The sequence below is a fragment of the Antennarius striatus genome, chromosome 6, assembly GCF_040054535.1.
Source record: "Antennarius striatus isolate MH-2024 chromosome 6, ASM4005453v1, whole genome shotgun sequence".
Taxonomy (NCBI): Eukaryota; Metazoa; Chordata; class Actinopteri; order Lophiiformes; family Antennariidae; genus Antennarius; species Antennarius striatus.
In genome coordinates, this window is record NC_090781.1 from 14,436,982 (window position 1) to 14,543,560 (window position 106,579).

The following is a 106,579-nucleotide window of genomic DNA, read 5'->3' on the forward strand; positions in this document are numbered from 1 at the left end:
ATAAAACATGCAAGTTAGTCACTGAACAAAATTGAATAATAAAAATGATAATGACCTCTACCTGGAACAACAACTGATTTCATGATAAAAAATTAATTACATTTATATTTTATTGTATTTTCTGCCAAAATTCTCATTACTGCAACGCGTCCAGGTCTGTTTGAATGTACTTTATGTTGTTATTTTCATAATTTAAAATACAAAGAAGCCGAAAAAAATTCATGGATGCTGTAGTAGATGATTTTAAGTGAGTGAAAAACAAATCATTAAATATTCATATTTAATAATGTTGAAGACATAGAGGAGAAATTAAGTGTCCATGATCCACATTCTCATCCTCCACAACATATTTGAAGGACTGTTTACACATGTCAAGAGAACGTTAAATAAAATTATATTTTGTATAAAGCAACACATAGGGCAGTGCTTTCAACATGGCTACCAGGTGAAAAGATCTTTTTTACTCTCAAGTTAAAAGTTTTCTCCTGCCTGACTGCTTACACAACAGTTGTACTTATCATTATGGAAACAGCATCAGCATTTTTTCTTTATTTAAGAAAACATTTTTACTAACATTTTAAATAGGTGATATTAATGATTATTTCTGTGCATGAAGTAAAATTTTACTTAGTCATCATGGCTTCTCTGTTGTGAGCTAAAAGTGCTAATTTTCCTCGTCCTCCGCAACACATTTCTCTCCTACCTCAGCACTTGAAGGCCAGTTGCGGTGGAGAGAACTTCTTTTTCGGTAATGAGAAGTTTCCTAGTAGAAGGTGTTGTTGCATGTATCATTACCGCAACAGGTGTGCATTTAGCATTATTTTAATGAATAAAAAAAGTAGCTCGTTTTTAAACACATGTACACGATATACATGTTAACTTCTTTAAAGTTATCCAAATCATTTTGAAAATATGTCACTTTTCAATAAAATAGGAAAACTATTAGGTTGCAGTCTGTAAAAGGTGTTGCGGTAATGAGAGAAAAAGGTCAAAATCATATAAAAAAAATATATATATATATATTTTATTATAGCATAATTTCAAGTAGTTGTGCATGACTGTTAAAAATCAACTTTTAAAATTTTGAAAAATAATTGGCTTTGTTTATGGTATTGATGTTTTCAGTCCATTGCGGTAATGAGATTTTTAAGGACATGTTTTAGAAAATATGTTCAAAAAGGTCTTAAATTGTTAGAAAATATTTTTAATTAACAATCACTGGGCTTGCGCTAGCCATTCGCCACTTCGCCATAGGCGAAGTAAATTCCAGATTGTCTACAAGGTTTTTAGACTGTGTAGCCACAGTGGCGTTCTTATTTTGATGGAAAAAAGGCTACAACCTTTTTGCTCGCTAGCGCCGCTACTTCCACTAGTGAGCACCGCTAGCGCCACTACTTCCGCTAGCGAGCGACGCTAGCGCCGCTATTTCCGCATGCCGACGGAATTTAGCCGAAGCATGCCGACGGAAATAGCCAAAGTGACCTGAACGCTCCCGATCATTAAATATGCACTCGGGTCATGACCTCCTCTCGTCCAATGAAAAACAAAAATATTGTTTTTTTACAAGCTAAACCCGCGAATTGGTGTAAGACAAGGCGAGGACGATCGATCAGAAGAATCCAGTGTTTTATAGTAGTTTGTGTTGAAGTCCTCATTAATAAACAAATGGCGAATGCTGAGAGGGGGGAGGAGTGGTGACAGACCGATCAGAAGGTAAATGAAAGATATTATCAATACTTGTTTGTTTTCTAGCACTTTTGATCCCTATTACCGGCAGGAATAACCAGCGATGCATGTAAATATGTATTCACCTCGCTTGCTATTTTTCATGCCTTTTTAAGTTGAAATGAAAAATCATGTTATTGAATTTAAAAAATAAATAAATAAACTATGGCATACCAATGGTGTTGGTGTCTTCTAGTCTAAGTAAAACTTACAAGTAAACATTGAGTAATATTTTGTATGACTGTATCTTCACATAGTGAATGCAAGTTTTCAATTGTTGAATCTCACATTCATACCTGCATAAAGTAGGACAGAAATAAAGATAGTTCAGCTTGAACTGTTGACTTTAGTGTATTTTTGTAGGTAAACTGAACAGAAGAAAACAACCCCATTTTCTAAAAAATTTCCCGGGGGAGGCCCACCAGACCCCCCCCCCCACGAAGAGCGTCGGTCATCCGCGTGCTGTGCCACTGTCTTGGACACAGAGTGTGGCTTTTTGTGGCTTGCTCAATTCTTTTACACTGAGCCACAGTGGCTTCGTCATACTAGCTCCTAGTGCAAGCCCAGAATCATAAATACTTAAGACTTTGTTTTTGATGCCTTAAAAAGAAATATGTTGCAGATATTTTTAAAAATTCCACTCTTGAAATCTTTGAAACCCAAATTTCGTGAGAACGACCCAATTCCTCTACCATTTATTAACACAAATTGCATAAGTGATTCCAGAATTTGCTTGAAATGAAACACACCTTGCAGAAACACAGCCATGAACTAGGGAAGAGGCATCACAATCAGAGATGTCAGGGCACCTTGTTGCACGCCTTGCACTCCCTCATTAATAACCGTCTGATGCAAGCTGTGATCGCCTCGACTGCTCCACAGCTCCCAATAGTAAATGGCACACCTGGAAAAGTAGGTTGCAATGTAATGAAAAGTTATTATGATGTCTTTATGGACCACATAATGAAGACCAAACACAGGAGAATCCTCTTTCAGAGAGAGGCACAAAAGCGAGCGTCTATCAACTATACTGCATCCTTCCCCTTCCCTCCAAAACGATGAAGCAGAGCCAACTCTTAATACTTGTGGATAATATTCAAATGAAGATAATTGTAATTGAATTATTGTTGATTTTTCTGTTCACCACATTGTGATGTCATTATCTCATTCCTACATGACTGAACTGACCTTCTGCCTGTGGTCGTCTCATGAATCAAAAAAGATTCCACAAATTTATTACTTTCTGACTCCAGTGTCTTGCAGACTTCTGTGAATCACTGAGCAGCAAAATCTGATGAACTTTAAGATGCCTGTGTGCAGACCAACTTTATTTGATATACACAAGAGACCTATGTTCTCTCAGAATCATAAATCCTTGACAGTAGACGAGAGACATCCCAAAACACAGTTATTGCTGTAACAAGGGCAAGCAAGATATCATATAAGACTTTGGACTGTACTTTCCTCTCCTCATAAAGATATCTGAAATTTCCATATTTTGGAATATCTTGATATTTGATTTTGCAAAAAAGAAAAAAACAAATAAGTAGAAAATAATACATACCTGATTTGAGATATATAAAATATAGTTCAAGATTCCGTGAACAGTTTTGGTATTTTCGTTGACTAAGTCTCTGATCTGTGCATCCAGGGACAAAGTGTTAAGACAAGAGAGAACAAAGGCCTACTTATCAGAATTGATCTATCTAATCTGGGCTTTTATGTACAGGATAGGTTTAAACCCATATTTTTTTCACACTGTTTTTCAAATTCATCTATTGTTATGCTTCTGTATGTGTAAGTGTGTGTTAGTGAGAGTAGTGAGAGCCGTTTCATAAATACAAGTAATTTTCTGCAGTCTGATTGTAAAGCAGGTCTATTTTAATTCTTATTTATTAATGTCAATGTTGTGTCTTACATTTACAGAGAAGACTATTTGATTTTACAGGGCTAACAATCTGCGAAAACACAGCAAAGAATGGCTTATATTACAAGAAAGGAAATGGCTCATTATGTTTCTCATCTGTCTTCCTTCAGTACTTATTCATCATTTAATTTTTTTTTCTGCATCTAATCACTAAGTTACTAATTGTTGAATCTGGTATCATGCTGGTGCGTTATTTGAGAATAAGGGCCAAATGAGGTGAAGCAAAGACAAGGTGGCATAAATGATGAATGCAAGACGACTCCGACTGGATCTGGACATCTTTCCCTCAACCCTCAGAGCATTCTATGCCACTCCATTAATAATCTAAATGACAACTTAAATAGAAATAAGGGAGGCAGTTTGTGAGACTGGATAGGGGAGACAGAGTGCACAAGGACAGGAAGCAGTCTGTACATTCTGACTTAACAAGACATCACATAATCACATAAAAGATTGATAATTAATATTTGTATCTACACGAAGTAGGCTTCACCCACTGCTTCCTCTTTCATATTCTTTGTTATTGTGATTGGAGTTTGATGGTGATAATAAAGGTAACATTGTTGTTTACAACTGGTTTAAGAGTGAAAACCATTATGTGTCGTGGATTGGAAAGTTCCTTGTTGGTGCCACCTCTTTGCTGGACACCAACAAGAAGATGGTGAAATTAATACTTGGACATTTGTTAGTGATTTGATAATAAGATTGTCAACAAACACCAATTCCATGGAAGACAACATACATGATGCTACACGTAACATAACTCATACTGTAGTCGGTGTATTTGCATGCATGCCGTCCCCCTTTAGGGAAAGAGCTTTGCTTGCAGCTGGAAATAGATTTTAACAGGGTTTTCTATCAATCTGTGAGGTTTGTTAGAAGGAAAGTACATGAAGAAGCAATGTGACTGCTTTAACACAGAATTAATCCAACCACACTGAATTAAATTAACTACAACTCCTAAAAACTAATGGTTTGTTATGCACTGTATGGAATGGTGATAACCTCAAAAGTGTCCTGCTATCGAAAATGAAGTCAGTGAAGGAAAGACCATTAACAGTGCTTCAGACAATATTTTATGCTGATAGTACAGGTACAGTTTTTTTTTTTTCATTTGGGGCACTAAATATGTGCTCTGAATAATAATAAAAAAAATTATACAGCAGTCTTTGTTCAATTGAATATCCTGGTTGTAACATTAATTATCATTAATATTCTCTAAAACGTTAACATATATCAGAGTACTTTTTTTAATGTTTAAATGTAAAAAAGTCTGGACCTGGTGGAAGAGATTCATGCTGAGTAAACGTGAACTCTCACATCCAAAATTCCATACATAACAGTTAGTATTACTGCACTGGACTTCTTTAACAATGACAGCTATCTCATGCTTTATGATACAGTTCAATGAAGGTGACTGTTAGGTCCACGTTATGCTTCATGTGTGAAGTGGCTCTATCCTCACTACATTGCTTTCACACAAATGATCATAATCTGTTCACGGGTCATGTCTCTTGTCCACATCCACGTAGTCTGACTCCCTCTTTTTCTCTTCAACAGCAGTGTATCTTAGGACAAGGTGATCTCATGGGCAGCATATAAATAGCATGCCATTTACAGGTCATTTTTTTCATTTCCCGCAATATAAGCTTTCTGCATGGCATTAATGTCGCCCACATTTGAAATGTACATCAAATGTTTAACTTGTGCTATATACTTTTTTGAAGCTGAAGTTTACATATCAGAACTATTGCTGATTGTGTCGTCTGGGTTTAAAATTGGCATGATGTAAGTTAACAATAGTGTGTATATTGAGATATGGATGTATGCCAAATTAGTCAAAAATGCACCTTGGTGAACGTCCAGCCTTTGTTTGTCTGTCTGTGACTCTCATGTACAGACGTTTTCTTGAGACCACATCATGTAATGTTAGACTGGCTAGGACTGTGGAGACGGGAGCTGGGGGATGATTTTGGGTGTGGGCTAATGTTTCTATCTCCACAGAATTTTAGATGCCATTTAAGTTTTTTGATTTATTTTTTTATTGCAAAACAATAGCAGTTGTGCTGTCATGCCTTCCACCTTGTTCATTATGTTTGGACCTTTTTGTATTTAAAATATTATTTACATGACCATTAATTCAGGGAGTACTGTGTATACTATTTAACAAAACAACGTATTTCCTTTGGAAAGGATTTTTTCAAAGCAATGAGAACCCTTTCCTCAGATTGTGAGCTTAATGCTAGGGCCACACACTCAGCAGTTACTGTACTTACACATGACAGCTACCTTAGTGAACCACTGCAACGCACACACATGTGGTGCTGTAACAGACATTGTTGCTGATGTGACGCTAACTGCCAGGCCTAATTTTCTAGAGCCTTTCATACCTTGACAAATAGACATAGATGCGCAGTGGAAGGTGTTGTTGCTGGCATGATGCAAGTATGACTGCCGACAGATCCATCCACTCCACTTAGAAACAGCATGTCACATGCTGAATCCTTAGATCAACTGGGTGCTGCATATGAGGTTTTGTCACACACACACACACACACACACACACACACACACACACACACACACACACACACACACACACACACACACACACACACACACACACACACACACACACACACACACACACACACACACACACACACACACACCACACTGCATGAGTAGGTGGTGTGACCCTGGCATAAGAATATTGTTGCTATTTAGAAACTAGTCACAGTTTGAGTCGTGAGCATTCACAAGGCAGTTTCAAATAGCAACACTCTTTGGTAACTCATTTGCTCTGATGGTTGGTAAAAATATTCAACTTATGCAACAAGAACAAATACCAAATAAAACAAACATAACCACTAGTCTTTGCTCTATCATTTCTGTAGTGATCTACTGTATTTGAATAAATTGGAACATAGGAAGTTTACTTAGGGCAATTTGTAGAGGTGGTTTGGATTGTAGTTGTAATTGGATGTTTTCAAAAGTCTTTTTTTAACAACAAATCACAGCAACACTTTTCTGCTCACTTTTCAGCAGATACATGATAGGACATGACACCATAAATAAACAACATCACATTTACTAATTATAGAGCGTTTTGAAATGGCATTAAGTGTTTGGGTTTTTTTTTTTACTACATTCAGTTTGTACCATAAATATATAAATTTACACGCTTCTGTGTTTTTAAACTAATTACCACAGAGCCAACAAAAACTGCTGAACCTGAAACTACACCCTGCACTGTATGGTCACCAGAGACAGTAAAAACCATTATACCATTATATTATTTTCCATTAAATAGTACTTAGAGGTTATTCTCTCTGATCCTTCTTTTATTGATCCAAAATTCTAAATATCATTTAGTGAGACTGACAGGATGATTACGGTGGACTGCAGTAAAGTCCTGCTCTTCCTGGCTGTATGTGATACCCAAAGGGATATCCTCTCACCAATTTATATTTTCTCTCTCTGCTTGTAGGCACAGCTTTAATGAAGAAGCAGACCTGCTAACATTTCTGTAGAAGGGACCCTCTTCAATAAGTATGGGGTCACAATGGAAACCATTTCTGCTACTGTCTGTCATCAGTGGCCTTTCGGGTAAGTTTTCATCTATAATAGTACAATTTAGCTGTACAAAAAAAAAACGTTTGTAAGCAGTAATATTTACAGAAATTGTTCACAATGCTATGGAAGCATAGCAGTTGTAAATGTGACACATCTTTCATTTATGAATGTGTGAGGGGTTTAGTTTTATCTTTTCATTTTAGGATTCACATCTTTAAAATGATTAATTCTGCACTGGAATTTGACAAGAAGTGACAATGTCATGGCTCATTGAAGATTCCTAGTTTGTTCGACAGTCGAGTTTATATTTGAAGGGCTTTCTTCAAATTTTCTTAAGGACTATGTTGGCTGACCATAACTGCACAAAAAATGATAAAGTCGCATCACTTCTCAACTGTCCCATGTCCTTGAAATAATTTGTATCGCAGATGATAATAAATGCTGAGTGTTTTTCAAAGTAATTAAAAAAAGAATACTGTTTTGTGAACCTCACTGCCAGCCACATATCTGCCTGTTTTCTTAGTGCCTCAGTGATCCAGTGAGCCAAACCTCATTATGCCAGAATTTAGTTCCCCTGAGATGAGTCTTCCTAGTAGTATATCTTTTTTTGTGATCAGCAGTAAGTGCATACATTTAAGATTCAGATCTAGTGGCTCTTTGGATTGACTAGAATATGTTTGCCAGTGTAATGGCTTCTGTCCTCTTAATGGTGAGCAGGGTTCATGCACTTTGTGGCTCTTAAGCTTCATTTGTGGGAGTCAAACACAGCATTGACTTCTTTCGTCTTCATCTGCTTGTTAATCTTGAATATTAAATATGAACTAGTGCTTTTAAACTTTTGGTCCTTGACTCTGAAGACCAGACTGCAGTCTGTACAATTGTGTGAATTTTCTCTCCAAACCTGGTCGTATTTCTGTCCTCAATATTCACATGTAAATTAAAATCCCAGCATTAAAATTAAAGTCATTATTAAAAAAACGAGTACATAAGGAACAATGTTGTTTGAACAATAATAATATTCAAATTAGATAAGCATTACATGAAAACCTTTTTTTAAAGCTGTCTATCATTCTTTCTTCAAGAATTTGTTTATTTTGTAAATTTGTAGACAGGTTAATTTGTTACATCCCGCAAAGCGGTGATGTATTGTCAGTATTCGTGTGTTCGTCCGTCCGTCCATCTACCAAATATCTTCAGAACCGTTGCAGATAGAAAGATGAAAGAAGAAACACATTATTGTGGTGGCAATGGGGATGAAAATGAGATGATGACCTTGACCTTGAGAAAACTAGGTCAAGATCAAATTTAAACTTTTGTAGTCATTGCAGGTTTTTTGAAGGCAGTCACGTGATACCATAAGCACATTCTATTGGCTGACGGCATCTGGAAGTGCGCTACGTTCTGTGAGTCTCGGACTCCCGTGAGACGCAGTCTATCAGAGTGTGGGAAAAGGTAATACAGATAGAAGGTGGTTTAATATCAGTATGGGGAGGGTTCATAAACATTTAAATCGCCGTAAATACTAAGATAAATAGTTTATTGCTCTGTCGCTGAATTCGTTAACCGCGTGTGGTTCCTGGAGCGCGAGGAACAACGGCACACCGTATACCTTTATACCGTATACCTTTTTAGGTACACATCTCTGAAACCTGATGAGATATAATCACAAAACAAAAAGCAACATTTTCAGGAAGCCAGAGGCACCAAAATGTGTAGATCACGGAAAAAGGTTGAATTGAGGGGTGTAGTGGGATTTTGCAGTCTATGACTGCCTTGTTTCAGTTGAGTCAGTTCTGTCCAGCTAAAGATTTGGTTCCATGGTACCTCATCCAGAGGATTTCTTCAGTTCCAAATTGAAGAAATCCTCTGGATGAGAGGTGAAATGTCTTCAGAAAACCTTAATTAAGTCCAATTTATTCTTTTTTGCTCTCCTTGATTTACCTTGACCTATATGACTGTGAACATGCAGAGACACATCAAGAGCAGTGACTTCCTGATTTCCTAATTCATGTGGATGTAAATTATCATACTCTAGACTGCTGCTCTGCTGCTATATGAGATGTTGGTTCTGAGAAAATATAACGTGGCTCTTTCTTAAAGGGCTTTAGGGCTTTACCATGGGATTTATTTCCTGTTTCTATATCACACTCATGGGGAGAGATATGTGAGCATGTAATTTTTTTGAAAATTATTCTTCTTTTCAGTAGTGAGAGAGTGAAAAGGGTGTGTAGCACTTTAAGACAAACTTTAATGAGCTCAAGAAATAATTTCCCAAGTACAAGTTAGAACACCATGCCTTTTTTTAACTGTTGCTGTACAGTTCATGGTTTACATGATAATATGGAAATTATTAACTGCAAGTCATTAACCTTTCTGCAATGATTAATTTGAATATTAATTATGCTATGTTACAAAATTGGAGTGTAGTCACGACGTCAGATTAGCAAAAAAGCATGATCAAGAAAATCTTGTTTCATATGGTGGCCTTGTTTGTGTGCTGCCAGGCAAGTACAGGTATACAAAATATAAACAAATGTAGATTTTGACTGCAGCGACTCAATATGGGTAACCCGCACTTCATGTAGATTAGCCTTTTATTTAAACCTCCATGCAAGACATGCACACAGGTTAAACTTGTGTATGAAGTAATCAATCTTCCATAAGCGATGATCAGGAACACCTGATTTTTTTCCATTAAAATATCGAAATATTCTGTGTGTGTGTATGTGTGTGTGTGTGTGTGTGTGTGTGTGTGTGTGTGTGTGTGTGTGTGTGTGTGTGTGTGTGTGTCTGTGTGTGTGTGTTATAATACAATACATAACTATTCTGATGCAATGGTGTTATTATTTCAGAAAAAAAACTATTGCTTTGTCAGATTTTTCTGTTCATGAACCAGACCACATTATGGCACTATCAGTCATGATCATTATATTCCCTGCACATACTGCTACATCTCATTTCCATGTCTCTGCTCTTCCTTACTCTATTGGTTCTTGTATTTTCTTCAAAACAATAAGCCAGAAGATATAACACAGGTCAGTGTTTGGTGTAATGTAGTCCTTTAAAACCATTGATGTGTTTTTCCTTTTGTTTAGTGGCTTTGTTCTTTGACAGCAGGAGAGATTTCTCAACTCATATCTGTTTCCTTGTTTTGCAGGAAAAATCTCAGAACTTTTATCCATGTTCTAGAAATAAATGCATTTCCTCTCGTGAACCATCCACACATCTACACAAAAAAGTTTTGGCTTTTACATTACAGAAATAGGGTCTGTTAAATTACGGTGACTTTTTGGCTTAGAGTGACAAAACCATCATAATAAATGTGACAGCAAAAACAGTAAAGAAACACTTAATACTTTAAGAGTCAAAATGTTGAATGTCTGTATTTCCTGTTTTTGAGGAAGATTTGTTGGTTTTACCCAACAATTATCCCGCTGATGTTAACAAAGTAAATCTGTAAAGGCAGTCGTTTTCCACTTCAGGGAAAACCACGCTCAGACATGAGTGTGCTTGAGAGAAATGCACAGAAATGTGTCATATTTTAGTAAGAGTGCTGCTCTTGAAACTGGTTTTCAATAAGATCAGCTCAAGCTACCTGTCCCAGGGGTGTAATGCGTTCTTTAGATATTATCATACTTTTGACATGATGACTTGTTTTAATGTCCTCTGATATTCTGAAAGCTCTGGCTTTGAAGGGAAGTGTTCACATTTTGTTGTCTTTATCTCTTTACCTCAATATACAGCCTAGTCATTTTTCATGCCATACTGTAGATATTGTATTTAAATAGCACAGTTATATTTCTGTCATGTCTAAAAGTAGCTGAACAGGCAACAAGTATGATGTGTGGGCCATTTTTACCTCTCCTCAGTTTGACACTCATAGAAGTCCAATGTTATTTGCAAAGGAAAGTGTGGAACAGTAATTCAACTCTTCCTGTGCAAACTCTAAGGTCTCTCGATAGTAGATAGCAGGAAATATAGATGCATAATGCTGTATAAGTGATACATGAAGTAATTTTCACCAAGGGCAAACGAGTCATGCATTAGAAATGTGGTTGTGTCAGAGTAAATGAATGACTATTTGCTGGCACAACATAGAGTTGGAGCATGCAATGAATATATTTCTGTGTGAAAAATAAGCATTAAAATATTGAGTTTCCTTTACTGTGAGTCCCAAGTCATGGAGGTCAACTCTCATATGGTTAATAATTCTGCAAATTGAAGATAACATTAGTTATTATATGAGGCATTTTTGCTAAATCCAATTAACACAACCGGGCATTTGTTTGAATGAGTCTAGTCATTTAATTCAACCCATCCAGATCGGCCTGCTATATATCCACCTGCCGACATACTATGTGATGCCTTAATCTGCTCTGATCAGAGCTGAGAGAGACTAGTAAGACTGGGCTTTTTGCACACAATATTTGCTACACAGACTCTGATTGACTATATTCAGCAAGGATTCTATGGATTCTTCTGGTACATTGGGCATTTAGAAAGCTATGCTAATGGTCGGCAAACCTTTTGACGGGTAGACCACACGGAGCTCTGAAATTTGAAAGGTGGGGCAACTGTGGAGCAGATGGATTTATTTGTGCTAATGCAAATGGCATATAAAAACCATTATGTAAAAGGATTTGGCCTATAGCAGACATCCAAGCATACGTATACAAGGTGTATTGTAAATATTACAATTACAGTTACATTCATTTCTTAAAATTACACAGTTTAAACAGGTTTGGCGGGCCAGATTATAAAGCCAAACAGGTCACAGTTGCCCATGTCTGATCTAGGCAGTGTCAAGAAGAGAAATTTGACATTGAAAATTTGTCTGTCTTTTCAAGCTCCACAAACTGCTGTCTGCAGCAGTCACTTCTTTGCCAGTCTGCTTTCATACCTTGCTGTGAGCAGGCTGGACCACTTTCAATTGGAATTGTAGACAAGAGGCTTTTATTTCCCAGTTGATGGATGCTTTGTTTAAGACAATTGTTCATTATAAAATGAACAGACACATGTCCTTGCCTGTATTGATCTCCTTTGGCGTGCTTAGGTCTATGGTCACTTTTGTAATGCAGCATAGGTGGTCATGAAGGGCACCTGCCTCTGGACACCACTTTGATAAAATGGCTGCATCGGTGTCTTGTGAAGACGGGGATTGACTGCAAAGAGAAGAAAGGGGGGGGTTGAGCAAGGGGTGGTGGTTCTGTGGAACATCATTTGGTGTAGACAGGCAAGAAGGGTTCTTATTGCTGGTGGTTGGTGCAAATAACCTATTAGCATAAAGCACACACCCGTGACAGGGACGCTCCTGAAATAAAGAACATGCTTTGCAGTAGAATCAGACCGCCGCACAACATCTACTGTACAGAACCCTCAGTGCAAAACATACATCAGTAAACAATAACTACTGTATGGGGTATCTATTTTGTTTGTGTGGATACACTGTTTATCATGAATCAGACTGACATATAGCATGTCACTCCTGAACATTTAACCGAACAATGTTGATTAAGACAATGCTTGGCTTAGATAGAAATGAGCATGACCACATACAACCCCGTATGAAGGAAATCTTGCAATTGTTGTGTGGTTTTGCTGTGACTCCAGCAAAGCTAAAAATAACTCATAATACAAATGCAGTCTACATACTGCACTAAGGTTCAGGAAAAAGGATGGGCTTTCACTAAGCAGTCTGCTGTAATAGGAGGTGAGATGAGGTTGCATATGATGTATGGATTGTTCTATCTGTAATGATATTCTGTTGAGTAAATGGTCTCCAGCATAATCAGCTTTAGTCAACATCATCTCCTTGTGAAGGTCTTCATTAATCATACAGGCTATGGCTAATCATGTCCATCTACTTGAGCCCCCATGAGCGTTTCGCCTATACTTGCTCTGTGTTATTCAAATTAATTTTTCACACCAGAGTCCAGGGGCTCACACAGTATGCCTGTTTGAGTTGAGCCACGCTGATACAGTCCCACACAATTTTGAACACCATCTTGCTGAGTGTATTGCATGGTTATTTGTGATTTTGACTGAATAAAGATTGAGGACATTGTGAGGGTATGGCTTCAGCTCTTTTCTTTTGTGAGCAGCAAAAGAGACATTATTGAGATTTTTTTCTTTGCTTTTGATGAAAAAGTAAAACTGAGAAGTGGTTTTGGTCTTTTGCATGTTGTATTCAAAGTAGACATCACATAGGATGTAGTTGTCAAGCGGCATTTCTTCCATCTATAAGTGAAGAAGGTCAGTGTTCAGTTCCATCAATGAAGATGGAGGACCAAAACTATGAGTAATTATTCAGTGTTTGCTGGTGGGTGCTTTGGTTGCTGGCATTTATTGTATTTATTTACGTCTAACTTTTTTCCTGCTTAGAACGTATGCTAACAATCAAAGTTGATGTATTTATGTCTGTTACATTGTGTCAAATCCATGTAAGCCTTGTCATTGGGTTACGATTTCCATTGAAGTCATACTTCTGATAAGACAAAGTAATGGCCTTAGTTCTTTGTATAAGTATGAAATGCTGATTTAATCCTTGGGTGATTTTATCACAAAGGTGATGTTAGATGAACCACTCTGTGAAAAGCTTCGCTTTTGACCACAATAAGTGTCTCTGTCTTTCCCAGAATGTGAGAGATAGGGATCAGCAGTGCAGATGTTCAAGGGTCATTGCATTTATCAGGTGAAGGTGACAGTTTACAAGAGTTAGTTCATGTTGACTTCAGTAGTCAAGGAAAAAAAACATGTTTTATGAAAGGATGTACTGTATTTGCCAAGTTTTAGCCTCAGACTGCAATGTTATTTTCATGGAAAAATTAATTAGGCTATTCATTTGCATTTCATAGACCAGTGTTCAAAATACAAAGGTTGTTATTGACACATTTTTTGTTTAACCTATTATATGACAGTTCTGAAGATGGATGTGTAAGCATTGCTTATGAAAACAAGATCAAAGCAATGTCAAATCTTTCACACAAAGGGGAAATTACAAGATATTTCCATTTAATTTATTCTTTTTAAATTGGAGGATTGAAGAGTCCTCCATGAGTTATATTATGTGTTTTCAACCTCATACTTTTCATTTTCAATGTTTGACAAAGCCATACTCTCATGGAATTTATTTTCTCTGCTAATTTAAAATTTAATGCACAAATTAATGACTAAATGAGTAATGTCAAAATATTTTAAAATTTCTTTCAACCTTGAGTCATCCCCGGCATTAAGATTTGTTAATGACTTTCCAGCAAATTACGTTTGGAACATCTTGCTACGTCACTTCCTCTTCTTCATCTTCTTCTCCTGTCGGTCTTTCGCTTCGGGGGTCGCCAAAGCAAATCAGCTGCCTCCATCTAACCCTGTCTTCTGCATCCTTTGCTACGTCACTTCCAATCCAGCAGTGGTGGACGGTCAGGGCCAGCAACGCCTTCTCTGCTGGTCTAACATTATCAAAAATCATGATAATATTATAATAAAATTTTGGGTTATAATATTTATAACCCAAAATTTATATATTTTAATGTACTTTCCTCAAATAAATCTATTCAAATATATATAAATATATAATTATACATTGGGATATGACATTGGCCAACACTGGGTGAGTGTTCAGCTAGCTTGTGTTGCCAGGACCTTCAAAATCTAGATTGCATGTCTCTCTGCACTGAGTCAACCAGAACATATAGTTAATAGACAGATGCAATAGCCAATCAGATCACGAGTTGGCCTTTTAGGACCTGCTAGCTAGCCCACGCTGTCCTGACATGTATGAGTCCTGTGATTGGATACTTACTCTGAGAAGGCGGGGCTGTGCAGACGCTATGCAGATGCACATTTGAAGAGAAGTTCTAGTGAGACAAAGGCAGACCTGTTCTAGCTAATTTTTTCTAGCTAACCTGTTCTAGCTAACTTGAAGTAGCTAACCTGTTCTAGCTAACGGAGTGTTCTTGAGGAAAGAAAGGAGAATGGCTTTTTTGTTTAAATAAGCTGTTTAAACAGCTGTTTCGGTGAGTACAAGCATTTAATTCATCTAAGTTTCCATATATAATGTTCTTGTAATTGAATTTCATTTATATCAAATCAATTATAACAAAATAAAAGGAAAAATCTACTAAAAATGAGAGAAGTTATAAACACTTCAGTCCTGAACGCTATGATGGTGGTAGCAGTGGGAGCTGCTTACAGTATAATGCTATGTATTTATTCACGTTTGACCAAGGAGAATATCAGTGAAGGCCTAGGTGTGAAATGCACTGCCCACCACTGCACTCCAGTATATTACCTTCGACCTCTACCACCCGTACCCCGTCCTGATCAAGGAATACAAAAACAGTCATACAAACATTATTTTATTACAAACTTACAGATGTGTTTAGTTACTAATCAGCCTGTCCTTTCAATTTGTCATTGTGCAAGAACTTTCACTTTAACATAATCATTCGCATAGGTCCCAAGCAAAGATGATGACGTTTATTACACATTACTAACAGGTATTGGGATTATAAGACATGTTAGCATCATCAATTCAAAAGGATAAATGAGATTTTAGACTAGACATCAGTTATAACCTTGGACAAATGAACTCTGTCAAAAGATGACAGTGTGGCTGTCATCTTTTGACAGAATCAACTTCTTCCAGAACATGTGTCCTTGTCATTGTTGCCTTCTTCTCTAAACCACACTGCAACTGTCATAGCACAGATGACACTCAGAGATGATTTGTTACACCATATCACACATCTGATAAAGGGCCAGCTTGCTGCTGGCAGTTTTGTCTAAATCTTCATGGGTTGAATGGCAAGTGCAGGATGTTTGAATTTTTTTTTTGCATTGTCAAAAGACAAATGTAATGGATTAAGTGATGTTTTTTCCTCATCTGTAACGTTAATTTAATGTCTGTTTTCAGAAATTGTCTAATACTAAGCCAAAGTTACAAGGGAGGAACAAAACTGACTAAATGGAATCACTGAAGAGGTTCATGGCAGACAGTTGATTGGCATTATATTGCCTTGGATGTCTTCATATAGTCAAGGCAAAATTAATAAATGAATCATTAAAGTAGACAAACGTGTTGGTAATGTAAGAAGTGCATGCTGTCAAATCAATTAAATGTAATTCAAAAAAGAACAATAGTCTGAATTAGAAAGTACTTATAAATAATGCTGTTTGAAAAAGTTCCATTTAACAACATCCTCAAATATATCCATATTTTATGATTACAATTTTGACTTGTCCAACTTCCATATAAAATATTGAGCTCTGCATTTAGAAATCGAACACGGGCATCAGCAGTAGGCAGGTGGTTTACATTTTAATTTGTTGGTTCTCAGCAAGATTACTTTAACTGACAACAAACTGACTTCTAATTACATTGCTTATCAATTTTCAAACTCACGATACCTTTAATCTCAAATACTGTTCCATATCCTGTTTCTCCCAAGAAGATGTAATGCAGTAATTTGTAGATAGCAATATTTTGGAGCTGTCAAGGCCCCTAGGGTGGATAATTATTTCTCATTTTTGTTCAGTTCCTCCACAGCAGTTTATCATGCAGTGCAAAACACTCCTGCTCTTTGGCAAAGCTCTAATTATGCTCTTGTTGAGCTTTAAGCTTCACGTCTTTTGCATTTTCTTTTGGTATTATGAACAAATCTAAATGGTCACATATCATCAGCAACATCGAATATTTCATTTAGCTATATTGCACTGTTTTGTATGTATTTGTATGTGGAACTTATTTTATATGTTATTACTGTTATAGTAAATAAAAGAAACATCTGCATATTACCATATAGAGGGTTGATTTCTGAAAAAACAAATTGACGTAATGACTTGTGATAGCATGAAAGTGGGTTTGGTGAGGTGGGCAAACCATGAATTCTCATCTAACAGCAAGAATTTGCTTAGATGAAGAGATAATAGACTAACAGAACATACACATAACTAGTGATGTGACGCTGGGGATCGAAGCTCCGAAGTGTGTGCCGAGTAGGGGAGGGGCATTACCGCGAAGTGCGTATCGAGGTTTGCTTCATCTAAGAGAGGAGCTGAAAAGGATGACATCTTGAGCATCGCCGGGCAGTGAGGCTTTGGGCGTTACGTTCCGTATCAACGCGTCCATCACAGGAAAGCCTCGCTACGCGGCTGATACCACATGACTGATTCGGCTCGTGACACGTGCATTAACACCGATATAAAGCTCACACTCCATTCAATATTGTGGTTGTTTGGTGGAGAGTAGTGGTTAGTGTGGAGACAGTTAGGAATTTGGATAGAGTCAGACATATTTTGGAGAGAGGCATAGATAGTGTGGTGAGGGTTGGTTTAGGAGAGAATCAGGAAATGGAACCTGCCACAGTGGAGAAATTATTGTTTTTAAAAAAAAAAAATTATATATACAGTACTTATATATATTATAGGTATAAATAAATATATAAGTGTGTATATATACAGTATATCTATATATATATATGATATACATACATACATACATATATACATACATACATACATACATACATACATACATACATACATACATACATACATACATACATACATACATACATATATACAGTGTATATATATATATACATGTATATATATAAATGTACATATACTAATTTGATCCCCAAATAAAAACCAACAATGTCACTGTAGCATAATCACTGGCCATACCTCAATGTGAACAGAAGCACAATCATTGTTCCTACACCAACCACCCTCCCCTCACTGTACATGCTTATATTCTTTTTTCTCATGTCCAAATAATCATTTTCCATACTGCCAGTGTGTGTGTATGTAACTATATTACAATCACTAAAATATACATGTTTTGCATACTTCTTTATTTTGCTGACAGTTTTCACAGGCTTTCTGCAAAATGCCATACACTTCAAAGTCATGCCACCTGATATTTTACCATAGATAGATAGATAGATAGATAGATACTTTATTAATCCCGGAGGAAATTGTACATATCCACTGCTCAGGCATTACATCACGAATAAATACTCGATTAAACACTTGGAGAAAAAGAAACACTGAGATCACAGGACATGCCACAAGACATACACTACATTAACAGACACATGCAGCACTAACAGGACTTATATACAAAACTATAACTAAAATATAAACAGTATAAAATTAAAATATAGACAGTATAAAATTAAAAAATAAACAGTATAAAATTAAAATATAAACAGTATAGAATAAACCATCCAGCAGATGCCGTACTAGAGCAAATGAAGCCTCATGAAGCTTCAAACCAGCGTGAACCGATTGGGATGAAAAGCTTCAATGCTTCATGGGGCTTCATCTTCCCATCACTACAAATAACTAACAAAGAATAACTAAACTAAATGGCAGTTACTCATCACAGACAACATGGAACATGGAGAGAGATAGAGTGAGACCTGAGATGAGAGATGAGATAAAGAGCTGAGAGATGAGATGGAGATTTTTTTCCTGGATGGCAAACAAAAGACTTATATAGGTTGTGTTTGGGGTGGGGCATGCAATTGGAAGGTAATTGTGGTAATTGGCACTGGGTGGAGTGACAGCAGGGTAAGGGGAAGTTCCTTGATGGACAGCTCAAGGCAGGCACTGGAGCTGGATTGGTTGATTCGGGTCTAGGGAAAACAAAACACAAAGGACACAGACACACCATAGCCATCTCTTCCACAAACACCCACATGCACATTCATACTTACATACAGTACATACAAATATATATGTAGGCATACTGTATGTAACAGCAACGTTTCGTGAGTCTCGGACTTCCGCAAGACACAAAAGTACTTTAAACAGTTGATGAGTGTGGGAAAAGATAATAATAAGGTGGTTCAATATCAGTATGGGGAGGGTTCATAAATGTTCAAATTACCGTGAATAATAAAATAAGTACTTTGTCGCTATATCGCAGAATTTGTTATTCCTTGTGATTCGTGGAAAGCATTAACTGCGAGTAACGTAAATGGAATATTTTCTGACACCAGAAAAGCTGATATCAATCCAATTGCTTCGAGCAGTCACATTGGCACCTCTACCAACACCCCTCCCCCCACTTGCTTCATTTCTGAGCTGGACCTTTTGATCAACTGCCAGCTATCATACCAAAGGCTTGCTAGATTGCACAAAAAATGTGTGTAACTGCTTGGTGATATTTGTTGAACTTTATTTTGTTCTGCATTGGAAATTACCTTCCTCAGTTTAAGAAATAGCTCCAAATGTAAAATAAAAGACAAAAATACCAAAGAGACGTATGTAGCTTCACTTCTCAAGCGAAATAATATGACACATGTGCTAGTATGAGTTCAACGGCAGTGTAAGGAAAAAATGTATATCAGGTGCGAAGGCGGGAACCTTTACTGGGCGAACATAATTGGAACAAGGATCAGCTGCTCCTAGACCTCGTTGTCTCTTTGAAGCTCTTTCTCCTCTGCTATGTTCACCACTTTATACAAAGTGAGACATTGATGCTATGATGTCTACAATATACAGGCTATGGTGCTTGTGAGAACTGCATGTTTTCACCAGAGACATTGTAATTAAAAACATTGAGCATTGATATGGAAATAGAACACAGACACAGTAAATTATTTACAGAGAGGTCTTCTTTGGTCTTCTTCTTCTTTTCCTTTCAGCTTTTCCCTTCAGGGGTCGCCACAGCGAATCAATTTCCTCCATCTAGCCCTGTCCTTTGAATCCTCTTCTCTCACACCAACTACCTTCATGTCTTCCCTCATTACATCCATAAACCTCCTCTTTGGTCTACCTCTAGGCCTCCTGCCTGGCAATTCAAAACTCAGCATCCTTCTACCAATATATTCACTATCTCTTCATCTTCCTCACCACCAGTCATCCTACACACCACCATCCTATGCTGTTTGGCTACACTCTCACCTACCACTACTTTGCAGTCACTGATCTCCTTCAGATTACACCGTCTACACAAGATGTAGTCTACCTGTGTGCTCCTACCTCCACTCTTATAGATGACCCTATGTTCCTGCCTCTTCTGGAAGAAAGTATTCACTATAGCCATTACCATCCTTTTTGCAAAGTCAACCACGAACTGTCCTTCTGCGTTCCTCTACTGGATACCTAACCTGCCCATGACCTCCTCATCACCTCTGTTTCCTGCACCAACATGTCTCTTGAAGTCTGCACCAATAACAACTCTCTAACGTATAGGTATGCTCTGCATCACTTCATCAAAGTCCAACCAGACTTTCTCTTTCTCCTCCAGCTCACATCCTACCTGTGGAGCATAGCCACTAACAACATTGAACATCACGTCTACTATTTCTAACTTCAGAGTCATCACTCTATCTGACACTCTTTTTACCTCCAGGACATTCCTAATATCTCCTTAAAGATAACTCCTACTCAATTTCTCTTCCTATCTATACCATGATAGAACAACTTGAACCCTGCTCCAAAACGTCTAGTCTTGCTACCTTTCCACCTGGTCTCCTGGACACACAGTATGTCTACCTTCCTCCTCTGCATCATGCCAACCAACTCTCTACCTTTTCCTGTCATAGTTACAACATTCAACATGCCTACTCTCAGTCTTATACTGTTGGCATTACTCTTCTCTCTCTTACTACGAGCACACTTTCCTCCCCTCCGTCTTCGAACAACAGTAGTCCAATTTCCACCGGCACCCTGTAGGTCAACAGCACCGATGGCGGTCGTTGTTAACCCGGGCCTCGACCGATCTGGTATGGAAGTCATAGGTTTGATCCACATGTTTGATTTGGCAAAAGTTTTATGCTGGATGCCCTTCCTGACGCAACTCTCTGTATTTATCTGGGCTTGGGACTGTCACAATAAGACACTGGCTTGTGTACTCTTGTGGCTACATTGTCTTAGTTATTTTTATGTATTTATTCAGTTCATTTTTCTTCTTTCCAGACATGTTATTACAACATATTTCACTTTCATCAGTCTTGAAACATCATCAGCAACATCCAAAAAGAAAAAAAAAGGGATAACGGGTAGAAGTCATTGGCTTGTAGGATTCCCGTCCCCTAAATTATCAACAAAACATCTCTCTGATTAGACTATGTAATCAACAAACTCAGACATTAAAAGTCTTCAACCAGCTCATACATTGAATTTTGACAGATGTTCATACCCTTATTCACTTCCAGATATTAGCCTTTTACCCTACAGTATAACCATGTTTACATTCTTCCTAGGAACACAAGGTTTGTTAACATCATGGATAGTCAAAACAAGAAGTTGACCTTGCCAGTGTTCTCCACAAGAATATAATGATCGTATTAACCTCTTTCAGCAGACAGTGTTTATACAAGAATTAACCAGTTTGTTGCAGACACTTTAACAGTTTCACATGGTATTAATGGTATTAAATTGTCAAAAGATATCAACAAGCTGTTTAAAGTCTCAAGTTAATGTTATCCCATGTTATTACAAATACATGTTGTTGTTTTTTTGTTTGTTTGTTGTTTTGTTTGTTTTTTTGTTCATTAATCCATGTTTCTGACATCAATGATGTTGATTTTTTCGACTGTTCCATGAAATACTTGACGTGTCCAAAATTGTAGCGCTCCCAATATTGAAGTGACTCTGTTGTACTGATCTTTGGTGTAGTAACAATTCTTGTCTGTCTTTATTGCTCATATTTAACCAACTCCTCTGCACTCCTAATCACCATTGTTTTCATCTGGTCCAGAGAAAGCCCCTTTTTTTTGATGAAGATCCTGCAGTTGTTTGTCCAGGTGTTGTCGATCAGCCCATTCTTTTTCAGTTGTCGAGCTTTTTCAGCGATATCAGCATTTTTTTTAGTGAGATTCTCGTTAATGTAGATATTTTTTCCTTTCAGTTTGAAGCCTTGTTTCAGAAGAGCTATCTTGTGTTTACGATTTTTGAATTTTATCAGCACTGCAGGTGGTCTCCTACCTCCAGATGGTAATGGGTAACATGTCTCAATCTGGTCCGGATCTATAGTTATCTCCAGGTCTCTCAGTTGAGAACTCACCTGTCGCTCCAGAGAGTCGATGTCAGCGCTAGCCATAGCATTTCTGTAATTCCTCGGCTTGATTTTGATTCCAGTGATGATCACATCATTTATACGAATGCTTTGTTCCAAATCATCCATTCTTTGTTGTCCCTGTTCCAAGACAACAATTTTTAGGTCGTTTTCATCCATGTCTTTATGCATTTTATTCATTTTGTCCTTCATTTCTTCCAAGGCATCTAGCACCGGTTTTAGCTTTTCTTCCAACTTTTTATCAAAGTCACTCCCTAACTTGTCAAAGTTGCTCTTTAACTCACTCTTTAATTCTTTCATAGAGACCATCTGGTCTTTAGTATCATCCGATTTTCCTTTTGGTTTCGTCATTTTGCAGAGAATAAGTGAGAGTCAGTCTGGGTATGAGTTAGAGAGATAGCAACAACAGGAGACAGAAGAAAGACGTCTGCTCCCATTGAGAGCCGGAAGTCTTATAGCCGGTCCCCATGTCCACATTATCATTTATTATAAATTATCAATGCAGGATATGTTTAAATGAGTGCACAGCTATATCCTTTACCTCACCATAAATAAAAGTAAACCCAGGCAAATACATTTCAAGCCTTTATGTTAGATTGAACAACACACAAACCTCAGAATAAAAAATGAAGTGCAAAAAGAGCTGAATAATCCATTTTCTCAGAAATTAAAGACGCCCCTGCCTAAAGAACTGAAGGCCTACACTTTAAGTAAAAAAACATTAACATCTTCAGAAAGCATAAATAAAAACTGGCTCTTTCAGGGGAAAAATGCAAACAGATGTTTCTTCATGAGAGAAAGGGGCATGTGGCCTGCCAGTTATTTACTTGTGCACAAGGTTACTTGTGCACAAGGTGTGCACAGAGCACACCTTGACTGGTTTGGAAAGCTCCCACTGTTTGGCATAGCCCCCCTCTTTTCCCACCATGACAAGGTGGTGGAAAAAGAGAAGGTGGTGGTCTCTGTGATCTGTGGTGACAGAGACCACCCGCTTCAGATCTGTGTCCTTCTTTGTTAGCAACTTATTGCTGCATACATGTCCCCTCCTCTTGTGTGTGTTAGTAGTGTTACACCCAGCAAAGAGCTCCTTGTTGTGAAGGAACCTGACACACACAAAAGCTGGACATTACCAGTAACATCTGTAGACTTATCAATGGCCACAGATATGCATAGTGCTCTCTGAATAGCTGCATCATCCGGGAGAATCCCTAGGCGTTCCCAGGCCAGCCGAGAGACATAGTCTGTCCAGTGTGTCCTGGGTTGTCCCCGGGGCCTCCTCCCAGCAGGACGTGCCCGGAACACCTCACCAGGGTGGCGTCCAGGAGGCATCCTAACCAGATGCCCGAGCCACCTCATCGGGCTTCTCTCAATGTGGAGGAGCAGCGGCTCGACTCTGAGTCCCTCCTGGATGACCGAACTTCTCACCCTATCTCTAAGGGAGAGCCCGGACACCCTGCGGAGGAAACTCATTTTGGCCGCTTTTTAAGTTGCCCCAAGATCCACTATGCCTTTATTGAACATTCGTTTACATTTTTCTCCGTTATTTTGCCCTCAGCTCAGACTTCAGGAGGTAATTCTGTGCAAAAGCTCTGTGCTTTGTTTCTTAGTGGTGCTTCACGTTATTAATTAATTAATTAATGCTACGTGTTTAGACCACATGAGGCAAAATGGTTTTGAACTGCCTGACGGAGGAATAAACATAAATTTCTCTGTCCACTGATTGTTAACCAGCAGTTTTCCTCATTAACCTCCCTTCGTTTGGAGCTATGTTGTCTTCACCGTCTCCCTTCCTCTGTGCTCCTGTAGCGGTAAACTCACAGTGGTAGCAGCAGCGAGCTGTCTCAATTCCAGGTGCGCTGACAAAGCAGGTAAACAAACGATCTGATTGGCTGAACTTAGTGGCGCTGCTACTGTGGAGTAACAGCAAACCATCAGAAAAAATGCGCCAAGAATATCTACTCTAGTGAATTTATCACTGAGTGGTCACAGGTGATTTGGTGACCCCTGGTCTAGAAGCTCCTTCTCCTGAGGCCTCCAGCTGGCCAAGACCAGCCTCTCCAGCGCCTTCATCAGGTGGGATGTGAGGGCAACTGGTCGGTAGTCGTTCAACTCCGATGGGACCAAGCATGATGTCTTCCACAACACCGCGACTCTCTCCTGGCTCAGGCTCAGGTTGTAGAGGTGTGTGATGACTGGAGACAGTTGGGGGGCACAGGTCTTCAGGATCCTGGGGCTAATATCATCAGGTCCGGCAGCCTTCCTCTGGTGGAGTCTCTCCAGCTGTCTCCTGACCTGGCCCGTAGTCACTGTCATGTGGGGAAGGGTTCTGGTGGAGGAGGGTGTTGGTTCCGTGAAGGAGGTGGTGGTGGTGGGGAGGTGATGGCCAGGACTGCCCACCAACAGGGGGGAGAGAGGAGTGATGGAAGTGGAGGGGGAGCATGGGGTTCGGGATGTGAAGGGGAGTCACACGGTTGTGAACTGAACCTGTTGAAGAAAATATTCAGCTCGTTGGCTCTATCTAGACCTCCTGATGGTTGTCTTTGTCTCCCTGAGCTCCCTGTGAACTTCCCGACCACACGTCCCTCATGTTGTTCTGCTGGAGTTTGGCCTCCAGCTTCCTCCTGTACATCTCCTCACACTCCCTCAGTTTGTCTCGGACCTCGTGCTGCTATAGATATATTACATCAGAAATACTATGACTATTTTTAATGGCAGTTGTACTTTCTGCAGACTGTCAGAATTGTCTTCAAAGCCCCCTCCACCTACTTCATTAAGAGATATTTTTAAAACACAGCACCTCCACATCTGGCTGTCTCCATGAGGTTCTGTGTTTCTTTTCAGCGAGTTCTGCTTTGTAGAGTGCTAGTTTGTTTACAGGGTATTTCTCATATAATTGAAAACTGACAGAAGCTCTTCCATTTTACAGATAAGATGATATAAAAGAAGAAAATAACATTTTAGCATAAGGGGTACAGTTTAATAATGTAAGATTTTTGGTTTGGACACAAGTACAATCATGTTACTTTCATCTAGGTGAGAATCAGGCAGCCAGAGATGATGGCTGAATGGCTAAATTGCACAGGTAAAAGCAGATGAGAATCTGGTGAAAAATGAAAGAGAATAAACTGGTATGTAAACTCTACGACTAAAGGGAAACAAGTTTACAGGTTGGTGGATGATGACAGGTGATGAAAGGTTTTTGAATGCATAGATGAGCAGAAAGATAGCTTATCTAAAATGTGGAGAATTTGATTGGAATCAGCAAAAATAGTTGGATAAAACATCAAATACATCATAACAAAATCTCTTTTTGTTTCAAATACTTGTGTCGACCAACTTTTCTGAATGCCGTGATACTATTGTATGCATCTCACTCTTTCCACCTTTTTTTCTAGACGTTGCAAGAGCTGTAGCAGCACGGCCTATATCATATGCGGCAGTGTTAAGAATGAGACCAGACAGCTCGTCAGTGCTCAACTCACGCAGCAGACTTCAACAATACCATGGTGGTGGGCTGACCACATCCGACTGGCCTGCTTTCTACAGTCATCCCTTGTCAGCCCTGAGTCTGCTTAGCTCTCAAGAGGACTACAGGAGCCAAGGTAAAACTAATGGTGCAGTCAAACCAACAGTTTGTTTGGGCTTGTCTGAAGCAAAATGGAAGAGTTTTGCTTTCTGGTGTGTTTCATTTGAGTATATTCACAGTAAAACTTATGCTACAAGTTTTAAACCTGCAAAGCTAGGGAAGAAGATGAGTCAATGAGCTGCTCACCACCGCCCTACTCGTGGAATTGACTGAAAATAACATAAATTATGTACTTAAATTTGTAAAAAATAAAGAAAATCAGTTCCAAATAAAACCTTCATTAAACAACACAAGAATGTTACTTTGGCACTTCACAGTTGCACAAAGTACACAATTAGCGTATCATGAACACAGAAGAAGAAGAAAATGTATTGTCATTATACAATTTTACAATCATAGAATGAAATTGCGAGGTCATGATGTTGGGGGTAAACAGTCTCCTATGTGTTCTCCTTGAAGCTTGTTCCTCAGGTTGATTTTCACCATTAAAATAGCACAAAAAAAAATTCCTAAAACCAAGAGGACATGAGAATGCTAGCATTGTCTACAAAGAGACTAGTCTTCTTCGCAGTCTCCTGCGCCGGTGAACACTTCCTCTATTTGAACACCTCAACAACATGGCATCTTTTCATTTTAATTCTGCCTTGTACGATGTCACTTCCTCTCTGATGGGACTGGCAAATTGCTCTACCACTAAAGGTGAACTCTACAGTTGTATCTGTCTGTCAACTTCAGTACTCAAGAAAATGGATGGATATAGTAACTTCTCCCAAGTTCACATATACATCTAAGTGTTTGTGTGTATCTTATCACAGTAGAACAACAATGAGATTAAACACCATTGTAGTTTAACTTTGGCAAGTAATCTATCGATCATTTGTCTTCTTCAAGACAAAATGATCACATTTTTCTAATTTACAGCCCCTTATTCATGTTGAATACAGTTGAGAACCAAGGTACACCTTGGATGCTCTGCCAGTGTATCGCAGGGCTACATATATACAGTACAGTACATACAACCACTCATGCTCACACTCACACCTACATACTTGTACAATATGGAGTGACTAGTTCATCTAAGGTATATGTTTTGGTGGGAGGAAGCCGGAAACCCCAGAGAGAACCCACGCAGACAGGGGGGAGAACTTACAAACTCCACACAGAAATTAACCTTCTTGCTGTGAGTCAACAGCACTACCCACTGCAGCACGGTGCTGCCCATCTGTGAATCATATGTGTCCTGATCTAGGTAGAACACTCTAATTAGGATCGACTGTTGTCAATCGCACCACTAAATGATAAGAGCTAACTATGTATCTTCAAATTGATAAGAGATGAGTGGATAAGAGATAAAAGCCAGCATTTCTCTGATGATGACAGAGATAACCAGACAGACTGAGATGACTGGGATGTGTACTGAAATATTTGACACTGTTCAGCATGTAAAACTTTGGGTTTTTTGGTCGGCTGTTGAACTGGTAGAGGGTCTCGTTAACATTTGGTCTCAACAATAAAGAAACACTCAGCTGGGATACCGACAATACTGTGAAGATTAGTACAGTATTGTTGGTAGTTGCTGCTGTTGGGAAAAAAAGTGATGCATTTGTCTTCAACCGAGGAAACAGATGTGACGTTGTTCGTATTCTGTCTGTATTCACTGACAGATCTTAGTCATAGATCTTTTGGCCTCGGTTGACCAAATGAACTGATTGAATAGACAAAACACAGATTGAATATACAATTGCACTCACAATTGGTGTAAATGCATTATACTGTAACTGACCACCATGTCTAGTGACGTGTAAAGATTTGTTAAGATTGGGTCTGGAAATTAATCTTACCTATCCATCAACAGCACATGGTTGGCAGTGACTGGGGTTGTGCCCTTTGAGAAATTGAAGAGGGTTCATGGCAATATTCAGCTGTCTGTGTGTTCCTGTCAGTATAGGAGCTATAGATATGATGGATATCTTTGTCAAAAGGGAAGATTTAATATCTCAAAGACAGCATGGAAGCTCCCTCTCATAAATCTACATTGGTCACTTCCTGACTTAGAGCATGAATAATCCTAGAGGCTCAAATGAGTGCTCAATTAATCTGAAAAATGAAATATGTGCTTGATTTTCAAAAGGTTTACAAGCACCAAAGTATTGAGTTAATAAGTTTAAAAAGCAGGATAAAATGGGTACAAACATCTCTCTATCTCTGCATATCCTCTTTGGTGTTTTTTCTCTGTTTCTTTATTCTAGTGCTTTCTTTAGTGGATGGAATGGATACGAAAAAATAATGCGCCTCTCATGTCTTAAAAAGGATATTGCTTTTTTGGCTCAGTGACTGAAAAAATGGTCATGACACTGAGAGCTAGGTGATTTTCTGATTTTCTATGCCATGAACACAGTTTCAACACGTCATTTAACTTTTTGAATTAATTTTTACCTGCAAAATCACAGCCGTTTAAACATCCCTGCAGTTACGTTATATACAATTTATAGATTCAGAACACTTTGATCTGTAAGTAAAATCTACAGGACAGTTAGGAAAGTGAATGGCTTACCCTTTGTCCCAGTGAATTTAAATGTTTCAGTCTATATTGTGCCGCTGGCCAATCGGAAGTGATGGTTGATACATCACTGTCTCTGTGTCCCTGTGTCCCTCCTCTGGTTGAGCTATTCAGAAAGAGCAGAGAGCTTAACAGCTGACAAGATGAGACCTGCACTATTGCTCAAATGTTACTGTTGAGAAATGCAGAGATGTGAGCATGGTTTTTTGTGTTTGTAAAATGACCTACATGACACAATCTGCCCTTTTCTTCGTCATTGTCCACCTTACTCAGCTATTACTGCTCTTGTCTGGTTGACCCAGGTAGAAAAGGTTATCTTTGTTCGATTTGTTCAAACAACAAGGGATAAATACTGTATGTAATGTTTCATGACTCTTTGTACTCTAACATACTCATATACTGCACATCAACAGGTCTTGTATTTTCACTCGTTTCTTGTTGAACTGAAACTGACAACCAGAAAAACAGAACAAACTAAGGTTAGAAATGTGAGCTTGGAACTAAGAGGCTGTGTGTTAATTTCCCTTAGGCTCTTAACCCCATTTTCTCCAGTGGGAAGGCTCACAGGACAGATAAGACAAGTTTTAGTGGGCAGCTTCCGGGTGTGAATGAGTGTAACTATGAAAAGGATAGGGATACTTCCATGAATAAGGATGATAGAGATTGCAACATTTGAGATAGTATTCATTTTCCTGTTCACTATGATCCACAAGATAAACACTGGCAAACACAACATGTTGCAGTAAATTGTCAGAAATCTGCAATTAATTCTACTTTTAACCACTAGAAAAACTGAAAGCCCAAAATTGATTTGCTTTGTCTGTGCAGGCAGGTTTGCAACTTAATATTGATTCATTTTCTCCCACCGATTTGGGTTTTCATTCAAAACTGTTTTATTTCCCTGGAGAGCAGTAAATTACTTGCAAAGGTTTTGTGAGATTACACATGCCTTCCTTTTTAGTCAATGGGTCATTCCTAAAGAGAAAAAAGGGAAGCACTCAAGACTTGTGACTTGCGTTGTTGAAATATTTATGTTGCAAATCTAATGCAATATAAAAGCTCAATACAATGATGTGCTCTGTGACAAACAGCATGAACATAAACCTACTGTAAAAAAATAAAATGAAAGCAACTTCTGTATTGTAATGCCACATGTCAACACAAAAAGCACAACACAAGCACTTTTTGTTTACTAGGTTTGCAGTCCTAATTATTGCACAGAGAGACAAATCCTCTGTACATTTGTATTTTGTAATCTGGTGCAGTACAATGGTGCAGTAAGCTTTTCCAATAAATACATCACTTCTGTTCTCACAAAAGGGCAGATCAAGGAGTAGAGTAGTCTGAAGGAAGAGAAGAGAACTGCTACAGGGACTGTCACAGAGACAGTACTACATCAGCAAGCACATCCATATGTTTATTATTTAGTTAGTTTAATTTTTTGGGACATGTTAATATAACAAACTTCACACCTTCATCACATCTACAACATCAACAACATCTGAAAAAAAAAGAGCTGCCGGGTGGAAACCATTAGGCTTGTAAAAGTCTGGTATCCAAAAGATGCGTATTTAATTTTTGACTACAGATTAACCTATTGTTTGATTTAGTGCAATTAGTATTTACAGCAAATGACTGGTAAAACTGAAAGAGGCAAACCTATCAACCTCACACCTGTTTAATAATGAATTAATGATGATGCCTGTGCAGCAGTAAAAATAGTTGAAAAGTGAGAGGAAAAAGTCATTTTGTCTGGTGTAGTTTGGAAGTGTACTAGTTATGTAGATGTATTATACAATCTTTTAATGGCATAGGGTGAACACTGGCATAGTGTGCAGCACTGCTACCTCACAGCAAGGAGAGCTTGGGTTCAAATCCTGCTGAGCTTACTCCATGTCACCATGGGTTCTCTCTGGGTTCTCCTGCTTTGTTTTTGAAGCATGGACTACAGAAAAGAAATAAGTTAAATGTTGATAAGTCTCATCTATCATGGTGATGGATGTTAAAAATGAGTGATGGTCTAGGTGGGATATTTTCAATAATCCTTGTCTTTGTGTCTGTTCATTTTACAGAAAACAAAGAGTTTGGCCCTGTTTTTCTGCATGAACCAGACAGTATAATTTTTCCCTTGGATTCGGATGAAAAGAAAGTGGTGATGCACTGTGAAGCACGTGGGAATCCACCACCTACATACAGGTGTGACATACAGGTTTTTTTTCATTCTTTCATTCATAAATTTTTCCTACCCGCTTCATTCACTTGTACGGGTCACAGGGAGGTGGAGCCTATCCCAGCTGGCATAGGGTGTGAGTCCGGGTGCAACACCAGTGCACCACAGAGCTACACAGAGACATACAAACATGCACACACACACACTCATTCCTATGGATTATTTGGAACGGTCAATTTACCCGAAGCACATGTTCTGTCTCCTAAATGCAGCTGTACTTGCTATTTGCACTACCTTAAAGATTAATTTGTAGTTCATCACAAGGTTTAATAAAATTGTCCTTCTCTTCTTGTGTTTTTCAGGTGGTACATCAATCAGACAGAAGTAGATGCAGAGACAGACTACCGCTACAGTTTTATCGAGGGGAACTTAATCATTACCAATGCAAGTGAAATGACAGACTATGGGAAGTACCAGTGTAAAGCAGAGAACAGCTTTGGAACCGTCCTAAGTCGAGAAGCTTTTTTACAGTTTGCATGTGAGTACTTCTTATTTTTTCAATCAAAACATATTCTAAGCCTAATAATCTGTAGGGTCCATCCAGTATTAGGAACCTCTGTGTTTGAAAGATGTGCATTTCAATCTGTAAGACCTGAAGGAATGAAAATCATTGGTCTCATATGAAACAAATAATTATCCTCAAGCTCTTTGCTTCTGTGAGTTAGCATCAACAGTTTATTGAGAATGCTTTGGTCTCACTGGCTCCATCTGAGTCACCCTGCTAACAGGGTGTATGCCTTGAAATGTCATGTCTCACCGGTAAATAAGAAAAAAGCACATTTCTTCCTCCAGTAATCTCCTGGAATAACTCCAAAACATCATTACAGTCTAAGGCAGTGCACATGGAGGGTCCAAGGGCATTATGCTCAGAGGAAAATGCTGGTTTTCTCTACAGTTTCCTCAGGAGCAATGACCATAATAGCCCTATTGGCATGTCTATGGGGTGATTCCAGGTTTCATTCAGTGAGGTGTTGCAGGAAAGCGTACATGTTCTCATATTATATATTGTCACTGTCTTCTATTGGGACTTGTTACTACAAGAATTACATTTTGTGTGTGTGTGTGTGTGTGTGTGTGTGTGTGTGTGTGTGTGTGTGTGTGTGTGTGTGTGTGTGTGTGTGTGTGTGTGTGTGTGTGTGTGTGTGTGTGTGTGTGTGTGTGTGTGTGTGTGTGTGTGTGTGTGTGTGTGCAGCCTATATTAAACATGAGCTAGACTATATTGGCAGACAGAAATGCCCAGATGGTGAAGCACAGACATTCTTCAAAAGAGAAATGCTGCTCGGTTATTGGGAACAGAAGCTGCATCACATCTTGTACCCTTATCTGGCCTCTCAAGTGTCCAGATTGTTGTCTACACCTGTCTTCACTTGAGTATCAAATCTGAATGTGAAAATGATCTTGCCCAATATTTAGAAAAACAACTAAAAAACACAACTTGCTTGAGAATGAGAAATGTTAATTAGGGCTGTCAGTTTAACACGTAAATTAGATTAATTAATTATGCTGCAAATTAACACATAAAAAATTAACACAATCGTGAGTGACAAGTCAATGCGCAAGCATTTTAACTTTGGCCCATTGAGGGACCCGTAGGCTGCAGTGACACATCACTTCGTAGCTGCGCCACTAGTCAAAAGCAGGGTGATGCTTATGATGGACATGACACAGGAGAGCGAGGTAAGCCCAATCAGACCTTGGGGCAGAAAGTTTACTAATAAAAAGAACAAAGACGGACAATCAACAAAAATGCAGTGTTTATACCTTTTGTAAAAGAGAATTTTCATATCACCGAAGCAGCTCCAGCCTAACGTATCATTAAGGCCCCGTCCACACGATGACAAATTTTTTGAAAACGCAACTTTCCCATTGCGTTTACGCCTTCCGTCCACACGACAACGCAGATATCCGGAACGAAAAAGCAACTTTTTAAAAACGCTGGCCGAGGTGGATTTTTTTTTAAAACGCTGGGTCTGCGTTGTTGTGTGGACGGTGTATCCGCAACTTTTTAAAAACGCTGACATCTTGCCTGCGACGAAAACGTCTGTGACGTCATGTTTATGGGCCCGTGTGTTGTGACAATAAAACACGGAGGATTCCTATTGGATAAAATTTGACTCAATACTGCCACCACAGGGTTTGGCATGCTTATAGCCGTCTTCGAAAACGCACTGGCGCGTTTACATGTGGACGGAAAAAAAAAATCTGTCATCCTTAGGCGGATGACGGATTTTTATCAAAACGCAACTTTTTAAAAACGCATCGAAAACGATTTGCGTCCACACGACAGAGTGATTAAAAAAATGTCCGTCCACACGTAAACGCACCAGTGCATTTTCAAAGACGGCTATAAGCATGCCAAACCATGTGGTGGCAGTATTGAGTCAAATTTTATCCAATAGGAATCCTCCGTGTTTTGATGTCACAACACACGGGCCCATAAATATGATGTCACAGCGATTTTCGTCGCAGGCCAGACGTCAGCGTTTTTAAAAAGTCGCGGATAGTGCCGTCCACACGACAACGCAGACCCAGCGTTTTTAAAAAAAATCCACCTCGGCCAGCGTTTCTAAAAAGTTGCGTTTTCGTTCCGGATATCTGCGTTGTTGTGTGGACGGAAGGCATAAACGCAACAGAAAAGTTGCGTTTTCAAAACATCCGTCATCGTGTGGACGGGGCCTAAGAGGCATTATCAGCCAGTACCCAACTGTTGAATTCATGGTAGGGCGTAATGTTGAAAGATTCAGCACAACCTTTCTCCTTTGGCCAAGGGGGGTATTTGGAGCCCAAGACCAAAATGTATCACTTATTTGTTATTTGTCCCACTTGCACTATTGAGTTACTAACAAATCTCACGCTTCACCAAGTGCTTTTGTAAGCTGTGAAAAGCCTGTAACAAATGTGCATAAGAGTGAATTGTTAATTCTCTGCAGTCAGAATATGCAGAGTATCAAATAATTAAACAGACCCTGAAACAGCTATTTGTCCCATGCATTTACTGTCATAATTGAAATTTATTTAAAAAAAAATGTAAGAATATCAATAAGCATGTGACTGGTGAAAAGTGTGAAACATTTCATTTGTGTTTCCACAGCTTATGCACTACACATATTCAACAGCATTAATGTGTGATAGTCTCAGTCTACATTTCTTAAAATATGACCATTTTGAAGGCAGAACACAGAAATAAAGAGAATAAAGGCACCCTGCAGCTCACATTTGGATGCAGAAGCTTCCCTCTCTCTCAGCATAACAAATGGTGGGTATTTATCACCCAGCATGGAGCTCAACTTTCACTTCTCTTTTCATGTTGCCACATTTTCATGCATGAAGACAGTTGGTGAGTGTTTTCACTAGTCCGGATGCACATGAACAACTCTTTTAATTCTTTTAATTTAATTTTATTCCTTTAATGAAGTAATTATATGCCTTATGTGTTGTTAATGGTTGAAATAAAAGTTAATTGTTTTGTGTTACACAATCGTTTGACTTTGAGTCATTATAGTCAGACTCAGCAGACTTCTTGTAACTCTGTTTTTATATAAGAAACATTATTTCCCCAATTAGAAACTACCGAGCAGAGCATTCAAAATCCATAAATGAATGGGTCAGCCAGAGGTTTATGTTCTGTTCCACTATACCCTCTGGCCCATCGGGTTGTTAAGCCAAGCTGAGGAACTGAACACAGCCGTGTTTCATGCAGGGAATCAGGCAAGAGTTTGAGCAGACCAGCTAGAGTGATATAGGAAAGGTTCAGTCAAGGCCCTCTATACTCTCCTCCCCGCTGGTCATGTACTTTGCTCGTTTCAGGATGCTTTTTTTCTCTGTGTTTTGAAATTCTGAGCTGTTGAACTCACACTTGGGTTGTTTTTCAGCCATGACTTTGAAGGCAGCAGGCAGAAAGAAGGTCTCTGATCTTACTCCCCAAAGAGTTTCCTCTGTCTCTACAGACGTGAGTCTGGCTGAGGCTCAGGTATCGAGATACTTGTAGCAATATGGTAATAATTAAATTAAAGGCGTGTTTCAACTCAAGCATGACAAAATCCACATGAGAGTCCCTCAATGAAATGTTCTACAAATCTAAACTCATCAGTACTTAATGTCCATTAAACAAATTCTTACTGGTCTTGAAACATCTCATTTGCATTGAACAACTGATTCTCGGCATGCTACAGATTTCATCAGTTTATTTCTGGACTTATATTGACATCTGTTGACTCATAATTTTTTGATTATGTTTTAATTACCATACTGTTGTTACATTGTTTAAAAATCATTGATATTGACTGACACTCAATTTTAATTTCATTTTCCAATCTTCAATTCGAGTTTCATTTGAAACCAAGCTTCTGGCTACTACCATAACTCATTGTAAAATCCTTGTCTTATTTGTGAATGACAGAAGCACCAGGACTTGTCAATCTGCTGATATATGTAAAAAAAAACTGATAATAATCATTTTGATTTCTTTCATCATTTATTTTTCTCCTATGCTTCTTCTCTGTTATTCTTGCTTGAATTGTATCAACAACTACTCATTCAAAGTCTCTTAAATTGTGAAAGAATGAAACTGAAATTAGCTGATGCCTCATTAGATTTAAGCAGCATCATTAAAACAGAGTTTCTCAATCTAGCTCTGGGCATAATGCAGTGTAAGGTTGCACCTATGTTCTTTTTTTTAATCAATTGATTGTTATTAATTTATAAATTATTATTATTTACTATTATTACAAATATTGTCTTCTATTCCTGACTACTATACTATAACAAAATAATTACAAATTAACAACACACTGTCAGATGACTGAACAAAATCCTGCACTTTCATATAAAAAGGAATGCTGGGATACTTAAGTTAATTCAATCACTTCATGCAAACCTCAGAATCTCAGAATCAATAGTGCACTAAGTTATTCATTTAAAACTTTAAATAGATATGGCACAGATTTATTACTGGAGTAAAAAAGCAGTTCGAAAAACTATCGGCAAATGGTAATTCTGATATCAGTTTTTGGAAAGGAAAATAAAATGGTTTTGATAAGTCAAAGGGCAGATAGAAATTTATTGTGCTGGATTTCTAGAGAGCAATGTACACCATACACTTATGCTGTTATTGACTGTTTGACATGAACCTTTTTATAGATCACTAAAATGGCTTTTACTGTCGAGTAGACTGCAGTAATTGATTACTAAAGTTCCTCCAATGATGCTAGAGCTACTTCTTCAAATTAGAAGTGTGTTGTTTTCTGCAAGCTTTATTTTATTTGCCTACTTTTCTTGTCTTTACTTTAAGGGCACAAAATGCGCAACTTTCTTAATTTCACACTGTCCTCATCTTTGTGAATATGTCTCATCTCTGAAATCTTTCCATCAATAACACTTGAAGTTGCATCCCTGCTGCTGTACACATTCCTCCTTATTTTGTTATAATTGTTAGTGTGCGTGGCTTCTCTCCGGGTTCTCCGGCTTCCTCCCACCTCCAAAAGCATGTGCTTCAGGTTGATTGGCCGGCCCCAAATTGACCATAGGAGTGAGTGTGTGTGTGAATGATTGTTTGTTTCTATGTGGCTCCGCGGTATACTGGCGTTGTGCCCGGAGTGTCCCCCGCCTCACGTCATGAGACTGCCAGGATAGGCACTGGCTACCCCGCGACCTGCGTTAGCAGATTAAGCGGGTTGGAAGATGAATGAATGAATGAATGTTTGCATGTTAAAGGTCCAAATTATACCAATTTCACAGGGCATGGCAGGGTGTGTAAAATATATGCCACAATTCTCGTTTCCTTGTGATAATGGGTGTTGCTCTGTCTGTCTCTGTCTCTGTCTCTGTCTCTCTCTCTCTCTCTCTCTCTCTCTCTCTCTCTCTCTCTCTCTCTCTCTCTCTCTCTCTCTCTCTCTCTCTAAAACAAGAAGTGATGAACCAAGAGTTTCATAGATTGAAAAAACTAAGGAAAAAGTAAAAGACATGAATGTAGAAGAGATGAATGTGGAGAATGGATAATTGTTTTTTTCTTAATTTTGTCAGGGTTTTTTTTTTTTTTTTTAGTTTGATAAATGTTAAAAGGTTCAATGTTTCTTTGTTCAGAAAACACACAGTACTATTGAAAATCCTTAAATTTACATGAATCTTTTTTTTGATTTTGTGTCACAGTGATTATTTTGTAATTTGACTTTTATGAATAAACGAGATGTTAAAAATCAAGAATCAAAAATCTCTCTTTCTCTTTCTCTCTCTTACTATATCTATGTAGCTATTAGTTACCTATCTATCTGGCTGAATGTTGTCTGATATTGGACAAGTAGGAGCTTTATACAGCATACTAAACGCTTACATCAATGACAGAAAACATCAACGCGATTGCGAAATAGAGGTCATTAATGGCTGAGTGTCATCTTGCAGAGGTGGTCATCTTCCGATTCGACTGTATGGCTACACTGACAAAAATGTCAGGGTAGTGACAGCTGCATGTGAATCAATAGCGAACATGGTGCCAATCAGTGTCTCATCATCTATACTCTGGTGGCAGGTTGTTAGGACAGATATAACAAATGAGCCATGATTATGGGATAGAGTTTGACTCACATAGCAGTTTGAAGTGAACAATATGCACCTACATGGTCAGTCTTAACATAATATTTTCTTTATTGTTTTTCCGGGTTGAATGCCATCAGGAGCTGAATAGCATAGCTCTGTGTAATTTTGGATCTGCCTTGTTTGAAGCACAGGACTTGATTGGCTGGCAGATTAAATTAAAGTCATCATGACTGATGATAAATTTAGGTTAACAGGCTTCCTTCCTGGTTGCAGCACACCACATGCAATTGTTACATCACCTCTATTCTTACTTACATTGTTCAGCTATTTGACTACAATCATTACTCAGCACAGTACTGTGTTTACTTTATTCAAATGAGCAAATCTTTGAGTAAATCATTGTTGATGACTGTCGTGACTGTTGTGCTCTTTTCTTGTAACATCTATACATATTTACACGGCTTAGGAAGATGAGATCACTCATCTGTGGCCCTCCCACAGCAATATTCTATATTTTACCTTTTGGTAGTGTTCACTTATGGAGTTTTTTCTCACTTGTTTCGAGGGTGATGGAGAGTGTCTGAACAGATTGTAAAGACAAAAATTGTCATTAGGAATTTGTAATTGATTCGACCAGTGACCAGTACAACTGAAAATGCAACTGAGATGCTTTGAAAATAAAAAATATCATTAACAAAAAACATATTTTCTGTCACAATTAAGAAGACGCTGTAACTTGGTAATTGATAAATGTGCCTCAAGATTTGAGTAAACTTTTTTTTATACAAGTCACTCTGAGGTGTAATTATCTTATACTTTATCAAAATGATGAGCTGACAATAATAACAATAAAGAGACACTCTGAGTCAGAAGCATGTTGCTTTTGATAAAATGCTCTAGCTAGAAAGAGGTATTTTTTGTTCTCACATAGCTCCAAAGTAATCATTGCTGTGTCTTACTTGCATAGAAACAACCAGGTGACATAAAAAGCGCAACATTTCTAGATTTTTAAAAAAAGTCTCTTTCAATCAATTACTAATTCAATTGTCTCACAAACAAAATCTACTGTATTTTAACCATAATGTTAATCCTAGTTCTAAGTGAACACTACCAATCAACAGTAACATCTGTGGGACAGAAATGATGATTTTTTTTTCCATTGTGTCATCAAATTAAAAAATTGATGCCTCAATGTTTGTTTTTCACATTCATGAGACATGTAGGGAAGTTGAATTTCGCTGCAGAGCTACAATGAGCTTTCTTGCCCTTTATGAAATGTCATATAACTGTGGTATATTTTACTGTTTTGCTGAGTAAGATTGTATTCATTAACTGTTTTAGATCTCAGTGCATTCAGCAGGAAGACCAGAGGTGGCGTTTCTGTGCGTGAAGGCCAAGGTGTGGTACTCATGTGTGCCCCTCCTCCTCATTCACCAGGTCAGTGTCTACAATCATCAGTCACTTAGAAAATGTTTTCTCATTTCTGCGTCAGGTATTGTCAATAAACTAATTCAAAACAGGTACCATGTCTATTATTTTTCTAAATTTCTTTTCTCATATGCAGTCATGCGTGATTTGATGAGTTAAAACATCGCTTGAAAATTAGAAATGAAGTGAAATGTTTCTCTGTTAGTTATTTCACATAGACAGAGCACATGCATCACTCTTCAGTGGCATAGCTTGAATATAACTCTGCGCAGTTCTTTAATGTAAGCTCTTATGTGAGCCATGAATCATCCAAGCTTTCTGTTTGCATCAGCTCTGTTGTATCACTGCACTGCACCCATGGGAATGTTTGCCAAGTGCTCTTCAGCACTTGTTTCCTTCTCTGGATGGCATTTCAAACAATGCAACAGGAAGTAGTGAGTCACTCGTAGAATAGCTGATTAAGAAAATAATGATTAATTAATGATTATCTTTGCTTAATGACTGATGTGTTAAAAGCGCAGTGCAGGTGATACACTTATACATCAATCGAGTTTGCTCCAGGTGTTTTTCAAAAAGGTAAAATCGATGCACAATTATGCTTTCACTAATTTCTGCTATATTCTGTGAAATACAAAAATAAATAAAAAAAGTGACTGAAAAATTCAGATCCAATTGCTGGAGAGGTTTTTGTTGAGGGACAGCAGTACAATGGAAATAGTGATTTTCTGTCATCTAAGATTTGTCACAGTTTTGATGCTGTAAGCTGTTAAATTGACCCAGGTTATGGCCATGATGACAAATTGTAAGACCCATGTCTACTAGAATTGTGATCATATTAGATTGCCTGGCTGGGTCAATACAGAATGTATGATATGCATCATTCAAATGTTGAATGTACAAAGTGGTTTTACATTATATATAATTAGATAATCAACAAACTCTATAGTGTGATGAAGTATAGGGACTAGCGGTCAAGTTTTATTTATTTGCCTTAATGTTTATGTATTTTGAATAAACCTGCCGAAAAGCTGAAAGAATTTCCTTTTGTGAAACAAAAATGGAAAAAAATTAAAAATCCAAAAATTAAAAAGATCAGAAAAAAAAACCTTTGCCACTTAATAGAAAATTGATATTAAAGCTTTTGAAAGTTTTTGTTTTTGTTGCATTTCTATGGTAGAAAATAAGTGTGACCCTGATTAGATACTCAATGAGAAATTCTTCCATGTTTTACAGGTTTAGTGTGCTACTAAACTTAAGAAATGACATTTTATTGTATTGTATGTATGATGCACAAACAGTTTAATAGTCCTAATATTGTCAAAAGGTTAATGTTGCTTGAACAACCCTTGTCACATATAGATTATTACACACATCTCCAACACTAATCTCCCCCATTCGTACTTTGTCTTGATTCCAGTATTTGTGGCGGAGCGACATAAAGTAGAGTGAAATAGCATACAACTTGTCTAAACATCTTAACTAAAAAATTGACTCAAATCTATATTTTATTTCATCCCGCTTCAAAGCGGTGATGTATTGTAATTGACAGTGTTCATGTGTTTGTCCGTCCTTTCGTCCATCCGTTAGTCCACAAAAACACATTACTCGGGCGGTGAAGGGGATGAAAATGAGATCATGACCTTGACCATGAGAAAAGTAGGTCAAGGTCAAATTTCAGTTTCAAGAACCGGATAAGATAGAAAGACGAAGGAGGCCAGTGTAAGACCATAGATCAGAGCACTAGCTTTGATCTATGGTCTTACACTGGTGAAGAATAAGAAGATGAAAGTAAGTTAGGGTCTTCTTCTCCTTTCAGCTTTTCCCTTCAGGGGTCGCCACATCGAATCAGTTTCCTCCATCTAACCCTGTCTTCTACATCCTCTTCTCTAACACCAACTACCTTCATGTCCTCTTTCACTACATCCATAAACCTCCTCTTTGGTCTTCCTCTAGGACTCCTGCCTGGCAGTTCAAAACTCAGTAGGGTAAAATTTTGAAGTCAGGGGTGTCGCGGGATGTTGCAAATGTGAGACCAAATGAACTCTGTTTGTCATTGTTGTCATTTAGGTCAAAATTGGATCCTTTAGAAGTCATCAATGAACTTCTGTAGTCGTTTGGCTAAGCTGAGAGAACAGGCGGCCAATATTTTTGCACATCTTACTTTTCAGTTTTTTATTTGTAAACATAATATAAAATGTTGAATAAATTTGGTTTAACTTTCCACGATTGTGTCTCACATATTGATTTATGAAAAATATTTTCATTTAGTTATCTTTAAGTTTGAAGCTTGAAATGTGGCAAAATGTCAAAAAGTTCTTGTGGGGGGCCAATGCTTTCGCAAGGCGCTGTATTAGTTATGCTATCAAAATAATCATGCTCTGCACACACACACATACACGTGCTATCAAGCTCACTCAAATCAGTCTAGCTTGGATTCTCAATTAACATTAGCAGGTTTTACCTTTCTGATGATATATCCAATTAATTACAACACAAACAACAAACTCATTAGACTGCATTGCAAATCACCCGCTCTTTGTCAGCCTCTTTTATTTTTCTCAACTTTGTATGAACTACCACTCATTCTCTGCTGATAAACAAGCTGCTAATGAGAAAGTCTTGTTGCTGCTCAAAAAAATCCTCAGTATTTATTTGTTATTGCTTCACAGTCATTGAGCAGCGATTAATGGAGACATCTTAAATGTTCTGAATTCTATGTGAAATTACAAATTAAATAATTTACTGACACAGTATATACAGTACATTAATGACAGCACGTGTTAAACCCTAAAATATAGTAACAGTAATAGCAGTTATAACTGAATAAGCCAGATTTAAATAAGCTGCAATAAGCTTTTTTTTTTTTAAATGAGGTTTTGCAGCAGAACCCAAGGAGGAAGAAATTCTCTGTACTTTTTTGTAAACTTAAACCTACAAAACATAAGATCCACTTCCTATACTCTTTTGCAGCAGATGTATTTACCACCTATTATTCTACAAGGATGGACTATTAAGGCTATTGTTGATACAGCATAAAAGAAGACACTGAAAACCAGCAGACAGTATTCTCTGGACTATTGAATTGATGCTTTCAGCACAAAGATACCTACTGTATTTCTGACCTGTTCTCCTTTTGCCTCAATAGAAATTCTCTACAGCTGGGTATTCAATGAGTTCCCCTCCTTTGTTGCTGAGGACAGTCGGCGCTTCATTTCTCAAGACACAGGAAACTTGTACATCTCAAAGGTGCAGCCCTCTGATGTAGGAAGCTACATCTGTCTGGTGAAAAACACAGTGACGAATGAACGAGTCCTGAGCCCTCCAACACCTCTCACACTTAAAACTGATGGTAAGGCTTTGGGACTTATAGTACTTTTCACACATGATAGGTCTTGAAATGTAGGAACGCCCCAGGCAGATAAAATCTATGGGATTTGATTAGATAAACTGTACAGAAAACATTGCCGAGACCTCGCTCTGTTCATTTCAAAGTACTAAACTGTTGTGATTTTTTATTTTCTAGGTTTACTCCAGTACTTTCTTTTTCTTAACGTGTTTCGCACAACTGAATATAAGAAAAAGCAGAATTTTTATGATGAAGTTTAGGATCTAATAGGTTAATAACTAATTCTGCCCTCTTCGCACTTATGTTGAGAGGAGCATTAAGAATGCTACACACACTGTAAATAGATAGTGAGCAATGCTTTAGCATTAGTGTGCGGAGCCTTCTTCACTCACAATTTGCTTGGTAAAACTGGCCATCAGGGAAATCATTTTCCGGCATAAAATTAACTGAATCAATGGCCCTTGCTGTGGAGGCTCTTTAATACTAGCCTCTCTGGAGCCATGCTGTGGAGCTGTTGGCTGGATTCAGGTGTGGATTCCACCTACAGGCTTTTTAAATCTGACTGCACAGAGAAGCGTCCATCACTTCATACAAGTGCCTGTCATTGTGAAGGTTTCAAAGAGCCGTAAAGATTACCTCCCTGGTGAAGTCATAAAAGAGTCTCTGCGTCTCAGAACAAGGTCCATTCCAAATGATTCTACACAAACAAATGTATGTCTTAAGGGGTACATCCTTTCCAGTGAGATTTCCACTGTGTACTGTATTTGCATAACCTTGTACGAAAGGGCCTCGGAGACATATGTGCAGTAATATAATACATAGCACAATATAAGGGTGCTAAATTGGTGTCTGTCTCTCATTACCTAAAATACATGTTTTCATTCTGCTGTGAGCTTTTAAATATGGTTGATCTTATTTTTTGATGAGAGAAATAACCTTTGCAGCATCCATATTGTGATATTTAACTAGGGTATGTGGGCAACGGAATCATACTCCTACCTGCATCACAATACAACACAGCCAGGTCCAATCTCTCTCAACAGCTGCTGGTCTTTTATGCCAAAGAACATCTTGGCTCATCTTGCCCTGTGAATCTCATGATGTTCAGCAGCCGTTAATATTGTTAATTTTGGTGTAAAATACAGAAAATTACACTGGCACACACTTTGACTCACCAGTCAACCAAATATTTCTCTGTTGTCTGCACTCCTAAATCATTAGAAGCTATCAGATCACTTAATACAGCAGTCTGTGCCTTGGTAAAAGCAAATGTTTTTTACAGGGTAGATAGTTCAAGCTGGAAATGTGTACACCTCACCACTTTCGGTTACAGCCATGAGACTCAAAACAAGCATCTGGACTAATACTCCAATGGAAGTAATTGATAATCAATTCACAAACTACCTTGATAATGCTTGGCTAAACATTCACCTGTTGACTGTGTACTGATTTTAACACTCAGAGTATGTGTGAGGTGTTTATTAATAAAATTACATATAAGTGCAAAAATAAATTTGTTTAAATGAAAGCTAGGATTACTACTAAATACTTTCAATATTAAAAGGTTGGACTACATGTACACTTCTGGAGAAGCATAGTGATTTGAAATGGTTTTGCAAAAGAATAATGCATGGCAGCAAATACACTGCCAGGCCAAAAAAAAATTCGCCATCAAAAAAGTCACACCCTCTCATATTGTGTTGGACTGCTTGGAATATGCCTGTTCAGGTCAGGTCTAGGTTCAGCAACAGTGTGTGTTCAAAGAATGAGATCAGCTGATTACCTGATTATACTGAATGACCAGGTTATTCTATCAATGGATTATTTCTTCTCCAAAGGCACGGGCATATTCCAAGATGACAATGTCAGGATTCATTGGGCTAAAATTGTGACGGAGATGTTCAGGGAGCATGAGACATCATTTTCATACGTGGATTCTTTGAAAGAAGAATCTCAATGAGTGCTGGAGATGGCTTTACATAGTGGTCAGACCCCATCATCATAAATGTCAGGGCTGGCAGAATGTGGACCAAAGTGCAGGACACCAAGAGTGAATCTTCCATCCATGATTTAATGACAAACACAAAAAAAATCTCCAGACAGAACAAATCATAAAATTAGGATAGACTAACAGGAATCAAACTTGAGAAAATAAACCAGCAACAGGCTGTGACAAAAACCTGGCTTAAAAAGCCCTATGACAAAAACACCAACTATGTTCAGGTGTGAACCATCAGAACGGGGTATGGATGAGTCTCAGGTGTGGAGCCGTGGCTCCACCCACCAGCCTGGCCTCTCCCTGCCACACACCAGAACTGCCACACCCAACCGTGACAATAAATGCAAGATCTTGATGAAAAATATTAAAAATATTGCATCACTGGATGGAAATAACTCTTGTGATATTGCATTAACTTATCAAAACAATATCACAATTAATGCATGCTGTAATCAAAGCTAAATGCAGTCAAACAAAATATGAGAGGGTTTGACTTTTTTGACGGTGATATTTTTTTTGTCCAGGCAGTGTATCTGTGTGTGATGAAATAAATGAAACTGGAATAACTTGAGACTAAATATAAAGTTCAATATATTATGGCTGGAGACATTATATGGCATAGTGTTCATTTGGAGCAATATATGTTCCATGTGTATCTAATATTAACCTGTAAAGAGCAAAATGCTCATGTAATATTTGCTTTGTCAGATAATAGCAATTAGAGTCCCGCTGAAGGTGATTTCCTTTGTTGCTCTTAATGCTCAACCATTGCATTACGCCAGTAGGATATAAATGGCTACCTCAGCTGAATACGCCCCCTCCCCCACACCAAAAAATAAATAAATAAAGAAATAAAACTTTACTCTTAGCAATGACATACTCTGTAAAAGTTGTTTCTACCTTTTTTGGGATACAAAAGACTTACAGTACATGGTGCTGCCTATGCAGGATTTTGCTCACAGCACCTTGTTTTCCATCTCCCTGTAAATACAGTACTCTAAATAATAGAATTTTATATGTTATTATTATATATTTATATGCTCAGGAGTTGAACCAAATTAGCATCACTGGCTCTAGTAAAGGTGAGTTGAAAGATACAACAGATGGTGTGCATAATGTGCGGTCCCAGCTTTGTATACAGTGTGACTAACTGTTGCCTGTGTATTTTTGAGAGGCCTGCATCTCTGAAATCCTCTGAAAATATTAATTTGCTTTTTATCATAAATCCACAATAGATTATATTCTATATTCCTATTGCCTTTACATCACTGTGCCTGGTTTCTTTGCAATAAAAGATGAGAATGTGGGAAAGGGGTGATTTGTTGATCTTTCAATCTCCTTAGTTCTAATGTTTGATATTTCTCTTTCCAGGTGTCATGGGTGAATATGAGCCCAAAATTGAAGTGCATTTCCCCACATCTGTTCTGGCTGCCAAAGGAGTCACTGTCAGGCTGGAGTGCTTTGCTCTGGGGAAGTAAGTAAACAAGGACATATTGCACAAATATAGGAAGTTGTTTATCACACCGATATCATTTTAATCACCAAGTACAGACTATCGTTGCTCTGTTCCTGGGAGATTTTTAGATTATATTTTGTTTTTTCTCTTCTTTAAATTGCATTATTCCATTACCTGAATGAGTACCAGGCATGTCCTGTCTTCAGGCAGAATGCTAAGTGACTGTAGTGAACCACAGTGTTGTAACTTGGCTGTTAGATGGCAAGTTAGTGCATGGGGAAAGACTGAATATGGAGTTCAGCCCTGGGGACTGATGTGTTCTTATAATTGAGAGCCCTAATGTATCTGTGTTTCCTCCATGCTTTCAGGGTTTATTATGAATGTAGAAAGCCAAGGTTAAGTCTATGAAAGAAGAAAATTTCTAAGAGTAGTCTTCCAGAAGGAAAATGTTAGGGAATTTTTCCTGCTAAATGAGAATAGCTAATTCTCAGAAGAAGAATAAGTTATAGACACGGTGTGATCAGCCATTCCTTTTTAATACATACCGGTATGGGGAGCAGAACACTCAAGAATGATGTTCCCACAGTTGTTACAGCAAATTGTTCTTTTATGCCTGTTTCAAGCCCATCCCAACAACATATTTATATTTTACTGCACACAAATCTTCACTTTCTAGTTTCCCAGACCTCATGACTTCTTGCCCCCCCTGCAATCCAGGAAGTGTCATCACCTGTTAGGGTCAGTGACATGCCCCTTACTGTATTTACTCAGGCCAACCCCAAGTGGCACAATGACTCTGAGAACTTAAATGGAAACATTTCTAAGAGAAAAAAAACACTTTTGCCTCTGAGGCAAAAATCCAAACTACAGATTCTGAAATTATCATAACTGTTGTTTTTTTTTGCTGCAACTTTCATCAAAATGATTTTGTAAAAAAAAAATAGAGGCGAAAACATGGGTCAGTTATATCTAAAAGGATGGCACCTTAATTTGTACACATTAGATCATTCAGATCAAATGTGTACAAATTTGATTTACAATCAAAGATTTAGAATCTTTTCTTCTCCAGAGCAAGGTTGTCATGTTAGTCATATAAAAAAATTGCTATTGTACAATACAATCTTTTATTATTCCTGCTCCAATTTCTTCATAATTATTCAGAATGAATTATTCATTAGGTTCTGATCTTAAAACAATCTCTAATCTACAAATGACTAAAGACCTCATTATTGTTTACCTTGATTTCAATTTATTATGCACATTAAGTCATTTTTTTGTAAATATGCAGACACTGCATCATGAATTCAAACCCTCAGTTCAAGCAAAGCAGGAGTTTGAGATGCTTGTTGTGCTTTTCTCATTGAAGTAATTTGTGCTTGATAGCTTTCAGTCAGACAGTGATCCCAGTGACTTACCCTTTTACGTAGAGATGAATGATTTATCAATGCACTCTATTAAGAAATGTCAGTCTTTATATAGCACTGAAAATGAAGTTAAAATGGGCTTTGTTCTCCTGTTGATCAATATTTATGATGGCACTACTACCCAAGATGGAACAGGAAAGATCTTTGTGTGAATGCCAAAGCACCTTGATGTGATTGTTTACCAATGACAGTGCTTTGTAGGCCATAGCCAAGGAAACATGTAACTTAAAGTTTTATATTCCACCACTATATAATGTTATTTTAAGCATGTCTGGTTCATTTAAGAAAAATCATCACGACAACCATTGCTTAAAATAGTGTTCCGATAATTCAAAGGTTGGTTTGTTGGTTTTGGCTAGAATTCAGTATCATTAACAGTATCATTGAGTATCATTAACACTAATAGGTTTATCACATCTTTAATGCTGACTGGACTTGTAATTCAAACAGTGTGTGTGGCTTAATTTGGCTCAGGAGCCATTATTCTGAATTGCATGGCATTGTTCAATCAATGCAGAGCAAACAAAAATATGATATTGCACAGTATTTCTTCTTAACTCGTCTAACCCACTGCTTTAACTGCCTTCTAGCTGAGCCATAATTTTTGTGTCACTTTTTTTTTTTGTGTATCTGACATAAATAATTATCCCTTACTGGCTCTTTAATGGTCAACTGTAAACAGAAACTACATATTTATAATTTATGTACTACCAATTAATTTTTAAACCACAAACATTCAATTTAAAGGTGTTAGTCGTCTTTTTAAAGCAAATTGGAGTATGAAGTTCACTATAGGTCAAAAAACTGCATATGTATAGTGCATTCCACATCCCACTTCTATTCACTTAAATACAGAGGATGCTTTAACCCAAATTGCTTTAGAGTAGTGTAAATGCTTTCCAGTGATAGCAAAGGAAATAGGACTCTTAAGTAATAGTAGTACTTCCATGACCTTGTTATGACCCCTAGTAAAGTTTTAGCACAGTGACTTGAGTCCGGGATTATCCAAAGGAGCCTCTTAAACTTATTCAACAAGAAACAAAATAATCAATAATCAAGCTACCGTCCAATCTAGATAAAACCAAGCAATTTAGACATCAAAAACAAACATGGCTGACAGGTTGGCCACATAACAATTATATTCTATTATAACCAAGGCAAAACATAATAGACCTAACAGGAAGAATGTTGCAATTGAAGGACTGTCAAACCCATCAGATAAAATTACATACGATCAAACACTAACTACTCTCACGTACATCTCAGGTTGCATACATGTACATGTTAGTATTCACACATGTTAGTATATCACACTTTCAGATATAGTATCTGTCAGCTTTTGCACATGAAATGGTATTTTGTTGGTACATTATATTGCTGTTATTCTCTGCCATAAATGTCAACTTTCCGGCCACCATTCTTTGAGGTTGGAGAAGTTTGGCACCTCTATCGATGCTACCATGCTCCATGCTACCATACAGCACTTATAAGTTCTAAGTATGCCGACTGGATATTCAAAGTAAGCTGCACTTTTACATAGCTACTATTGTGAACGCGCTCATACAATCTAACTTGCCAGGTTGAGTGTGCAAGTGTGCAATCTGAGAGACAGCATTAGTCCGCCCTCAGGCTGACAATAGCTTCACAAGCCAGGAAGTGGAAGAGAGTGAAGGAGCCAGGATTCTTGTCCTCCTTTATTGGCTTTTCCCTCCATCAGTGCATATCACCTACACCAAAAAATGAGAACAGAAAAAAAGAATACTAACCCGTGGTGTAAGCATCTCGTACCCAATAATGGAAGAGTGTAACATGTTGGAAGTTGTATATTGTTAAATTAATACCTTCCACAAACTGCTGTGGCAAAAAAAATCATGAGGTTTGGCGATGAATTGAACTTTTTGCACACTTTGATAAAATCCACAGGATCACTGTTTTAAATTTCAGGGGTTTCCATCAATAGTGTCACACATGACTGACATGTGTGACACTTCAGCCCATCTTTAATCCTGTGAACATGTGCAAGTCTGCTGCTCATTATTTAGACTGCTAAGACAAATTCTGCCATGGACTCACCTTCATGTTTTAGACTCTCAAGTCTATAGATTTACCATTTCCTCCAGCTAGTTGAGAGTTTAGTTAGGGTAAAGGTCTATCTTAAAATTGTCCATCAGTCACAAGTAAGGAAGGTTTTTGTTGCAACTAAACACTGTATTCATGATTACTCATTCAGTTGTCTTGTGTTTGGCTATGAGTTGTTTTTACTCCCCAGAGATATTAAAATGGCCATGTACTGTCAAATGCTTTCTTGTTAAACCAATGATATTTGATTTTACCCCAGGAATCCTGTTTTGTTCTTAGGAACAACCATAGTACAGTAGATTGGAAGGTACTATGTGTAGGTAACTCAACTTACTGTAAAATTTCACACCTTTGTGAAATGCAGATGAGCAATTCTGTGCTGAATTATTATGATTTGTCTGTGAGTTATTTTCCTACATTATTGACCAAATTTATGAATGACTAAACCGAAATAGTGACTAATGCATTGCACTGGAAGTGACAGGTGTCAGTATGTTGATGAATATGTCATTGTGCAACATCGTCTGCATTATATTAAGATTTCATATATTTCCACTTCCTAATACCCTCTGAATAATAAATATTGCAACCAAAACTACTTTACATTTTTATGTGTTTAGAAGAGACAGACAAAGAAAAAAGCTGAGGATTTCAGATTTTCACCTTGGCTAAGTGATTGATTGGTTGACTGGAGGTTTACATGATTCACATTTCCATCGTTCAGACACCTGTCAAATCTGGTTGTTATACAAGAGCAACGGGATCACTGAACATATAGGAAGATTGTGTCCCTATTGTGTCTCTGTATGTGCATGTGCATGTTGTCTGTCATCAGTATCTATAGGACATCCATGAGTAAATGGATGACATTATTTGAACACTGAGCAGCTGAGTCTGGTTTTTTTTTAACATTGACGATATCCATCTAGTGGAATTATACTGGCGTGGTTTGATACAACAATACACTATCACTAGCTATACACTGGCAATGTGTCCGTAGTGTTTCCCTGCCTCATGCCTGTCAGTCACGGGGATTGCTCCAGCAACCCCCGTGACCGGCAGAAGCGGAGGAAGCAGTTGACTGAATGAATAAATGGATGAATGAATTAGGTAGGTCCAAATTCTAGGGACAGGATTTCATGTTCGGTGAGTCATATTATGAGAGTTCTGTCATGGGACTATTGCTTCAAAGTGCATTAACATAATGGGGAAAGGGGTAGCAGTAGTTCAGTCTACTGGGTCTTGGGCTGGGGACCGGAGGGTGACTGATTCAAATCCCATGTGGAACAAAAGGTTCGGCATGTGCACTGGCAGTGTAGAAATGCCAGTTCACCTCAGTTCACTTGTACCCTTACAAGTGTGTCATTGGGGTGCAACAAGATGGGGTTGCACCACTCTACCTCTCATTATATGTATCTGCATGCTTACAGGCCCCTTCTGTGTGTGTTTGTTTCAGGGCCTGTACACATATAGTATACTGTATATATGTCTAAAAATATAGAGTGAGTGGGAAAATTATTTCTCCAAGGGGATTATTAAAGTAATTTTTTTCTTCTTCTCACTCTCCTCGGAGATGAACGAGAAATCAGCCTGCACACAGCCAACAAAAAAATACTGGACAAATACTATGTAAAAGTGAACAAGAAAAGCCTGTGTGACAGAGTGCCCACTACCTGGGCCAACAGGATAATGGGAAATGGACCTGACCCACAGTGGAGTCTTCTATATAAACCTCCCCTCAAGAAAAAAAAGCCGACCTCCAGTGGAGACTTTTACATGGTGCCATCGGTTCCAAAGCTTTTATCTCTGTTTTTAACCCTGCTGTGTCCAACCAGTGTCCCTTCTGTCTCCTTCGGGAGACAGTCTTTTCATGCTTTAGTGAGTGTACGAGATTTGCAGTGCTCTTCACTCTTTAACGAATGTTTTTAATCTTCTTCTTCTTCTTCTTCTGTGTTTTAAGTCCTGTACTTTGAATATGAATGGAGTATATTCAACATGGAGAGCCTCTGTTTTTAGTTTGATAAATGTTAGTTTTCTTCATTAAGGAATGTTTTTTCCTTTTTGTGTGAATCACTTTTGGATTTTGTGTCAACATGATTTTCTTGTAATTTGGCTTTTATGAATAAGTGTATTTTTTAAAAATCAAAAAAATATTCTTATTCTTATTCTTATTCTTATTCTTATTCTTATTCTTATTCTTATTCTTATTCTGTTGTGGTGGTTGAGAATGGTGAGCTGACAGGTGAACAGGGTGAGATTGGAGAGGTAGTGAGTGAACTGGGTGAGATTATGGAGGTGGTAGGTAAACTGTGTGAGAAAGGTACACTGGGTGAGACTAAGGTGGTGACAGGTGCAGTGGGTGAGGATAGGAGGGAGACTGGGGATAAAAATGAGAATGTTCATACAGGAAACCAGACAGGTACTGAAGCTGTCACAGACGACCATGCGTCTGAATGGATTCCTGCTCCTACTAGGTGGCGCGGTAAGCGGAAGAATGTTTTAACTGTTTCTGCCGTATGTAAAGCTGGTCGGATTGAGGTCACACCGAGTGTTCAAGACAGTAGTGACAGTGATGATTGTATGTCTGATTGCAGTGAACTATCTCACACTCCAGTCAATGCCAGTCAACAGCATGCTTTGTACCCAGAAAAAATGTTTAAATTGCTTTTACAACAAACTAAAGGCATGAAAGGTCTGAATCTACAACAGTTTTTTCCTGACAAATTACTTTTGATCACTCGGCAAAACAACTTATTGAAAACAGTCACATCAGAACTCAGTGACCAAGAGATATACCGACTCAAAAAGCAAACAAATAAAGTCCATAACCAATTGAGTTTTTAATTTTGATCAGGCAGACTGTTTTATTATATTTCCTATTTAGTTATTTTAAGGTTCTTTTCACTTTTCCCTCATCATGAATTCTTTTAGAGTGTGGCTGTTAAACATAAATGGAGCCAGATAAGAAAGGAAAAGGGCACTGGTTTTTGACACAGCAAGGAGGAAAACTATTGATGTTCTGTTTTTACAAGAAACACACAGCGATAAGAGCAATGAGGTGGACTGGATGAAGGAGTGGGAAGGCCAGGCGGTCCTGAGCCATAACACCACGCTGAGTGGTTGAGTGGGCTTCCTGTTCTCTAGAACTTTTAACCCAACATCTCTGGAAATCGAGCAGGTGGAGGCAAAGACTCTCCGGGAGGGAGAGAAGCCTCCTCCTGGACTATAGTACAGGGACTGTGCCTGAAAATAAAGATCCTTTCCCTGAGGTCCACATCAGTCCCCTGTTTGGAGAGCTAGAGGGTCCCCTCCTCGGAGATGAACGAGAAATCAGCCTGCACACAGCCAACAAAAAAAATACTGTACAAATACTGTGTAAAAGAGCGCCCACTGCCTGGGCCAACAAGATGACGGAAAATGGACCTGACCCACAGTGGAGACTTCTATACAAACCTCCCCTCAAGAAAAAAACAGCCGACCTCCAGTGGAGAATTTTACACGATGCCATCGGTTCCAATGCTTTTAAATGTGTTTTTAACCCTGCTGTGTCCAACCAGTGTCCCTTCTGTCCCCCTCAGGAGACAGTCTTTTCATGCTTTTAGTGAGTGTGCGAGATTTGCAGTGCTCTTCACTCTTTAAACGAATGTTTTTAATCTGTTCTTCTTCTGTGTTTTAAGTCCTGTACTTTGAATATGAATGGAGCATATTCAACATGGAGACAAGAGCCTCTGTTTTTAGTTTGATAAATGTTAGTTTTCTTCATTCAGGAATTTTTTTGATGTGAATTCCTTTTTGTGTGAATCTCTTTTGGATTTTGTGTCAACATGATTTTCTTGTAATTTGGTATACAGGTATACATTATTGGTTTGGAACACCGGATGAATTGAAAAAAATGATTGGCAGATTCTGAACTTTCTTCTTGGCCAAGAAAAGATGGCAATTTATTTAAGCAGGAGGAAGAAGGGTGAAAGTTTTTCAGACTGCAGTGCAGAAGCCATATTAAGAAGAATGTGTCAAGCAATAATCAGAATCGATTATAACTATTTCAGAGCTATGAATGATTTAGAAACTTTTACGAACTTATGGTGTGTCAAAGGTGTCTTATGTTCCATGTTGAGTGAGGAAGGTGTGTTCAGTCAGCAGTTGGTTTAATTTACAAATACAGTGGTACCTCTACTTACGAAATTAATTGGTTCTGGAAGAAATTTCATAAGTAGAAAATTTCGTAAGTAGAGACGCGTTTTCCATGCAAATGCCCTAATCCGTTCCAAGCCCCCCAAAATAAATGTTTTATAAAGCATAAAAATGCATCAAAACATGTAACAAATCCATGTTACAATTAGATTATTACACAATAAATAAGAGTTGTGCATAACATGAAAAACAAAGAATAGAGTAAAGAATAAAAATGATGGTCATTACCTTTTAACTGCTGTCCCCATTGTTTTTTGCCCTCTTTGGTTCATGTGCTCTTGCCTCACCATATCAAACAACAGAGTGAATTCCAGTCCTCCTTTTAAACTTCTCCAACCACCCACGCAATGTCTTAAACTCCTTAAAAGTCCTTTTGTTTTAATAACGTGGCGATTGTAGATGCATTACGGCCATACTCTTTGGCAAGATCAACCAAACGCATACCTTTGTCATGCTTTTGTATTATCTCTTGCTTTGTTTGTATGGACAAAAAAACTATTTTCTTCATCTTTTCTTTTCCTCTTTTCTCCATCACTTTCTTAGGGTCCTTAGTGAATACTCACAAAGTTAATATATTTACGTAAAACTATCAGAACACGTAATGGGTCGAGGGCCTAATGACGAGGACGCTGCATAGACACCTAAGCAGCGTCCTTAGCTAATGAGGGACCGCCTCATTGGCTAAGAGTAGGTCCCTAAGAGGAGGTCCCTCTGCAGCAGGGGAAGAAGCTAAAAAACATGGGCGTGTTTGTGAATGAGCACCTTACAAAGAAAAACGGTAGCATTGGTTATGTAGTGCGACAGCTGAAAAAAGCTAAAAAAATCAAAGCGACCTGGACGCAGAATTGTAAAGTTTTCATCCGAACAAATGGAGCGAGACCAGGAGAAGAAAGGGCAGTGATGGTAAAAGAGATAAATGAACTGGATTTATACAAATGATGAGCAACACTGAACTACATGGTGTGGGATGTGCAGTCTCTGCATTGGTCTTATTATTTTTGGCGAGTTTGGATCATGGACTATGCTTTTGTAACTGGGACACATGGAATAGCCAGTCAGACGGATCTGAAATTAATGGATTACGCAACCAGCGGACTGACAGCTCCCAACACGTGAGTCTGTGTAGATTTGTCGTCAAACTTTGCAAATATTGTTATGGCTTGTAGTAACTTAAGTTTACCCTGTGCGGACATAAACTCTCTATCTTTCAACCCGTTTGAGCTGAACACGGACAATAATGGTATTTATGACATGTATTTCAATCCCGATGTCAATCAGCCTAATTTAAATTCATTAAATCTGTCATGCTATTATTACTCTGAACTGCAAGTGAACACATTGTATAAAACCCTTATGGAAACCAACCTATCTAAAAATATTTTTTCTACTTTCCACTTCAACATTCGTAGCATGACAAAAAATCACGAAAAAACTTTCTTGTCCACCTTAAATTTTCCTTTTTCAGCCCTGGCTTTCTCAGAGACTTGGATGACTGATGATGTACTTAATTTATACCCCCTGCCTAATTACGAAGCATTTCACTCCTGTAGAAATAACAGAAGAGGAGGGGGTGTGTCATTATATGTTTTGAACTCCTATATTGCTATATCAAGAGAAGAGCTCACTGCTGACTTTGACACCACCAACACAGAGTCTATATTCATTGAAATTCCACCATGTCAGCAATTTAATGGCAATATTATTTTGATTGTTTGCATTTATAGACCACCAGATTCAGACATCAACACATTTATTGACACACTCTATTCCACTCTTGAAATAATAACCAAAGAAGGTAAATTATGTTTTTTACTTGTTGATTATACTATCAATTTACTCAAATGTGATCTCACACCAACAGTCGATTTTCTAAATGTACTTTCTTCTTTTAATTTCTTTCCTCTAATTACTAAACCATCCCGAATCACCTCCTCATCTGCTACTCTTATTGATAACATTTTGTTCAACTCTTTTGATTTTGAGGTCAGCTCAGGCCTCCTGATGTGTGATGTCTCTGACCACCTAACTGTCTTCCAATTTATCCAATCCCACTCTCCTATGTCTAACAAGATGAATGAGCTACTAAAATACCGTAAATTCTCCAGAAATAACTTTGATAATTTCAAATTAGCCAGTAGCTCTATCATATGGGATGAGGTTCTTACGTTGCAAGAGGTGCATAAAGCATATGAATTATTTCTAAAGGCCTTTAATAAGGCCTTGGATGCATCATTTCCCTTGGTGTCCACTAAATCTGGACACAAATCGTCTAGAGGGAAGCCATGGATAACTGATGAATTAATAAAGCCCTCTCGGAAGAAAAATAAACTTTATAAGAGATCCATTCTTAAACCCTCTCCTTTGAATACTGAAACTTATAAAAATTGTAAGAAACAATTTTCAGCCTTAGTAAAAAAAAGTAAAGAAAACATACTATTCTAATCAATTTACTCAAGCTTCCAATAACATCAAAACAACATGGAACCTCATCAATCACCTACTGAATTGTACTAAATCCTCATCAGCTGCACCCATTGAAATGAATGGCAAGAAGGGGGTCCTTACTAACCCCAGTGAAATAGCTAATGGCTTTAATGATTTCTTTATATCAGTTGGCCCTGAATTAGCATCTAACTTTAAAGACTCAAACGTAGATCCCTGTTCCATGATTAAAGGCCAATATCCTTCACTCCATAATTTTGACCCACCAATAATGCAAGAGGTCCGGGATATCACCATGTCACTAAAAAACACAGCTCATGGTCATGACGGCATCAAGAGTGTCCTTCTTTTGACTATTGACTACGTTATCAAACCCCTCACTCATATCCTCTCTCTGTCTCTCAAAACTGGAAATGTCCCCCAGGACTTAAAAATCGCAAAAGTCATACCCATTTTCAAGACAGACAACTCCAAGGAATTCAGCAATTACAGGCCAATATCTATTCTACCATCCATATCCAAAATCTTGGAAAAGCTAATCTATTCTAGATTATCAAATCATCTAGCAGTTAACAATATTCTATATCAACACCAATATGGTTTTCGCAAAAAACATTCCACTGAACACGCCCTTATACAACTCATTAATTATATCTCATCAGCTCTTGATAATAAAACATTTGCCCTAGGAGTGTTCTTGGATCTGAGTAAGGCATTTGATACGGTCAGTCATGACATATTGATCGCAAAAATAAATAGATATGGAGTGGAGGATATTGCCCTGAAATGGTTCAGAAACTATCTCACAAATCGAGAACAATATGTCCATCTAGCTTGTTTTTCCTCCGAGAAATTATCAATATCGTTTGGTGTTCCCCAAAGAACAATCCTGGGTCCTTTATTATTCTTAATTTATATCAACTATATGGCCATGACATGCATTAAACTCCTCCCAATATTATTTGCAGATGATACCAACCTTGTAACTTCACACAAAGATTTCAATATTTTAATTCAAACCGTTAATCAAGAATTATCTTCCGTCGCAAAATGGTTTCATTTGAACAAACTCACCCTCAATGTGAAAAAATGTAATTTCATGATCTTCTGTAATACAAACAAACATTATCCCATAGATTTAGCCAAAATAATTATCAATAATGCTGAAATAGAATTAGTTCACGTACTAAATCTTTAGAAGTTATTATAGATAGCAATCTCAAATGGTCTGATCATATTGACCTTGTCTCAAGAAGGTCTGCAAAAATGCTCGGCATATTGAGGAAGGTCTGTCCCTTAATTCACTTCACAGCTCACTTAACTTTATATTACAGTTTTTTGTTTCCATTCATCAATTACTGCAACATTGTCTGGGCAGCTACATATCCTACATACCTAAGAAAACTATGTGTCATACAAAAAAAATACCTTAGATTGATTTCCCACTCTAACAGATATGCACCCTCGGCACCCCTATTCAACAAATTCCAAGTACTATCCATTGAAAAAATATTTATCAAACATGCTTATTCACACACAAATTTATATGTAGGAATCAAGAACTTCCAGTCACCCTACAGAATGTATTCACCCCCACTACACATGTCCATACATATCAAACTAGACACAGCAACAACAGTCTACTTGTGCCATATACCCGAACTTCAAAACACCAATTCAACATCACTTTTATAGGTCCTAAGCTCTGGAGTGAATTAAGTCCAACACTGCGATCAATATCTATATCCTCCTTCTCTGTTTTCAAAAATTGTCTGATAAAATACCTTCTGTCTTCCTGATCCTTGCATTTGTGCTTCTGACAGATTTGTAAATCCATTTTTTGTACTGATTGTGCGTGATTTGTCTTTGCTGCCTTCTTCTTTTTGGAATTAACACGTAATTTTTTATTGTTTTCTTCAGTTGATTGTTTAGCCTGCATGTCTTGAATTTGATACAGGCAGGTGTGGAACTCTGTACAAGCTTAATAAGGCTTCGTTCCCACCTTCCACAGTTTTTGTACTCGTACTGAACATGTGCTAAACAAAAACTTTTTTTTTAAAAAAGCTAAAAACTGCTCGTGTTGCATCGGTCACTACCTCCATTTCGCAGATTTTTGGTAGGCATTGTGATACCGTATACGCCTTCTATTGGTCAAAGTCAAAGTCAGCTTTATTGTCAAATTTATCATATATGCACGACATACAGCATAGATGAAATTGCTGTCCTCTTTGACCCACGGTTAACAGACAATACAACAGGCAGTACAACACAGACAGTACAATACAGGTAGTACAACACAGGCGAGACAACACAGGCAGGACAACACAGGCAGTACAACACAGACAGTACATCAGACAGTACAGCACGAAGTATTAGACGAAACACAAGGGATGGTAAACATCTCTATACAGCATTCGGAAGTGCGCTATGTTCCGTGAGTCTCGGACTTACGTGAGACACAAAAGTGCTTTTAACAGTCAATAAGAGTGTGGAAAAAGGTACTATAGATAGAAGGTGGTTTAATATCAGTATGGGGAGGGTTCATAAACATTTAAATCACCGTAAATAATAAGATAAATAGTTTGTCATTCTATCGCAGATTTCATTAATCGCGTGTGGTTCCTGGAACGCATTACCCGCAAGGAACAAGACCGCACTATATTTGTTTTTGAAATGTGAGTTCTTGTTTGTGTGAATCTCTTGTGGATTGTGTCAATGTGATTATCTTGTAATTTGGCTTTTGTGAATAAACATGATTTTAAAAATCAATCTTCTTCTTCTACTTTATCTTATTCTTGATGATGGCTTTGTTTGTAAATCATTTGAGTTTGATGTTTTTTGTATAAAAAATGTTAAATCATTTAAGCTGGCTGTTTTTTGTATAAAAATGTTTATTACTGTGTTATTATTGCAGTGTATTAAAACAGAGCAGCTCACAGTCTATATAGTGCGCACACCACTCATTCCCTATGTGGGCTGTGTTGTTAATTCTTCTCTTGTCACAGTCCAGTGCCAACCATCACTTGGAGAAAGATAAATGGCAACATCCCCAAAAAGGCAAGACTCAGAAAGTCCCAGGCCGTGCTGGAAATCCCTAACATTCAGCTAGAGGACTCTGGAACTTATGAATGCAAAGCTGAGAATCCCAGAGGAGGCACTGCTTTCAAAGGACACCTACAGGTCTACAGTGAGTCTGAGCATGCTTTCATTCTCTGTTCATTTGTTAATCTTTTATTCACAGCCAGCAGACATACTGCATATACTGTAAGTACTGTGGTGCATTGTATTCCAGGTGAGTCTCTAAATACAGTCTTAAAAACACAGATCATTTTCCTATTTCCTATTTCCTGTTAAACTTTCCTAAGCTACTTTATTCATTTTTAGTGGGATTTTCATAATCTTTGATATTTCATTGTTAGATGTTCAAATGAAACAAATAATAAAAAATAATATAAATAATAAATTTGACATAAATTGAAAGCTTAGGACAAATCTTGGTCTATGTGAATTTCTTGGGAAATTCAAGAATAGAGTTAGGGTGTTTAACAAGTATGTGTGTGTCCTTTGAGTTTGAGTCTGTTAAACTAGTGTCTTAAATCTATAAAATATTGTTGTTTGCTCTTTTTCTTTCAAAGATTTGAAGTAACATTAATCTAAATTGTCTCAGCCTTGGCAGCAGCAGTGCCATGGCCAGAGGCATAGAAATGCTGTTTGCAAGCTGCCCGTTTGTTTGTGAATTTGTCCCATTCTTGTCAGTGTGACTTCTGAGAAAAGCCTGCAGGAAGTTTCGTTACATGACACATCATCCACTTAGAGAACAGGATTATTTAATAAGCATTTATAAATCAAAGGCCAAAGCCAAGACATGACTTTGGCCATTCTTTTGGAATTTATATTCCCATTGTGATTCATGAATTCATGGGAAATGTACATAAGACAGCAGGGGCTGAGGCATTGAAATGTATTTTCAAAACTACCAACATTTATCCATATACCATCAATAAAGTAATTATCTCCTGAGCCCTTCAGTACAACAAATAAAATATCGTATACATTTGAGTTGAGGACCACTCACCTGTGTTCATAGATTAATAATGCATTATAATTTAACTGATATGCCTGTGTAGGTTTTCAGTCATCTAGGTCGAAAGAGCAAAAATGAATTCACTGGACTTGCTTTTGTTTGGTTGAAGACATGTCACCTCTCATCATAGAGGCTTCTTCAGAAAACAAACAAGCAACCAAAACTACCATGACAATAATTCTCATTAAAAGTAATCACCATTCAAAAGGGGGTTATTGTCCTGCCCACCCTCATGAGAGCTGTTATGGTGAGCTGCACCCAGGAGTGAATGGTGGTTGTGGTTTCTTGGGATGGAGGTCAATACTGGTTTGTAGGTCACTGATATATAGGGTCTTTGTCCTCCTCCTACATTCAGAGATAGTTTTTCCAGTTTGACATAAATGGCTTCTTTAACTCCTTTCTCAAACCATCTGTCTTTCCTGGTAAAACCTGGACATGATTGTCCTGAAAAGATTTGTAAGGGTATGATGTACCATGTCATAACACTCATTAATGTAGATAAAAGATTCTAAAGATGAAGTAAATGCTATGTGGACATGTTGTCAGAGAACATGCCAGGGTAAGTATTTCTGCTGAAATTTGTGAATATAAAGCTTTAGCCATAACATTTATTGGCCCACAGTCCTAATAAGCTTTTTTTAAAATGTAAACTGTTTGGAACATGTAAGTTTGTACATGACAGTATTTACAAAACTTGGCTGAAATTAAAGCTTTTTTCTGAAGTACTTGTTGCCATTACTGTCCTGTCCCGTAGTGTTCTATTATTGGTCAGATATATATCTACCAGTAATAAAAAACAATTCCCTGGAATTGACTTCATTTGACTTCATGATAATGACCGCTTTTCAAACGTATTGTCCCACTGTGACCATGTTATTTCTGAGCTAGTGCTATGATTAAATTGTGTATTGTAGTGTATATTTTCAGGTATATACTAATGTGTATATATGTTTGCATGTATATATACTAAGGGAGAAAAAGTGTTCTGACTAAATTACTGATATGTTTTCCCTTATATAACACTGATAGAATGATCCAACCCCAGTAAATGTGCACATATTACAGTTTTGTCCACTTAAGAGCTGAAAAAACTGCTCAAACAGACCCATATTTTGAGTGGTGTCAGAATTTTTGGAGCATGTACAGCTGAACAAAAACATTGAGTGTGGCCTTGCAAACACTTAAAAATTTAAAAACTAAAGAAATGTGAACAGCTTTAATGGTTAAAAAAAGAAAAGGAAAGAAAATTAGCATAGTGGTTAAAAGCCCAAAAGGAAAGCCTGCTACATGGAAAGGAAGAATGGATAAAGAAAAAAACATTTTCAGACCCCTGTGAACCAAATCAGTAAAAATCTCCTTTATATTATAATCAAACATCTTGTAACACTCATACAGGATGTTTGATTATAGCATGGAATTGTATCAAATGCATACAATATATTGTTAGCACAACATTGTAAAGTAGATTGTCATGACTTAAACAACTATGATTCTAACTATGATTAACTTTGCAGTTGAATCAAATTACTATGATTAACTGCATTTTAATATTTCTGTTAACACTGCACTTAAAAACCTCCTCTGTTAAATGAGAAGCAATGAAAGTCAAATTTGAATATTTTTGTAAAGTGGGAAACAGCTGTAAAATTTGAAAAAAATGTATTAAGGCAAGTTGAAAAAAATTGGTAAGTGCACTCCACATCCCCACTGTCTTAAATTCACGTTCCTTAAATGAGGGTTTTAATCATCTAGTTTTGCATGCCTCACATAATACCGCCAACCAAAATTATGTGCCTTTCAAGGATGTATTGCTTATGCTAAAGTCTTTTCTATCTTTAAGCCCTCCCTCAGTGGGTCAGAATGATTAATGACACTCAGATGGATAGTGGAGAAAAATTCCAATGGGAGTGCAAGGCCATGGGGAGGCCCCGGCCCACCTATCGCTGGCTCCGTAATGGTTTGCCCTTGACAACTGAGGTACCTGCCTTCCTACATATTACCACTACCTTCTGCATCATGACACATCTGAATTTATATGAAGCCACACATCATCTATATATAGTGTTATCATATGCCAGTATCTTATTTCATATATGATGATACTTAATATATTTTCTTTACAGGGTCGACTTGAAGTAGTACATGGAGAAGTAACCATTCACAAAGTGCAGCCAGTGGACTCAGGAATGTACCAGTGTGTTGCAGAAAATAAGTATGGGGTCATCTACTCCAATGCTGAACTCAAGATTTTAGGTAGTTTCATGTTTGCATTCTATTTTACATGCCATGAAGCATGGCTTTAAAAAGGATTGTCTCAATGTAATAATCCAAGTTTTCCTATAAGCCATGCATATTCTTTGACAAAAAGAAATAAAATGCTTATATTGCCATCAGAGTAAGGTACCAGAGGGAAGGAGATTGACATGCAAGAGGTGAACAGTGTACTGTGAGATGTTCTGATTGCCAATCAATGGTCTCTGATTTAACCCAGACAGAGGACGGCATGAATAAAAGAAGGACTCTTATGGTTATATTCAATGAGGTGTCTGTATGCATTGAGTTTAAGAGAGTTTGAAACAGTTAGGCATTATTCTGAGGAAAATGAAAAGCAATGACTTGTAGGTATAGATTTATACTAATGGGAGCAAACACAAGAAGAGACACATCAGTGGTTTCTCTGATGGAGTTTAATGACTCCATTAGGGTCTTATCTCAGCTCCATCGTTTGTCATCAATGCACAGCCTACATCACAATCCCCACTCCTCATAAACCTTCACTTTGGGTATGACTTTCATCCAGTATTTATTAGATGCTGGTTCCTATTACCGTTTGGTAATAAATGATCAATAATTAAACTTGTGCAGTTTATAATGACTTCATTATTTTGAATATAATGTTTGTATCTTTAACATATGCTTCACAAGTGCTTGGACATGTGACAGTAAAAGCCAAAGAAAGTGTGGTCTTTATAATTTAGTCTTCAGGCTAAAAAACGTACAGTAAGTCATAGTGAATGGCTGTCCACTGTTCTGTGTTGATGCACTATTTTCTTCTTGTCATCTTCCATACTGGGACACATCTGGTGACACCCATTCCGTTTTCATGTTTCCCCGAGGGACAGTTTGATTTACTGTCTGTGTGGCCATGCCCTTTTTGAAGGGTACACTGTGGCATTTTGAAAACCTTACAGCAAATGAAAAAAGTTTTTTGTGAAAGACTTAGAAAATGTTTTCTGCAGAAATCCGAAGTTGTAGCACTTAATGAGCCTTATCTAAGCTGACGAGGAAGTACTTTTGCCTTCCTCAGAGTCACAGTCACAAAGATATGTGGAAGCTGGTGATGAGTGTTTTTATAACGATACCCGAGGCGTCTCTTCCCAGTGACCTGTGCTCTGTAGAGATTTCCACGAGCAAACACTATCAGGACAGATTACACAGCTAATAACAGCCTGCAGATGAGTGATCACTAGAGGCTACATGGGGCAGTGACTGCCCTCATGCCTGTGATCTTGTCCCAGATTCAGCTCTTCTGGGAGCTTGCGAGTAAAGCAATAAGGGTACTGGGCTGTCACCTGCTGTAGGCTTGCTCTTATTTTGATTAAAACAAATGCATGCAGCAACTGCTCTGTTTTCAGCTGCTGTTCGTGTCTAGAGGAACCTCTACCACTCAGAGTACTACAAAGACACAAGTGTTATTGGGATAGGGGTCAGCCTGTAGCTCCAGATGGGATTGAATTGTCATTGTGTATAATGTCATCCACAAAGCATCACTCAGGATTTGAATAATCACAGCTGACAGTGCGTTGCAGCCTGTAGATAGCCTTGATGTGCATGCCAGTGCCACATTAGCTTGAGACCTGAAGCCTTATTTAGACCATTCTTGCTTAATTTACTCTCTTAAGTAAGGCATAATTGTTCTAATACTAATTATGGATTATTATTATTATTATCTAAGGCAATCAAATTAATATAGGCTAAAACTATTCTCATAAAATAAGTATAAAACCATCCAACATTTTAATCATTAATGTAGTGATAGTTATATAGTAATTATGTTGCACAATAATATGCAAATTTATGTAAGTGTAGCGGATACTGAACTCGTGCAGAATTAAGATTGAGTGTGGTAGGCCTGCATTATGCACTGTATAAAAGTGTATTTACAGGAATGCATGTTCACAAGCATGTTCTGCAATTCTTCATGTGGAGAATCCTATTACTTCGAAGCAAATTAGCATTTTGATCAAGCTGCGTTTTGAGCCATGATGTGTCACTCAAACCCTCTAGCATTTTTTAAATAATGACTCTAAAATGCCACAGACGAAAAGGTACAAAGCATGTTATGTTTTGAACTTAATAGATTTTGGCAACCTTACAATGAATAAAACAATATTTAAAAAGGTTATTTTAGCACTAATGGTGTACAGTGGACCCTCATTTAACATGGGGGTTACATTCCAAAAAGAACCCGTGATAAGTGAAATCCGTGAAGTGGTCCGCTTTATTTTTTTACAGTTATTATACAATACTGAACTACATATACAATGAAATCAAAGACCAAAACCTGTTTTCAGGCCCAAGCATTAAAAAAACAAAACAAAACATAAACGTTTTCAACAAATAACTATGATAGTTTTTAGTGTAAAATAATATTTTTAATAGTCAGTACGAGGTTGGACACTGTGATTCACGCGTTTTTCACCGTTTCTCTTTGCGTTTTCCTCACTCCGCCCCGCTGTAGCGTCTTTTTCTGCTGAAGGCTGTGGTGCAGGTGTCTTTTTCCGAGAGAAGAACAATTACAACCCTTTTTGCATCGTGGTTAAAACTTATTGCTGCTGTCGTCCTTATGTTATTTTCCTCCTCCTTTATGCAACGAACCGAAGATTCTTTTATTCCGTAATAGCGCCCGACAGCCGCATAACTTCTGCCTTCCTTCAGCATGTCCAGAAGTTTCACTTTTTCTGCGATATTTAGTATCTTTCTCTGCCCTTTGAGCTCGTTGTCAGGTGGTTTTGCTGATGCAGAACGTTTCTTTGACATTGTGGGTTTTGTCATGGAGTAAATTCGCAAACTTAAATTTTGTAAGCTGTACAGAGACGAAGTGCCAAGACTGTTCACGTTGGTCAGTGCTTTAGCCAATCAGGATGCAGAACACAACGCACTGTTAAAAAAAAAAGCATTAAAAAACTGCACTAAAAAAATCCGTGAAACAGCGAATCCGTGTAAGTTGAACCGTGTTATAGCGAGGTCCACTGTATACTCCAAATCAAACCTAGAAATAAGATTGTCCATTTGAGTTTGCAAAGAATTTTTGTGCAGCACTATGAAACACTTAGCTTTTGACATGTTCTGTCCTTTACAGAATATGTCTTTTACAATACAGCAAAAAATGTGTTTTATATGCTATAACACTCCCATACCTCATTAAGTGGTACTCCTTTAATTCAGTGTTTGACAAAATCATGGAGCAATTATTTAACTTTTTTTTCAATAAATCTTTCGTCATCTCCCTTGAACAGCATCTGCACCTGTTTTTGTCCACAATCCAATGCGGGTCATTGCCACACTGGGGAAAGATATATCACTCGAATGCAAACCCAGGGCATCACCCAAACCACGGATTATGTGGAAGAGAGGAAACAGAAGGATACAGCCAACTAAAAGGTACAGCAGCTGCTTTAGAGGAATGATGTTTAGCACTCAGGTAAAAACTGCTTTTTCCATACTTGATATCTTGTTTTTAGCTGTCAGTCACATTGCACTGCTTTAGGATATAATGAAAAACACGTGCAACTTTTGAGTGCCACATGGTTGGAGGAGATACTGCAAGGACAGTTAAGTCGCACAGCTGTTTGGTTAAACAACTTGAGGTCATCATATCAGTCTTATCCCAATCTAAAGTATGCAGCATATTGCATTTTTTAAAAGATTGACAAACTATTTACTTTGAAATTCTAATTGAAATTGAAATTGAAATTGACATCTAATCACACTTTTGCCACAAAGCTTTCCTGGTCATTGATTTAATAATAGGTAATTAAATAATCTATAATCTATAATCTCTTTAATAATAATTAAAGAGATGGAGAGATCCCTAAGGAGTATTATGTAAAATTTATATTTTGCCAGTAATTACACAGTGATCCTGTTTGATCTCTTTGCTGGCACTAGTTGTAGTATTCAGTTTAAATAGATATGTGTAAAACGTGCCTTGTATATCACTGAAGTAATGACCTGCAATGAGCTATTTGTTTTGCATCTGAAATGTTGGTTTATTAGAGGCTATGTTTTAGTGTCTGCAATTGAACCAATAAAATATTTTAGACTATTAGGAACAATTTATTTTTTCTATTGTAGTTCAGATAGCCATTGTATGTTTTCTTAAAGTGATTTTGGTTGATTTACTGGAGCCTTGTTTCAGCAATAATGTCAGAGTTGTTTCTGTGCATTATGGAGCAAATATTACCAAAATATTACAAAACAAAAGTTAGCTGCTCTGTGAAATATGTATCAAATTATGAAATGTTAGTCTTTCTCACCACCTCTCAGCAAGTTGTTTTTTCTCATGATTTTATGGAATAAATGTAACTGTTATCTTTTCGTCTGAGGCCCTCAAGGAATTCTGTACATGTCTTGTTGTAACACATCACTGTTTCATTACTGTAACTGAAATTAAGTGTCACCGTTAAAATAAAATACCTCAAAGCTCAGGAGACTCATCCTCACCCCCACCTCTTTCTAAGGGATCCTGACAATTTAGACTGTAGAATTGCATTTGGAATTCAAATGCATCTTGATACATCATCTTTTATGAGAAACGTCTCTCCGTTGCTCCTAGAGGGAGTTGAGCAGGGCAAGGGACCATCAATCAAACTGAGCGACACCGCTGAAATTATCAGTCACTGCTGAGCATCCCAAGTTTGTGAGAGAACAGGACCTTTTTTATCAGCCAAGATTCAGCAGTCTGTTAAACAGTTCAGCAGCAAGGAAAAGCCAGTTGATAATCAGATCCTTGATGTGTCACTTGACAACAGGCAGCAACAAATCTTATTGGCTCTAATAAGTGGATGTGACCACAAATTCAGTTTAACAGTGGTGTTGCAAATGGGCAAAATTTGTCCTTTTCCATTGAAAGAAAAACTGCCGTTTGATAATTTTTGGAATCTCTTTTTGATGAAAGATCTGGTGCTGTTAAACTGATGAATTGGGAAGTTAGTGAGTATGTTGCCCTAAAATTGTGATTAATGGCTCTGCCTTGTCTTGACTTGATAAAGCCTTTGAGGTATTTGTCATAGCCTTGCAATTGCAAATGTATTTCTCAGTGGCATGAGATCTGTAACAGTCCAAACCTATTTTGTGTTATGATTAAGTTGTGTCTAAAGAAAGCTGAGATATATATATATATATATATATATATATATATATATATATATATATATATATATATATATATATATATATATATACACACACACACATACACACAAAATAAATATATAAATATAAAAACTTCCAGGCCTCTGGTAGAAGGCTTGAGGGTGACTTGGATACCACACTAGGATGGTGCGAGGGACATTTATACATATACTGAGAAGGCAATAAATCTCCACCCTCAAAGTAATTTTAACATTCACTATTAAGTGAATCCTTCCAATCACACTCAATAAACATGTACTAATCCAAACCTTTTCTGACAGATTCCTAAATCTTTTCTGACAGATTCCTTGTATGTTTTTTGTCTTTATCAGACACAAATTCAATCGGACTGTGAGACTCTAATTGAATGTCTGCAGTTCTACAGTACTATAGCACATTAATAATAGGATGAAGTGCGTTAAGGTAGTTGATGTACTATTATAGAATAACCTTTGTAAAAGATGTCAGCTGCCTGAAATAGAAAAAAATAAAGAGGAGTCTTTTCAGGTCTTACCTGGGGTTGATTTTCTGTCCTTAACTATAGATGAGTAAAGAGTTTATGGGGAGGAAGGAGTGCAAGGGAGTAATCGAAATTGCCTCACGTTTATCTAACATTGACAGCTTCACTGACTTAATGAAGACTGGTAATTAACATGGATTTCCGCTAATGTTCTGAGCTTTTGTCTCTTAAATAGAAAGTATTAATCCCATTAGTTTGAGAGTGTCTGGTAATTGAAAGCCATGGACCCTATGTCTAAGACTCAAAGAATAATTTGGAATTATTAAAAAATTTGAAATAATTAATATTGCATAATGCACTACAGTGCACACAGACAGATACTGTGAAGTGATCTTTTTTATTTTAACCTCAAGGTAAAACATATATTTACAGATGTTCTAGGTTTGTGGTCTTCTAATGTTCCCTTTGAATTATCTCATCTTAAATTGATTTGCATAGAGCCAACAGAGCCTGTCTTGTCCTTTCTGCCTCAGTGTCCTTGTCAGATGTGAATTTCCTCCCTAATTTGAAAAATGTCTCCTGGCTGCAGATTGCTTATGAATTGTCTATGTGTGGAAAGATTTTGAAACCTTCATGGGTTTCTCTTTGCCAATTTCAGTCACCTTGTCCATGGTAAAAGAGCTCACTGTTGTAAATATACAATGAGTGCCCAACAATTTGAGTGAAATTATTCTTCACTGTACCATGTCATTTCATCCATTTGATTAAGAATTAAAGATATTTTCTAATCAAAAAAATAACTTAATAAATATTTTTCTCTGTCTTTTAGGTCATGCTGAAATTGAATATGATTAAAATATAATATTTTGGGGTTTGTGTGAACATGAGGAGAAAACAATGGTTCACAATAATTCAAACTATTGTATACTGCATGTAATACCTGTTCAGAGGCCATTTGCTCACACCCCTTCCTCCAGGACATGTATATTCCTACATCTTGGTTTTACAGCTTTCGCTTTGAAATGGCAGACCAGTATTTACTGGGTAAATCCAATGGGTGAATTTTATAATGACAGCACAGCTTGTTTAGAGTTAGAGAAACCCTGATACAGATGATAAAAGAGTAATCTACAAATTGTGTTCAATTTTGCTTTGATTAATTTTAGGTTGTACTACAATTACCCCAGTGGTTGAGTTATTGTTTCATTCAAAGAGAGAATTGGATTGAGTGCATGAGTGTACCTAGAATGAAAGTCAGGTAAATGCTGTGTTTGTTCACATCAATATCTCAACGACCTCTTTACAGAAAGTCGTTATCTGTATCTTTCAAAGCATCTTTGTTTTAATGCTGTTGAAGATAGGGCCACTTAGTTGCATCTGCATATCAGAACCAATAACACATTTAAACTTTTGATTGATCTTGGCCTTTTTCCATTCAACAAATCCAAATGCTCTTGAGTCTTGACTTAAATCCTCCAGTCCTTTTATCCTTGTTTGCAAAAGAAACTTGTTTGTCAGATCATTTCCGTCCTTGAATTCAGTGTTCGTAACTTTGTAAATGTCAACATATTTGGATAATTATTTAAATTACATGTTCACAGTTAATTTTAGTTTTTCTAGTAATGTGACCCAATAACAAACATACCTGTTAGAACTTGTAATAAAACTATCACATGAGAATGTATGTCTCATATCACAATTGATTTTTTTTGTCCATTTTAAAGGATTATGTTGTTGCGAAACAACACTCTGAGAATTGTTAACTCCAGTCGAGCGGATGAGGGGAACTATGTTTGTCAGGCAGAGAATCATCTGGGCTCGGCAGAGATGACTGCCATACTGTGGGTAAAAGGTAAGTCATGCCCTGGGGGCCTTTATTTTCTGCCAAATTATCACGAGTCTCCACCAATAAACAGTCCCCAATGTCAACCACCCCCCTTTGCTCAAGTACTAGGAAATTTATTGTGCTTGCTCAACCGTGAACCAAGGGCTCTCACATTCAAGAATCATATTACAAGGACACACTCTAACAGCATGACGGCTTCTGTCTCATAGAGTAGATGCCCTGAACAGAGTGTAGATCAGAGCCAAACAAAATATTTGTCGTAAAAAGGTGAGTATTTGTGCCCAAGTTAGAGTTGGGTTCTAACGATTCCTGTGGCAGTAATGTCACAGACAAATTCAATTTTTTCCCATTAGCTTTGGGTTAGCCTGAGGTGACAGTGTAGCAGCTTTCTGCTTCCAGATGCCATGCGTGTGGAGCTCAACCCAAGGAAAGTGGAAGTGACGGTGGGGGAGAGTGTGGTTCTGAGCTGTAAGGCTACACATGATACATCGTTGGAAGTGGCTTTCCAGTGGTTCTTCAACCAGAAACCAATCAACTTTCAACAAGACGGTGCCCACTTTGAATATATCCAAACAGTAAGGGCAAGAGTAAGAGCAAAATTTATCATATGGTCCTATCAGTAAATTAATCAAACAAATCATCTATTCCTCCATCTGTCTATCCATTCTTCTACCCATCCATCCATTTATGTATCTGTCGTCTGCCTGCTGTCTGTCTATCTGTCTCTCAGTTGCCATCATTGTCTGACAATTGTATGTTTAGTCTCCTTTTTATTTATTTATTAACTTCTTGCTCAAAGATGCTGTTGTTTGGAATTAAAATTAATGTAGTTTCCATTGTCACTTTTTGTCTAATAGTTTTTTTTAGGTACTGCATGCTAAAAAAAATTGTATACCGTACATAGAAAAGGAGGATATTCACTGAATGTCAGATGATTTTGGGAATAAACAAAGATCTACATTGATTCAAAAATTCATGTACAGTGCGCCCTCGTGCATTCGCGCATAAACGCTCGCAACTTCACCTCATCGCATATTTTTGCTAGGCAATTATGTGACACCGTACACGCATTTTATTGGCTGACGGCATCCGGAAGTGCGCTACGTTCTGTTAGTCTCGGACTTACGTGAGACACAAAAGTACTTTAAACATTCGATAAGAGTGTGGGAAAAGGTAACACAGATCGCAGGTGGTTTAATATCAATATATATGAGGAGGGTTCATAAACATTTAAATTACCATAAATAATATGCTAAATAGTTTGTCGCTCTATCACAGAATTCGTTAATCGCCTCTGATTCCTGGTACGCATTAACCGTGAGGAACGAGGGTGCACTGTATATCAAAGTCTGTTGTTCTCCACTGTACCGTTTTCAGACTCATGTTCCCTATGAAAGCTAAAGAGAGTGGAAACAAGGCAGCAGTGGATTAGTATGAGAAAAAGGAAAGAAAATAATGGAGTAATTCAAACTGTAATAAAGAAATACTTTTGTAGATACGTCTGCTGATTTCAAAGTCCTTCTGACATTGAACAGCTTAATTGCATCAATTCTGTCTGTCTTTTTAACTCCATCTGGAACAGGGCAAAATATACATGGTCAAGGACTTTCTGAAGAAAATATTCTTGAAATGTTTCTAGAAAAGATGAAATAAATGCAGTCAAAGTGGATTTATGCCTTGTATGAAATGTTTATGTTTGTGACGCAAGCATAATTTAATCTCTCTATTCTAGCATTCAACAAAATGTAGAATTCTATCCAAACAATTCCACACAAGAGGAATATTGAAAAACAATCATTGATTACACTTTGTTAAATTGAATTTTAAAAAATTCATGCATAATTTTGAAACCTAACAATTAATTTCAAAAATATAAGGCCTTTCTAATTTTTGTTGTTTTTGAAAACTGACTCAATTGTATATATTCTGAGGCAACAGCTTAGATTTCCCTATTCTATAATAATAAAAGATTCATTGTTGTTTAACTATTTATAGAAAACAATTTTAATATAGAATTTAGAGTCTTATTTGCATCATTATCCCTTTATCAACAGTGGATGTTCAAATCTATCTGTCCTCTCCTCCTGCTAATACTCTGCATGCTGTATGCTCTAGAGAAAAAGTATTTGCAATGACAAACCTTTATAGGTATACCAGATTCCTGGATAAACCATGGTTTGCAGTTTTAATCAGTTTTTGTTCTAAACAGCCAGGTGTAGACCTTGAATTATTCCCAGTCTTGCCTAAGGCATTCTAATTTCAGTAGAGGAAAAGTACAAGTAGTTGAAGAATATAGCATTAAACAGATAACTGCATTAAGTAGCAATCTCTCAAGCCTCTTGAGCATCTACTACACGGTGTAAAGAAATCACTTTTTTTTTTGTGTCAAGCACATTTAGGCTTGCTTAACAGCTATCTTTTTCATTTTGTCCCATTTTCAGCAGTCTTCAACAGTGGATTTAATGATCAGGAATATTTTGTTGAAGCATGCTGGAAGGTATGGTTGCCGGGCACAAACCAGTGCTGACACTGTAGTTGCAGAGGCTGAACTTCTTGTTCGAGGTGAGCTTGCATTTCGTTTTTAACCCACTCTTGGAAAGTGTGAATCATTAATATGAAGTCCACGATAATCAACTGTTCTGTTGTGTTATGGAATAGTGTTCTGTGCAGTAATGATCATATTTTCTCTGAGTCCATGAAATTAGGCCCCAATTTGTTAGATATGCATTCGATATGGGAACTTGGATAATTAGATCACACATCAGAAGTTTGCTCCTGGTGGAGACATTTCAACAGTAACTATTTCCACATTATGACCTCCTTTTGACTATCCAAACGCATTTTTTATAATCACTGTAAGTATGGCTGGACAGACGGTCTGTCTGCTTCAACAGTTTTAATATGCTGTTAAGCAGAACTTATCTGGCCTGAAATACCCAGTGATCAGATTCTATGGATGCTGATTGTCATCTAATGTAATTCTAATGTAATCTAATATAGCAATTACCTACCCAGGTCCTGATCTGGTTTTGACCATCTTCTAAGATAAGAGTTGTGTATGTTTAAGGCTCTCGTGCCTTGGAGGTGACATTCAAGGAAATGTTGTACACTTCATTCAGCCAGTACTATGTTGAGGTTTGTTTTGCCTCATTAAGCCCCAGCCTCTTTTTTAGGCTTCTACTCAAAAATGACATACCCAGAATGAACATATCACTACAACTACAAGGTTTATTTGAATAATTTTGTTGTTACAAAAAGGGAACCCTTGTGACATTTGTGCATGTGTGTCATAGAGTAATTTAAGACTGTACATAGTATAAATTAAATATTTCATTTTAGAAAATTCACAAATTTACATTGACTATCTATTTGAAATAATGTAATTGCAGGTTTAAACTGATATCAAAGCACAAAGGACATTTTCTGTTGCTTTGGGTTTGAGAGTTTAACGAGTCAAATATTAATAATGAAGTAGCCCCATAGGTGTTTTTTTATGAATAGTTAAAAGAAAATTGATGACAAGTGATTTTATTTTTGTTTATAAGTTTAGTTTTCATATCAGATTGTGTTTGTAAAATGGCAGTATAACACATTTTACACTTCTCTAAATCATGTGTTGTATCTATAGTGCAAAAGTTGTTCATATTAATATGTTGCAACATTAAATCCCATTGCTTCTTGTACACAGTAATTTACTGAATGTCTTTTTCCAATAGGCTGTAATGCCATGGTATACATAAAATAGGGATTGCTATTCCTATAAGGACATTAAATGCATCTTAATGTCCTGAAAACCAAATGCACCTTGCTGCACAACCTTCTAATGGGCACTTTTTGGGGCTACAGTACATTGGCTTTCAGTGAGCATACCAGCTGCCAGGTTTTCATTTACAGCTGTTCCCCCTTGAGTCTTTAGATGTATGCAACACTTGCAGATTACATTTACTTCTGAAGATTGAGGTAAACATATGTTCGCTGTATTAAAACAGGGAGGTCTGAAACATAGTCATGCTCAGCAGAACTAACAAACTGCCTTCAAAACCCACAGAAAAACAAGCTTCAGTATCCTTTAATCAGTTTGAGATCCTAGGCAGCAGATGTATGTCAGCCTGGATCCTGGTTCAGTTTAGTATGTCATGTTCTTGTCTTTTGTTGGTTGAACATTAACAACTCACAACTGATATTGGCACCATATGTATACAGCTGCACATCTTTCTTGAAAATTGCAGGGATGCACTCATTAGTGGTTTTAATAGTAATTTGACAAAATCAAGACATATACAAGCTTAGAATTCAGCAACAGAGATTTTCTTTTTTTAACCAAAGTTTTGACATTCATTCATTTGTTGCATAACCACTGGAACTCATTTAAACTTTGCTTCCTAACTGTCTTTACATCAGGTCCTCCTGGACCCCCTGGAGTGGTGATAGTGGAAGAGATCACAGATACGACTGCCACTCTGTCATGGACTCGTGGGCTGGACAACCACAGCCCAATAAGAACCTACAATTTACAGGCCCGTAGCCCTTTTTCATTAGGCTGGCAAACTGTCAGAACAGGTAATCAATAAGTAGCAAATTGCAGCTCCTAGATCTGTGGATGTTAAAGTGGGGTCATATGCAAAGGCCTTATTCTGCTGAAAGTCAAGCAGGAAAATAGTAAATCAGTCAAATAAGAGGAGGATTACTGGATTAAAGAGACATAATTTGGTTTTATCTAAAATATCATCCTGAAAGTCAAGCAAGTATCTGACAGTGTTCCTTTAAACCAAACTCTGACCATGACATTGTAAAATTCCTGTTCAAAAAAGATGAAATCCAGTTCTTTCATATTTTAGAGAGTCAATTTTAGTCATTTTATTGACTAAACTTTGCTATTGTTCAAAATGGCACATCGAAGACAAATCTGAGCCTATGTTACATTGAATTTTATGCTATGTCAAACAAGCATTTAGTGGAAAATTAACCTTTTGATCAGAATTATAAGACCTGTAATTTGTTACTGCACTTTCCCTGCTTTAATACAGATTTGTTTTAGTACTATGACATGAAAAAGCTCGCATTATTTAGTGCAAGGATGTAAGAAGGAAGACTTTCGGAGTGTGTTTAATCTATCTTAATATGCCATGTGATAATATTAGCAGAGTTTAAGGTGTGTTAATGATTCATCCCCACAGATATATAAATCATACTTTGTATACACTTCTCTCGCATCACATCTGTTCAAGCACATTTAATTCGATAGCGCACAATTAGGACTACATGATTTATTGTCATTGTTGAAACTGTAAAGATTAGCGCACAGTGGATCAGCCTTTCAGTTCCCACTCCTCCCTAAACACACTTATCGGCTCATGTTTGAAGACCAGCCTGCCTGACAAGGTGGTTTCATCGTTAGCTGCTTTGGAGGATATAAATTGAAGCCTCACTGGTCCCCTGAATGATGCCTTGATCATCACCAATAGACCTCTGGTTCATTTTAACATGGATATGCTTTCAGTCAAATTGTATTTGCTTAAGGATCAATATTAAAGATTGATTTTGGCAGAAACTACATTAGATATGGGACCTATTTTTACATTAATTCATAAAACCTGCTTTTTTTTTAGCTGCACTATGTGATTTATAATAACTTAGCTCTTTAAGTTTTTAAATCACCTTAAATGAAATTGTATAGGTTTCTTTTACTTTCTTGACGGGATTTGAAGACATTGGCACAATGCAGTCTGTTACACAATTTGTAATTCTGTTAGTAAGCTTTTGTTCAGATAACAAAACAGTTGTACTTAAATTTTGTTTCGAGTAAATTTTGTATTGTGACAACATTTTGTACAGACATTAAGTTACAATGACTCTGGGGGCTGAAGTCTTATTGTCTTCAGTCCATTTGAACTGAAGTAATGGTATTTTTATCTTCGTTGACTTTGTGCTCCAACAGCAACAGATCTGAACTGAGACTGTGTCTTTGAGGTTGAAGTGGCATCCCACAGCATTTAAACACTACATTTTGGAGAATGCAAAGTACTTTGACAAGTTCATACAGTTTTGATGTCATCATATGAAGTCATTATATTTAATGACTCCCTGCAAGCTACGTCAACATATGCCTGGTGTTGCTTTTACAACCGTCTTCACATCCTGTGTCTTTCAGTCTGGCCTTTAGCGATGAAAAACACCTGCTCAATTGGTTGAATGACTTCAGGTGACTGGCTAAGCCATTGCAGAACTTCTTCACAAATGTTCAGCCATAAAAAAATCCTGATTGCTTTGTCTGCATGTCAAGCATCATTTTTTTGTATTGTTTGCACAGGAAACTATAAATCCTAAACTCTTGACTAAGTATCGTTCTCAAATCCTTAAAGTTGAATGTTGGCACTCGAAGCAGTGTATATGGAACATATGGAATATTATACAGTGAATGTTTTTTTGCAGACCCAGACCCTGTGACTGGGGACATGGAATCAGCCATGGCTGTGGACCTCAACCCCTGGGTAGAATATGAGTTCAGAGTGGTGGCCAGCAATGCAATTGGAACTGGGGATCCCAGTGCATTTTCCAGAGGTGTCAGAACCAAGGAAGCAGGTGAATGCTCTAATCCAGTGGTCCCCAAACCCCAGGCCGCGGACAGCTACCGGTCCATGGGTCATTTGGTACACAAAGAAAAAATATTATATATTACTTTCATTTTATTTATATCGGAGTCTTAAAGATGTTTTATTTTGAAAAATGACGTCTGTGCGAAATTACACACAGACGAATGCATACGTCTGTCCCGCTTGACAGGTCTCGGTCACGTGACAGGTAATTAACCCACACAATTAAGCGCCCACAACTGCGCCAGTGTTGTGGATTAAAGTCAAGGCAGATTAACCTGAGATCACCCAAAAGTATTGAAAACCCTGCTTCCATTTCCAACCTTCTGTCTTTGTGAAGCAGGATTTTCTGCAGTGACCGTAAAGAAAACCAAACTGCGGAGTAGACCAGACGTCCGGAACACACTTCAAGTGTCATTGTCTCCCGTTACCCCTAGATCAGCAGCCCCCAACCACTAATTCTCATTATTGTAATTTTTATTATTTGATTGACTTGTTCACTCTTTTATTGGAAATGATCAGTATTTCTCCTACGTTGAATGCACTGATTGTAGGTCGCTATATTTCAAAATAAACCTCATCAGTGCAGTCACTTCAATCGAGTTTTTAATTTAATGATATCTTGGAATTGAATGTTGGAATTATTTCTTTTACAGAGATATTGATTATCAATTTATGAAAAAAAGGTTGTTTATTGTCTGTTGATGTCTGCATTTTACATAAAACCACTGCGGATGATTTATTTTTAGACTACAGCTTTCCTGGCGTCATTAACGATTATCGAGCAAATGAAGGCCAGTCCATGAAAAAATGATGAAACTCTTTGATGAAACTCGTCCGTGACGCAAAAAAGGTTGAGGACCGCTGCTCTAATCCATTATTAGTCATGTACTACATTCACATCATATTTTGTCAAAAGGAATCACCCTATCCAGGTACCTCTTAATAAATATAATTTCAGCTTGTTTGCTTACAGGGGCTGATTCTCCCCCTTCGTGAACATATTACCATGCGCCCTCAAGCATTCGTGCATCAACACTCGCGACCTCACCTCATCGCAGATTTTTAGTAGGCAGTCAAGTGATACCGTACGCGCAAGTCTATTGGCTGACGGCATCCGGAAGTGCACTATGTTCTGTGAGTCTCGGACTTACGTGAGACACAAAGGTGCTTTAAACATTAAATCAGAGTGTGGGAAAAGGTAATACAGATAGAAGATGGTTTCATATCAGTATGGGGAGGGTTCATAAACGTTTAAATTACCATAAATAATAAGATAAATAGTTTGTCGTTCTATCGCAAATTTGTTCTATCGCATGTGGTTCCTTGAACACATTACCCGTGAGGAACGAGGGCACGCTGTACTTCCTGTTATAAGTTTTCTTCATTTAAATTTGGTAAGAGGTTGAAGATATGCTGCGTCCATGAATTTTAACAAGTTTAATCTCAACAAACAAACATTTTCCTTAATGCCCTGAAGCTGAGAATCCACGATTTATGGTGGGGTAAAATTGACCGAGACAGGCTTGTTAAAGGCTGCTGCTTCACTAACTGCTAGTTTCTCATCTATAAAATGTAATAATTACAAAGGTCATTGGTCGTGTGGAAGTAGGTAATTAAATCTGTCCTATGTCTTCAGCATAATTAACAATCTAATTACTGTATCTACGCATTATCAACACATTATGGTAATCTGTACTTAAAATTACAGACCAAGTTCAAAATGTCAGCAAAGTATTTAAAATCACATAAATAGAACATGCTCTCACTCCAGTTTGATGAACTGGAAATTTAATAAAAGAAGACATACTAAATGATAAATGATAAATGACTAAATGATTTTTTTAATTTTTTTCTGTTAAAATCTTACTTTATTTTGTTTTTCAAACTTAAATTAAAACTTTATTTCTGTTATGACAATTCATATAAATGTGAAAATATATATAAATAAGCTTTGATGTACTACCACGTTAAATAAGAGTTGGTTGGTTCAGTATTAATGTGTTCTCTTTGTCATAGCTGATATTTAGGGAAGTTGAAATGCTGACTTGTTTCCAGCAGGATGCTAAAGTGTGTTTCCAGTGTTAGGTCAGTGATGAAGTGCTAACCTTTCTGTTTCAAACAGTTCCATCAGTGGCACCAGCCAACGTAAGTGGAGGGAATGGCCGCAGGCATGAACTAGTCATCTCGTGGGAGGTAGGTCTGCTGCCAACTCCTTCCATAGCACAAGCATTAATAACATGCACAAAAACACAAATTTCACTGTGGATTTACAAAAAAATCAGGAGTTAATGGAAGAATTTGTTGACTACTCTCATGTCTTTTTATTATCCTGTCATTTCTGCAAATGTTAATAATAATAATATTAATTGTTAATGTGAGCTTGCAAATATTTAATTATTACATAATTTGTCGATCGTATAAATTCCACGATAAAACAATAATATCAGACTTCATACCAAACAAATGAAAACAAATATATTGGTATTATAAACCAAGCGCACCCGACATAGTCAAAAATCAACATGGTGATGTTGTGTTGGCAAATCATGGACTGCGGTGGGCGGGCATTGTGAAGCAGTAGATGAATGTTAGCAGGCTAGCTGCAGAAAGAAAGATAACTAATCGTGAGATTGGGATAGGAGCTAACATTAAAGGAAAAGGCACCTGTCAAAAGAGCAAGTGGAAAAGAAATTTTAGAGCAGTGATTGTTCTGTTAGCTGACTACATGAACAGAACTGTATGTAATCATTTAAAGATCGTTTTTGTCAGATGCCCGCGGAGCATTTTGGATACTACATTGATTGTCCCATTCCAAATGGAAACCATGTCTGGACAGACTGTTCGTGCTAGCCAGATACTTTCACTCAGAATTCGTTGCTGTTTTCGGTGTCGTTCTTGCTGTTCGGACTTTCTGCTCAAAAACATGAAAATTGTTGGAACAGTTATGACACTCTAAAATTATTGTTCATGTGATTCCTTCTGGCAGATGCCCCGCTATTGGTTGGGTACTTGATTGACAGGTAGTGGGTGGAGTTAAAAGATGTGACAGCATGAGGTTTTCAAGTGAGCTTATTGAAATGTATAGGTGGGGAGATATCACTTACCTGCTGCTGAAAACAGGAACGGAGCAAGAGTCAGTGCTGTAACTGATCTGAAAGAATGGACCCACCAGAACAAGTTACATCTGAAACATCCTTTCTGAAACTATATCCTTTCCATTATTGCTTTTGAAATTCCGCTGTCACCCAGCAGCAAGTTTTACATTTGAATGGAGCCTAATAATCAAATGGAGGCAGCTACTGCATGCTCCAATCATCAAAAACCTATACTTTTAGGTTCTAGGGAATGTAGTACTTGTCAGACATTATTAAGGGGGTAAAGCATGGTTGAGGAAGGATGTCAGTCCTTGCAGCTGGTTATGTGGACGGAAACAGTCTAATGATCGCAAATATCCAGATGACTGAATTATTTTCATCATTTGATATGTGATTCAGTATGACAAGTAGCTGCAGTCTTGCTAAGCATGAGCTGGGGACCTATGTTTACTGTGCTATTCCAAGAACCATCAAAGTGTGAACTAATTAAAGTATAAAAGAAAGTTTTAGCAGCTCAAGTGAGAAAAAGTCAGGAAATTCTCTTAATAATTTGATGACAGGTGTACTGAGGAGTTAGTTTGAGTATTTAAAGCTACAATTTATTACAGGTAGAAAAAGCATATTTTTCTTTTGCCTGTATGGCTTTCCTCCCGTTCCTCTGGCTTCATTTCATAGTTCAAAGGTATGCAGTTCAGGTTAATTGGTGATTCTAGTTTGCCCATAGGTGTCAATGTTGTGGTGAATTTTTTTTTTTTTTTTGTCTCTAAGTGTCAGCACCATGATGAATAGGCAACCTGCTCAGGTTGTACACCACAGCTTGGCCAAAGTCATCTAGGATAAGCTCCAGCCAAAAAAACAAACATCCTCCAAAAGATAATTGGCTAAAGATAATTGGCCCAAAGATGATGAATTGATGGAATTATGAAGATATGGCCAAACTTGTAGTTCAGACATATATCATGGAGCTTCTGCTGCTTGGGGTCCCTTAAAATAAACAAACAAAATCTGTGTTTTGGGAAAATGTGGTTGTGATAGTCATAGTCAGTTGTCACTGGCAATGGCATTTTGTTTATAGCACATTTCAGTACAAGTTAAATAAATGTGCTTCACATGCACTGATAGCGGTGGGATTATCTTCCTTTCCTTGATTAGTAAGCATAGTAATCAACTCAGAGGAGGACACTGTCGTGTCTTGTGAGGGGTTTTCACTTTCACTTTTCACTCTTACATAATGGTCTTTTTTAGGTTTAGAAGGGAAGACCTGGCAGACCCAGGGTCTTGGAGTTTGAGAGCATGACTTGGTCAAATGATAAAATTTGCTGACAAAAGTAATAGAATTGTGGCTGCGCTGCATCAATCAGTCAAATGATTAAGATGTAAATTTTAAGTGTAGTCCCACCACAGGCATAATGATGACAAACCTTGAATTTCCAACTCATTCCAAATACATCCGGGAACGTCATTGTGAATATCTGCTTGTAATCTCAGTGCTGACAATGATTGTACCAAGTGTAATAAACGTCATACACAAGTAAAGAGGATTTTAGTCTGAACTGTTTCCAAGTGGACAGCTTGGCTCTCAGCCAGATTCAGAGCACAGCATGTGCAGAATTACTATGAGCAAAGCTGAGAATTTGCTATTGAAATCAGCCGAAGCATATATTAACAAGGGAAAAGTGAACAGATGTAGAAGCAACTGACAGCTATTCTTGTAGTTATTAAATATGGGAGCCTAACTGCCACTGTGAAGATAACCTTGACATGAGGGGAAGTGCCCCTCAGTGCCATATTATGGGAGATAATGCCCATTCCAGATGGGATGGTGTTTGGTTGCGCACTATTTCTTATTCATAACTCCAGAATGTTGTAAGAGTTGCTGGTGTAACACAATGACAGTCTCCTTAAAAGTAATTACAGAGCCCCATGTTGCATCATGGAATACTTAAAGTTGACTAAATTAGTGTTTGGTCCTTGGTTAGACATAACACCCAAATCATCAAACCATGTACGAATGTGAGTGGTAGCAAAATGGGATACTTATTCCATCCATCCATCTTCTGTCGCTTATCCGTAGTTGGGTCGCGGGGACACCAGCTTCAACAGGGAGCCCCAAACTTCCCTTTCCCCCGGCCACATCCACCAGCTCTGACTGAGGGATCCCAAGGCTTTCCCAGGCCAGTGTTGAGAGTCTGCCCTGAGGTCTCCTCCCAGCTGGACGTGCCAGGAACACCTCCCTAGTGAGGCGCCCCAGGGGCATCTGCACCAGATGCCCAAACCACCTCAGCTGACTCCTTTCCACACGAAGGAGCAATGACTCTATTCTGAGCCCCTCGCGAATACCAGTGTTTCCAACCCAATCTCTAAGGGAGACACCCGCTATCTGCCTGATAGCTGGTCGTTCTTTCGGTCATGGCCCATCGCTCATGACCATAGGTGATAGTAGGAACAAAGATTGAACGGTAGACGGAGAGCTTTGACTGTGAAGTTGTTTAACTACCTTGGTGACTTCGCCCAAAGCTTCAAATTCCCCATCATCCTCCAACTCTGCCTCTGCAACAGAGGACGGGTCAGTTGGGGTAGTTGGATTCAGGAGTTCCTCAAAGTGTTCCTGCCACTGACTGACAGCCTCCTTAGTCAAGGTCAACAGTGTCCCATCCTTGCCATATACAGCTTGGATGGTCCCCTGTTTCCCCCCCTGAGGTGTCGGACAGTCCTCCAGAACAACTTTGGTGCCGTCCGAAAATCCTTTTCCATGGCCTCTCCCAACTCCTCCACAACCTCTGTTTTGCCTCCATCACAGCCGAGGCTGCAGTCCTTTTGGCCTGTTGGTACCCTGCAACTGCTTCAAGAGTCCCCAGGGTCAACATGCCTGGGAAAGCCTCCTTCAGTCGGACAGCTTCCCTGACCGCGGACAGAGTCCTCCTCCAGACCTTTCTAGTTCACCCGCATTACTCGTTTGGGTTTACCAGGTCTATCTAAAGGTTTCCCCTGCCAACGGACCTAAGTCACAACCAGGTGGTGTTCTGTTGGTAGCTCTGCCCCTCTCTTCACCCGAGTGTCCAAAACATACGGTTGAAGGTCAGATGATACAATCACAATATCGATCCTTGACCTCCGACCCAGGGTGCTCTGGTACCACGTACACTTATGAGCATTTTTGTCCCTGAACATCTTCTTTCCAGCGGCTCGGTGGCGCAGTGGTTAGCGCTGCCGCATCGCAACACGGCGGACCCGGGTTCGAGTCTCGCTCTGTGCGGAGTTTGCATGCTCTCCCCGTGTCTGCGTGGGTTCTCTCCGGGTTCTCCGGCTTCCTCCCACCTCCAAAAGCATGCGCTTCAGGTTGATTGGCAGGTCCAAATTGCCCGTAGGAATGAGTGTGTGTGTGCATGGTTGTATGTCTTTGTGTGGCTCCGCGGTGCACTGGCGTCATGCCCGGAGTGTCCCCCGCATCACGCCCTATGCCGCCGCGATAGGCTCCGGCTCCCCGTGACCCGCTGCGGCAGATACAGCGGTGGTAAACTGAAAATGTCTGACTGACATCTTCTTTCCTTTCAGCTTTTCCCTTCAGGGGTCACCACAGCGAATCAGTTGCTTCCATCTAATCCTGTCTTCTGGATCCAACTACCCTCATGTCCTCTATCACTACATCCATAAACCTCCTCTTTGGTCTTCCTCTAGGCCTCCTGCCTGGTAGTTCAAAACTCAGCTTCCTTCTACCAATATATTCACTATCTCTCCTCTAGACATGTCCAAACCATCTCAGTCTGGCCTCTCTGACTTTATTTCCAAAACCTCTAACGTGTGCTGTCCCTCTGATGTACTCATTCCTAATCCTATCCATTCTAGTCACTCCCAAAGAGAACCTCAGCATCTTCATCTCTGCTACCTCCAGCTCTGTCTCTTGTCTTATCCTCAGTGACGCTGTCCCTACACCAAACAACATCGCTGGTCTCACCACAGTTTTGTACACCTTTCCTTTCATTTAGCTGATTCTCTTCTATCACACATCACACCTGACACTTTTCTCCACCTGTACCATCTTGCCTGTATACCCTCTTCACCTCTTTTCCACACTCTCCATTGCTCTGGACTGTTGACCCTAAGTACTTAAAATCCTCCACCTTCTTGATCACTTCTCCCTGTAACCTCACTCTTCCACTTGGGTCCCTCTCATTCACACACATGTACTCTGTCTTACTGCAGCTAACTTTCATTCCTCTCCTTTCCATGACAAACCTCCACCTCTCTAGCTTCTTCTCCACCTGTTCCCTGCTCTCACTACAGATCACAATGTCATCTGCAAACATCATAGTCCATAGAGATTCCTGTCTAACCACGTCTGTCAGTGTGTCCATCACCATAGCAAAAAAGAAGGGGCTCAGAGCTGATCCCTGATGCAGTCCCTATAGCACATCTCACCACTGTCTTATAGTCCTCATACATGTCCTGCACCGCTCTATCATACTTTCCTGCCACTCCAGACTTCCTCATATAATATCACAGTTCCTCTCTGGGCACCCTGTCATAAGCTTTCTCCAGAGCTACAAAAATACAATGCAGCTCCATCTGGCGTTCTCTGTACTTTTCTATCAACATCCTCAAAGCAAATACTGCATCTGTAGTACTCTTTTTTTGGCATGAAACCATACTGCTGCTCTCAAATCCCCACTTCTGCCCTTAGTCTAGCTTCAACTACTCTTTCTCATATCTTCATTATATGGCTCATCAGCTTTATTCCTCTTTAGTTGTCACAACTCTGCACATCTCCCTTGTTCTTAAAAATGGAGACCAGCACACTTCTCCATTTTATCCGGCACCTTCTCACTATCTAAGATCCTGTTGAACAACCCAGTCAGAAGCTCTACTGCCATCTCTCCTAGACACTTCCATACCTCCACAGGTATATCATCAGGACCAACTGCCTTTCCACTCTTCATCCTCTTCAATGCCCTCATCACTTCATCTTGACTAATCTTTGCAACTTCCTGGTCCACAATAGCCACCTCTTCTAGACTTTGTTTTCTCTCATTTTCCTCGTTCATCAACTCTTCAAAGTACTCTTCAAAAGTACTACCTTTTCCCACACTCTTATCGACCGTTTAAGCCCTTTTGTGTCACGAAAGTCCGAGACTAAAGGAACAAGCGCACTTCCAGATGCCGTCAGCCAATTGAATGTGCATACGGTATCACGTGACTGCCGAAGAAAAATCCACGATGAGGTGGAGTTGCAATCTTTGATTTGCAATCACACGAGGGCGCACTGTATATAGAGACAATGTTGAGAAGCTCCACCCTGTGCAGCCTCTTCTTTGTATTACTTGGTATTTTAAGTTGTCTTAGCCCTGCCTTATTCCTCTTTATTTCTGCTAAATGCTTTTGGAAATAAGGACTTGGTCAGTGATCAATGGAGATGAATATCAAAGGAGACAGAGCAAGAATGTCAGCGCTTTTTGGCAGCTGAGGCATGTTAGCTCATGACAGTTCTGCCTTTCCAATCATCTGTGGAGAGTTGCCGGCGCCTGGATAGCATTGGTGGATATGGTTATTAAACAGGATAAATGACTAAATAGTCTTTGCAGCTTTATTCAGCCGTCTCATTAGAGTTGATGGTGAAAGACTGCTTTTTCTCGGGGAGCTATTGAGCAGGCCATCCGTGCTGAACTCACAGTCACTGAAATCAGCAGACTTCACATTTTCATCCATAAGACTTATTTAAGTGGCATCTCCCATGTCATCAGCCACTTGTGGCTTAATTTATAATCCCATACATGTTTCCAGTCTTCTAGTGCGTTCATTAATCCTGTTTCTAAAGACCCGCATTCTATGACTTGTCATTTGAAGCTTTGCCAACTCCAAAAATTACTGTGATGGAAGTAAATAAATTTTTTGTGATGATTAGTGTAATTAGGCATTAGAATGGATTGGTTGTTAAATGTAATCACAGTTACATTTCTATTTACCACCAATCTATCTGTAAAAAAGATTGATCGCTTGGGTGATGCCTTGAGGGGACTGTATTACTTTGGACATGAGCAAATCAACAGAATGAAGCACAAGGACGTTTTGTTGCCAAGAACACACAGGTGTAGAGGTTTAGCCAAAGATTTAATCCCTCCAGCTCACAGTTTAATTAAATTACAGTTTATTTAATAAATTTGAGTAAGCACAGAGCAGCTGCGGAAGACAGCTCCCAGTTTCACCAGTTTAAGGGAAATCACAGATAAGTGCTGAAAATAGGACAAAAACAAGCCTCCTGCTGTCAGACATGGATAGACAAATAGCCACATAATTGGTATATCTGAGCCAGATATGATTTATTTCCTTTATTAGGGTTCGCTGGATCACTTAACGTTGACAGACAATTATAGTGAAGGCCTAGTAAATTAAATGCTGGTTTATCAAACTACAACTGAGGAAAAGGTCATGTTCAATTCAATTAGAGCTATTCAAATAATGCCCCTTCTGTCACAGTGTTGAAGTGCTGCAAAATTAGCTGACTCTGTAGAAGACCCTCCAGGATGACTTTTAATCGCTTCTCAATGTTTTTAGCCTGTATCTGAGGAGTTCCAGAATGGTGAGGGCTTTGGGTACATCGTTGCATTTCGTGCCAATGGAACCAGAGGTTGGAAGGAGAAGATGGTGACGTCAGCAGACTCTACAACATACAAATACAGAGATGAGACTTTCCCTCCCCTTACCCCATTTGAAGTGAAGGTCGGCGTGTATAACAATAAGGGAGATGGACCATTCAGCAAAGTTGTCATCATCCATTCTGCGGAGGGGGGTAAGTTTATACTTGGTGGTTGCATGGCTTTAATAAGAATACATGGCAGACTTTTTACCTTTTTCTGGCCATTTTGCTAATTTCAGAACCGAGGGAGGCACCTTCTGATGTGAAAGTTTACTGCATATCTTCATCAGAAATTAGGGTGACTTGGAAACCACCCAATCCTGGTCCTGGGAGACCACAAGGATATGAGGTGCTTCTTAATTGTTTGCACGTACATGGCGGTATCCACGCTTGTATATTTATAACATGATTCATTTCTCCAAATAGGTCAGCTACTGGAAAGACATGGAGCAGGAAGAGTCAGGAAAGAAACAGAGAACTGTGAAAAATGAAACTTCCTTGGTTTTGACAGGATTAGAGGGCAACAGTTTGTATCTGATCACAGTAAAAGGCTTCAACAAAATCGGCCAGGGTCCTGCCACTGCTGCTGTCACAGCCAAGACCAGGAAAGCCCGTGAGTACTGTCGTGGTGCTAATCATGCAAAACTATAAATGGAATAGGGGCTACCTGTTAAGCTTGCTCTATGTTGGCCTGTGAAAATTGTAGTACAGTAATTGACGTAGTTGGGTCAGTCTCTTTTCAAACGCCTGAATTTGCACGTTGACTGTTTCTCCCTTCAGCTCCCGCTCAGCCTCCAACCAACCTCATGTGGATTCAAGAGGGCAACAATGTTTCTCTAAGTTGGGATCCAGTGAAAGCAAATGACAATGAATCAGATGTCATTGGATACAAGGTAATGATTAATTTAAGATTCTTTCATTCAGTTAATCTTGATTAGTTAGTGGATTTTAACTACACAAACTTTTAAGTGGTGCATTAGGTTTACTTTTTTTTTTTTTGAAACTTTATTTCAGAAGGATGGGGGAGTTTCACTCTCATTTTAGTATGATGAAATGCTCTATAACAACAGTATTCAACTGAATTTTCTAGAAGTCTGGTAAAACTCTCGTCCATCTGAGGCCCCAAACCTAATCCCAAAGAAACAAATAATAATGAAATACAGATATTAAAAAAATGAAATAAAATGTATATTAAGACAAAATTAAAGAGGAACCTCTGATAATTAAACTCAGGGCCTCTTTGTTAAGAGTCAACTGAGTTTAGTGTTCTTTTACTTGTATTGTTACTTTTGACAGCACAAATTAATATTTTATTAGTAGTACTTAGTTGTCAGGCGAGAAGATTCTAGAGGTCTGCGTTTGGACTTAAAGTCACAAATTGTTTACCACAGTAAATATTATTGCCCCATTTTTCCAGGCAAATAAGAGTGCCAGATCAGAGCCTTTCATCAATGCTGTTGGAAACAGAATGTCACAAATGTTTACAGTGTATAGATTTATCAAAGATTGGTGTGTGAATGAGAGGGACCCAAGTGGAAGAGTGAGGTTACAGGGAGAAGAGATCAAGAATGTGGAGGATTTTAAGTACTTAGAGTCAACAGTCCAGGGCAATGGAGAGTGTGAAAAAGAGGTGAAGAACCATGTACAGGCAGGATGGAACAGGTGGAGGAAAGTGTCAGGTGTGATGTGTGATAGAAGAGTTTCAGCTAAAATGAAAGGAAAGGTGTACAAAACTGTGGTGAGACCAGCGATGTTGTTTGGTCTAGAGACAGTGTCACTGAGGAAAGGACAGGAGACAGAGCTGGAGGTAGCAGAGATGAAGATGCTGAGGTTTTCTTTGGGAGTGACCAGGAAGGATAGGATCAGGAATGAGTACATCAGAGGGACAGCAAATGTTAGAGTTTTTGGAGATAAAGTCAGAGAGTCCAGACTGAGATGGTTTGGACATGTCCAGAGGAGAGATAGCAAATATTTTGGTAGAAGGATGATGAGTTTTGAACTGCCAGGCAGGAGTTCTAGAGGAAGAACGAAGAGGAGGTTTATGGATGTAGTGAAAGAGGACATAAAGGTAGTTGGTGTGAGAGAAGAGGATGCAGAAGACAGGGTTTGATGGAGGCCGATGAATCGCTGTGGTGACCCCTGAAGGGAAAAGCCGAAAGGAAAAGAAGGTCAAATTATTTTAAACTGTTCTAAATATCCACAAAAACAGATACCTTCAGAATTTCTGTTGTTTTCACTCTTTGCTCATAATATTTAAAATGTGTGTTTATTCTGAAAGAGGTACCAAGTATTTATTTTTCTAAAATTACTTAACATTTATATTGCTGAGTAAAGTAGGAGAGTTTAATGTCTTGCAGGTGTTAATCAAACAGGAGGGTAGAGGCCACAACCAGGTGACACGAACCATTAACCCTTCCACCATGCTGTCACTGCTTGAGGGAGGCACCTACATCATTGAGGTGCGTGCCCTCAGTGAAGGAGGAGAAGGAGCAGTCCGCTCCCAGGTTCGAGTGGTCACCTCATCTGGTAAGTATGTTGGCCTCCTCCCTTCTTTTCTACAAATTACACAACATGACCTCTGCAATGCAATCTCTATTCACAAGCTGTTTTGTTATCTTAGCAATTTTATGTTCAGCCCTTAATTGAGTCACTGCAGCTGTTGTGTGATCCAAGTTTTCTTTGACTAATACCGTTTTAATTACCTCGCCCACACAAGTCTTCCAACTCTTCCACAGCCAATTCAGTTCTAAGCAATATTATGATCAGAATGTTTGCAGCCGTGGTTTGTGACATGGACAGTCAGCCTCTCTCTTTTCCTTCACCTTTTCCTTTAAAAAAAATCATCCCAGCGACAAAGTCTTTTATCAATACAGTCACAAAAAATCAACAGTGTAATGTAATATTAAAAATATATTTACAGCATTTTGTTTCACATTTATGTTCTCACAGTACTGACCTCATCTTTAATTTCTTTTAGGTGTCCGAGCAAAAAGCAACCAGTGCTCATTGCACTTCCTGTCACAAACTTTAACGTGCACTGCACTGGTCCTACTTCTTCTGGTGCCTTGAGCTTCCTGGTGTGGCCATTGTGCCATCTTCAGTACCATGGATTGACCTACCAGTCTTCAAGTCCTTTTTTTCCACCAACTGACTTCTTGCTTTGGCCTTACCCATCCCAAAGGACCCAAGGCCTGCCAAAGGGGGTTTAGTCTAGCAGTTAACAAGTGACTCATAAGAATTCTTCTGTCTTTTGTTTTGAAGAATTTATTTGCACTGTTCTTTCCAGCATCAAAATAGTTTTGTACTGTAATGTATATTGTATGGAAAGATTTCTTTTGATCATTTACTTTATATCTTATGTTCCTTCCATCAATTGGCATCACATGACTTCCTGACAGCTCTGCAGAATGTGAACAATTCCTTGAAAGCTGCTGCAGTAGTGATAGAGGGGTCAGCTGCCCTTTTTCTTTTCATTACTTATCTGCATCCATTTACCCTTTGGCTGCCTAACAAGCAATGCAGCAGAAGCTCAGTAGAGATAACTGCATTGTTTTCTTATCCATACATGGGAAAAGAGGTTTTTTATAGAACCAAAAATCTTACTATTTCCTGACCTGCTTTTTGTACATTGTGTTACCTTTAGAGAAAAAACACAGTGGTGTGTGTCAGCTATGTCAAACTCTGTTTTTGATAGTAATTAAGTGATGCTTGGTGATACAGTTTATTGACTGTTTGATGTATGGCGGTAGGAAACAGGTACTCACCTGTAGTTCCCAAACACATCAATAGACAAAGAAAACTATGTATCAACTATTGGTATCAGTACAAATAAATGTGATGTATATTTTGTAAACACTTGTTCTTTGTAATTTCTAACATTTAGGAAAAAAAAGTTATATTTCAATAGGACTGCATATAACATTGGCTATTGTTCATTTTGTTGATTATTATATATAAACCAATGATCCATCAGTGTTTTCAGAGCCCATGGTGACATCATTAAATTGTTTTTTCCTCAGACTGAAATGGCAGGATCCAAAGACTTCCATGTTTGACAAGATAGAGATTAAATAAAATTAAAAAATAACATGTTTGGTATTCTTGTTTGATAAATAACAAATGATGAACAAACAAACTGGTGTTTTACTGGCAGTCGTTTATAAGCTTTACAAAAACAACAGTTTTATACAATATTGTGTTTCTCAAAGTGATGAACCTCTACGTACTTTTCTTGTAAATTACTGAGATTTTAAAATTCAATTCATAATTTTAATTTTATCGATTATCACTTTTGAACCTGTTTACTCATAAGTGATTTAATCAGCAGTATGACAGAATTTCACAACATGCTTATCCTTTTATTGCCCCCATTCTTTGTTTGAAATATGTTGCGTAGTGACCGTTTTGGAATCTAGGTTGTTGGGGGGGGGTGTTTTTTGTTTTTGAAGGATCAATTTCAACACTGTAATGCTCTCTAAATTACACAAATACAAATCAGTAGTGACATGTTTATTATTGGATTTGAAAATGTTGCTGACCCATCAGACAAGGCTGCACTTTGAGATATCCCTCTCACAGTGTTATGTAAAGTCTGGGTTAACTGGATTACACACTGGAGGCATTAGAAACCGTAAAAGGTCTTGTGATAAAAGAACCACAGCAAAGCCAAGTAGGACAACATCAAAGGTATTGTCTCTCTGGCTCGCATCTGCCTTGTCTGAAGTAAGTGGTTAGCTCTAACCAAGTATGAATATCAATGTTAGAATATACAGTAGACCTGCAGGATTGAAGCCTGCTTGCTCTGCCTCCAGCTCACCAGACTCACCATTATAGTTTCAGAGTAACCTGGTTCACCAGCTCAGGTACCTGCTCAAGGGGAATTGCTCAACCACAAGAGGTAAGACCACACAGTAAATGAGAGTGCGAACAATGCTTTAAGTAATGTACAGTATGTGCTGTAGTTACTATTGTTTTAGAGAGAAGGAAGCTGGTCAGGTTATTCTCCCATATATTTTTATTTCTGTCTGTTGCAAACCATTAAGCTGTTTAATGTGGATGAAGGGGTTTTGGTGGTGCTTTTAGTCTGTTCAATGTCTGCTTAAACACATACCTTCACACAGGTGCTAAAGTACTGACCTTTAATTATTCATACAGCACTTGTCTGTGTTGGTGCATCTGATTTATGATAATGGATTATGTATCCTGCAAGGAGACCCATTTGTTTCAGAGAGCCAGAAGCTACAGTATCAGCGATTAAAACATGAACTGCCATTAGTTATCTACAGCATGCCATGATCAGTCATCTGATGTATTTTTCTGAAAATCGTGAGATAATTTGTTATAATCTAATAATTTAAATTGACATATTAGAAATAATATTTTAACCAAGGAACAGTCCATATATTTTCATCAAAAGAACAAATTCTATTTATTATTCACAATGACATCCTTTTTCTTACTTTGTGAAATTAGTCCTTGTAGTTACATGATATTACTGTTATATTATAAGTTTTTATCAGTTTGTGTGTGAGGACTGCACTTTACTTACATCGTTGTTTTTGCAGGACAACGATCCAGACAGCTAAAAAGTGGTTTTAAGGGAACGCTAAGTAGAAGTCCAGTTCAACCTTAGCATATTACCATGACCTGGATGAGAGGGATTCAACATAATCATAGTGATTTTTTAACACATAAAACATTTAGTGTCTCCATTCAGCTTTTATAGTCTGCGAATGTCTTTAACCAAAATTCCCAAAGCGATTTGGAACATTGCATAAACCCTTTTTGATAAGATGGAAACCTCACTGAAGACTCTAAGCTGAAAGTGTGCAACCCATCTGAGGAAGATGCATAAGTTCAACTGCTTGTACCTGCTCTAGGCCAGATCAATGCCAACAAACCAGATGATTTTTAAAAAGTGCATAGCAGCTGTCAGTGATTAACAGGATGTAAAATCAAATCAAATATCTCCAAAATTGGGGGATGTTACAAGATTTAGAAGATCCTTACATCCAAACAAGGGGGAAACATTATCTTCCATGTAACATGGATGTGGAATTCCTGTTTTTGCTGTTTGATTTTATTGTTTAGAAAATATCTATGTGAAACATATGTGAAGAATCAATGCTGAGGGCTTCTTCGCTTTGCAAAACATCAATAGTCTATGTAAAATCACAGGGTGGAGCACTTCACAATACTGTTGTTTCATTTAGTGTAAATAAACAAAGGTGACGTGGAGATAATCTTGTCTCTCTGCCATTCCATAACCTTTCTGTAAAAAATGTGAAAGAAGACATGGCACATTTTGTGACAAATTATGACATTTCAGTGTGAAAATCTTTAATTTAGAGGCTTCAATGAGGTATTATACTACTGTAGTAGTAATGTCTTATGGTGTCTAGTGTCTACGAAAGCCTTGAATTTTTACAAGCTATATCGATCAATTTTATGTTAATTAATGCAAACATACCTGCTTTTGTGGAGTACTTCTTTATGTGTTATCTAATTCAAGTGGAATAGATTGCATGTTTGAGTATACAACATATTTCAAAAGGGATGGTGTCGTAATGGGTCACCATCAGAAAATATGTAATCCTGAACATCCGGAAACTGAAACTATGCAATCTAGTACAATAATCTGCCAGCATGATAAAAAATTTAAGAGATCCAAGTGTCAGTTGACAGTTGCTACTTTTTTTCTATATCCATTTTCAAATTTGCTCTTGCTTTCTGAATCCAAAAAAAATTGTCTCCATGGCGAATTTATTCTGTGATTGAAAGCTGAACTCTGACTTTGCTTTTCAGATGGATCACAATTTAGCACTGAAGAGGAGGGCTCTCCAACAGAAGCTGCTGCAGTAAATTGTACCATATTGTTGAACATTTCTATGCAAAGTTTTTCTCTGTTTTGGATTTAATACTTTTGTTTGCGCAAAAACGGCTCCACATGAGTCACTTGACATGAAAAAGTATTATAATAAAGCATTTTCTATTGAACAATAAACTTTGTCTTTATTCTGTCTTGGTGTTTAACTATTTAATGATAAAAAAGGAAACATCATAAAAACACTTAACATCTTTAAAAGTGATTGAGATCTAGCAATTCAATGAGGCAAGCACCTTATTTTCCTGAACAGTATCAGTATCTGCAATAATGTCCCATATTTACTCGGTATAGGATTGATCCAGTACCACATCCAACTATCTACAGGCTCAAATATTTATGTGAATTTGAAACCAGAATTGTGGCTTCATCTAAATTAAATTAATGTATTTGTCTGATTTGATTAAATGTTCTTATGCACAAAAGTCTAGATTTTTTTTAAAATCATAATAATCCTATGATTAAAAGCTTTCATTTGATTGTTATCCCTTCTGAAATGTTTTCCAAATTGTAGAATTAATTATTTATTATTAATTGTATTATCTTATTTATTATCACATTCTGTAATTTTTGTTGTTTAAATGTGAAGTAAAAATGTGTCACTTTTCTAATACGTGAATGCTACCATGCAATGATGAATTTTTTCAGCATGCTACTCCTCAATGGCAATGGCAAAGATGGCAGACAATAACAATTAGGGAAGCATGCCATGTTCTGTTGAAGACTGTGAACAGAGGGATTAAACAAGCAGCTTTACAGAGAGATTCAACATCCAGTATAGAACTGCACATGTCGAGTAATTCTTGAAGTTATAATTGAAGTTGTCTTTTGACCTGTAAATCCCGCTGCACTGTAGGAAGCCAAAATGCACATCGAGTTCTGCTGTTTGGCTTTGCAGGACATAGAGAATTTATGCCTGTGGCATTTTTCTGTACCGTCACACAAGTCAACATTGTGGTACTGTTCAGCAAATATATAGGAGGAATCTAATTATCTGTTCTGTGATCAAATGTACTGAGTACAATTAAGCTCCCTGGGTTAACATTTGCTCTGAAGCCACAGGGTGCCGACATAAGATGCCTCACATTTTTGCACATGATAGATGGCCTTTTATATGTTTTACAACATGTTGTAGGTTGTGACTTCAGTTAGATAGCATGCTCTACTTAAAGCATTGTTGCATTTACACATTCGCTGCCGTCTTTGAAATGCTCATTTGACATAGTCAAGTGTAGGAAAGACCTCATTACATGATCCTGATAGGATTTGACAGTATAAGTGCATTTGCATGTAGAGATGTTTCTTTACAGCCACATGTTTTCTTTATGGGCATAAACCATGAACCATTAGAACTACAGATCCACGAGTTGCTTTTCTTCCCGAGCCAATGCTCTTGTCAGTGTGATGGCAGATGGTGTTGGAGGGAATCCTCTGAAATTACAGCACCTAATTTGATGTACTGTAAGTACTCTCATTAGAAACGAAAGCAAAAGTTTCCTGCTTAGAGTCCAAATGAGGGAGGCAAATTCAAGACTAAATGTGAGACAAAAAGAGATAAATCCAGTTAAATAACTTTCCATGCTTGTGTTTTCTAGTTTGCACTGGAGCAGTATGTTATACTGGACAGGTATATACCATAAAAGGTAAAAAGGTTTGTTCACTGACACCAAAGGAAGCCATGAAGTCAAATATTCCTTAGCCCAGAGTAAATCCACTTTGGTATGTCTATTGCTACAAATATTTATTTGAGATGGACTCAGATTGCATTTGTAAATAGTATGTAAAAAATTCAATATATGACCCAAAATCACCAGTAATTTACATCCCTTAATGTGATCAGTTAATGTACATGCCTCATGGTCCCATTACACACTGCAGAAAAATGGACAATTGACAAAATAAAGCAGGAAACAGTAAAAAACACTAACATCAAATATTAGAATGAATGCAAAATATATAAATGTTAAAGGTCCCATATTCTCTTTTTTGATCAGTTTCACACAGCTGTTAGATGTCCATCTACACTGTACTTGAAAATGGATTGCCCCAAACTGATCTTTGGTCCTGAATACCAGCTGTCTAAAAGTAGCTCAAATGAGCTCTGCTGAGAGCCGGCTGTTTCTGTGCCTGCCCCTTGGGAGGAGCTGTAATTGATGACGTCCGAAGCCTTGCCGGCAGCGAGGCTTCGGGCATGTCTTCCGTATCGACGCTCCCATCACGGGAACGCCCTGCTGCGGCCGATACCACGTGAATGATTTGGCTCGCAACACGCGTTCCAACACCGATATACGTAAAGCGATCACACTCCATTCAGAATTTGGTTGTTTGGTGGAGAGTTATGGTTAGGTAGTGTGGAGACAGTTAGGAATTTGCTCTTTCTTTTAGTTTATTGTATTCAATAATTTTTCACTTAATTTGCGTTCCATTGCCTATGGTACGAGTTAAGGTACCGTAAACTTCTGTCCCAAAGACGACGATAACTTGCGTCTTGGGCTAACCAGATTTCTTTCTCATGTTTGCTTCCTTCTTTTACATTTCTTTGTTATGTTTCATTACTACACAATTTGATACATAAATGACATAACATGTTGAAAAATGGTAATTTTCTAGCGTCTTGGAACAGATTAAGACCATTTACATGATTTGAAATGGGAAAATTGTATTTGGAATTCGAACAAATCGCTATTCGAACAGCCTTCTGGAACAAATTGTGGTAGGAAACCGAGGTTTGCCTGTATATATCATATATATATATATATATAAAATCACTAAACTATACATGTTTTGCCTACTTCGTTATTTCGCTGACAGTTTTATTAACAGGCTTTCTGCAAAACGCCGCACACTTCACACTCATGCCACCTGATATTTTACCATCCAGTAGATGTCGTACTAGAGCAAATGAAGCCTCATGAAGCTCCGAACCACCGTGAACCGATTGGGATGAAAGGCTTCAATGCTTCATGGGGCTTCATCTGCCTATCACTAGTGTCTGCTGGGTCCAGTTCAGGTTGGTGCATTCTGTCACGAGTGTCGGGGTATGGACCCAAATGCAGGACACCAAAGGCAAAACTGTCATCCATGATTTAATCACAAACTCAAAAATTCACCAGACAGACAAGAATCAGAAAAATCAAGACAGATTACCAGGAACCAAACATGAGCAATGCATCAGCGCCTAGCTCTCACTGAGCTGGGCTTAAAAAGCATCAGGGTCATTAGCCCAATACAAGTTCAGGTGTGACGATCAGTAGCAGGTGTGGAGCCGTGGCTCCACCCACAAGCTTGGCCTCTCCCTGCTACACACCAGCACTGCCACACCCAACTGTGACACTGACAAGATCAAGCAATACTCTGGGGGGCTGTCCCCCCACTACTAGTTTCTTTACCTTCCTCCCAAGTGGACAGGACTGTGTTCCACAACCAGTAGCTCAGGAACTTTTTTTTTTTACCATCAGGTGTCACCACACCATCCACTGCATTGTCTGTGCGTACCATATATAGAGTGGTTAAAACACTCAAGTTGTTTTTTTTTTGTGTGTGTGTGTATTTTAGTCAGTAAATACTGGAATCATATATTTGTCCTACTGTGTAATCCACCATCAGAGTATATTTTAACACCCGCATTATTATTTGTTGTATTTATTGTTACAACACTGTCCTTAATAAAACTCATTTTGCACATTAGTATTTCTTTTCTCATCATTTAACTTGTAAATGCATTTCTGGTTAGAGATTACATTGCACAGGTGAGCTTTGATATTTTTAAGGGTAACAAAGCCACCCAAAAATATTATGACATGATCAACCAAACCAAAACCCAAAGTTCTAGTGTGGAATGATGATTTCTAGGTCTGTGTGGCTGGAACAGTGATGTCTTATTGGTAAAGTAGCTAAGATGGCTGAGACCCCTGGTCAGTTTGGTTATCTGGTGTTCACCTGCATATAAGTGATCAACTAGCTTATGTTGTTGGCTGGTTAGCAAGTTAACATATGGCTCTTTCGCTACGTCACTAAAATCTGCCTCGACTTTTGCTTATCATGCTTTATTTTATTTTATATATTTGTCGTCTTTGGGGTAGTGCATCATAAATATGTACAAATTACCTATAACAGAAACGAAGAAGACCTGAAACTCTTCATCAATATTTTAACAATGCAGGATTTATGTAATGTATGTATGTATGTATGTACGTATGTATGTGAAAAAAATAATATTGGACTGACTAACTGAGCAGAATAATCAGTCATAGATTTAACATAACTTTGTTTTAAAATATTCAAAGTTCAATAGCGCTTACAGGTTTTTAGTTCAAACCACAGATGTCATATAAGTTATTTAAATATATGTTTTATCATAGAATGTCATATAGTGAATTGCTGGCAAAGAATGACATCGATAAATCGCTTAAAGTTTCCCGTTCATGATCATATTTCTCATCAATCCAGATGTGCAGTTCCTTTTGTCTTTTTTATATACATTTAATGTCTTAATATGTGGTAATCCCTAATGTATTATTCATTGTGTATAAATTCAGATAAATCAAAGTTCCATTGGCTCCTTTAATACGCTGGCTTCTTCCTCAATTCGACTTTTTTGACCTGTCACTAAGATGTTCCTACAACCCCCAACATCAATCTTCCATGGAGAAATGAGACAACGGTAAATGCTGGGCTTACCCTTAGTCTTGAGCCTGACTGTGCAAGAGGGCATCAAGTTCATCACTTGGCCTTTTACAGCTTCATTGCCTACTTTACAGTAAAAGCCAGGTGCAGCGAACCCTTCATAGGGCTGACATATTACCTGATTTAAAGATTCCGTGAGCAGCAGGGCACAGCAAAACCTGGATAAGTTCAGGCACTGTAAGGGTTCCTTCAAAGTGAAACTAGGTAATAAAGCAGTAAAGAGGCCACACTCTCCCTGCCTCCATATTCGTTTTGGAGTTGATATGTGTATTATGGTAAGGATACTTATGACCAAGCATTTCAAATAATTCAGTTAAATACTGTTATGATGCATGAAATTAAATGCATAATCTGGTACAATACATGGAATGTGCAGAGCATAAACAACCCATTAAATCTAATGTCAGTAAAACACAAATAGAAGATGTGTATTCAGCATTCGTGGTGATTTCAATTACCTGCTAAGATTGCTTTGAGCTAGGATGCATTGTAAAGAGATGAATGAGCTTATTGTATTATGTTATTCAAATGGAATGTTAACACTGACAAGATGGAAAGTGTTTCCATAAGTGGGCTGACAGAAAGAGTATATGCATGTGGGCTACATTAAATTTTTATGTTAGAGAGCTTAAAAAGGAAAAAAAAAGATAAAAGAAGCCCTTTCTCAGTTTGGCATTAGTGAGCCTACATTCTTATGTAAAACATGCTACACAGCAAAGACATTGATATTTGTACTACAAATTTTCTTTGGCTTGTCCAATTAGGGATTGCCTCTCATCATTTTTCCATTTTAGCTGAACTTCCATATTTGTATGGCAAAGTTTTTTGGTGCAGGATTCCCTTCCTGCCACAACCCTTTGCATTTATCTGGGCTTAGGATCAGCCTATAGTCAACACTGGCTTGTGCCGCTGTGGGGCTGCATATGCCAGGAATTTAACCCAGCATGCATGCAAAGCGTGCGCCCTACTACTACATCCCTAGATAACTGATGTGTATTCTACAGTGGCACATAATTTGTTTCCTCTGAAATGTGTGAGACAACTTTCTGTGTTTCTGGTCCCCTGGGTGGGTCCAGGGCCCAGGCCCAGTACCACTCCTGATTTCATCACTTAGTTTTTGATAGTCTGGCAGCACACAATGTTATTGGCTGGGGGTGCAATTACCACTGGTAATGCAAAAAAAAAAAAAAAAGAGAGAGAAACTAAACAAAAATCGAATTCATGTTAGTAATGGACACAAACCCTGTCTACGATTAATGTCAAAGACATGTTTGACAGCTACCGGTTGTTTTAATTTTTGTAGGTTATAACTGTCTCACAAATGTCACACAGACTTTAGCAAGCTGTGCCCTACTGCTCAAAACTGTTGTGCATGTTGTAATATTTTATGTACATTAACTGGATTCAAGTTTTTGTGTATAATGTATTTTAGAAGAAATGCCTCAAGTCTACTGAGATAGACTCCAGCCGCCCTGTGATCCGTGACAACAGAAGAAGCGGGTATTGAATGAATGAATCCTCCAACAGGTTGGCAAAATATCAGGCAAATAAGGGACAAATAGGCAAGTCTAGCAGTAAATTTAAGTCTGAGGAGAGCATAAGTGGGGTGGAGTGTGATTGGAGATGGAAAGCAGGTGGCTGCAGCATCAGGGGTGATAGGAATGAGTGGGTTGGGATGGTGTGAATTCAAAACACAGAGGACAGGAAGGAATTCATTTATTCATTTCTATTAATTTATTGCAATAAGAAAGGTAAATGATTTTGGTTTGTATTTACTGAAAATATTTGGAAAGAATGACTGTCCATACATTTGAGATGGTGTATTGAGTCATTTAAATAACAATGTGTTATTACCAGTTGTTGAGAAAAAAATCTTGTAAGACATTTTCCTCAAAATCATTGCTAAGCCATAAAGACATGGTCTAACCTACAACAATTGTCCTGACAACAGAAGTGGAACATGATAATTATTTTTTTAAAGGGCAGATCATTAGCGAGACAAAGATTATATGAAAAGTCATTGTAACTGACTTTTTTTTCTTGTCTTTTGAACTGGTTCATTCCGATGCATCTGCACACAAAAAGCATTATCAGATTATAATAGTCTCACTGCTGCGTGTAAAACAAATCATGAGAAACAACAGGAGCCGATTCATAATCTGGATAGTCCTCCAGAAGACACAAAGTCCATTTCCAAAAAGCAATTGAAATATGGACTCAACACACAACATCTCACCTTTCATCCCTGTTCAGAACATGATAGTCAACAAGATGAGCTGAATCCAGTGAGTGCTATCAATCTGTGGGTTTACAGCTCTTTGACAACCTGACAACTGTCAACTGTCAGGACAGCAATGCACCTGGATAAGCTAGTGTACCATTTTCATAGCAACAACTCTCACTTCTTCTTTTTCTTTTCCATATGTCTTGTACCGTTGGGCGTCACCACAGCATGTCATCCTTTTCTCTATCAGCCCATTTTCTGCATTTTTCTCTCTAACACTGACTGCGTTGATGTCTTCCCTCACTACATCCAACAACCCTCTCTTTGGTCTTCCTCTTGCCCTCTTGCCTGGTAGCTCCATCCTCAACTCCCTTTTTTCCAATATACTCACAATCTCTCCTCTGGATGTGTCCAAACCATCAAAGTCTGCTTTCTCTAACATTGTCGATGAAACATCTCACCCTGGCTGTTCCTACGATGAACAACTAAGGTGAGATGTTTGTTATTTCTGATCCTATCCAGCCTGGTGAATCCTAAAGAGAACCTTAACATCTTCATTTCTGCCACCTCCAACTAGGATTCCTGTCTTCTCTTTAGAGGTACTTTCTGTAATCCGTACATCATGGCTGTTTTCACTGTCTTATAAACGTTGCCCTTCATTCTAGCAGAGACTCTTCTGCCATATAAAACACCTGACACCCCTTCCTCCACCCCTTCCATTCTGCTTGGATTGATTTCTTCACCTCCTTACAACACTCAAATGTTCCTCAACCTGCTTCCTGCTTTCACTGCAGATCACATCGTCTGCAAACATCATCATCCATGAGGATCCCAGTATAAATTCATCTCTCAGCCTATCCATCACCACCTGCAAACACAAAGGGGCTCGGAGCTAAACCCTGATCAGCCCCATTTAATACTCACTTCAGTCCTGAGTCGATCCTCTACTACTCGTTTTTACAACTTCATTGTGTGACTCATCAACTTTATCCCTCTATAGTTCCCATAAGTTTTTACATCATCACTCATCAGAGTTCTGTTGAACAATGAGGTCAAAAGCTCCTCAGTACCTCTCCTAGATGCTTCCATTCCTCCACAAGAATGTCATCCGGACCGACTGCAACAACTCCCTTTATATATTTTCTAAATGACAGTTTTTCAGAAGTCAGCCACTGCTCACCTGACTAGTTGGTTCACAACTGACAAGGCTGCCATGTAGAACACAATTTTATTTGTCTGAATTGTGATTTGCACGTTAAGTTAGTCCATCTTACTGAGTTCCTCAAAGTCATTGTTGCTGTCCTCAGTAGCATTTTTTTTTTGCAGTGTCACCTGTGTTATAGACACAGCAGGTGGCCTTGCATTTTCTATCCTTGCCTTGCCTTGAAGAAACGTATGGATAATCTGAAACTTTGAGTGGTATTATGAATTGTAGATGTGAGATCCCTATTGTTACAATTTGTTACAACAATGTACTGAGATCTTTGCTGGTGATTAAAAAAAATACCCCTTTTTTTGAATCATTCCCATTTTTTAAGCATTTGTTGTCACTGTCCCAATCAGAATGAAATGTTTGTCATCATAAAAATGAATGGAGTTGATGATGTGAGTAATTTGTCCCATTTTCAACAAAATTTGCCAAAAAGCTAAGCAAATCAGTGGCTATGGTCAGATGGACAGTAGATCTAAATTGCCTCAGCAACAAGTCAACACATTTAAAGTGAATTTCTTGTTTCTCACCTCTAATCTGTTGATTTCAGTTCATGGTTTGATGATTATATATGACTCAGACTGCTGCTGGTGAGACAACCAGTATTATAGTGCAACAAACTTCACAGAAATCACAGACATACAATATATAATATTATTATACTAAGATTTCAGCTACCACATAAATGACGGAATTATATTTATGTTGTCATGGCTTTTGACAAATATATTTTTTACATTTGAAAAATAATTTCACTCTATTGATTTCAATATGCTTTGATATAACTATAACAAATATGCTGTGCCGCACATTAGCAGGTCAGAAAAATGGCATAACCTCTGTGACACGTTGAAGCAAGACAGGAAATTGTATTACATGATGTACACCCTTCACTTCTCTACACTTCTGATTAATGGGCAAAGTGAAATGCTCTGAAAAAAAAACAGCACCAAAATGGGAAATGGCAAAATTCCTGAGTAAAAACATTAAATGTGTGTGTGTGTGTGTGTGTGTGTGTGTGTGTGTGTGTGTGTGTGTGTGTGTGTGTGTGTGTGTGTGTGTGTGTGTGTGTGTGTGTGTGTGTGTGTGTGCGCCTACATTTTATGCCCAAATCTTAACTCTAAGCACCACTGGCAGAACGTAAATAATATAAACCTCCTTATGTTATTTTAAATAGTGTATTATATAATAACACATAAATGCTGAACATTTAATTAAACAGTGGTGCAGTTTACCCAAATTAAAGCAATAGTCTCCTATTAGCTTCCACTAATGCAATTACTTCTGCTGTTACACCCCACAATATTAAGCAACTGTATGAATATCCTATGTGTTAATTTAATTCATCATAATTCAATTTTCTCAGTGTTAACAGGATCACAGATAAATCTACAATTATTACTTTGGGATGACAATAAATTCAAACTTTGCATGAAAACAACACTGCAATACAGCACCAATAACCATACTTCACTGTATTCCATGCTTGGAATAATTCAGTATAGATATAAACAGTATGGTATAAACTAGTGTGCTCCAGAAGGTCATGTTGGCGTAATTCTCAAATATCCTGCAGGCAATCGACATTTAAAGGTGGGCACAGCAATGATACTTGTAGAATCAATGCTGGCATCGTTACTATTGAGAATCCCAATACACTCAAGGCTTAAATCATTCACCTGTGATATTGTACACAAGGTGTTGTTAGTACATTTATCCTGTCGGACAGTTTCACACATCAAAGTCCAATAGCAACCCAAGGTATAGTCCCAGTAGAACGCCTCCTTTTTAAGGACTTTTTGATTTAAAACAAGTATATGCATGCGCTGCAGAATCAATATGCAAGAAGATTGCAGCTGTAACTAAGACAATGATGAATGAGACAGACTCAGAGGTGATTAAGCATGTCTGTCCACATAGTAGTGCATTCAAATTGTGCTTTGCATGTGAATGTTTTCTCTTAATTGGTAGCCAGAAGAGGTTTATTACCCAAGGTGAATACAGATCTGTAATACAGACAACGAAAGGGAAATTCAATTCATGTTTAATGGGCTGTATGCTGGAAATTAAGGTTTACGCTCATAGGTTGAACAGAAAGACACCTTTCATTTGTCTGAGATGTAGAAATGTTCTCTTTTTTACTCTGATACATATTCTTTGATCATATTGTATTACAGTAAAGCTGAAATGGGGAAATTGCTCTGAAGAGCTGTGAACTTTAACCTCATTCATACCAGCATGTCACATTAGTAGACTGTGTTTCACTGAATGGTAGATGAGTCAGATTGATTGCCGTGTGACGAGGAGAGCCCTAATTAAATGTGAAAATACTCCAAAAATAAACTGTTGATAAGTCCTCTTCTTTAAAGGTGCATCAGGAAACAGTCGGCAAGTCAGAAAATGTCATTTTGGTTATGACAAAGTAAGAGCAGAAACATACACACACTCTCACTCACACTCACACTCACACTCACACTCAGACACACACACACACAGACACACACACACACACACACACACACACACACACACACACACACACACACACACACACACACACACACACACACACACACACACACACACACAGCAGATATCCATACTAAGAGAATAATGCAGCATTCACTGATAACCAATAGTCAGTGCTGTTGGAGCACTCGTCTTCACACTTAACAGAGAGGCAAGTCCCTGCATTAAAAGTGATACCTGTCATTTCAGAATGGCTAAGGACACATGCTTGATGTCACACATGAGAAGCGTATTGTAAAAAAAATTTTTTTATCCATTTTACTGTAACAACCATGAATTCCTATCAAGGCAGAGAAAACAGTGTTGTTGCTTAAAAAAAGTGTTGTATTTGTTCTTTATCATAGTAAAATATAAATTGAAATTATTTTAAAGGCACATTGCGCTCAAATGTCAGCCTTATGTTGTGACAGATGACTTTAATAAAGTGACTCTATAATTTGGTATTTTTCAGCTAATGTTGAGAATTTTATGACATTTTGCAAGATTATACTTGGAATTCACACAACAATTTATTACACAAAACAGAAACAATGAAATTAACAGAGCCAGTGGTATGTTTACTGTATATTGCACTGGCATAAAATCAATGTAATGCATTTCTGATTATACTGCTGGATGTCTCATCTTGTGCAATTGTGGATAATCTTCTGAGATTCCCGCAGGGCCTTTAAGCAGCAGTACAGTTTAAGCGGTTCAGTTACAGGGCTTTCTACAATATCAAAGCAACTCTGATTACTGCGCACTCTTCTGTGGCTTGGTCTTGCTTGCTAGACTGCTAGAGCTAATCTTAGTTTAGCATTTCCACACAAAAGCTGTTTTTGTAAATTGTCAAACAATACAATAGCAATAGAGGCTTCAGATCTGGTATTACTAAAAATAATGACATGCAGCTCCCAGCTTGACGTATTTTCTGAATCAGGAGGTTAAACATTTAAACTGTGGATCAAGTGGTCTCCCATTGGAATTGGGCCTTGATTATTCGGATTGAATGCCAGCATGAGTCCTACTTTCTAACAGTAGGGTCGGCAATGTATTTTAATATTTTCCATAAAATACATGTTTCCAATTATAGTAACTTCAAGCATTTTACAGACAAAAGAAATGAAAACAACAAAGGAAAGTCAATGAGGTGAAGCAGCCAGGTTTTTGTTTTGTCCAAATTACAATGTATCATGTACATAAATTCTTGGGGCAGGCTATTCCAGAATGATCCTCTACTTTCATGACACATATAAGATGGTGAAAGGTATCAACTAAATAACAGTATGCCGTGTCTTTGCTATTCCAGCAAAATTTTATAACATTCTTAGCATTTCAACTGCACCCTGTTGAAACAACTTTTGATTTATCATTCCTGCTGACTGAGCAATCTTGTGCTATGACTTCTTCCATGAACAAATTTATAAGCTCTGAGATTTTTAAGAACTAGCTCCGAAATCCAAAGAAAAAATAAAAACAATTAATTTTGGAACATTTTTATTTTGACTTCCGGGCCATTTTCAGAGCAAAAATATAATTGTAACATTAAAAAAATTACAACTGTGTGTAATATAACAAATAAACTACTATGTGTTGGCTCAAGAATTAGGAATGCACAACCATTAATGCAATTGAATCTTGCCAAGGATTTTATTTATCTGTATCCTCTGTCTTTGTTCTCATGTTGCTCTACGATTATCAGTCTAATGCATGAGGCAGGCCAGTCTGTTTGCCCAAATAGTTTTCTATGTGGTTATAACTTAACATTAGAATACTACATACACCTGTATTATTCATCATATAATATGACTTACAATAGTTGATGAAAATTTAGCTACTGTGTTGACAATGACAGAGAGGTGGACTGTGGATTCTCAGACAGAAAGAGAAGAGGAAAAGAAAGCCCCAAAATCTGAAAATGTCAACTTTAAATATGGGGGCCATGACAGAAAAACCTAGGAAGTTGGTTGACATGATCAGGGGGAAGATAGATTTTCTGTGTGTGCAGGAGAGCAGGTGGAAAGTCAGGAAGCTTAGCACCAGGATTCAAATGAAAAGAAATGGAGTAAGGGTCATTTTAAAAGACGAGTTAGTGTCTTTGAGGTGAAAAGAGTGTCAGATCTAGTGAGAAGGATGAAACTTGAAATTGAGGGTGTAATGTATAATGTGATTAGTGGCTAAGGAATACTTTAGGGAGTTAAACAATAAGGAAGATGAGAGAAATTAGAGTAGAAGATGCAAGTTTAGTGGATCAAAAAGTAGCAGTGATTAGCAAAGGTGAAGTAAAGAGGATGAAGAACGGGAAGGCTGTTGCTTCGGATGACATTCCTGTGGAGGTATGAAAGCATCTAGGAGAGGTGGCTGTGGAGCTTTTGACCAGGATATTCAACACAATTGTAGTGGGTGAGGAAGGGGAAGACCAAAGTGAAGGTGAATGGATGTAATGAGGAAGACATGAGGGCAGTTGGTTTTAGAGAGGAGAATGTAGAAGATAGGCTGAGAGAGAAAAGGATGACACGCTGTGGCAAACCCCAAAGGGACAAACCAAAAAGAAAAGTAGAAGAGTGATGTTGAGTAGGACTAAATAATAATTACACATCAAACATGATTGCTGTGTATTATTAACCTGTGTCACATTCACATCCACCTGAACACCTGGCTTATAATTTGAATCTCTTTGATAGAAATTTAACACCTGGGTATCAATGTCAGATGTCCTCTTTCTTCAAGAACACTTCACATTTAAAATAAATTTTAGAGAACTTTCTACTTCATGACATCAGCTGACAACCATTTCTACAGGTGTTCATTTAAAATGTAACAGAAAGATTCTTCATTCATTCATTGTTGTAGTAAAAATGAAATGGTATTTTTCCATTTTTTCAGTTATAATAGTACGCATTCAAGCAATTAAAATATTCTTGCAATGATGCAAAAAGAGACCCTTCTACAATAAATATAAATTTATTGATGACAATAGGAAGACTTAAGTTAGTTAACATTTAAAACAAATTTAAATTTAAAGGAGGTTCATCATGAACTCCATAACGAATCAATATTTACATTCATCATTATGTCCACATAAATTCTCCAACTGCTGCATCATGGAGGTAGATCAAAACATGTATGCTCCTTTATACTTTGCAATAATTATTACAGGAATATTGTCCTTGGGGTCAAACCTTATAAACATCCCTTTATGGTCACAGCATCCTATAAAGCAGTTGCTATTATTGTAATTTTATGTTAACATTTCTCTTACTGTAAGTTGATCTTTGACTATACATGCCAACTTTTATAACCCTCATCTGGTCAGGCCACCATTCCTGTTCATCAGAGGTGAATGCAGTGCAGACAAAAATGTTAACAAGACATCACTAAATGTAAACAATGTCCATCTGATAAT

At 38.0% G+C, this 106,579-nt stretch overlaps 1 protein-coding gene across 1 annotated transcript; it reads left to right on the forward strand.

The window, feature by feature from the left end:
* Positions 1-30,489: 30,489 nt before the first annotated feature.
* Positions 30,490-89,644, forward strand: cntn5 (contactin 5). Its single transcript, XM_068317336.1, has 21 exons — positions 30,490-30,601; positions 30,938-31,113; positions 38,508-38,603; positions 41,740-41,943; positions 45,311-45,413; positions 58,540-58,721; positions 61,459-61,595; positions 61,742-61,871; positions 65,138-65,282; positions 69,219-69,346; positions 69,740-69,927; positions 71,782-71,902; positions 73,742-73,900; positions 75,773-75,922; positions 78,059-78,129; positions 85,581-85,815; positions 85,902-86,011; positions 86,089-86,275; positions 86,443-86,555; positions 88,020-88,188; positions 88,640-89,644. The coding sequence occupies exons 1-21, from the start codon at positions 30,561-30,563 to the stop codon at positions 88,729-88,731; spliced, it is 2,937 nt and encodes a 978-aa protein (XP_068173437.1). The 5' UTR covers positions 30,490-30,560; the 3' UTR covers positions 88,732-89,644.
* The last annotated feature ends 16,935 nt before the right edge of the window (positions 89,645-106,579 follow it).

What these genes read in the sequence shown, in the direction of transcription:
- cntn5 (XM_068317336.1), top strand. Translation starts at nt 30,561, where the DNA reads ATGCACTGTGAAGCACGTGGGAATCCACCACCTACATACAG. An exon ending in AATCCACCACCTACATACAG is followed by an intron (nt 30,602 to 30,937) that starts GTGTGACATACA and finishes TGTGTTTTTCAG; the next exon opens with GTGGTACATCAATCAGACAG. An exon ending in TCTCACACTTAAAACTGATG is followed by an intron (nt 41,944 to 45,310) that starts GTAAGGCTTTGG and finishes TTCTCTTTCCAG; the next exon opens with GTGTCATGGGTGAATATGAG.